This window comes from Oncorhynchus masou, chromosome 21, assembly GCF_036934945.1.
Source record: "Oncorhynchus masou masou isolate Uvic2021 chromosome 21, UVic_Omas_1.1, whole genome shotgun sequence".
In the NCBI taxonomy this organism is placed as follows: Eukaryota; Metazoa; Chordata; class Actinopteri; order Salmoniformes; family Salmonidae; genus Oncorhynchus; species Oncorhynchus masou.
The window spans coordinates 51,533,554-51,672,715 of NC_088232.1; the positions used below are offsets into that span (position 1 = coordinate 51,533,554).

Consider the following 139,162-nt stretch of genomic DNA (forward strand, 5'->3'; position numbering starts at 1 on the left):
TACCCTAAATATTTAACATAACTCCTCCTGCATGGCTCTCAACATTACACTAGTGTCTCCTAGATTCGTTGGAGTCCCGTCTTGTAGCAGGGCCAATACCATGGGGTACCAGGGCTGTGCATAGAAGGCCACTTTGCCACAATACACACTTACATCCTCTGGCCCCCCTTCTTTTTCTGGAATGACCTTTAATTAGAACCCAATTTCGTATTACTACGAGGTCTGCCTGCCTTAACGGCGCTGAAAATAATTCACTCTTGTTAACATATCTTCACCTTGGGGTTTGTATAAATTTCCTATTTAGTTGTAAACTCTATAATATTTTCTAGTTTCCTCAGGTATTTTTTTCTCAAAGAGTAGACTCTAACCCGCCATTGCTCTTTACCTCAAGATTTTATTTAGATTTCCTATTTAGTTACAAACTCTATAGTACTTTCTTATTTCTCAGGGATTTCCCTCAAAGAGTAGACTCTAACCCGCCATTGCTCTTTTACCTTGAGATTGTATTTAGATTTCCTATTTAGTTATAAACTCTATAGTACTTTCTTATTTCTCAGGGATTTTCCCTCAATACAATGCCCATAGTGACACTTACGCACTATGTTAGCTTTACTTTCCCAAGGAAATAATACAATTATTTGTTATACACTTTGAATAGAGACTGGTGTCATCTTATAATTAATTTCCACCTGTTCCAACAATTTCTAGTGAAGTTGATCAGTCTTCACGGGAAATTCTTAGGATTCAGGGCTATTTGCCTAATCCTGTAATTGGAGGGGCCGTCTGTTCCCTCTTGGTCAGCGGCCCCAGGGTATTCCTGGTACGCACATTGCGAGCCTAGTGCTGGGTAGACCTGCCGTTTGCCTGCGTATCATTTCCTGTTCTGTACCATTATTTTCTACTCTACTTTGCTCCTCATGAGCTGCCGTAGTATCTATGGTAGTTGCCATTTAGGGTTCTTTTCTGGAATTTTTTATCATCCCAGAAAGTTTGCCTTCCTTCTATTCCCAGAAGATGTTTTATGGCTGTCTGGTCTACCGTTCTCAGTTTACCCCATGGTAAACCCGGTAAGACGAAACGTCCTGATGGTTTGTAAGGTAAGGCACTAGCTCGCTATTTTTTTTTTTGTTGTAATTCCTCCTTATCCGCAGGGAGAGCCAATGCTCTCTCTGCGTCTGGGTAGGTTGGTACTGCCGTAGCCATATCTCTAACTCTTTAAAGATACCTACTTTAGTAAGTTGTTTGGAAATAGAGCGCTGGTAGGGGCCGTTAACTCAGGTAGTAGTAGAGTCTTATATAGAGGTGTGGGGCCCCACGTTGGGCGCCAAGTGTCACGATACGAAACCTTCAGCACCGCCCCTTGGCCGGCAGCGGGGTGCTAGAGGTGGTTAGCGTCCCGTTCCCTGGATTGGACAGGGCACTATAGGTACTTCAGGTTATCTCGGTATAACCAGGACCGCTCGCGTAGCCCTGCCTCTCTTTCTATATCGAAGCGTTGTCCGCGTAGAGAGGTCTTTTGCCTTGTCACTCTCAACGGTCTAGCTCTAGCTGGGATGTGTGAACCCCACCTTTATCCTCTAGACTCTTTGTTTCACCACTAATTGGTCCTTGAGTTATTATTAAGCACTAGTCCTACCAGTCTCTATATCATTTCCCTGTGGTTGAGTGTTTCCCCTCTGTGATGTATCTAGTTTAAAGTGTGAAGACCTTTAGTCAACTTAGTCTCACTACTCTGCCCGTCGGCTATGTATCGCTTGGAAAATAAAACTTAGATAGATCGATAAGACAATTAAATGAATCACTACTGGACACACCTTCCTCTTTGTCTTTTAATAGTAACTCATTCTGTCATAGAGCATTGATCCCCGTTTCCAGTGTCCCGGTAGCGGGGAGTGTCAGAGTTGTTATCTCCCGTGCCGTTAACTGTCTTTGAGAGAACCTTTTGCTCGAGACAAAATAAGACTACCGTTTATTTTTGAAAACACTCTGTTTTTTGTCTTTTACAATCAAACACACTTCAAAATACACAATTTGTTACTCGGTCACACACAGCGTTAATCAAAAACATGCAATTGCCTTAATGCTCTATAAAATGCTTGGTACAATGATAACACTTATCTCTATATTAAATGCTTATAATAGTTATTTAATTACCTTTGAGAGATGACGAGGAGACCCACGAGATCAGGAGCGGAGTTTCAATCGGTCAGAGTTCTGAGAATTTAGTTTATGTATCGATCTCTCCCATGAGGAATCGTTGGTTCAACTAAATTTCGAGATTCAAGTTAGCCTGAGTACTCTAACCTGCCCTCAGGCTGGATAGTATTGTCAAATAACCTGCAACCGCGATTCCAGGGCAAGGCACTGTGCTACAACAGTACACGTGTCACTGGGTCAGTCGGAGACAGAGTCAATTCGAACAACTTTCCAACCGTTCTCAGCAGGTGGTAATTCTGCCGTTGATCTACCGCCGTGTCTGGGGCAAGCAACCCGGCCGGTGCTACAGTGTTCCTGGTCAATTAAGACGTTGGCACAACGGTACACTCGGTCCAACGGTATGCTGCACACAGGGTCAACTGGTCGATAGGTAAACGGACTCTTACCCTGGTATCCAGCAAGTTAGCATCTTTAAGTAATTTGAGTCAAGTGGCAATTACCCGAAGTCAAATGGTTGTCTAAATGAATTCAGAATTCAAGAAGTCAGCGCCAAAGTAATGGCAAATGTCTCTTTATATACCTTTTGATTCTCTGCACCCGATCTGCTGCTCCTCCCATTCCCTCAGAGCAGAGAGGGTGATGACATATCTTACAACAGGAAATACTTTTCTTACAGTGCATATATGGGCCTCTGGTTATGACAGTGCCCTTACTCTATCAGCAATGAGTCTATCAGCTGTTCCCATTCAGAGGTGTCACTTGAGGCAGAGGGTGATTCTTCCTGACACCAGTCAGGTCCAGTAATTGGTTGGCTTGAGTCGTCTTCTGGTGGCTTTGCCCAATCCGGTATTTCAGTAGGCGAGGTCATCTCTGTCTCTACCCTTGGTGGGTAAGACAGGGGAAGAGGACCAGGAGGTAGATCCATTTGGCGTTTTACTACACAAGTATTAATGACAAAATAACACGCAAAACAGGCAAGCCCAAAAAAACAAAAACATTAAAAAAATAATAATAATTTTTGCAAAAACTCTGGTGCTCAAAACAGCCCTGAATTACGGGTCGCCACTGATGATAATGCACGGCCCCATGTCACAAGGATTTGTAAACAATTCCTGAAAGCTGAAAATGTGTCAGTTGTTCCATTGCCTGCATTACTCACAAGACATGTCAGCCATTGAACATGATGCTCTTGATTGACGTGTACGAGAACCTGTTCCAGTTCCTGCCAATATCAAGCAAATGTGTGCTGCATGGAGCAAACGATGGTCACACCAGATACTGACTGGTCTTCTGTTCCACGCCCCACTACTTTTTTTAAGGTACCTGTGACCAACAGATGCATATCTGTATTCCCAGTCATGTGAAATCCATAGATTAGGGCCTACTTATGTAAATTGACTGATTTCCTTATGCAAACTGTAACTCAGTCAAATCTTTAAAATTGTTGCATGTTGCGTTTATATTTTTGTTCAGTATATATATTATTAGTACAAATCTGTTATTAACAAACTCTTGTGCAAGAAAACAAACAATAGAAGCCACTGGAATTTGGTAAAATGCAGGGAAACTTAAATAACTTCTACCAAATTTCCATCAACATGTTAAATCTGCAACCAGAGAGAAAATAATTCTAGATCACCTGTACTCCACACACAGAGACGCGTACAAAGCTCTCCCTCGCCCTCCATTTAGTAAATCCGACCACAACTCTATCCTCCTGATTCCTGCTTACAAGCAACAAGTGACTCGGTCTATAAAAAAATTGTCAGATGAAGCAGATGCTAAACTACAGGACTGTTTTGCTGCACAGACTGGAATATGTTCCTGGATTCTTCTGATGGCATTGAGGAGTACACCACATCAGTCACTGGCTTTATCAATGTCAAATCAATCAATCAAGTGCATCGAGGACGTCGTCCCCACAGTGACTGTACTGAGGACGTCGTCCCCACAGTGACTGTACTTACATACCCCAACCAGAAGCCATGGATTACAGGCAACATCCGCACTGAGGTAAAGGGCAGAGCTGCCGCTGTCAAGGTGTGGGACTCTAACCCGGAAGCTTACAAGAAATCCTGATATGCCCTGCTACGAACCATCAAACAGGCAAAGCATCAATACAGGGCTATTATTGAATCATACTACACCGGCTCCGATGCTCGTCTTATGTGGCAGGGCTTGCAAACTATGACAGACTACAAAGGGAAGAACAGTCGAGCTGCCCAGTGACATGAGCCTAGATGAGCTAAATCACTTCTATGCTCGCTTCGAGGTAAGCAACACTGAGGCATGCATGAGAGCATCAGCTGTTCCAGATGACTGTGTGATCACACTCTCCGTAGCCGACGTGAGTAAGACCTTTAAACAGGTCAACATACACAAGGCTGCGGGGCCAGATGGATTATCAGGACGTCTACACCGAGCAGGTGCTGACCAACTGGCAGGTGTCTTCACTGACATTTTCAACATGTCCCTGATTGAGTCTGTAATACCAACATGTTTCAAGCAGACCACCATAGTCCCTGTGCTCAAGAACACAAAGACAACCTGCCTAAATGACTACAGACCCGTAGCACTCACGTCCGTAGACATGAAGTGCTTTGAAAGGCTGGTAATGACTCACATCAACACCATTATCCCAGAAACCTTAGACCCACTACTATTTGCATATCGCACAAACAGATCAACAGATGATGCAATCTCTATTGCACTCCACACTGCCCTTTACCTCCTGGACAAAAGGAACACTTATGTGAGAATGCTATTCATTGACTACAGCTCAGCGTTCAACACCATAGTACCCTCAAAGCTCATCACTAAGCTAAGGAACCTGGGACTAAACACCTCCCTCTGCAACTGTATCCTGGACTTTCTGAAGGGCCGCCCCACAGGTGGGGAGGGTAGGTAGCAACACATCTGCCATGCTGATCTTCAACACTGGAGCCCCCCAGGGGTGCGTGCTCAGTCCCCTCCTGTACTCCCTGTTCACCCAGGACTGCATGGCCAGGCACGACTCCAACACCATGACTTAGTTTGCAGATGACACAACAGTGGCCTGATCACCGACAACGACGAGACAGCCTATAGGGAGGAGGTCAGAGACCTGGCCGGGTGGTTCCAGAGTAACAACCCATCCCTCAACGTAACCAAGGAGATGATTGTGGACTACAGGAAAAGGAGGACCGAGTAAGCCCCCATTCTCATCGACGTGGCTGTAGTGGAGCAGGTTGAGAGCGTCAAATTCCTTGGTGTCCACATCACCAACAAACTAGAATGATCCAAACACATCAAGACAGTCGTGAAGAGGGCACGACAAAGCCTATTCCCCCTCAGGAAACTAAAATGATTTGGCATGGGTCCTGATATTCTCAAAAGGTTCTACAGCTACAACATTGAGAGCATCCTGGTGTAGAGGTCTTGGATGGCAGGAAGCTTAGCCCCAGTGATGTACTGACTGGTTGCATCACTGCCTGGTACGGCAATTGCTCGGCCTTCCGACCGCAAGGCACTACAGAGGGTAGTGCGTACGGCCCAGTACATCACTGGGGCTAAGCTTCCTGCCATCCAAGACCTCTACACCAGGCGGTGTCAGAGGAAGGCCCTAAAAATTGTCAAAGACCCCAGCCACCCCAGTCATAGACTGTTCTCTCTACTACTGCATGGCAACTTTAACCATATCTACATGTACATACTACCTCAATCAGCCTGACTAACTGGTGTTTGTATGTAGCCTCCCTACTCTTATTGCCTCGCTACTGTATTTAGCCTCGCTACTGTTTTTCACTGTCTTTTTACTGTTGTTTTTATTTCTTTACTTACCGATTGTTCACCTAATACCTTTTTTGCACTATTCGTTAGTAAGTAAGTAAGCATTTCACTATAAGGTCTACTACACCTGTTGTATTCGGCACATGTGACAAATAAACTTTGATTTGAAATAAATTCTAAACAACTACTAATCAGTATAGCATAGCTAGGGGGACATAATGTATGTACTGTATTCTGGAGAAAAATGATTCCTCTAATGCTTGGGTTCATGTTCCCATAATGCAAATAGGTTTATGTCAAGTTCAATGCTTCCAATAACTATCACTGGTGCTTGACCGTCTTATCATGGGTCACACTTTGAAAAATTCAGATTGTCCATCTGTAGAGGCTCTTATTATTATTATCTATCCTTATGCTTCATCACTTTACCCTGCCTTCATGTATATATCTACCTCAAATACCTCATTATTATTTATCCTGATGCCTTGTCACTTTACCCTACCTCCATGTGCAAATCTACCTCAAATACCTTATTATTATCTATCCTGATGCCGAGTCAATTTACCCTACCTTCATGTACATATCTGCTTCAAATACCTCGTATCGCTACTATCAACAAACTATTTGCTGACAACAGCCATGCCCTTCTTTTCATAGTGTTTCCGGATGTAATTTGTGATGGCATTCTCGTTGTTGAGCTCTTTCCTGAAGAGCATGATGTAGCACTTGGGAGCAAAGTGACAACAGAGGACGCTGTAATTGGACACCAAGATGGCCGCCGCCTCGATGGCCTGCTGGTACTTCCCCGACATGTTGATGTAGACAGGGATGAAGACGATCCAAACCACCAGGAAAATCATCATGCTGATGGAGACAAAACTGGCGTTCTTATACAAATCTGGCAACTGCTTCCCTTTGAACGCAAACAGGAAGCAGACCACTGCCAGCAGGGCAATGTAAGTCAACATGGCGCCAAAGAGCATCTTGGAACCTTTGTTGCACTCCAGAAGGATGGTGGCCTCGTCGAACCTGCTGCTTTCGACAATGAACGGTGGGGCGTAGGTCAGCCACAGCACGCACACGGCCACCTGGACCGCCGAGCAGCACGTTACCACGGCGATGGGTCGGTTGAGGCGCTTCAGTGTGTCGCCGACTGTAACCCTCAGATTGAAAGTGAAGCCCACAAAGATCTGGAGCAGGTTGGCCAGGATGCAGGAGACGCAGACAGTGAAGGCCATGCCAAAGAGTGGGAGGCCTGCCAGGCAGGTGGTCTTTGTTGGCTCCCCCAGGAACATACTGATACAGCAGAAGCAGGCCAGCAGGGACAGCAGCTCCAGGAAGCTGAGGTAGCCTCCAGTGGATTTCACTATGGGTGTTCTTCGATCCACAGCAAACAAAATGGCCACCAGAAGGCTGACAACAATCCCCAAGACATCAAATGAGACCAGAACAGTGGTGAAAGCGTCAGTCCACCCCAGGTAATCAATGGTTTTCATCAAACATCTGTCCATGTCTGAGGATGTGTACTCACGTTGTGGATGACAGGCCACGCACTTCTTACCTGAGGGTTGAACCAAATAGACAGTATGTGATATGTGTGATAATCATGTACATGTTTGAGGAGTATGCAGGATATATTTACATGAGGACGTTTGGCTTTGAATAGAGTCGTGTGAGAAACAGGCGTTGTCTGGTATTATGACACTATTTGAAGCAGTCCACAGTAACCACACTTATGCAAATTACCTATTTGTTTAGAGACCAATTTGCCCTCAGAACATCCTCAGTTCGTCAGGCCATGGACTCGACAATGTGTCGAAAGCATTCCACAGGGATGCTGGCCCATGTTGACTCTAATGTTTCACACAGTTGTGTCAAGTTGGCTAGATGTCCTTTGGGTGGTGGACCATTCAAGATGCACACAGAAAACTGTTGAACGTGAAAAACCCAGCAGCGTTGCAGTTCTTGTCGCACAAAACGGTGCGACTGGCACTTACTACAATAGCCCTTTCAAAGGCGCTTAAATTTTTTGTCTTGCCCATTCACTCTGAATTGCACACACACAATCCATGTGTCCATTGTCTCAAGGCTTAAAAATCCCTGTTTAACCTGTCTCCTCCCCTTCATCTACACTGATTGAAGTGGATTTAACAAGTAACATCAATAAGGGATCATAGCTCTCACCTTGATTCACCTGGTCAGTCTATATCATGGAAAGACCAGGTGTACTTAATGTTTTGTATACTCAGTGTATGCAAACCATTCAAAAAACATACAGACTAAACATTTAGACAATAGACTCAATAGGGTGGCAGGGTAGTCTAGTGGTTAGAGCGTTGGACTAGTAACCAAAAGGTTGCAAGTTCAAATCCCCGAGCTGACAAGGTACAAGTCTGTCGTTCTGCCCCTGAACAGGCAGTTAACCCACTGTTCCAAGGCCGTCATTGAAAATAAGAATTTGTTCTTAACTGACTTGCCTAGTTAAAAAAATATGCCCTCAGATTAGTTACAGACCTAAAGTAAAAATAAATTGTGGCCATATAGATCTGTAATCAGATTAGTTGTAAAAATCCACTCAGACAAATCCCCGGTGGTATGGAAACTGACCTGCTTTGGATATTGTCTGATGATTTTTCAATTTACATCAAAATCAATAAGCATCTTGATATTTTACTGTACTCACCACCTCCGGTAGAAATGTATCCACGACTGCAGAGAGAACACTCCTTGCAGCATGAGTTTATCTTTGAAATTAACTGATATCCCGGATTACATGTCTTACAGCAGTTGGCAAAAGTCACCTAAAAAAAGAGAGAAGATTTTAGGTAGCACTTTACATTGCAGCATGGAATAAAGTGGTAATAATATGGTAATAGTAGAGTAACAACTAATGTCAAGTAGACTTCATGTCCAATGCTATCTATTGTGTACTGTAGATCGAGCTCTTTGCCCCAACCTCAAATTAATAGGAGGCTAAGTGAACCCACATCCAAGAATAATGATTAAAGATGGGAAGGCTTACTGTAACATTTAAAAACACAGATTTAAGATAGGAAGGCTTACTGTAAAGTTAAGAATATTAATTTAAGATAGGAAGGCTTACTGTAAAGTTAAGAATATTGATTTAAGATAGAAAGGCTTACTGTAACATTTAAAAACACAGATTTAAGATAGGAAGGCTTACTGTAACATTTAAAACACTGATTTAAGATAGGAAGGCTTACTGTAACATTTAAAACACTGATTTAAGATAGGAAGGCTTACTGTAACATTTAAAAACACAGATTTAAGATAGGAAGGCTTACTGTAAAGTTAAGAATATTGATTTAAGATAGGAAGCCTTACTGTAAAGTTAAGAATACTGATTTAAGATAGGAAGGCTTACTGTAAAGTTAAGAATACTGATTTAAGATAGGAAGGCTTACTGTAACATTTAAAAACACAGATTTAAGATAGGAAGGCTTACTGTAAAGTTAAGAATACTGATTTAAGATAGGAAGCCTTACTGTAAAGTTAAGAATACTGAATTAAGATAGGAAGGCTTACTGTAAAGTTAAGAATACTGATTTAAGATAGGAAGGCTTACTGTAAAGTTAAGAATACTGATTTAAGATAGGAAGGCTTACTGTAAGGTTAAGAATACTGATTTAAGATAGGAAGGCTTACTGTAACATTTAAAACACAGATTTAAGATAGGAAGGCTTACTGTAAAGTTAAGAATACTGATTTAAGATAGGAAGGCTTACTGTAAAGTTAAGAATACTGATTTAAGATAGGAAGGCTTACTGTAAAGTTAAGAATACTGATTTAAGATAGGAAGGCTTACTGTAAAGTTAAGAATACTGATTTAAGATAGGAAGGCTTACTGTAAAGTTAAGAATACTGATTTAAGATAGGAAGGCTTACTGTAAAGTTAAGAATACTGATTTAAGATAGGAAGGCTTACTGTAAGGTTAAGAATACTGATTTAAGATAGGAAGGCTTACTGTAACATTTAAAACACAGATTTAAGATAGGAAGGCTTACTGTAAAGTTAAGAATACTGATTTAAGATAGGAAGGCTTACTGTAAAGTTAAGAATACTGATTTAAGATAGGAAGGCTTACTGTAAAGTTAAGAATACTGATTTAAGATAGGAAGGCTTACTGTAAAGTTAAGAATACTGATTTAAGATAGGAAGGCTTACTGTAAAGTTAAGAATATTGATTTAAGATAGGAAGGCTTACTGTAACATTTAAAACACTGATTTAAGATAGGAAGGCTTACTGTAACATTTAAAACACTGATTTAAGATAGGAAGGCTTACTGTAACATTTTCGAACTCTCTGATGAGATGCTCTCTGATGCGGATGGCTCCATCAGGCTTATACTCTCCAACGGTTATTATCCGATTTTCTGAAACCGACATGTTCCACTCTACGATGTCATATCCTGTAGTAGGGTCACCATTTTCATTGAAAGCTATGTGTGTGGTATTGTCCACTATGAAGTTAACCCGCTTGAGTTCCTCAAGAAGCTGTGGACACAATCAGCTAAATATGAACAGCGGGCAGCATCTTATAGTTTACTCTGTGGTGTTATGTAGGAGAGATTGTATGTCTAAAATACAGTCAACCCTATGAATCAATCCTAATTAACAACAGTATCACCATTCAAATATAAGTTTTTTTTTTCTAGAAAAATAAAGATATCTTATGGTAGAAAATGTACATTTCCAGATCCCCAAAGTAGACTAATATCGAGAGGAGTCAAACATCTGCTATCTGAGCAGCTAACCGATCGCTGCAGTTGTACATAGTCCATCGGTAAATAGCCCACCCAATTTACCTACCTCATCCCCATACTGTGTATATTTATTTACTTTTCTGCTCTTTTGCACACCAGTATCTCTACCTGCACATGACCATCTGATCATTTATCACTCCAGTGTTAATCTGCAAAATTGTAATTATTCGCCTACCTCCTCATGCCTTTTGCACACAATGTATAAAGACTCTTATTTTTCTACTGTGTTATTGACTTGTTTATTGTTTACTCCATGTGTAACTCTGTGTTGTTGTCTGTTCACACTGCTATACTTGGTCAGGTTGCAGTTCTAAATGAGAACTTGTTCTCAACTAGCCTACCTGGTTAAATAAAGGTGAAATAAAAATAAATAAAATAAAGTATGTACAGTATATGCATCAATCTGAAATTAATGGAAAAGATAGACACCGAATACATTGAGGAAATTAGTGCCAATCTTTTCCATTAATTTGGGGCCGAGGCACATAGCTGCTTCTGCACTAGCCTACAGATAGTATAGAATCTTTAGAGGTCTGAAAACCAACACCTATTTTTTGGAACCGATTTTGTAATTACGTCAACCCACACAGTGCAGTGGCTTACCTCCCAAACAGCAAAACTGGCATTTCGTTTACACCTTACATTGTTGCAGTTCAGCAGGCTTCTCAGACCCTGAGCAATGACTTTGACCGCTAGATAGATGTAATAGGACTCATCTTCGTCAATGTACTTCAATAAGCACCTTGTGTCCAGGCATGTCCTTCCACCACTCTCCGACTGGGATTTGGTGTCGGGTAATGTACAGTTCAGCACACTTTCATCTACCAAGGAATCGGGACATGGAGGATAATGACACATAAATTCATGGATAAAGCTGTTCTGGGCTTTACTTTGGAACATAGAGTCACGGACGTACTCATGAAAACCCGGCACCTTGTTTCTCTTTGGAATGAATCCAAATACCCTCCCAACCTTTTGAATATCATGTATTTCAGAAAGCTCCTTGTTGGTGGCCCAAGTGTCACATGCAATCCAAATTCTGCTGATCCCCATTCTAAGGACCTCTTTGAGGATGATCCTAACATTCAATTCAGCTGTGAAAATGACAATGGCCTCTGCAGACGAATTGCGAATCTTTGACATGAGCATGGCCAATTCTGTTTGTGTTCTGGTCTCGTTGAGTAAAAAGTTGGCTGATAGGATCTCCTTGAAGTCCACACACAGTTTCCTGTCATTGAAGTGATCGATCAGCCTCTCTGCGCCATACTTGCCGAACTCATCATCACTGCCTATCACTCCCACGCTCTCCCAGGTGAGATGCTTCACCAACTCAGCAATCGCAATGGTCTGATGCTCATCACTGGAGACTGTTCGCAGAAACGAGGGGAACTTGCACTTCCTACTGAGCAACTCACTTGTTGATGAATAACTGATCTGCAAAAATGAGGAACAAAGCATTGAACAGCGCTAGAGCAGAAGTTACAGTGACAATTGATCATTTTGTATTCCCACTTGAAATTAAACCTAACTTATAAAGGCTTTATAGAGCATTAAAGGCTTTATAGAGCATTAACAAAGGATTTATAGAGCATTAACGGCGCTACAGAGCATTAATAAAGACTTTATAGAGCATTAACAAAGCATTCTTGCAGTGACTCATAAAGGCTATTAAGATTATTTACGTTTTCATAAGTACAACACAGACTCTTCATAAATCATTTATAAGCAGTTATACTACATGAAGGGTTAGGGTGAGTCACTACATCAAGGGTTAGTCACTACATCAAGGGTTAGTCACTACATCAAGGGTTAGGGTTAGTCACTACATCAAGGGTTAGTCACTACATAAAGGGTTAGTCACTACATCAAGGGTTAGTCACTACATCAAGGGTTAGGGTTAGTCACTACATCAAGGGTTAGTCACTACATCAAGGGTTAGTCACTACATCAAGGGTTAGGGTTAGTCACTACATCAAGGGTTAGTCACTACATAAAGGGTTAGTCACTACATCAAGGGTTAGTCACTACATAAAGGGTTAGTCACTACATCAAGGGTTAGTCACTACATCAAGGGTTAGTCACTACATCAAGGGTTAGTCACTACATCAAGGGTTAGTCACTACATCAAGGGTTAGTCACTACATCAAGGGTTAGTCACTACATCAAGGGTTAGTCACTACATCAAGGGTTAGTCACTACATCAAGGGTTAGGGTTAGTCACTACATCAAGGGTTAGGGTTAGTCACTACATCAAGGGTTAGGGTTAGTCACTACATCAAGGGTTAGGGTTAGTCACTAGATAAAGGGTTAGTCACTACATCAAGGGTTAGGGTTAGTCACTAGATAAAGGGTTAGTCACTACATCAAGGGTTAGGGTTAGTCACTACATCAAGGGTTAGTCACTACATCAAAGCTCAGGGTAAGTCACTACATCAAGGGTTAGGGTTAGTCACTAGATAAAGGGTTAGTCACTACATCAAGGGTTAGGGTTAGTCACTACATCAAAGCTCAGGGTAAGTCACTACATCAAGGGTTAGCATACCTGAGCCACTAAAGGTAGAGCTAGTAGACGGGCAACAGCTATTGACTTCTCAGAATACCTCTCCCCAATTACCACTTTAACATGTGGTGTGGTTACATTAGGATTCAACCCCTGCCCCTGGATGTCCTCCATCATGCTCAGTGTCGCTCTGATGGCATTTGTTACATCCCCACAGGTGTCGTATATTTCGTATCCGACACTCACATTGGGCAACATCTGAGACCTGTTTATCTCTTGGATGGCATAAATCATCACTTGCGATCGCAGGAACATCTGCACGTCGTAACTGCAAACATTATACAATTAGAATGGTTTGGAATAGCGTACTGTACGTTCTAGTTGCAGTCTTCTAGTTACATAGAATTCTAGTTACATAGCATTCTAGTTACATAGCATGCTACAGTAGTTGCAGTCTTCTAATTACATGGAATTCTAGTTAATAGCATTCTAGTTTTGACAGCAAAGGTACACATTACCTACAAAGACACAGCACTTATTGATGACGCTCATTGATGTTCACTGTATACTCACTCAATGCACGTCTTTTGCGGAGGAATGGTGGATCCATTAGTTTTCACCTGCAGGTAAACAGGAAAAAGTCCACCCACAACAATGTCCCCGGGGACATAAATATGACGAGGATTGTTGTTGACTGAACAAGAAGGTCCCGAGACTATTGAGGTTACAGTCACAATTAAGAGCAACAAGACCCACATTGTGTATTTACTGTAGACTGGTGCTGAGGTCCTGTCTGTGTAATAACTATGTGTCACTCCCTGTCTATTGAAGACCTGTATATGACAGAGGAAGTTTGAATATTTGCATACAGACTACAAACAGAATTCAGAGTAACAGCATTGTCTGTTTGTTTTCTAATTAAGGCAATGAAATAAATGTGTAGTTCTTATCTATGAAGATGAAAGGAAACCAAACACTTGTAGAATAAAACTCATCAATTTATAATAGTATCAATGATGTATTCTTTAGGTTCTCAATATGAAACTTCTGGTTTGTGGTTTGTTTACAACCATTGTCATTTTCTAAGCACTCGTTTTCAGTTTTGTGAGGGGGCTTTCTAGACACAATCAAACAGGATAATTGCCTTTGTTCAAGGGCACAGCGGCAGTCGGTTTGGAATCTGACACCAGTATCCCCTCAAATGCCAGTTGAGTGTGTCAGTGTGTTATTTTTTAGTACTGTAGCAAGATGACTTTGAAAAGGTTAAAGAGGGACTTGACTTGCAGGATCCGGTTGAAGTAAATGTTTTAATACAGAGTTTTGGGGTACAATGGTGTAAATAATGTGTGACCTCGGCTTTCTTGCAGTGACTGTGTCTGTTGGAGCTGCTGGCACTCTCACACGAACTAATGGCTGGAAACACTTGCCTGGAAAACAAAGAGAGAGGAGAGACAGTAGCACAGCTACCACAGGCCATCTGAGTAGTGACAGCTAGTTTGTCTGTGACCAATCCTTGTCTGGCATGGTTGGAGATGGTTACGCTAAGGGAGATTTGCAGTAACTCAAGAGACAGGAGTAGTTGTCATTCTTACAGGACATTCCACCATTACAGCTCTTCAGAGCACCCGGTTAAATAGTGTTTAGGACTGCTTTTCCATGGTAAAAATAGTAAGAAATAGATGTCATTGTTGTATTTTGGGGGATTGTATTTAATTTACTGTAATCTTAAATAGAAATACTGAACTATTTTAACATGATTTATTTTAAGCTAATTTCCCTATGGCGGGCAGAACGTGTTGCTACATTACACTGACTAACGTTTTCACCACAATAATTACAGGAAATACACATCCCTTTTTACTTCAGATTAGTGATGCTTGTATACAAGTTTACAGTCGTCACAATCTCACAAGATCGATTACTTAAAACAGATCAATATCTTTGGTTTCGCTCCAGTGTTTTTCTCATATACACCTGTTTGTAGATGGTCTTTGAACTCCGCTGTAATTTTCAGACCATGGAGGCAATTTTTTTATTTTTTATTTATTTTAGGGCTCCTCGTATGAATGTCTCTGGCCTAGGTTTTTAAACTATCATTCAAATGAAAACCGACCCTGTTTGTCACGTATCCACCCCCAGGCTGCCCTGCATCACGCACACCTGCCTTCCCTTGTCACGCACATCAGTGTTGTTGGACTCACCCATGATCTATTTATTTCCTTCCCTCCCTATATTTGTCCGTTCCCCAGCTCTGTATTGATTGTCTTTTCTCTCTGTTCCTGTCTCGTGTCCGTTATTTATTAAATGTTTGACTCCCCCGAAACCTGCTTCGTCTCAGCCAGATCGTCAGTTTTTGTTCGCCCAGCCGGTCCAGGAGTTTTTTTGTTTTGTTTTGTTGGTGACGTCGGGGTGGATTCCGCCACGGATGGAACCGGGGGTGCCTAAGCCAGCCCGTCGGGCATCCACGCCCTGGCTGGCCCGAGAGGTTTCCTTGTCTCGGTCGGCTCCGCGACATCGTCTCTGCAGCGGGATCGTCAGGCTCCCAAGCCTCAGCCAACTCGCCAGGCTCTTACGCTCCTGCTGGTTCGTCGGGCTTCCACGCCCCAACCGGCTGGCCCAGCGCCCATGTCTCGGCTGGTTCGCCCAGGTGGGAGGCCGGTTGGTGCCCTAAGAGGGTCACGTCTGCTCCCGCAGTACCTATGAACACAAGTTTGACACATGAGTGTGTCGGGAGTCATTTTTATGCCTTCGTCTTCAAAATATCACAGCTTATTTCAGCATATTGATTATGAATTTAGACATTTAAAACCAGTGTTTTGACACTCGGCTATAACTCAAAAATACACAAACAGAATATAAACGGTAATTTTAACAATTTTTCAAAGGCATTATATTTAATCCAGAGGAAACTACCGAATGAGCCCAAAAAATGTGGTATGATTTATTGATTTTGATGATATTATTGAAAACGTGAAAATACGTTTGTCTTGCCTGTCAGTACTCGTAAACTACAACACAACATGTCAATCTAGCATACGACTAAGACCCAACACGGTATTTCTTGAAGCTTAAAGCTACTGTATATTCACAATTACCAAAGTTTGAAACCGTAAATTATTAAAAATTTAAACTTTAAATGCGTTATGAAATAATGACATGAAAATGATTTTAGGGCAGGTTGTCAGCTCTATCTGCCCGGACGCTAACTGCCAATCATGATAAGCACAGAGTAAGTTCGAGATTTCCCGGTGTGCCCTTCCGCTAACTCACCAAGACCACCCAACCTGTCTATTAGGTTTAAAACAAGATATCAAAACGTCTTACCTGCGTGAACATCTGTAGGATGATTTTAAAGAGTAGCTTTTTGGTAAACTCCGTTCCCTTCTTTGTCAATTACACACGCTGTGCTGTTCATCAGTCTCTTCCTATCACGAGACAATTTATAATATTGTCACCCATCAGACTATTGTCAATTTAGGCTACATCTATATTTATGATGGGCCAGTGGTCGCTCAGACCTTCTGGGGAGACTGTGAAACTGTGGATGCCACTGATAGACTTATTTAGAAAAATGTCAAGGACGGAGGTGGACATGACTTTAAAATTGTAATGACGTTAACATTTTAAATAAGTTCCAAAGGCATCGGCAGCTGTTCTAACGTTAAACAATTGCAGCCATGGTTGTCAACAGCCTTTTTGGCTATTGTAGTCTTTTGACTGTTAACAAACCGGAATCTCTAAAGTTGTCAGAAGTGAGGCATGCAGCATGCAACTAACAGTGCCAGCGCCTGACCTAAAACCAACCCGCACCTTACCGCATTTGACCACTTCCTGTTTTTTTGCTGTTTAACAGGAAATCAGACTTCTAGGAAACCAGTTTAAGCAAAGATTGTCTATTAAATTGACAAGATAGTCAAGTAACCGCTCTAAATATGGAAATACATGTCCTCAGATGGAAGACAGACAGGATAAGGCGATATCAGGTGGGACTATTCTAGCCAATGAGAGGACAGATACGCGTGTGAACAGCAGGCCATGGAGATAGACACTGTATAGAGACATAATAGGACATTTGAAATATATTTATTATTTTTTAACTTTTGTGAGTGTAATGTTCATTTTTGTTTGTATTTCACTGTTGTTTATCAATTTCACTTTCTTTGGCAATGGAAACATGTTTCCCATCCCTATAAAGCCCCTTAAATGGAAAATTGAATTGATAGAGGACTCATCTTTGTATCTGTGCCATGATAGTGTCTGACAATATGGGCAGCACCATTGAGGCTATCTCCATTTTTAAAGAAGTAAATGTTGTTCTTCTTCATTGGCTGATTGCTCCCAAATCATACGAAACCCCCACCCACTGTACTGCTTTAAAATGGTGGAAGCCCTCAATGGCAATGTCCATGCTAAAACAGATTATATCCATGACCAGTCCTCTCTCTATGACAACTAGCACAAGATAAAGTCGTTTTTTTTTAAGTTGCCGAAATGCCACTTGCCTCTACTTATATCAGTGTATTCGTAACAACTCAACCATTCCAAAATGTATATTCGATAAAATAAGCCTCACGTAGCAAATTCGCGATACATTTTTCTGTTACCAAATTCAACTCTCTCATTTGCCTCTGTACAAAAGTTCCTCACTTTGTGCGAATATTTTTGTGGACAGATTTTGGCCGGAGTGAAACCTCTCGCATACCTCTTCCTCTCTGGTTTAAAGCCGCCTAATAACCAGACTGCCATTTTCTGTGTCAAATGGCAATGGGGTGGTTCCAAGACCAACAGTAAATACACCAAACCTGTAAGTCTGTTTTTTTTATCAAATTTTTTACAGTCCCATTATACTATTTTTAATAGTTTTATTGATGTTCCTGATTGTTTTGGTGGCTGCTGTGGTGTATCTGTTCTTGGTAATAAGAGGGGAACCCAGTGTGAGGAATATGTGAACCCTTGTTTGCTTACATTCTGTCCCGCTCTCTTACATCCTGTTTACCCAGTTATCGAAAAAACACACCCGTTTAACCTGAACATCAACAACGTTGCTATGTGATTTGAATCAACACTATTGTGTTTCGTGATCTCAAGCTTTAATATTTTGTGATTCCTCACCAAACCGTGTTTTAGGGACCATCGCAGGTAGAAATCTGACTGCCTACATTTCACCCGATTCTACATGTAAAATCTGTGAGCACTCGGTTAGCAAATTATAGCCAACACTGTACTCTGTTCAGAGGTGCTAAGTACTCTCGGTCAGCAAACGCTATTGGTGTGTCTGAACCCTTAGATTTGAGGTTGGTTCAGGGGTTTGTCTCATTAGTTCCATTGCGGCGCATATTCTCATCTGATATTTATGCAGACAATGTCCTAGTTATCGGCACCCCAAAAGGCTGCATGACTCTGGGTTGGTTTTAATCGTGTTCGAAGCACTTCTAGATGAACACATGATGTCAACATTCCTGTGTATTCATGGTATGGATGTAGGAGATATGAAAGTAGTCCTGTTTTGTGGTATTGCTATAGGTCTAGCAGGCGTGTAAGAAATATATTTGCTATCTTCACAGACGGAATTATGAGTGCAATAGCTGGCGGTGGGGTGAAGGAGCTGGGTTTTGATGAATTAGCAAGTAGTTGTATGTGTGAGGAAGGCTTGGCCACTCACTGGCCAATCAATTAGTTCCATGGCTTAATTCTGCATTTGTTTGTCTCAAGTTTTGTAGGTTACTGACGGTCATTGCTTTGTCATCAACTCCAATTCGGCTGGGAACCAGAATATTATCTCCCCGAGCCCGGTTTCCCAAAGCATCTTAAGGCTAAGTTCATCGTTAGAACCTTCGTAGGAGCAACGTTAAATCTCCGAGCTGTTTCCAAAAAGCATTGTTATTAGCGTTGCACTTGAAATGCTCGTTTTATTTTTTTTACCTTTATTTAACCAGGCAAGTCAGTTAAGAACAAATTCTTATTTTCAATGACGGACAAGGAACAGTGGGTTACCTGCCTGTTCAGGGGCAGAGCGACAGATGAACCTTCCGGTTACTAGTCCAACGCTCTAACCACTAGGCTACCCTAACACCTATCTCAGACCACTCGTAGAAAAGCTAAGTGTGTCGTTTGATGCTTTTTGTTGCCCTCCATGCATTACTTTATACACAAATCTCCACTCAACATAGTCACATGGTTTATGCGTCTCTAGTGAGCATGATAACCTCAGAACAAAGTTGACTACAAATACCAAGTTGCCAATATATTTGTAAATTATTTTAAAAAAAGCATTGTATGCAAATATATTTCAAATAACTTAAAGCTTTGACTGGGCTGAGAGGAAGCTGACCCCCTGAAGGGGTGGGATGTCCAAGAAACCAGAAGTGGCTGGGATGTAGGTTTTAAACACAGCCTGAAGGTAGGGAATACAAGAGGGGCAGTTCCCTTGCTGCTCAGTAGCAAGCACCCTGGTCTTGTAATGGTTGGGGAGAACGGGCTCGTAGTAATGACTGGAGCGGATTCAGTGGAATGGTATCAAATACATCAAACACGTGGTTTCTGGGTATTTGATGCCGTTCCATTTGCTCCGTTCCGGCCATTATTATGAGTCGTTGTCCCCTCAGTAGCCTCCACTGAGGGGGACACTATGGAGTTGTCAACCATGACATAGAGGAAGAGGAGCTCAGTCTTGTCCAGGTTGAGCTTGAGGTGGTGGGCCGACTTCCAAGCTGCCATGCACGCAGAGATCCGTGTCGCCACCTAGGTGTCAGAAAGGGGAAAGGAGAAAAGTAGTTGAGTGTCATCTGCATAGCGATGATAGGAGAGACCATGTGAGGATATGATTGAGCTAAGTGACTTGGTGTATAGAGAGAAGAGGAGAGGGCCGAGCCCTGGTAGACATCAGTAGTGAGGGCCGAGCCCTGGTAGACATCAGTAGTGAGGGCCGAGCCCTGGTAGACATCAGTAGTGAGGGCCGAGCCCTGGTAGACATCATCAGTAGTGAGGGCCGAGCCCTGGTAGACATCATCAGTAGTGAGGGCCGAGCCCTGGTAGACATCATCAGTAGTGAGGGCCGAGCCCTGGTAGACATCATCAGTAGTGAGGGCCGAGCCCTGGTAGACATCATCAGTAGTGAGGGCCGAGCCCTGGTAGACATCATCAGTAGTGAGGGCCGAGCCCTGGTAGACATCATCAGTAGTGAGGGCCGAGCCCTGGTAGACATCATCAGTAGTGAGGGCCGAGCCCTGGTAGACATCATCAGTAGTGAGGGCCGAGCCCTGGTAGACATCATCAGTAGTGAGGGCCGAGCCCTGGTAGACATCATCAGTAGTGAGGGCCGAGCCCTGGTAGACATCATCAGTAGTGAGGGCCGAGCCCTGGTAGACATCATCAGTAGTGAGGGCCGAGCCCTGGTAGACATCATCAGTAGTGAGGGCCGAGCCCTGGTAGACATCATCAGTAGTGAGGGCCGAGCCCTGGTAGACATCATCAGTAGTGAGGGCCGAGCCCTGGTAGACATCATCAGTAGTGAGGGCCGAGCCCTGGTAGACATCATCAGTAGTGAGGGCCGAGACCCGGTGGACATCAGTAGTGAGGGCCGAGACCCGGTGGACATCAGTAGTGAGGGCCGAGCCCCGGTGGACATCAGTAGTGAGGGCCGAGCCCCGGTGGACATCAGTAGTGAGGGCCGAGCCCTGGTGGACATCAGTAGTGAGGGCCGAGCCCTGGTGGACATCAGTAGTGAGGGCCGAGCCCTGGTGGACATCAGTAGTGAGCCGTCTTGAAGCTTGACTGGTTAGTGTAGCTTTTACTACTTGAGAAAAAGGTACAGGGACTCTGTTCAAAAGGGTATCTTAATTTGAACCCTGCATTTGTTTCTGTAGCCCACCAGAGGGGTGTAAAGAGGGTGTGCTATCCTCAGTGTATGAAATCTGGATCACCGACATTCGGAGACACGCTCGCCAATCCAAAATGGGTAGATTTTGGGAAGTCTGTTGCCAAATATCTGCGCTATGCTCAGGAAAATGAGAAAATGCCCCAAAAGGTCTTCCAGTGACATCTTTCTTTTTCCTTTCACCTCACCAGAGGAGCAAGATGGAGAGGAAGAGAGAAGGGGGTTGTGGCCACAGATCTCCACTGTAAGTTGTGTGTGTGTGTGTGTGTGTGTGTGTGTGTGTGTGTGTGTGTGTGTGTGTGTGTGTGTGTGTGTGTGTGTGTGTGACCAACAAACACAATCTTGGTCGGACTTTTGGCAAGTCAAGATGATGAAAAATCACATGCTCTGCTCTGCTCTGCTGTGTTAACTAAAAATAAACTAAATATATATATTTTTGAATGTTAAGGAATGGATCATGAATTGTCTACTCGTATCTGATAATCATTTCAAGTAGCATGCAGACACAATATCAGTATATCAATATCAGGTACACTATGCAGAAATCACTAATTTGCTTGTTGCTGAACTTAGTTTGCCTAATTTCAGTTTGTGACAAAACAAGCAATTGTAGTCTAGGTAATCATTGTACCATCTAAACCGCTTTTGAATATATTTTCCATAACCAAAAATATAGTATTTTCAGCTGATTGAAGCTGGTGTACAAAACCGAAAGTAAAAGATACAAAAAAACTAAATTTAACTTAACAGGAAGCATAAAAATAGAGCAGATAAAACAGATCTACCACTTCTTAGACTTGCTTTCAATAATGTTTTATTTAATAATTATTAAACAAGGCAAGTCAGTTTAGAACAAATTATTATTTACAATGACGGTCTACTCCGGCTAAACCCGGACAACGCTGGGCCAATTGTGCACCGCCCTATGGGACTCCTAATCATGGCCGGTTGTGATACAGCCTGGAATCAAACCAGGGACTGTAGTGACTCCTCTAGCACTGAGATGCAGTGCCTTAGACCGCTGCGCCACTCGGTAACCCTAATAAGAATGACTGATCTACTGTATAATAAAAATGTCTTTTTGAATTTGATCACCCAAAAAGTGGATGTATTACAGCTTTAATTAAACAGAAATTAAACTTTAAATGAAACTCACATGGCCAGATCAGCTAAATACAAAACGGTGATAAGTCATTTGATTAATCAGGCTTCTTGCACACTGCCGTTTCTGTGCTCAGATCCATGCTTGTTTCTAAATGTGTGTGTTTTAATATAATTACAGCCGGCCACTATCAGTATGATCGTTAAATCAGGGCTAAAGCTATTTATTGTGTCGTGGTGTTGTGGTTAGGGGCAAGGAGACATGTTGGTGGTAGGAATGTTGTTTTAAAAAAAAAAATGCACATCAATGTCCCTTTTCATTATATTACTCATTACATTGTACTTATTCATTCAAATATATTAACAAAAAATGCATGTTGCATACCGAAGTGTAAAACTAAATTACACTCCAAAATTACATTCTCAGATGTTTTCAGACCACTGATGTACAAAACTCAGGTCTCAAAATGTGAAGGTTGTCATGAATCTTTCCCTGGTGGCCATGCTGCAGAGTGGTCACTAGCTGGCACATACAATCTGATTTTTAAACCTTACCCTAACCTTAACCACACTGCTAACCCTAATGCTTAACCCTAACTTAAAATTTACGATGTAGCCAATTTTGACATTGCAGCTGGCTCATTTTAGCGTACAAAAATCGCTCAGTTTTGCCTCCAGGACAAGATTCATGACAATAAATATCAACCACAACATTGCAGAATGTGATTTTGTAGTGTAATGTGCCTTTTAACTTCAAGTGGCATTCCTCAAATTGCAATTCGACATAGCACAAAACAGAATCCAGATGGAAAATGTCTCCACTGTGTCAACTTCAAATAGAATGAACCTAGTGTCTTTGTTTTTTATCAGGGTCCATCAGGAGAGACCCGGCTCCCCTGTACCAAGCTGTGTATCTTTGAAGAGTGAACAGTCTATGGCAGATATAATCAACTTCAGTGATGGAGACTCTACCCATGAACCAAGGTACAGTAAAACTCTATCTATCTATCTATCTATCTATCTATCTATCTATCTATCTATCTATCTATCTATCTATCTATCTATCTATCTATCTACTTTGCCAAAGCAAGTAAGGTAGATAATATATAAAGTGAAATAAACAATAAAAATTAACAGTAGACATCACACATACAGAAGTTTCAAAACAATAAAGACATTACAAATGTCGTATTATATATATATATATACAGTGTTTTTACAATGTACAAATGGTAAAGGATAAAAGATAAAATAAATAAGCATAGATATGGGTTGTATTTACAATGGTGCGTGTTCTTCACTGGTTGCCCTTTTCTCGTGGCAACAGGTCACAAATCTTGCTGCTCTGATGGCACACTGTGGAATTTCACCCAGTAGATATGGGAGTTTTTCAAAATTGGATTTGTTTTCGAATTCTTATCTATCTATCTAAAAAAATAATGGAACCCGTTGAATCATAGGATGATTCTTAAATGGAACCCGTTGAATCATAGGATGATTCTTAAATGGAACCCGTTGAATCATAGGATGATTCCTAAATGGAACCCGTTGAATCATAGGATGATTCCTACATGTAACCCGTTGAATCATAGGATGATTCCTACATGTAACCCGTTGAATCATAGGATGATTCCTACATGTAACCCTGTGAATTATAGGATGATTCCTACATGGAACCCTGTGAGTCATAGGATGATTCCTACATGGAACCCTGTGAGTCATAGGATGATTCCTACATGGAACCCTGTGAGTCATAGGATGATTCCTACATGGAACCCTGTGAGTCATAGGATGATTCCTACATGGAACCCTGTGAGTCATAGGATGATTCCTACATGGAACCCTGTGAGTCATAGGATGATTCCTACATGGAACCCTGTGAGTCATAGGATGATTCCTACATGGAACCCTGTGAGTCATAGGATGATTCCTACATGGAACCCTGTGAGTCATAGGATGATTCCTACATGGAACCCTGTGAGTCATAGGATGATTCCTACATGGAACCCTGTGAGTCATAGGATGATTCCTACATGGAACCCTGTGAGTCATAGGATGATTCCTACATGGAACCCTGTGAGTCATAGGATGATTCCTACATGGAACCCTGTGAGTCATAGGATGATTCCTACATGGAACCCTGTGAGTCATAGGATGATTCCTACATGGAACCCTGTGAGTCATAGGATGATTCCTACATGGAACCCTGTGAATCATAGGATGATTCCTAAATGGAACCCTGTGAGTCATAGGATGATTCCTAAATGGAACCCTGTGAGTCATAGGATGATTCCTACATGGAACCCTGTGAGTCATAGGATGATTCCTACATGGAACCCTGTGAATCATAGGATGATTCCTAAATGGAACCCTGTGAGTCATAGGATGATTCCTACATGGAACCCTGTGAGTCATAGGATGATTCCTACATGGAACCCTGTGAGTCATAGGATGATTCCTAAATGGAACCCTGTGAGTCATAGGATGATTCCTACATGGAACCCTGTGAGTCATAGGATGATTCCTAAATGGAACCCTGTGAGTCATAGGATGATTCCTAAATGGAACCCTGTGAGTCATAGGATGATTCCTACATGGAACCCTGTGAGTCATAGGATGATTCCTAAATGGAACCCTGTGAGTCATAGGATGATTCCTACATGGAACCCTGTGAGTCATAGGATGATTCCTACATGGAACCCTGTGAGTCATAGGATGATTCCTAAATGGAACCCTATTTCCTTTATAGTACACTACTTTAAAAAAAAAAAATCGAAGTCACATAGTCAGATTTTTTCAGTCATCCGTTGTACGAAAACAGCAGTGGTGGAAAAAAGTACCCAATTGTTATACTTGAGTATAAGTAAAGATACCATAATAGAAGATGACTCAAGTTAAAGTCTCCTAGTAAAATACCACTTGAGTAAAAGTCTTAAAGTATTTGGTTTTAAATATACTTAAGTATCAAAAGTAAATTAAATTGCTAAAATATACTTAAGCATCAAAAGTAAAAATCAAATAAAAAATCAAATTCCTTACATGAAGCAAACCAGACTTCACTATTTTCTTGTTTTTTTTTTAGCCAGAGGGCACACTCCAACACTTGGACATCTTTTCCAAATTAAGCATGTCTGTTTAGTGAGTCCACCAGATCAGAGGCAGTAGGGATGGACCAGGGATGTTCTCTGTTTAGTGAGTCCACCAGATCAGAGGCAGTAGTGATGACCAGGGATGTTCTCTGTTTAGTGAGTCTACCAGATCAGAGGCAGTAGGGACGACCAGGGATGTTCTCTGTTAGTGAGTCCACCAGATCAGAGGCAGTAGGGATGAGCAGGGATGTTCTCTGTTTAGTGAGTCCACCAGATCAGAGGCAGTAGGGATGGACCAGGGATGTTCTCTGTTTAGTGAGTCCACCAGATCAGAGGCAGTAGGGATGGACCAGGGATGTTCTCTGTTTAGTGAGTCCACCAGATCAGAGGCAGTAGGGATGGACCAGGGATGTTCTCTGTTTAGTGAGTCCACCAGATCAGAGGCAGTAGGGATGACCAGGGATGTTCTCTGTTTAGTGAGTCCACCAGATCAGAGGCAGTAGGGATGAGCAGGGATGTTCTCTGTTTAGTGAGTCCACCAGATCAGAGGCAGTAGGGATGGACCAGGGATGTTCTCTGTTTAGTGAGTCCACCAGATCAGAGGCAGTAGGGATGGACCAGGGATGTTCTCTGTTTAGTGAGTCCACCAGATCAGAGGCAGTAGGGATGGACCAGGGATGTTCTCTGTTTAGTGAGTCCACCAGATCAGAGGCAGTAGGGATGACCAGGGATGTTCTCTGTTTAGTGAGTCCACCAGATCAGAGGCAGTAGGGATGGCCAGGGATGTTCTCTGTTTAGTGAGTCCACCAGATCAGAGGCAGTAGGGATGACCAGGGATGTTCTCTGTTTAGTGAGACAGTCAGATCAGAGGCAGTAGGGATGACCAGGGATGTTCTCTGTTTAGTGAGTCCACCAGATCAGAGGCAGTAGGGATGACCAGGGATGTTCTCTGTTTAGTGAGTCCACCAGATCAGAGGCAGTAGGGATGACCAGGGATGTTCTCTGTTTAGTGAGTCCACCAGATCAGAGGCAGTAGGGATGGACCAGGGATGTTCTCTGTTTAGTGAGTCCACCAGATCAGAGGCAGTAGGGATGACCAGGGATGTTCTCTGTTTAGTGAGTCCACCAGATCAGAGGCAGTAGGGATGGACCAGGGATGTTCTCTGTTTAGTGATTCCACCAGATCAGAGGCAGTAGGGATGGACCAGGGATGTTCTCTGTTTAGTGAGTCCACCAGATCAGAGGCAGTAGGGATGACCAGGGATGTTCTCTGTTTAGTGAGTCCACCAGATCAGAGGCAGTAGGGATGACCAGGGATGTTCTCTGTTTAGTGAGTCCACCAGATCAGAGGCAGTAGGGATGACCAGGGATGTTCTCTGTTTAGTGAGTCCACCAGATCAGAGGCAGTAGGGATGACCAGGGATGTTCTCTGTTTAGTGAGACAGTCAGATCAGAGGCAGTAGGGATGACCAGGGATGTTCTCTGTTTAGTGAGACAGTCAGATCAGAGGCAGTAGGGATGACCAGGGATGTTCTCTGTTTAGTGAGACAGTCAGATCAGAGGCAGTAGGGATGACCAGGGATGTTCTCTGTTTAGTGAGACAGTCAGATCAGAGGCAGTAGGGATGACCAGGGATGTTCTCTGTTTAGTGAGACAGTCAGATCAGAGGCAGTAGGGATGACCAGGGATGTTCTCTGTTTAGTGAGTCCACCAGATCAGAGGCAGTAGGGATGGACCAGGGATGTTCTCTGTTTAGTGTGTTGAAGGCAAAGTAAAAGTTGTTTAAAATATGAATAGTAAAGTTCAGATACCCACCAAAAAACACCTTGAGATGTACTTCAAAGTATTTTTACTGAAGGACTTTACACCACTGCAAAACAAATGGACTCAACTTGACATAGACTCTGAAAACCAGACCACTGGGAACAAACTGGTTCAATCAACGTTGTTTCAATCTAATTTGTCAACGTATTGTGACATGGCACCTACGTGGAAAATATATTGGATTTGAAAAAAGTAATCAACCTGTTGTTTTGAGGGTGAAATTTCAACCACAGGCTTATGTCATCAGTATAACCGCATTTCAACATAGACAAAACATTACATGAAATTTGTTGAATGTGTACCTTTAAAACAATGTCAGATTTTCAACGTTATATCTTCCATCAGAAAATAAAACAGTAGGTTGGGCTACACCTCCTAGGGGAGAATTGATCTATAGCTACGGATTGGTCTCCCACCCAAGGCTTTAACCAATCCCAGCCCTGCTTAGCTATGATATTTGTCCCTGACCAATACCGACGTGCTATCGTGATAATGCTTGTTGAGAGATCTCCACATTGATTCACTGTCTATAGAAGTCATCTCAAAGGGTAGGTTTAACAGAGCAAATGAAATATGACTATGCTTTATCAATCATCAATGATGATATTGCATTTGCAAAGCCATCAACAGCAATTGTTTAAATTCAACCCAGAATTCAACAACAAAAATTGTCAATAGCATAAGCCTTGGGTTTCAAGCTCTGGTTGATTTAAAATTCAATGATATATAGTGATCTTGAATTGTGTTTGATTGTCAACGCAACCAAATATCAACATTTGAAGATATTGTATCTTCTGCTTGGATGGTTCCGTCTGTACCACTGACTTAGTCTGACTTAGTCTGGCTTTAATGTCAGTTTTTCTACAAATTAATAATTGATATGTTGCATTCACTTCTCCATTGCAAACAAAAATTGAAGATAAAGAATAGGATTAAATCAAATCAAATTTGTATTTTAAAGTGCTTAAAAACATTTATTTGATTTAGTCCTATTCTATAACATTAATTTTTGGTAAAGAGGGAGACGTGAATCCAACATATACATTATTAATTTGTAGACAAACTGGAATGAAAGCCAGACTAGCAAACTGGAATGAAAGCCAGACTAGCAAACTGGAATGAAAGCCAGACTAGCAAACTGGAATGAAAGCCAGACTAGCAAACTGGAATGAAAGCCAGACTAGCAAACTGGAATGAAAGCCAGACTAGCAAACTGGAATGAAAGCCAGACTAGCAAACTGGGATGAAAGCCAGACTAACAAACTGGGATGAAAGCCAGACTAACAAACTGGAATTAAAGCCAGAGTAAATTAGTGTCTCGATCCAAGCAGAAGATAAATCTCCTACAAATGTTGATATTTGTTTGCGTTGTCAACCAAACACAATTTAATATTACTTTTGTAAGACAGTAAATAGCCTAAAATTAAGGCTGTTTTCCAAACTAATGTAACATTCAACCTTAAAATGAGTAACACATCCATGGCCACATTTTGAGGTTACTGTAACTATAAATGTCTTCTTATGTGATCATATAAAGCGTGCATGTTCAAGATGGCATGCAAGGGTCGCCGCAGGTCAGTGGAGATCTTCACATTGCTGTAATAATCTGTCAGAATCTCAAACGACATTGATCACTTGCACTATGTACTTTTATTGTAATCTCAACTGCAATCCAGGTTGTTTGGTTCTGCTATTAGATGAAGCACAGTGATAACACATTAATCTGATGTTTAAATAAACAAAATATCTGACATTGTCTTCCCATTTTAAATTTGCTGTGATTTTAAATGGTTGAAAGCGCAGTGATAAAAATGTGGGTGACATTGTTCGTGCATTGGAATATGGCTGTGCTTTTAGATGGTTGAAAGCAAAGTGATAACACATTGGAAATTCAACTAACATTTTGTGTGGGTGAATATAGCTTGTAATGTCATTGATCAATGTTTCAACTAAATATTACTCAACTATCCACGTTAACATGATGTAGGTTACCCAGTGGGAGGACTAAGGTCCATTTGAGTTGAAGGCAGTCAATTCAGGAAGTAAACTTAAGTAACAATTCAACATTAGAAAAAAAGCCTATATATTTTCAATGACTGAGGAATAGAATCTATTTATGTACGTTTTTTTTTTAAACTTTATTTAATTAAATTAAAATCACTTCCTGAATTGACTGCTTACAATTTGAATTGACCCCAACCCGGCTGGAAACATCTGACAATGTGATTTTAGAGAGAAATGTTCCTCTACAGTAAAGTGGTATTCCTTAAATCGCAGTTTAACATACCACAAAACAGCATCCAGATTAAAAAACAATGTTTTTCCATGTGTGAATGTGTTATCCAATGTGTTTCTATAGGCTAATAGCATTAAGGCCAAATCCAATGTTTCAACAACAACAAAAATCTCATCAGTCTACAGACAATACCACATAATGACAAAGCAAAAACTGTTTTCTTGAAATTGTTGCTAATATATTAAAAAGAAAAAACACATAGCTTATTTACATAAGTATTCAAACCCTTTGCTATTAGACTTGAAATTGAGCTCAGGTGCATCCTGTTTCCATTGATTATCCTTCAGATGTTTCTACAACTTGATTGGAGTCCACCTGTGGTGAATTCAATTGATTGGACATGATTTGGAAAGGCACACACCTGTCTATATAGTGTCCCACAGCTGACAGTGCATGTCAGAACAAAAACCAAGCCATGAGGTCAAAGGAATTGTCCGTAGAGCTCCGAGACAGGATTTTGTCAAGGCAGAGATCTGGGGAAGGGTACCAAAGAATGTCTGCAGCATTGAAGGTTACAAATAAATACAGTGGCCTCCATCATTCTTAGATGGAAGAAGTTTGGAACCACCAAGACCCTTCCTACGGCTGGCCACCCGGCCAAACTGACCAATCAGGGGTGAAGGGCCTTGGTCAGGGAGGTGCCCAAGAACCCGATGGTCACTCTGACAGAGCTCCAGAGTTCCTCTGTGGAGATGTGAGAACCTACCAGAAGGACAACCATCTCTGCAGCACTGCAACACTGGGAGACGAGTCAGATTGAGGGGAAGATAAACGGAGCAAAGTACAGAGAGAACCTTGATGAAAACGCTTGTGACCTCAGACTGGAACGAAGGTTCACCTTCCAACAGGTCAATGACCCTAAGCACACAGCCAAGACAATGTAGGAGTGGCTTCGGGACAAGTCTTTGAATGTTCTTGAGTGGCCCAGCCAGAGCCCGGTCTTGAACCCGGTCAAACATCTCTGGAGAGACCTGAAAATAGCTGTGCAGCTACTCTCCCCATCCAACCTGACATAGCTTGAGAGGATCTGTAGAGAAGAATGGGAGAAACTCCCCAAATAGAGGTGTGCCAAGCTTGTAGCATCACACCCAAGAAGACTTGAGGCTGTAATCCCTGCCAAAGATGCTTCAACAAAGTACTGAGTAAAAAGTCTGAATACCTACGTAAATGTGATATTTCAGTTTTTCTTTTTAAGCTAAAATTTCTAAAATCTGTTTTTGCTTTGTCATTATGGGGTACAATTTAGAATCAGTCTGTAATGTAACAAAATGTGGAAAAAGTCAAGGAGTCTGAATATTTTCTGAATGCACTGTATACCTACAAGGGTTCTAAAATTCAAAATCAAATAGCTACCTAAATGATTCATGGTATGACCATCATAAAACAATTCTTAGCATTCTCAAGTATTTAAGGAAAGCAAATTGGCTTGCCCCAGAAGTGTAGAGTTCCAGTGACGAGGGTTTTGAGATATCTATTTATGATGCTAGAAAGTGAATTGTATAGATCAATAAAAACAAGGGCTATTTAAATAACTTTAAAAAAAACGCTTTACAAGTACAGTATTTATTTGTTATTTTACTAGGTAAGTTGACTGAGAACACATTCTCATTTGCAGCAACCATCTGGGGAAGAGTAATGAGCCAATTGTAAACTGGGGATTATTAGATGACCGTGATGGTCAGATTGGGAATTTAGCCAGGACACCGGGGTTAACACCCCTACGATAAGTGCAATGGGATCTTTAATGACCTCAGAGAGTCAGGACACCCATTTAACGTCCCATCCGAAAGACTGCACCCGACACAGCGCAACGTCCCCAATCACTGCTCTGGGGAATTGGGATATTTTTTTAGACGAGAGGAAAGAGTGCCTCCTACTGGCCCTCCAACACCATTTCCAGCTGCATCTGGTCTCCCATCCAGGGACTGACCAGGACAACCCTGCTTAGCTTCAGAAGCAAGCCAGCAGTGGTATGCAGGATAATCACTGTTTGTCAGTTTTATGTAATTGGTGTTACCACCTTGAAAATCACTCATTACAAAAATATACGAGCACCTTGAGCATTTTCTCCAGTGTGCAAATTGTTACCGGGAGAGGGCTCTGTATTAAAGAAAATGATTAGTTAATCACACCCTTTTAGTGTGTTATAAATGTTTGTGTTCTGTTGAAACTATGCCTTTTCTAAATCCAAAATGTAATTTAGTGTTACTCAATTTAATTAAGTGAAATAACAATTTGAGCAAAATGATTAATCATATAACATTTAGTAAATTTATTTTTTAAACATTGATGACCTTAGATTTTAGCATTTGTGGCCTCCATTTCAGAAAAAAATGCCTCATTGGTGTTACCATCGTTGGTGTTACTAATCCTACTGATGGCACAATGTCATCATATTGGTAAAATATATATATTTGAAGTAATTAAGTTTCCACAAAATCTTTAAAAATGAAGTACATTTTTTCCAAATTGCCATGCCTAAATGTCACCATAATTCAAGAAAGACCTACATGTGCAGAGTGCAGGGCTGTTTAGTGCACAGGAAAGGGGCGGCAGGGTAGCCTAGTGGTTAGAGCGTTGGACTAGCAACCGGAAGGTTGCAAGTTCAAATCCCCGAGCTGACAAAGTACAAATCTGTCGTTCTGCCCCTGAACAGGCAGTTAACCCACTGTTCCCAGGCCGTCATTGAAAATAAGAATTTGTTCTTAACTGACTTGCCTGGTTAAATAAAGGTTAAATAAAGGTTAAATAAAGGGTATTCTGAACACAGGTCTCACAGCCACTCCATATGTACTGTATAATAGGCCATGGTTGCCTGACATTTTGTTTTCATGATAAGAGTCAAATGAAAATATATTTTTCTAAACAATTGAAAGCAAAAACATGTTCTGCAAAAAAATATTCTGAATTTCTTCTTCTTCTTTTTTTCAGAACAATTGGTGACCAAGAGCAGAGGTCAGAGTCAGACATTCCGAGTGGTCAGTATTCTTGTTCACTGATTGGCCAGCTTTAGTCCTTTCTTGGTATCAATTCATAAGGAATGGATCACTATGATTGTTTAAATTAAATCATTAATAAATTATACCTTGTTTTAAAGGGATAGTTCTCTCAAAATACAGCTTCATGATGTTTTCCAACTTGTTTTGGCTGTAGTCGATCCCCAGGAAAGTTGTTGTGTGTGTGTTTCGATAACACTTCGACACAGTGTAGCAGCTAAAAACCTACTGTTGTCGCGACGACCCAGTCGACGCCCCAATCACGTAAAGACTTAATTTTCACACAAATGATGGTGCAGTGAAACATGATGCAATCATTTATTCAGTAAACAGTGTCAGTGGGGAGGACAGCAAATGGTTACTGTAGTCTGATGTCTCCTCTCCTACATTACTGTTGTCTGACGAGGGCTCCTCTCTTGTATTACTGTAGTCTGACGAGGGCTCCTCTCTTGTATTACTGTAGTCTGACGAGGGCTCCTCTCCTACATTACTGTAGTCTGACAAGGGCCCCTCTCTTGTATTACTGTAGTCTGACGAGGGCTCCTCTCTTGTATTACTGTAGTCTGACGAGGGCTCCTCTCTTGTATTACTGTAGTCTGACGAGGGCTCCTCTCTTGTATTACTGTAGTCTGACGAGGGCTCCTCTCCTACATTACTGTAGTCTGACAAGGGCCCCTCTCTTGTATTACTGTAGTCTGACGAGGGCTCCTCTCTTGTATTACTGTAGTCTGACGAGGGCTCCTCTCTTGTATTACTGTAGTCTGACGAGGGCTCCTACATTACTGTAGTCTGACGAGGGCGCCTCTCTTGTATTACTGTAGTCTGACGAGGGCTCCTACATTACTGTAGTCTGACGAGGGCTCCTCTCCTACATTACTGTTGTCTGACGAGGGCTCCTCTCTTGTATTACTGTAGTCTGACAAGGGCCCCTCTCTTGTATTACTGTAGTCTGACGAGGGCTCCTACATTACTGTAGTCTGACGAGGGCTCCTCCTGTATTACTGTAGTCTGACGAGGGCGCCTCTCTTGTATTTCTGTAGTCTGACGAGGGCTCCTACATTACTGTAGTCTGACGAGGGCCCCTCTCTTGTATTACTGTAGTCTGACGAGGGCGCCTCTCTTGTATTACTGTTGTCTGACGAGGGCTCCTCTCCTACATTACTGTTGTCTGACGAGGGCTCCTCTCTTGTATTACTGTAGTCTGACGAGGGCTCCTCTCCTACATTACTGTAGTCTGACAAGGGCCCCTCTCTTGTATTACTGTAGTCTGACGAGGGCTCCTCTCTTGTATTACTGTAGTCTGACGAGGGCTCCTACATTACTGTAGTCTGACGAGGGCGCCTCTCTTGTATTACTGTAGTCTGACGAGGGCTCCTACATTACTGTAGTCTGACGAGGGCTCCTCTCCTACATTACTGTTGTCTGACGAGGGCTCCTCTCTTGTATTACTGTAGTCTGACGAGGGCTCCTCCTGTATTACTGTAGTCTGACGAGGGCTCCTCCTGTATTACTGTAGTCTGACGAGGGCTCCTCTCTTGTATTACTGTAGTCTGACAAGGGCCCCTCTCTTGTATTACTGTAGTCTGACGAGGGCTCCTACATTACTGTAGTCTGACGAGGGCTCCTCTCCTACATTACTGTTGTCTGACGAGGGCTCCTCTCTTGTATTACTGTAGTCTGACGAGGGCTCCTCCTGTATTACTGTAGTCTGACGAGGGCTCCTCTCTTGTATTACTGTAGTCTGACAAGGGCCCCTCTCTTGTATTACTGTAGTCTGACAAGGGCTCCTCCTGTATTACTGTAGTCTGACGAGGGCTCCTCCTGTATTACTGTAGTCTGACGAGGGCTCCTCTCTTGTATTACTGTAGTCTGACGAGGGCTCCTCCTGTATTACTGTAGTCTGACGAGGGCTCCTCCTGTATTACTGTAGTCTGACGAGGGCTCCTCTCTTGTATTACTGTAGTCTGACAAGGGCCCCTCTCTTGTATTACTGTAGTCTGACGAGGGCTCCTACATTACTGTAGTCTGACGAGGGCGCCTCTCTTGTATTACTGTAGTCTGACAAGGGCTCCTACATTACTGTAGTCTGACGAGGGCCCCTCTCTTGTATTACTGTAGTCTGACGAGGGCTCCTCTCTTGTATTACTGTAGTCTGACGAGGGCTCCTACATTACTGTAGTCTGACGAGGGCGCCTCTCTTGTATTACTGTAGTCTGACAAGGGCCCCTCTCTTGTATTACTGTAGTCTGACGAGGGCTCCTACATTACTGTAGTCTGACGAGGGCCCCTCTCTTGTATTACTGTAGTCTGACGAGGGCTCCTACATTACTGTAGTCTGACAAGGGCGCCTCTCTTGTATTACTGTAGTCTGACAAGGGCTCCTCTCTTGTATTACTGTAGTCTGACGAGGGCTCCTCTCTTGTATTACTGTAGTCTGACGAGGGCTCATCTCCTACATTACTGTAGTCTGACGAGGGCGCCTCTCTTGTATTACTGTAGTCTGACGAGGGCTCCTCTCTTGTATTACTGTAGTCTGACGAGGGCGCCTCTCTTGTATTACTGTAGTCTGACGAGGGCGCCTCTCCTGTATTACTGTAGTCTGACAAGGGCCCCTCTCTTGTATTACTGTAGTCTGACGAGGGCTCCTACATTACTGTAGTCTGACGAGGGCTCCTACATTACTGTAGTCTGACGAGGGCTCCTCTCTTGTATTACTGTAGTCTGACGAGGGCGCCTCTCTTGTATTACTGTAGTCTGACAAGGGCCCCTCTCTTGTATTACTGTAGTCTGACGAGGGCTCCTACATTACTGTAGTCTGACGAGGGCCCCTCTCTTGTATTACTGTAGTCTGACGAGGGCTCCTACATTACTGTAGTCTGACGAGGGCGCCTCTCTTGTATTACTGTAGTCTGACGAGGGCTCCTCTCTTGTATTACTGTAGTCTGACGAGGGCTCCTCTCTTGTATTACTGTAGTCTGACGAGGGCTCATCTCCTACATTACTGTAGTCTGACGAGGGCGCCTCTCTTGTATTACTGTAGTCTGACGAGGGCTCCTCTCTTGTATTACTGTAGTCTGACGAGGGCGCCTCTCTTGTATTACTGTAGTCTGACGAGGGCTCCTCTCTTGTATTACTGTAGTCTGACGAGGGCGCCTCTCCTGTATTACTGTAGTCTGACAAGGGCCCCTCTCTTGTATTACTGTAGTCTGACGAGGGCTCCTACATTACTGTAGTCTGACGAGGGCTCCTACATTACTGTAGTCTGACGAGGGCTCCTCTCTTGTATTACTGTAGTCTGACGAGGGCGCCTCTCTTGTATTACTGTAGTCTGACGAGGGCTCCTCTCTTGTATTACTGTAGTCTGACGAGGGCTCCCTTCCTGTATTACTGTAATCTGACGAGGGCCCCTCTCTTGTATTACTGTAGTCTGACGAGGGCTCCTCTCCTACATTACTGTAGTCTGACGAGGGCTCCTCTCCTACATTACTGTAGTCTGACGAGGGCTCCTCTCCTACATTACTGTAGTCTGACGAGGGCTCCTCTCCTACATTACTGTAGTCTGACGAGGGCTCCTCTCCTACATTACTGTAGTCTGACGAGGGCTCCTCTCCTGTATTACTGTTGTCTGACGAGGGCTCCTCTCCTACATTACTGTAGTCTGACGAGGGCTCCTCTCCTGTATTACTGTTGTCTGACGAGGGCTCCTCTCTTGTATTACTGTAGTCTGACGAGGGCTCCTCTCTTGTATTACTGTAGTCTGACGAGGGCTCCTCTCCTACATTACTGTAGTCTGACGAGGGCTCCTCTCTTGTATTACTGTAGTCTGACGAGGGCTCCTACATTACTGTAGTCTGACGAGGGCTCCTCCTGTATTACTGTAGTCTGACGAGGGCTCCTCCTACATTACTGTAGTCTGACGAGGGATCCTCTCCTACATTACTGTAGTCTGACGAGGGCTCCTCTCTTGTATTACTGTAGTCTGACGAGGGCTCCTCTCTTGTATTACTGTAGTCTGACGAGGGCTCCTCTCCTACATTACTGTAGTCTGATGAGGGCTCCTCTCTTTGCTCATATCTGGCCAATGTAGTGAACTGTAATTATGTGAATGTTAGTTTGCGCGCAAGCAAATTATCATGTAAAATGTATTTATGCAGTGAACTTGTTTCCGCTCAGATCAGTCAAATAGAAAACTTTAGAAAACTTTGATAATTCAGATGTACACTTTTGTACTCAACCACCTCTGTGGAAAAAAAATACTTATCCAAAAACACAAAAATAGCCAAGGTAAGTGGACAAATCATATGAGATTGTGTTTTGAGTAGAAGATCCCTTTAATTACCCTCTATACTGCTAGAGCTAACAAAGTTAGTTATCATCCTGCATATCAGTGTTTCTAATATTGAGAGTCCTTATGACTGCATGTTATTCCTCCTAATACATTTATTTGACCAGTGATGCTGAAAATTATAAATGTAACTGTGAAAAGAATGGTTTCAGGATTATGGAAAATGTTTTTAATTTGCATTCCCCAAAAAATTGAGCTGTACACTACACTTTTTAGTAATTATCAGGGAACATTGAAATATCTGTCAAACTACATCTGTAAAGTTAATGATTTTGCTATTTATAATACTTGTTTCATCAAATAGATGAACTTCATCCGGTGTATCAACTCAAATCTACCCTGAAGAAGAGACATGAATGCATATTTGAGGGAATAGCTAAACAAGGCCACTCAACACTTCTCAATAAGATCTACACAGAGCTCTACATCACAGAGGGTGGAAGCGGAGATGTCAATAACGAACATGAGGTGAGACAGATTGAAACGGCTTCCAGGAAATCAGCAGCACAAGGGACAAAAATCAAATGTAACGACATCTTTAAACCCTCACCTGGACAAGACAAACCTATCAAAACTGTGCTGACAAAGGGAGTTGCTGGCATTGGAAAAACTGTCTCTGTGCAGAAGTTCATTCTGGACTGGGCTGAAGGAAGAGCTAATCAGGATGTCCAATTCATATTTCCACTTCCTTTTCGGGAGCTGAATTTGATGAAAAATAAAAAAATCTGTTTGAATGAACTTATAGATCACTGTTTCATTGGGATTAGAGAATCTGGAATCTCCAACTTTGACAGCTACAAAGTTATGTTTGTTCTTGATGGTCTGGATGAGTTTCGACTTCCTCTAGACTTCAAGAACAACAAGAGCTGCTGTGATGTCACAGAGTCAACCTCCGTGGATGTGCTGCTAACAAACCTCATCAAGGGGAATCTGCTCCCCTCTGCTCTTGTCTGGATAACATCCCGACCAGCGGCAGCCAATCAGATTCCTCCAGAGTGTGTTGACCAGGTGACAGAGGTACAAGGTTTCAACGACCCACAGAAGGAGGAGTACTTCAAGAATAGAATCAGTGATGAGAACCTGGCCTGCAGAATCATCACACACATTAAGTCATCAAGGAGCCTCCACATCATGTGCCATATACCAGTCTTCAGTTGGATTACAGCCACTGTTCTAGAGAGACTGTTGTGTCAGGCAGAGAGTGTAGAGATGCCCAGGAATCAGACTCAAATGTACACACACTTCCTGGTATTTCAGACCAAACAAGGGATTCAGAAGTATCTTGAAGACCATGACCGTGATCCACACTGGGATAAAACGATAATTCTCTCTCTGGGAAAACTGGCCCTCAAACAACTGGAAAAAGGCAATCTGATCTTCTATGAGGAAGACCTAAGGGAGTGTGGCATTGATGTCAGAGAAGCATCAGTGTACTCAGGAGTGTGCACACAGATCTTCAGAGAGGAGTGTGGGCTGTACCAGGAGAATGTGTACTGCTTTGTGCATCTGAGCATCCAGGAGTTTCTTGCTGCGTTATATGTGTTTCTCACATTCAACCAAAGTAGAGAGAATCCACTGGTCAAAAAGAGATCTTCATTCAGGGACCAGGAATCATCAATCGGACACAAATCTACGATCGACTTCTACAACAGTGCAGTAGATAAAGCTTTACAGAGCGAGAATGGACACCTGGATCTGTTCCTCCGCTTTCTTCTGGGCCTTTCACTTGAGTCCAATCAGACTCTCCTACGAGGCCTACTGTCACAAACAGAGAGCAGCTCACTGACAAATGTGGAAACGGTCAAATACATCAACGAGAAGATAAGAGAGAATCCCTCACCAGAGAAATGCATCAATCTGTTCCATTGTCTGAATGAGCTGAATGACCACTATCTAGTGTGGGAGATGCAAAGCTACTTGAACTCAGGAAGTCTCTCAGAAGCCAAATTTTCACTTACAGAGTGGTCAGCTCTGGCCTTTGTGTTGCTGACTTCAGAAGAGGAGCTGGATGTTCTTGACCTCAATAGATTCTCCAGAACAGAGGAAGGTATTCTAAGGCTGCTGCCAGTGGTCAAAGCCTCCAGAACAGTTCTGTAAGTACTTATAATGGTTTCATAACTTGGCTGGGTGTGTTAGACTTAATATTTTGGCAGTTATGTTTGAAAATGTTCATTATGTTGATTCAATTTCAATTGATGTCCTATTCAGGTTGAATAGATGTAAACTCACAGAGAGATGCTTTAAAGAGTTGGCATCAGCTCTCAGCTCAAACTCCTCACAACTGAGAGAACTGGACCTGAGTGACAATGACCTGCAAGATTCGGGAGTGGGGCTGCTGTATGCCGGACTCGGGAATCCACAGTGCAAACTGGAAACACTGAGGTGAGGTTATTTACATTGGCCCTTATCAAATGAAGGTGCACAGATATGATCATAAAGTGGATTTTCCTACCCAAATATCGCAACGTAAGAGTGTGTGATTATGTTCGTTTCATGTCGCATGCAGGTAAACATTGAACTCTGATTTAACAATCAGATCCGTCAAATACGAAACTTTGATAAATCAGGCAGGCACCTTTGTTGGATCTGAACCACTGCCACTCGTGGATTACGAGTCCTGCGTATCACACTATTGCTTTTTGTCAACTCCGTCACTGATGGCTAACCACCTTCAGATTGATTTTGTTAGTCTATTGAATATATAGAATATTTTCTGCTAAAATATTTAAAAAATCACTGTTCTGCAACATAATACATATACAGTATTTTCTGTGTTAGACTTAAGTGATAGTGTTTGCTTTATAAATGTTGTATTATGGTCTAAATCTAGAAAAACATGCCAAAATGCTAAATCAAATCAATTGTATTTATATAGCCCTTCTTACATCAGCTGATATCTCAAAGTGCTGTACAGAAACCCAGCCTAAAACCCCAAACAGCAAGCAATGCAGGTGTAGAAGCACGGTGGCTAGGAAAAACTCCCTAGAAAGGCCAAAACCTAGGAAGAAACCTAGAGAGGAACCAGGCAATGAGTGGGGGCCAGTCCTTTTCTGGCTCTGCCGGCTGGAGATTATAACAGAACATGGCCAAGGTGTTCAAATGTTCATAAATGACCAGCAGGGTCAAATAATAATAATAATCACAGTAGTTGTTGAGGGTGCAACAAGTCAGCACCTCAGAAGTAAATGTCAATTGGCTTTTCATAGCTGATCATTAAGAGTATCTCTACCGCTCCTGCTATGTCTAAAGAGTTGAAAACAGCAGGTCTGGGAGAGGTATCATGTCTGGTGAACAGGTCAGGGTTCCATAGCCGCAGGCAGAACAGTTGAAACTGGAGCAGCAGCACGGCCAGGTGGACTGAGGACAATAAGGAGTCATCATGCCAGGTAGTCCTGAGCCATGGTCCTAGGGCTCAGGTCCTCCGAGAGAGAAAGAAGGAAAGAAAGAAGGAAAGAAAGAAGGAAAGAATTAGAGAGAGCATACTTAAATTCACACAGGACACCGTATAGGACAGGAGAAGTACTCCAGATATAACAAACTGACCCCAGCCCCCCTACACATACTGTAGCATAAATACTGGAGGCTGAGACAGGAGGGGTCAGGAGACACTGTGGCCCCATCCAATGATACCTCCGGACAGGGCCAAACAGGCAGGATATAACCCCACCCACTTTGCCAAAGCACAGCCCCCATATCACTAGAGGGATATCTTCAACCACCAACTTACCATCCTGAGACAAGGCCGAGTACAGCCCACAGAGATCTCCACCACAGCACAACCCAAGGCGGAGGCGCCAACCCAGACAGGAAGATTACGTCAGTGACTCAACCCACTCAAGTGACGCACCCCTCCTAGGCACGGCATGGCAAAGCACCAGTAAGCCAGTGACTCCTGTAATAGGGTTAACCCTGAAGCATTTAATAGTACTATAAAACAAAAGAAATAGAAGTTCTGAGTTTTTTTATTACATATTTGAATCATCTAATGTTAGAATTAAACAATCAATATTAACAATATTTTAAATATATATTTTGATAGACCAAAGTATCAGCTTTCATATCATGTAATGGAACAACCTAATTTTGTTCGAAAAAAATGAAACGCATAATACTCAAATTACTGGATTCAGGTCGACTTCATCAGACACCATAAAAGGCGTTTCATTTTTTAAATTATAGTCCAACAAGTGTTTTAAGGCCTTAAGAGAAATGTTGATTGTCCCGTCTTTCAAACAGCAACTTTTTTTCTCAGTCTAATGGCAAAATATGTAAAATAGCATGAGAACAAATTATCTGTTGGCATTTATAAAATAGTACCAAAACTTGTTATGATGATTTTTTTATACTGTATGATTTTTCTCACATTAAAACTGTGAATGGAAATGTAGTTAATAAGTCTATTGTTATGCCTCTGAAGTGATAATGGCCTGTTACTTTCATGAGTAGAATCTAAGTAGTGGATGATTCGTATCCAATTTGTGCTGTCCAATTTGTTTCATTTTAGGTTGAATAGCTGTAAACTCACAGAGAGATGTTGTGAACAGTTGGCCTTAGTTCTCATCTCAAGCTCAAACCTGAAAGAACTGGACCTGAGTGACAATGACCTGCAGGATTCAGGAGTGGAGCTGCTGTCTGCTGGACTGGGGAGTCTGCAATGTACACTGGAGACACTGAGGTGAATTATTGGAACGCTTGAGTTTACAACCATATTTACTTTGGCCTTCATTCATTAAATGAATGTGACTGATCATAAATTGTTAACATTAACAATTACATAATAATAATATGGCAACTACTGTCATTTTTTTTAAACAATTATAAAATGATAATAAGGCATATGTTGCTCACTTCAAGGCAAGCAACACTGAAGCATGCATGAGAGCATCAGCTGTTCCGGACAACTTTGTGATCACACTCTGACATTTTCAACCTGACTCTGACTGAGTCTGTAATACCAACATGTTTCAAGCAGACCACCATAGTCCCTGTGCCCAAGAACACAAAGGTATCCTGCCTAAGTGACTACCGACCTGTAGCACACATGTATGTAGCCATGAAGTGCTTTGAAAGGCTGATCAAGGCTCACATCAACACCATTATCGCAGAAACTCTAGACCCACTACAATTTGCATACCGCCCCAACACATCCACTGATGATTAAATCTCTAGAACACCCCACACTGCCCGTTCCTACCTAGACAAAAGGAACACCTATGTGAGAATGCTGTTCATTGACGACAGCTCAGCGTCCAACACCATCACTAAGCTAAGGACACTGGGACTAAACACCTCCCTCTGAAACTGGATCCTGGACTTCCTGATGGGCCTCCCCCAGGTGGTAAGGGTAGGTCACAACACATCTGCCACGCTGATCCTCAACACGGGGGCCCCTCAGGACTGCGTGCTCAGTCCCCTCCTGTACTCCTTGTTCACCGATGACTGCATGGTCAAGCCCGACTCCAACACCATCATTAAGTTTGCCGACGACACAACAGTGGTAGGCCTGATCACCGACAACGATGAGACAGACTATAGGGAGGAGGTCAGAGAACTGGCCGTTTGGTACCAGGATAACAACTTCTCCCTCAATGAGATTAAGACAAAGGAGATGATTGTGGACTACAGGAAAAGGAGGACTGAGCACTCCCCCATTCTCATCGACAGGGCTGTCGTAGAGCAGGTTGAGAGATTAAAGTTCCTTGGTGTCCACATCACCAACAAGCTATCATGGTCCAAACACACCAAGACAGTCATGAAGAGGGCACGACAAGTCTATTCCTTTCAGGGGACTGAAAAGATTTTGCATGGCTCCTCAGATCGGCGGCAGTGTAGCCTAGAGTTTAGAGAGTTGAACTAATAACCGGAAGGTTGCATGTTCAAACCCCCGAGCTGACAAGGTACAAATCTGTCGTTCTGCCCCTGAACAGGTAGTTAACCCACTGTTCCTAGGCCGTCAATGAAAATAAGAATTTGTTCTTAACTGACTTGCCTAGTTAAATAAAGGTCAAATAAATTTTTTTTAAAAGATCCTCAAAACGTTATGCAGCCGCACCATCGAGAGCATCACTGCCTGGGATAGCAACTGCTCGGCCTCCGACCGCAAGGCACTGCAGAAGATTGTGCGTATGGCCCAGTCCATCACTGGGGCCAAGCTTCCTGCCATCCAGGACCTTTATACCAGGTCAAAGATTCCAGATTGTCAAAGATTCCAGCCAGCCTGGTCATAGACAGACCTCTCTGCTACCGCACGGCAAGCAGTACCGGAGCTCTAAGTCTAGGTCCAAGGCTGCTTAACAGCTTCTACCACCAAACCATAAGACTCCTGAACAGCTAATCAAATGGCTACCCAGACTATTTGCACCAGACTATTTGCATTGCCCCCCGCCTATGCTGCTGCTATTCTCTGGTTATTTTCAATGCATACTCACTTTAACTGTACCTACATATTACCTCGAATGACTGCATTCTAACCTGTTGCCCCGCACATTGACTCTGTACCTGTACCCTCGTATATAATCTCACTACTGTTATTTTACAGCTGCTCTTTAATTATTATAATAATTGTTTTACTTATCAATTTTTTACCTATTTAACTGTAAGGTCTACCTTCGCCTGTTGTATTCAGCACATGTAACAAATACGATTTGATTTGATTAGACCGGTGGAAATCTGTCCTTTGGTCTGATGAGTCCAAATGTGAGATTTTTGGTTTCAACTGCTGTGTCTTTGTGAGACACAGAGTAGGCGAACAGATGATCTCTGCATGTGTGGTTCCCACCATGAAGCATGGACGAGGAGGTGTGGGGGTGCTTTGTTGGTGACATTGTCAGGGATTTATTTAGAATTCATCGCACACTTAACCAGCATGGCTACCACAGCATTCTGCAGTGGTTTGCGCTTAGTGGGACTATCATTTGTTTTTCAACAGGACAATAACCCAACACACCTCCAGCCTGTGTAAGGGCTATTTGACCAAGAAGGAGAGTGACGGAGTGCTGCATCAGATGACCTGACGTCAACCTAATTGAGATGGTTTGGGATGAGTTGGACCGCAGAGTGAAGGAAAAGCAGCCAACAAGTGATCAGCATATGTGAGGACTCATTCAAGACTGTTGGAAAAGCATTCCAATTGAAGCTGGTTGAGAGAATGCCAAGAGTGTGCAAAGCTGTCATCAAGGCAAAGCGTGGCTACTTTGAAGAATCTAAATTCTAAAATATATTTTGATTTGTTTTGCACTTTTTTCATTACTACATGATTCCATGTGTGTTATTTCCTAGTTTGATGTCTTCACTGTTATTCTACAATTTAGAAAATAGTAAAATAATAGAAAAACCCTTGAATGAGTAGGTGTGTCCAAACTTTTGACTGGTGACATATTTACAAGTATCTTCACATAGGTATGTTTTTATTAGATAAAAACACAAACTGTTTGTTCTTAACATTAGAAAAAGGGCTTTCTTAAAATCACTGTGTTGATGTTAATGCCTGATCTCGACGGGTAAATGATTCCAGTCAGTAGGGCCTTTGTACTGTCTCTGAAAGATCATTCTCCAACCTCATGACGATGTTGTACAGTATGTAGCGCTGTCTGTTTTTCAGGGTATGCAGGGCGTTATTGTGTAAATGAGAATTGGAATGTAGAAAGGGTTCTACATGGAACCAAACATTTTCTACCTGAAACTATAAAGGGTTCTCCTATGGGAACAGCAGAATAACTAGCAGAATAAAGATTTTTTTTTTGTAAGAGTGTAGTGAAGATGAGGTTAACTCACATTGCCTACCTTGTGAGTGGGAGGGGACTGGGAAAGGGTGGGGTCAAAAAAGGAAAGAAGTGGAAAGAAATTAGTCGAAGGTGTCGGGAGGTTGATGTCTCCGAGTAGGGTCAGAGGTCAGCCATGGTCGGGGAATGAGCTATGCAGTATGTCCAACTAATCAAATACAATTGTTCAGACTAGCAGACCCCTTAAAAATGAGATGATCCTACCCCATTATCCATTTCCCTGCACATGATAGGAGGACGTCTGCACTCTTTAAATGTCCTTTATACCAAATAATGTCTGTACCAAGTGCGTAGGTATTAAAGTTATAATTCTGGGGGAGATGGAGAGCCACACACTCAAAAAAGAGGAATACATTGAAAACCAAGGCCTACATGCTGTATAAAATGTAATTACTTCAACAATTTATTTATATTATAGGCTACGTGGATGTAACCTCACAGAGCATTGTTGTGAAGCACTGGCCTCAGTTCTTAGCTCAAATTCCTCATGCCTGAGAAAGCTGGACTTGGGTGTGAATGACCTGCAGGATTCAGGAGTGAAGCAGCTCTCTGCCGGACTGGGAAATCCAACCTGCAAACTACAGACACTAAGGTCAGTATTACTGGCATTGTTGAAGAGCAGAACCTTGTTGAATTCCTTAATTTATAAGATTTATTTGAAAGCTTTTGAAGTAAATATATATTCAGTGAGTTCTGGTTTTACACTGTGCAAATACAGGTGAATTTTGATTCAATTTGTTTTGTCCAACTTGTTTTTTTTTAGGTTGAATAGATGTAAACTCACAGAAAGCTGTTGTGAAAAGTTGGCCTCAGTTCTCATCTCAAACTCAAACCTGAGAGAGCTGGACCTGAGTGACAATGACCTGCAGGATTCAGGAGTGGAGCTGCTGTCTGCTGGACTGGGGAGTCTGCAATGTACACTGGAGACACTGAGGTGAATTATTTAGCAACTTGACTTTACAACCATATTTACTTTGGCCCTCATTTATTAAATGAACGTGACTGATCATAAAATGGACATTTATCAATATCAACGTGGTCATATGGTGTGTTTGAATTAATCAAATCAAATCAAATTTTATTTGTCACATACACATGGTTAGCAGATGTTAATGCGAGTGTAGCGAAATGCTTGTGCTTCTAGTTCCGACAATGCAGTAATAACCAACAAGTAATCTAACTAACAATTCCTGATCTACTGTCTTATACACAGTGTAAGGGGATAAAGAATATGTACATAAAGATATATGAATGAGTGATGGCACAGAGCAGCATAGGCAAGATACAGTAGATGGTATCGAGTACAGTATATACATATGAGATGAGTATGTAAACAAAGTGGCATAGTTAAAGTGGCTAGTGATACATGTATTACATAAGGATGCAGTCGATGATATAGAGTACAGTATATACGTATGCATATGAGATGAATAATGTAGGGTAAGTAACATTTATATAAGGTAGCATTGTTTAAAGTGTCTGCTCTGAGATGTGCGTACAGTCAGTTTTACTGGTGAACAAGCGAACGTCTGTACATGATATATCTTCTCTGCTCTACTGTTCATACAACAGTGGATTCTTCTACCCAAATATGGTGATGTTGGGCATGTCATTGTGTTAATTTCAGGTTGCATGTACGTGAACGTTCAGGTCAGATGTATGAAGTGAATTCATGTATGATCAAATCAGAGGGCTTGAATTGACTTTGAAAAACACTTTTTATTTATTAGATATTTTGCAGGATGAAATCTCTCATGCACCATCTCATTTTCAAGAGTCCAAATGGAAACAACAAAACAATACTTAGTAACAAGAACAATATGGCAACTACTGTCTAATAATATTAACCATTAAATAATAAATATGGCTGCTACTGTCTAATAATATTAACCATTAAATAATAAATATGGCAACTACTGTCTAATAATATTAACCATTAAATAATAAATATGGCTGCTACTGTCTAATAAAAATAACTATTAAATAATATGGCAACTACTGTCTAATAATATTAACCATTAAATAATAAATATGGCTGCTACTGTCTAATAATATTAACCATTAAATAATAAATATGGCAACTACTGTCTAATAATATTAACCATTAAATAATAAATATGGCTGCTACTGTCTAATAAAAATAACTATTAAATAATATGGCAACTACTGTCTAATAATATTAACCATTAAATAATAAATATGGCTGCTACTGTCTAATAATATTAACCATTAAATAATAAATATGGCAACTACTGTCTAATAATATTAACCATTAAATAATAAATATGGCTGCTACTGTCTAATAAAAATAACTATTAAATAATATGGCAACTACTGTCTAATAATATTAACCATTAAATAATAAATATGGCTGCTACTGTCTAATAATATTAACCATTAAATAATAAATATGGCAACTACTGTCTAATAATATTAACCATTAAATAATAAATATGGCTGCTACTGTCTAATAAAAATAACTATTAAATAATATGGCAACTACTGTCTAATAATATTAACCATTAAATAATAAATATGGCTGCTACTGTCTAATAATATTAACCATTAAATAATAAATATGGCAACTACTGTCTAATAATATTAACCATTAAATAATATATATGGCTGCTACTGTCTAATAAAAATAACTATTAAATAATATGGAAACTACTGTCTAATAATATTAACCATTAAATAATAAATATGGCTGCTACTGTCTAATAAAAATAACCATTAAATAATAAATATGGCTGCTACTGTCTAATAATATTAACCATTAAATAATAAATATGGCTGCTACTGTCTAATAATATTAACCATTAAATAATAAATATGGCTGCTACTGTCTAATAAAAATAACTATTAAATAATATGGAAACTACTGTCTAATAATATAAAACCATTTAATAATAATTATATTGCAACTGTCAAATATATCGTCCTGAATATGAAACCATTTTTTTTAGAAAGCAAATATCTCTGTAAATAGTTGTCACGGTGTGGGTGTAGCTGGTGCAATGAAAGTCAGGCTCAGGAGGGCAGAGATGAGTGGACAAGGCAACTTTACTGAGGCAACATCATAAGAATAGAACGCAACCGCGTCTCAAAAACAAATGCCATCAGAATAGGTGAGGCAGAACTAAGTACAAAATAACAAGGTACAAAGTACAGGCTGTCAAAAAGCACGGGTGTAAAATAGAACCTGGCGCAAACCAGCCGGAAGAGTGCCAACCTGACAATAAACAATTACACACACAGACATGGGGGGAACAGAGGGTTAAATACACTGCATGTAATGAGGGAATGAATACCAGGTATGTGGGAAAACAAGACAAAACAAATGGAAAATTAAAGGTGGATCGGCGATGGCTAGAAGACCGGTGACGTCGACCGCCGAACGCCGCCCGAACAAGGAGAGGGAATGACTTTGGCGGAAGTCGTGACAATAGTTCCCTCCTGATAACCCTAATGTTAGTGGCTGCCCCCCAATATATTACATTAGCCACTAAGACTTTTTTTTTTTTTTTTTTTTTAGGCTGGACCGATGTAACATCACAAAGAAAAACTTGGAAAAATGTTCCTCAACTCTCAGCTCAAACTCATCACACCTGAGAGAACTGGACCTCAGTTACAGTCAGCCAGGAGACCCAGCAGATCTAGGAGACCCAGGAGTAGAGCTGCTCACTGCTGCCCTGGAGGATCCTCAATATCATCTCAAAACAGTCAGGTAAAACAGTTCTGCTTTTTTAATCTGTCAAATGTATATAACTGTACAATCAATATACAATAAGGTTTTCAGAGTCACTTCATGTCCTTGTGCTTTTCTTGCAGTGGCCACGGTGAAGAGTTTTTGCTGTTTCAGAGATGTAAGTTATTTGCTGTTAAATCAAGCTTTTATATCTTGAATAGGGCATGTTACTAAGTATCCAAACAGTATGAAAAAACAGCACACTGGTGAAGGCGGACGGCCAACCATGACTTCATTCCATTAGTCATTTTTCACTGCAGTGTATGAAGGAACAACACATTTCTTTCATGTAGTTTTTATTTATATTTTTACGGATGAAGTCGGTTGTCCGTCTTCACTAATATTTAGAAGATTGTTCTGGATACTTACAGCGCATTGCATAATGACTTTTCCATACTCTGTTCTTCCTTGATTAGCCGCATGTGAGCTAACACTGGACCCGAACACAACATACAGACATCTCTCTCTGTCTGAGGACAACAGAAAGGTGACATGGGAGATAGAAGAGCAGTTGTATCCTGATCACCCAGACAGATTTCTGGACTGGACACAGGTGCTTTGTAGAGAAGGTCTGACTGGGCGCTGCTACTGGGAGGCAGAGTGGAGCGGGGATGTGGTTGATATAGCAGTAACGTATAAAGAAATCAGCAGGAAAGGAACGGGGAAAGACTGTGGGTTTGGATTTAATGACAAGTCCTGGAGAATGTTGTGCTCTGATCAGAAGTACACTGCCTTGTACAATAATAAGTGTACTTTCATACCGGTCCCCTGCTCCAACAGAGTAGGAGTGTATCTGGACTGGCTGGCTGGCACTCTGTCCTTCTACAGCATCTCCTCAGACACAGCAACTCTACTGCACACGTTCCAAGCCAGATTTACTAAGCCTCTTTACCCAGGGTTTAGGCTTTGGGTTGGTTCTTCAGTGACCCTGTGTCATGTAGACACCAAAGCCTTCAAAGAAACACAGTCATAAGTTTGTCATGATAATTGTGACGGCCACACATTTGATGTGTTCAGTGAAACATACCAATTAGTGGAAAAAAAATATCAGAATTTGGCTGCCTAACTAAACGCAGCCATTGAGCTGCACATTAAAAATCACTTTACTCATGCAGTTTAAAATTCACTCTGCATAACACAGCAAGCTTTAAAAGACGCATGGTTTTAAAATATCCCAAAAATATTTATTAAAAGAGAACTTGCCCAAGCCTCCCCATTTCTCCTTCACCCAAATCTAGATAGTTGATGTTCTGAAAGAGTTGCGAAATTTGGACCCCTACAAATCAGCGGGGCCAGACAATCTGGAACCTCTCTTTTTAAGATTATCTTCCGCAATTGTTGCAACCCCTATTACTAGCCTGTTCAACCTCTCTTTCGTATCCTCTGAGATCCCCAAAAATTGGAAAGCTGCCCCGGACATCCCCCTCTTCAGAGGGGGAGACGCTAGACCCAGACTGTTACAGACCTATACTATTTTTCCTGTAGTTTAATTTAGAAAAAATGTCATACTTTTTTTTTTTTTTTTACCCTCCATAAGTAAGCATTTACATTTTACTGTTGTTTTTTGGGCATGTGACATATAACATTTGATTTGATTTGAGGAGCAACATAGTGAGGAGAGATCATCATTCTGGTCCACGCTCATTTTTTCACTGCGTAATAAAATCAATTGCAGGCCATCTAAAAAATTTGTTCAGGTAAGAATCTATTTGAATGGCACATTTCACTATATGACATAATGTTTTTTGTCTTTTTTCATGTTTTTTTTTCTCCATTTTTAAGCCTTATTAAACGAAGAGCCGTTTGGGAGCCAAATGAACATGGCTCTTGTAGGTGAATGGAGCCAAATGAACATGGCTCTTGTAGGTGAATGGAGCCAAATGAACATGGCTCTTGTAGGTGAATGGAGCCAAATGAACATGGCTCTTGTAGGTGGATAGAGCCAAATGAACATGGCTCTTGTAGGTGAATGGAGCCAAATGAACATGGCTCTTGTAGGTGAATGGAGCCAAATGAACATGGCTCTTGTAGGTGAATGGAGCCAAATGATCCGGCTCACAGAAAAGACTCACGACAGAACAGAGCTCAAAGGGGCCAATGGCGTTTAAAAGGGCAATTACATACTTTGTAATAGAAACCATTTTTTTTCTCTTCTTTTTTTTTTCTTCGAGTGAATAATTATTATTTATATTTATAATGAAACAATAATTAATAATAGTAATATCAATCAGGATGTTGTTCCCAGTGGGGTAAATGCAGATGGAACAACGGCATGCTTCACCCTACGTGCATTTTAAGCCACTATGCTGCATCAGTTGGGCTACAGGTGATAATGCTTATTGCTAATAGCAACTCTGATAATAGACCAAGAGGCCATATGGTCCAATATGTAAACACAGTTTCAGCATCTTTAACCTGTCTCCTCCCCTTCATTTTTTACCAATATTTTTTTGGGGGGGCTCATTTCTGGAGATGGTAATTATATTTTCATTTGGTGTCGGCATCATTTCATTTTAATTCATTTTGGAGTAATATGACTTTTAAAAAAGTCACCAGAACTGAGCTTCTCGGTACTTCTTTCTAAAAATGATCCTGGGGACCTGAGCAAGAGGACTGGACTTAGTCAAACGCGCACTTTCCCTAAAAGCATGATGGTCACGACTTTCTGACATGAAAGGGCTAATTTGGCCCCAGACAATCGACCTGAGATCGACTTAAGATTCAGTCCCGGCATTTTTTATTTGATTTTAAACCCTGAGTTGGGGGCAAAGCATGTTGCTGGCTCACACCTAAGAACCAATTTGTTATGTAACTTGTGTCTAGGATTCCTGTTCCTCTCAGTGTGTCTTGGTACACAACACCGGTTTGAGTTTTCAGTTTAAGATCTAGATACTGTATTATAGACAATGTTCCAAACTGCAACAATGTGGGAGATTTGGGGTATTAAAGAAGTACAGAAAAAGGACCTAACAGCTTTTAGCAACCAGCAGAAAAACAATGCTTTGGGACAATGCTTTGGGACAATGCTTTGTGATTCGTTATACCACTTTTTATCTGACAACAACATTATCAACTACTTTACTCCTATACTTTTTTTGTAATGTTTAAGATTCTAAGGCCTGGCGCACCCACCATGGGGGACAGATTTAGAGTTCAGGCCTAAAACCAAGAGAGACGTCAGCCCTGATAGTGGCAGGACTAGTTGTGATGAACCCTGTGGCTTGGCTATTATCTGGTGTTTCTGTTTGTGACGTCAGCAAGTCTCTGGGGTATTGCCACAGATATGGTGTATGCACACGATAGTAGTGTTCACTTCAGCACCAATTGAATTATCTGTCTGAACTAGTGGTTTTGAGACTGAAAAGATAACCTTTGCATAACCCTCTTTTGACGAAACAAGTTGGTTCTCGTTTGTGTGTATTGGTACTTACTGTGTTTTGGGGGCATTGTCTGTCTGCCTGTCTGCTTGTCTGCCTGTCTTTGCCTGTCTGCCTGTCTGTATTGGGTACATTGGGTACAAAGCATTTTTGGTGCCAATACCTGTATGTTTGTCTTTGAAAGAAAAAGTATATCAATTCAAACGAGTATGTCGCAGACAATGTTATTGTTGAATCCAAGTTGAACCCATGGTGGGTGCGTGAGGCTTTAGAATCTTAAACATTACAAAAAAAGTATAGGAGTAAAGTAGCTGATAATGTTGTCAGATAAAAGTGGTGTTGAACCCAGGTGAACCCATGTTAAACCCATGTTAAACCCAAGTGAACCCAGGTGTCAAAGAGAGCACATGGTCAGGTGCATTCTGATGTCTTTATTGGGTAACTGGTGTCATCAATTTGATCCAGTCACAAAGCACCGTTTGTGAATTTTCAAGGAACATTTCCAACTCTTCCCCTGAGTCAAGTGGATTAACCCCAAACTTGATCCAAACTATTCCAGTACCACTCTCTGTTTAGACCATCGTCCTTGTCTTTCATTGTCGTATTTTCCCAGTTTTCATTCCTTATTCTTTCTTTCCTGTGCTTCTTTCCTACATTATCCCCACCATTCTTCCACTCTTGTATCCATCTCTTTGTCCCCCTGTGCGTGTGGAGTGCCGTGTAGCATTGGGAGCGGATCTGGATTCTGCTGCAGCTTTATGAGTGAAAGTGGATGAGGACATCAGACATGCGTCTATTAGTGGTGAGGACATCGGACTGACGTCTATTAGTGGTGAGGACATCGGACTGACGTCTATTAGTGGTGAGGACATCGGACTGACATCTATTAGTGGTGAGGACATCGGACTGACATCTATTAGTGGTGAGGACATCGGACTGACATCTATTAGTGGTTTTTATTTTATTTATTTTACCTTTATTTAACCAGGCAAGTCAGTTAAGAACACATTCTTATTTTCAATGACGGCCTGGGAACAGTGGGTTAACTGCCTGTTCAGGGGCAGAACGACAGATTTGTACCTTGTCAGCTCAGGGGTTTGAACTCACAACCTTCCGGTTACTAGTCCAACGCTCTAACCTGCCGCCCCATCTATTAGTGGCGAGGACATCGGACTGACGTCTATTAGTGGCGAGGACATCGGACTGACATCTATTAGTGGTGAGGACATCAGACATATCAATTAGTGGTGAGGACATCGGACTGACATCTATTAGTGGTGAGGACATCGGACTGACATCTATTAGTGGTGAGGACATCAGACATATCTATTAGTGGTGAGGACATCAGACATATCTATTAGTGGTGAGGACATCAGACATATCTATTAGTGGTGAGGACATCAGACATATCTATTAGTGGTGAGGACATCAGACATATCTATTAGTGGTGAGGACATCAGACATATCTATTAGTGGTGAGGACATCAGACATATCTATTAGTGGTGAGGACATCAGACATATCTATTAGTGGTGAGGACATCAGACATATCTATTAGTGGTGAGGACATCAGACATATCTATTAGTGGCGAGGACATCAGACATATCTATTAGTGGCGAGGACATCAGACATATCTATTAGTGGCGAGGACATCAGACATATCTATTAGTGGCGAGGACATCAGACATATCTATTAGTGGCGAGGACATCAGACATATCTATTAGTGGCGAGGACATCAGACATATCTATTAGTGGCGAGGACATCAGACATATCTATTAGTGGCGAGGACATCAGACATATCTATTAGTGGTGAGGACATCGGACTGACATCTATTAGTGGTGAGGACATCAGACATATCTATTAGTGGTGAGGACATCAGACATATCTATTAGTGGTGAGGACATCGGACTGACATCTATTAGTGGTGAGGACATCAGACATATCTATTAGTGGTGAGGACATCAGACATATCTATTAGTGGTGAGGACATCAGACATATCTATTAGTGGCGGGGACATCAGACATATCTATTAGTGGCGGGGACATCAGACATATCTATTAGTGGCGAGGACATCAGACATATCTATTAGTGGTGAGGACATCAGACATATCTATTAGTGGTGAGGACATCAGACATATCTATTAGTGGTGAGGACATCGGACTGACATCTATTAGTGGTGAGGACATCAGACATATCTATTAGTGGTGAGGACATCAGACATATCTATTAGTGGTGAGGACATCGGACTGACATCTATTAGTGGTGAGGACATCAGACATATCTATTAGTGGTGAGGACATCAGACATATCTATTAGTGGTGAGGACATCAGACATATCTATTAGTGGTGAGGACATCAGACATATCTATTAGTGGCGGGGACATCAGACATATCTATTAGTGGCGAGGACATCAGACATATCTATTAGTGGCGAGGACATCAGACATATCTATTAGTGGTGAGGACATCAGACATATCTATTAGTGATGGGGACATCAGACATATCTATTAGTGATGGGGACATCAGACATATCTATTAGTGGTGAGGACATCAGACATATCTATTAGTGGTGAGGACATCAGACATATCTATTAGTGATGGGGACATCAGACATATCTATTAGTGGTGAGGACATAAGACAATCAGAATGTAGACAGGATCAGGACAAAGAACCCATGTTAGCACCAGGTATAAACGGGGCTACTGAAGAGGAGTTTGAAATGATATTATAAGCGTTATGAATGATGTTGTTTTTCTCAATTGATTGTCTTTTTTGTTGTTGCTTGAAAGCGCTTTGAGATTATTCATGTAATGAAGAGCGTTATACAAGCTGAAGAAATAATAATATTAATAATGATTATTATTGTTGTTATTTTTATCATTGTTGTTATTATTTTTGTTTATGATTATTGTTATTATTAGTATTATTATTAGTATTGTTATTATTGATGTTGTTGTTGTTTATTATTATTATTATTATTATTATTATTATTAGCAGATTGGGGTGATGACAGTTGATATAAAGCTGAAACCAACTCTCACTTGACCCTTTTAAGCCACACCCATAGAATGTTAACACAAAGAATAAAAAGCATTCAAGGTCTCATTTTTCACAGTGATTTAACTGTCAGACATTTACATAATTACACTATAAAACCGCCAGGGTCTCGTGGAAAAAGACCATGGAGTGGAAAAGCAAGTGTCTGTCTGGCAGAGTTGATGATTATACATTGAGGGCTAAAATAGTCATATTAATACTATTGCGTAACAGAGTTTGACAGTCTTTGTGTCCTTACTGAAAGCCACCAGACCTCAACATGTTTAGATCTCTGCATGTCCTGTTATTCTCATTGAATAAACTTGTGAAGTTTGTAAGAACTTAGATGTGAGAAACATTTCAGTCAAAGGGTCAAGGGTTCTCCTCGCGAAATCTCCTCTCTCGTTGTTGTGTGTGTGTTGTATGTCGTTAGTAAGACTGGGTAGTAAGAATGTTCATTGTTTCACAAATGCAGACCTGGGTTCAGGTATCCTAGTGGTAAGTAAGTCGCTCTGGATAAGAGCGTCTGCCAAATGACTTAAATGTAAATGTAAGAGCGTTGGACTAGAAACCGAAAGGTTGCAAGGTCAAATCCCCGAGGTGAAAACTTCGAAGTCTGTTGTTCTACCCCTGAACAAGGCTGTTAACCCACTGTTCCTCGGACTCCATTGAAAATAAAAATTGTTCATAACTGATTGACCTAATAAAATAAAAACAGCATTCCATTGGCTCTGTTGCGCCAGGCTAGCCTCAGGATCCTTCCAAGTATTTGAAAGAAAACTACAAATACTATTTAAACCCAGGTTCCTTAATTGCAGTGTCTTTTGTTTGTTTCGGTCCAAGGCTCTCCTTGTCAAGTCTGTGAAATCTCTCTTTTTTTTTTAATGGAGAAAAAAAACTTCCCCACTACCAGTTTGGTCTTGTCAGTATAATTTGATGTGCCTTATGTCTGAATGTGTTCTAATACAGTATGTTATGTCTGAATGTGTTCTAATACAGTATGTTATGTCTGAATGTGTTCTAATACAGTATGTTATGTCTGAATGTGTTCTAATACAGTATGTTATGTCTGAATGTGTTCTAATACAGTATGTTATGTCTGAATGTGTTCTAATACAGTATGTTATGTCTGAATGTGTTCTAATACAGTATGTTATGTCTGAATGTGTTCTAATACAGTATGTTATGTCTGAATGTGTTCTAATACAGTATGTTATGTCTGAATGTGTTCTAATACAGTATGTTATGTCTGAATGTGTTCTAATACAGTATGTTATGTCTGAATGTGTTCTAATACAGTATGTTATGTCTGAATGTGTTCTAATACAGTATGTTATGTCTGAATGTGTTCTAATACAGTATGTTATGTCTGAATGTGTTCTAATACAGTATGTTATGTCTGAATGTGTTCTAATACAGTATGTTATGTCTGAATGTGTTCTAATACAGTATGTTATGTCTGAATGTGTTCTAATACAGTATGTTATGTCTGAATGTGTTCTAATACAGTATGTTATGCCTGAATGTGTTCTAATACAGTATGTTATGTCTGAATGTGTTCTAATACAGTATCTGGATGTCATAAGGTGAATTCACCAATTTGTAAGTCGCTCTGGATAAGAGCGTCTGCCAAATGACTTAAATGTAATGTAAATGTAAATGTTAACTTATCTCTGAACTAACTGCATCCTCCAGGCAGAGTGTGTTAGCCGTCAAGCCTGCTGGGAGGAGCGATCCCTGTGTGTGTGTGTGTGTGAGTGAGTGCTGGGAGAGGTAGTGACCCTGTTAGAGAAGGAGGGAGGGATTGTGGGGATCTGGTGAATGTCTCCTGCCTGCCGCAGTGAGAGAATTACCTTCACTTCTCTCTATTTCTCCCGGGAGTGACGTCGTTAGGCAGTACTTAGTGGCGGAGTAGCGGTGGTTTTGCCTGGGGGCCTCGACTATGATCAGATCAGATGAGCCCCTCTGAATCCTGTTACACTCTGGCTTAGAGAAGACAGTGGAGAGAAGAAGAGGGAGTCAGAGTTCCATGTGGTAAGCTGACTAGATATGCACGCTTATTCTGGGAGAGAGGAACATTTGAAAGTCATGCAAAAACTATTGCGTGTGTAGCTGTTATTTGGAGTGTGTGTGTGTGTGTGTGTGTCCTGTCTGTCTGTCTGTCTGTCTGTCTGTCTGTCTGTCTGTCTGGTCTTGTCTGGTCTTGTGTGTCCTGTCTGAGTGTTTATGTGTGTTTTTGTATTTGATATGTGTCGATAGGGATCCCTAGTCTCCATGTATTAAGGACCTGCTGCCATTAGGACTTTAGAGTTTAGCTGTTGTAATTGGCCGCTGTTGTAATTGGCCGTTACGAATAGTTGAACTGGAGAAAGTAAAAAAAAATCATTCAGGGACTATCAAATGCATTCCTTTTGGGAATTACATTTTTTGCTGTTTAAAAAAAAAAATTATATATATATATATATATATGACATGGTTGGTAAGATTTCTGTAAGCTATACAGTAGTTTGAGCTGTGGACAAATTATTTTACCTGTACTAACAAATGTAGAAATTAATTTGAAACTGACGTTGCAAAAATCATCAGTCCTGTTTTTTCACAAAATTCTGCTTTAGAACATTTGATGCTTTGATTAAATCAGTACGTCACCTGCCTTGTCTGATAGTGAAATCCTTTAATTTTATTCACGCATTAATTTAATATAAATATAATGGTGCTTCAAGCCAAGGACTTGCGTTTAAAAGGACAGTGAGCTAGAAACCTAAAACTAATTATTATAGATTCCACACAACACACAAGAAGCAAGTGCCAGAGGAAGGAACTGAGCCCAAAGCTAAAGGGATCATCTCTCTCTGTGTGAAAACATTAGGATTGATTGGATTCCCTGAAACGTGCTTCACTGAGTTGGATTGTAGTTCAAAGTGGTGCTGTACACAGAGGTGGCCAAGATGGCCCCTCGGGCAATCTGTTATTGTGTCAACTCCTTATTGTTTCTTTTAACGTTGCAAAGGGAGTCTACGATAAATACTAACTGTCTCGATCACTGAAGTCTAGCGATGTCCTGAATTTATTGAGCAATTTGTGGTTGGCACACTTTCGAAAAGGTTAGAGCTGCCCTAAGATAGGGACTGTCACTGATAATGACTGAGGAACTGGCATCATGTCCTATGATTGACAGCTTTAGAACATAACGCTCCACTGGAGGGTCTCTGTTGGTCTCCTTGCATTGTATCAACTAAAAACAGAGGTGAATTTTAAAAGGAGGGACGAGTGCAGGTAGACGTGTTACAGTAAGTCATTAGCAACATGGAGACATTCAGAACGTGTCACTAAGATAGGGGCGAGGTACGGTGGGGAATTCCGTTTCCTAACATCGTGTTTTCACAGGAAATCTCTCGCCCTTCCCGTCTTGGGGAGCGTTCAGCAGGACACAACCTTTTGGAACGTTCCGATAGGAATAGGCTATGTAGAATAAACATGCCTGACATGTATGCACATCAATGCATCCCATTGGCTGTTTGTGCCACTTGAATCGGCAATGTTCAATAACGTTTGGCTACTGAATGTAGCCCTGTGTCCTAATAGTGTTGCTTTAAAGGTCCAATGCGGCCGTTTTTATCTCAATATCAAATCCTTTCTGGGTGACAATTAAGCACCTTACTGCTATTGTTTTCAATTAAAATAGGCAAAAAGACACAAAAATAGCAGCTAGCACTGCGATTCAGAGCCTTAGACCACTGCGATTCAGAGCCTTAGACCACTGCGATTCAGAGCCTTAGACCACTGGGATTCAGAGCCTTAGACCACTGCGATTCAGAGCCTTAGACCACTGCGATTCAGAGCCTTAGACCACTGCGATTCAGAGCCTTAGACCACTGCGATTCAGAGCCTTAGACCACTGCGATTCAGAGCCTTAGACCACTGCGATTCAGAGCCTTAGACCACTGCGATTCAGAGCCTTAGACCACTGGGATTCAGAGCCTTAGACCACTGCGATTCAGAGCCTTAGACCACTGCGATTCAGAGCCTTAGACCACTGCGATTCAGAGCCTTAGACCACTGCGATTCAGAGCCTTAGACCACTGCGATTCAGAGCCTTAGACCACTGCGATTCAGAGCCTTAGACCACTGCGATTCAGAGCCTTAGACCACTGCGATTCAGAGCCTTAGACCACTGGGATTCAGAGCCTTAGACCACTGCGATTCAGAGCCTTTAGACCACTGCGATTCAGAGCCTTAGACCACTGCGATTCAGAGCCTTAGACCACTGCGGTTCAGAGCCTTAGACCACTGCGGTTCAGAGCCTTAGACCACTGCGATTCAGAGCCTTTAGACCACTGCGATTCAGAGCCTTAGACCACTGCGATTCAGAGCCTTAGACCACTGCGATTCAGAGCCTTAGACCACTGCGATTCAGAGCCTTAGACCACTGCGATTCAGAGCCTTAGACCACTGCGATTCAGAGCCTTAGACCACTGCGATTCAGAGCCTTAGACCACTGCGATTCAGAGCCTTAGACCACTGCGATTCAGAGCCTTAGACCACTGCGATTCAGAGCCTTAGACCACTGCGATTCAGAGCCTTAGACCACTGCGATTCAGAGCCTTTAGACCACTGCGATTCAGAGCCTTAGACCACTGCGCCACTCAGGAGGCCTACACTGTCAAACTTTTGTTTAATATCAGCCAGTGGTTTTGAAAGTGGCCAAAAGTAATCCCTGTTTTTGTTGTGTACTACGTCACAAATCCAATTCGTACGATATGTTACGAATTTATTGAGGTTAAGATCCTGGAGTTCATCTTTGACTAATTTTCCACCTGGTGATGTCATCACACAGGTCAAAACTCCATCCCACCAAAACAGGCTGAATTTTCAGGTAGGTCTTTCCATACAGCTCTGACACTAAAGGGATATTATCATCATTTTCATCATTTCACAGTATTATTCCAACATCATAGTGTGGAAATATAACACAAGAAAATCACACTTTTGGCTGCACTGGGCTTTTAAGAGTGTGCAGTGTCATCTCATTTCATGTGTGGTGCACCCTGGGAGAAGGCATACCCCGTTAGACAGAAACAGAAGGTGAGAGAAAGAAATTAAGGAAGTTATTTATACAAAATACTTCATGTGATGAGACACAGGACACAGATTTTACATTTCAATCAATGTGCTACAGTAATAAAAATAGATCCTTCCTTCACTCTGTGTGTGTGTGTGTGTGTGTGTGTGTGTGTGTGTGTGTATCCAGGCTGGGTATGCTCTCCAAGCCTATTGTCATTCACAATGACTTCCTTCCCTCGATGAACGGAGGCGATGGCCAAAACCCTACACCAGGAAGTGGATGGCCCTTTTGTTACCCAGCAGCCCACAGGATATTTTGGGGCTGCTCGATTTTCCACTTCCTGTTTTTCTTTTCCTTGTTGTTGTCCCACCCCCTAAATGTTTCTTATTATGATGATTGGATGATTTATTTTTCTGAATCCTTTCCAGAAGGTTTAAATGATGGATCATACACTACTGTAAGTTTCCTAAAGCCTCACCCTGGCCAGATAAGTCACACTTCTTTCAGACTTAGTTTTTGTCAGCCAGTCAGAATGATTAGACTAAGGCACTCCCCTCATATCTTTAATCACAACATGTATTTGTTTTAAGTTACAACTCAACTCATCATTTAAACGAGACTCCAGTGTTATGATGCTTCATAACAGATTTCCAGATAGAATATTTTTATATCAATAGGACCCTGGATCCATCACTGACCTCTATTGTAATGCTGAATCCATTCCATGCCCATCACTGACCCCTATTGTAATGCTGAATCCATTCCAAGCCCATCACTGACCCCTATTGTAATGCTGAATCCATTCCAAGCCCATCACTGACCCCTATTGTAATGCTGAATCCATTCCATGCCCATCACTGACCACTATTGTAATGCTGAATCCATTCCAAGCCCATCACTGACCCCTATTGTAATGCTGAATCCATTCCAAGCCCATCACTGACCCCTATTGTAATGCTGAATCCATTCCATGCACATCACTGACCCCTATTGTAATGCTGAATCCCTTCCATGCCCATCACTGACCCCTATTGTAATGCTGAATCCATTCCAAGCCCATCACTGACCCCTATTGTAATGCTGAATCCATTCCAAGCCCATCACTGACCCCTATTCTAATGCTGAATCCATTCCATGCCCATCACTGACCCCTATTGTAATGCTGAATCCATTCCAAGCCCATCACTGACCCCTATTGTAATGCTGAATCCATTCCATTCCCATCACTGACCCCTATTGTAATGCTGAATCCATTCCATGCCCATCACTGACCCCTATTGTAATGCTGAATCCATTCCAAGCCCATCACTGACCCCTATTGTAATGCTGAATCCATTCCAAGCCCATCACTGACCCCTATTGTAATGCTGAATCCATTCCATGCCCATCACTGACCCCTATTGTAATGCTGAATCCATTCCAAGCCCATCACTGACCCCTATTCTAATGCTGAATCCATTCCATTCCCATCACTGACCCCTATTGTAATGCTGAATCCATTCCATGCCCATCACTGACCCCTATTGTAATGCTGAATCCATTCCAAGCCCATCACTGACCCCTATTGTAATGCTGAATCCATTCCAAGCCCATCACTGACCCCTATTGTAATGCTGAATCCATTCCATTCCCATCACTGACCCCTATTGTAATGCTGAATCCATTCCAAGCCCATCACTGACCCCTATTGTAATGCTGAATCCATTCCATTCCCATCACTGACCCCTATTGTAATGCTGAATCCATTCCAAGCCCATCACTGACCCCTATTGTAATGCTGAATCCATTCCATTCCCATCACTGACCCCTATTGTAATGCTGAATCCATTCCAAGCCCATCACTGACCCCTATTGTAATGCTGAATCCATTCCATTCCCATCACTGACCCCTATTGTAATGCTGAATCCATTCCATTCCCATCACTGACCCCTATCCTTATGGCCTCCCATTGACTCCTCCTTTGCAGATCTGAAAATAATGGAAAGGAGGGTGCGTGAGCGCGTGTTTGTGTATCCCAGGAAATTAGAGATTGGTATCTAGTTCCCCTTCCTTATTCTTCCTTCCTGATTATTAGACAGGAGGGAATCCCCATGGAAACCCATACTGCTGATATTAGTCTCATCCTTTCAGAAAGGTTAAGGAATCAGTCTGGAGTCATTTAGTGAGTCTGTCTCGTGTGTGCGTGCATGTGTGCGTGCGTGCGTGCGTGCGTGCATTTGTTTGTGTATCCCAGGAAGTTAGAGATTGGTATCTAGTTCTCCTTCCTTATTCTTCCTTCCTGGTTATTAGATGAGAGAGCAGGCACTCAGTAAAGGAGGGAATTGGGATTAGAGGAGGGGAAGGAAGAAAGCATTACTAATAGTGAATGTGATGTCATAAAGCATTATTAATAGTGAGTGTGATGTCATAAAGCATTATTAATAGTGAGTGTGATGTCATAAAGCATTATTAATAGTGAGTGTGATGTCATAAAGCATTATTAATAGTGAATGTGATGTCATAAAGCATTATTAATAGTGAATGTGATGTCATAAAGCATTATTAATAGTGAATGTGATGTCAAAGCATTACTCGTAGTGAATGTGATGTCAAAGCATTACTCGTAGTGAATGTGATGTCATAAAGCATTACTCGTAGTGAATGTGATGTCAAAGCATTACTCGTAGTGAATGTGATGTCATAAAGCATTACTCGTAGTGAATGTGATGTCAAAGCATTACTCGTAGTGAATGTGATGTCAAAGCATTACTCGTAGTGAATGTGATGTCAAAGCATTACTCGTAGTGAATGCGATGTCATAAAGCATTACTCGTAGTGAATGCGATGTCATAAAGCATTACTCGTAGTGAATGCGATGTCATAAAGCATTACTCGTAGTGAATGCGATGTCATAAAGCATTACTCGTAGTGAATGCGATGTCATAAAGCATTACTCGTAGTGAATGCGATGTCATAAAGCATTACTCGTAGTGAATGCGATGTCATAAAGCATTACTCGTAGTGAATGCGATGACATAAAGCATTACTCATAGTGAATGTATTGTCATAACGCATTACTAATAGTGAATGTGATGTCAAAGTATTATAATTAGTCAATGTAATATAAAGTAACACAATTGTCAGGTTGAAGGTATATCAGAAAGTAAATAATGTATATAACTTTTTCTGACATGAACACAATCATTGAGCTAACCCTCGGTCACTGTAGATGTGGCCAGAGCATTGAGCAATGTGACTTTAAACATTACAGTTTGAGTTGGATTTATTATGGATCCCCATTAACTGCTGCCAAGGCATCAGCTACTCTTCCTGGGGTCCAGCAAAATGAAGGCAGTTATAATATTTTTAAAACAATACAAGATATTCACAACAGATTTCACTACATTTTAAGTGTGTGCCATCAGGCCCCTACTCTACTACCACATAGCCACAACATTGTGTATAGTGCGTATGTTATTGTGTGTTTGTATGCATGTGTCTGTACCTCTATGTGTGTGTGTCTCTTCACAGTCCCTGCTGTTCCATAAGGTGTTTTTGTATCTGTTTTTTAAAATCTGATTCAACTGTTTTCATCAGTTACTTGATGTGGAATAGAGTACCATGTAGTCATGGCTCTATGTAGTACCGTGCGCCTCCCATAGTCTGTTCTGGACTTGGGGACTGTGAAGAGACCTCTGGTGGCATGTCTTGTGGGGTATGCATGGGTGTCCGAGCTGTGTGCCAGTAGTTCAAACTACTGGCAAACTGCTCAGTGCTTTCAACATGTCATTACCTCTCACAAATAGAAGTGGTGATGAAGTCAATCTCTCCTCCACTTTTAGCCAGGAGAGACTGACATGCATATTATTAATGTTAGCTCTCTGTGTACATCCAAGGACCAGCTATGCTGTCAACTGCAATTTTCCTAAGTCCCTCTTTCTGGCACCTGACCACACAACTGAACAGTAGTCGAGGTGTGACAAAACTAGGGCCTGTAGGACCTGCCTTGCTGATAGTGTTGTTAAGAAGGTAGAAACTAGGGCCTGTAGGACCTGCCTTGTTGATAGTGCTGTTAAGAAGGTAGAAACTAGGGCCTGTAGGACCTGCCTTGTTGATAGTGTTGTTAAGAAGGTAGAAACTAGGGCCTGTAGGACCTGCCTTGTTGATAGTGCTGTTAAGAAGGTAGAAACTAGGGCCTGTAGGACCTGCCTTGTTGATAGTGTTGTTAAGAAGGTAGAAACTAGGGCCTGTAGGACCTGCCTTGTTGATAGTGCTGTTAAGAAGGTAGAAACTAGGGCCTGTAGTTTCTTATTTTTATTCAGTTTAGTCACATGATTTCTCAATTTGCAGTACGTTTGCCAATCGGTTGTACAGCCAGACCTATTTGCCATTTATTTTTCCTCATCCCTCTCAACCATACAGTTTTTCAATTCCTCATCATTACACAGGGATTTAACAGTATTTACAGTCATTTTCTTAATGGATTCATGCTTATTGGTAACTGGGATAAGCAATTTCATAAATGTGTCAAGTGCAGCATCTGGTTGCTCCTCATTACACACCACGGACCAACAACATCTGAATCGCTACAAAACGTCTTGTATGACCTCTTATACACTATATTAGGCCCAGCCTTAGGATATGGATCTTTGGTTTTCCTAGATATGGCTACTATATTGTGATCACTATATCAAATGGATTCGGATACTGCTTTCAAACAAATTTCTGCAGCATTAGTAATGATTTGATCAATACATGTTGGTTGATTTCATTCCTGATAGGCTGATTGTTATCCCTGATAGGCTGATTGTTATCCCTGATAGGCTGATTGTTAACCCTGATAGGCTGATTGTTGATAGGCTGATTGTTAACCCTGATAGGCTGATTGTTGATAGGCTGATTGTTAACCCTGATAGGCTGATTGTTAACCCTGATAGGCTGATTGTTGATAGGCTGATTGTTAATAGGCTGATTGTTAACCCTGATAGGCTGATTGTTAACCCTGATGGGCTGATTGTTGATAGGCTGATTGTTAACCCTGATAGGCTGATTGTTAACCCTGATAGGCTGATTGTTGATAGGCTGATTGTTAATAGGCTGATTGTTAACCCTGATAGGCTGATTGTTATCCCTGATAGGCTGATTGTTAATAGGCTGATTGTTAACCTGTACCAGGTTACAGGCACTAGTTACAGTTTGTAGATTTCTCTTGAGTGGGCAGCCTGATGATAGCCAGTCAATATTTTAATCTCCCAGTAAATATACAGTGCTTTGCCAAAGTATTCGGCCCCCTTGAACTTTGCCACATTTTGCCACATTTCAGGCTTCAAACATAAAGATATAAAACTGTATTTTTTTGTGAAGAATCAACAACAAGTGGGACACAATCATGAAGTGGAACGACATTTATTGGATATTTCAAACTTTTTTAACAAATCAAAAACTGAAAAATTGGGCATGCAAAATTATTCAGCCCCCTTAAGTTAATACTTTGTAGCGCCACCTTTTGCTGCGATTACAGCTGTAAGTTGCTTGGGGTATGTCTCTATCAGTTTTGCACATCGAGAGACTGACATTTTTTCCCATTCCTCCTTGGAAAACAGCTCGAGCTCAGTGAGGTTGGATGGAGAGCATTTGTGAACAGCAGTTTTCAGTTCTTTCCACAGATTCTCGATTGGATTCAGGTCTGGACTTTGACTTGGCCGTTCTAACACCTGGATATGTTTATTTTTGAACCATTCCATTGTAGATTTTGCGTTATGTTTTGGATCATTGTCTTGTTGGAAGACAAATCTCCGTCCCAGTCTCAGATCTTTTGCAGACCCCATCAGGTTTTCTTCCAGAATGGTCCTGTATTTGGCTCCATCCATCTTCCCATCAATTTTAACCATCTTCCCTGTCCCTGCTGAAGAAAAGCAGGCCCAAACCATGATGCTGCCACCACCATGTTTGACAGTGGGGATGGTATGTTCAGGGTGATGAGCTTTGTTGCTTTTACGCCAAACATAACGTTTTGCATTGTTGCCAAAAAGTTCAATTTTGGTTTCATCTGACCAGAGCACCTTCTTCCACATGTTTGGTGTGTCTCCCAGGTGGCTTGTGGCAAACTTTAAACGACACTTTTTATGGATATCTTTAAGAAATGGCTTTCTTCTTGCCACTCTTCCATAAAGGCCAGATTTGTGCAATATACGACTGATTGTTGTCCTATGGACAAAGTCTCCCACCTCAGCTGTAGATCTCTGCAGTTCATCCAGAGTGAACTTATATTATTATTATTATTATTTATTTATTTATAATTCCATCATTGTTTCCAGAAGGTATCAAAATTGTCAATAAATAATACACCCACAGAGCTGCCATAGTCTGGTAGCCAGTTATGGAGGGATAAAAGCCTGCTGAACCGTTCAATGCCATGATTTAGGGAGGGCAGAGGGACAGATATTATGGGGTGTTTGGGTCACTACTTGTCACCGACAATCAGTTCTTTAAAATCCATCTTCAGCTGTTCTGAGCTGCCTTTCATAATGCCATTTGACCCCACATGAACAATGACAGTATCATTCCCTGACACACAGCCCAGGAAGCAACCTTATCTTTGACCCCACATGAACCATGACAGTATCATTCCCTGACACACAGCCCAGGAAGAAACCTGGTGATATCCTGAACTTTTGACCCTGGAAAACACAAAGTCATTGCCCCAAGTTTAGATATATGCCTCAACATCGAACCTATCACAATAGCCCGGAATGATCCAGCATCTGCCGTGTCTCAAAGCAGATTGTGAGGCCAGAGCCAAAGAACTCATCTGAGAAGAGGGCTGTGTGCAGGCCTCAACAGCCAAAGGGACAGAGCTCTGATCCAGAGAGCACGGCCCAGAGGAAGGGGGCCGCGGTGGTCCAGGCTGTACCCAGGCAGTTGATTGACTAGGACAGGGAGAGGTAGCTGGAGGGACATCCACAGCCATGGAGGGAACACCCAAAGAGAGCGTTGAATGAGTTCAGCTCTTGGTAGCCTGGATTCGGTTGTTGGTATCCAAGTATTAAAGCGTGCGGGGTTGAAAGTTGAATGAAGAAAGTTGAGCAAGAAAAAAACTAAGATGTTCGTAAATGTGTTAAATGGTTATTAAAAGTAATAAATGAAAGGTTTGGCAGGTAGCCAAGTCACAAGAAACAGCAACACGACAATGTTATGAGGAGAATATTTCAGAAATGTTACAATAGTGTGTTAACATCTATTTCAACATCTAGTTTGATTTACATTTCATTGAGTTGTCCGCTAAAACTAATTCAACATGAAAATCAACAAATAATTTAAGCATGACATTGGATTTAAAACATTTTTAAAAGGACATGTTTACCAAATTCCTTTACATTGAGACTTTTTTCAAATCCAATCAGTTTTCCACAATGTCATCACATTGCATTTTTCTGTTGAAATGATGTGGAAAAACATCGATTCAACCAGTTTGTGATTATGGGGTAGTGAGTGCAGCAGTCCTTAGAAAACCACCCAGGGAAGTCCCAGAAGGCCCCAAAACAGATGCCCTGGCCTCCTGGCTCTGGGGGCATAGTGCCAGCTGTCGGACCATCACACAAAGGGCTCACTGGGACCTGAGCCAGGGGTTTCAAGCACCTGCCAACACAATACACAGCCAAGCCAACAGGTGCCAAGCACCTGCCAACACAGTACACAACCAAGCCAGGGGGTGCCAAGCACCTGCAAACACAATACACAGTCAAGCCAGGGGGTGCCAAGCACCTGCCAACACAATACACAGCCAAACCAGGGGGTGCCAAGCACCTGCCAACACAATACACAGTCAAGCCAACGGGTGCCAAGCACCTGCCAACACAATACACAGCCAAGCCAGGGGGTGCCAAGCACCTGCCAACACAATACACAGTCAAGCCAACGGGTGCCAAGCACCTGCCAACACAATACACAACCAAGCCAGGGGGTGCCAAGCACCTGTCAACACAATACACAGTCAAGCCAGGAGGTGCCAAGCATCTGCCAATACGATACACAGCCAAGCCAGGGGGTGCCAAGCCAGGGGTTCCAAGCCAGGGGGTGCCAAGCCAGGGGGAAAGGAGGGTGCACATATTGTTACACTATATTCACATGGCAAATAGAATTATCAATGTCGGTCTTGGGGGGATGAATCCCTTCTGGTTTACATCCTCTCCTTCTAATAAGGGACTGATTCAGACCTGGGACACCAGGCGAGTGCAATTAACTACCAGGTAGAAACAGAACAGTTTTTCAACCCTTCAGAATCGTAATTGAACAGCCCTGGCTTGGAACAAGCACCCCCAGGAGAGGGAATATTTTGGGCAGACAGGATGGATAACTGTCATAATGACAGTCATCCATAATGACAGTCAGCCAAAATAGTGTTCCACATGACAATTTTTTTTTTTTTTTTTTGGTTCAAATCAAAAGGGCTGCAGTCAATTGCATTCGCATATAACAACATAAGGGACATATGTGGTCGACTGTGGCGCAGTTGATAAAGGAAGGCACTTGCTACTCCAGGGTTGTGGGTTCGATTCCCGCTGGGGTCACCCTTATGGAAAATGTAAGCGTGCATCATTGTAAGTGGCTTTCAAATTAAAGCGTCAGCTAATTGGCACATCATCCTTCAAATAATCACACGTAGTTTCTATCTAACAACTGTGTGTCTGAGCTGACTAATGAGAGAAAAAGCAGCAGAAATTATGTTGTACTCTAGTCCTATTAAGCAGTTTGGATTGGAATTGACTTGAGTGTCTGCTACAACGATCTTTGCGTTGACTAGGAGGCCGAAGCATTCGATCCCCCCTTATAGTCAATGATCATCCAGCACCACTTGATGTGTGTGTGTGGCAGGGCTCTCATGCCCTGATATGAGATTTCCACAGAGAACGACTGCAGTGTAACACATTCTGCAAGCTCCATCTACTCACATCAGGGCATTAGAGCCACTAGCAGGTCTCTCACACAGACACACACCAAGATTATTATAGTGTTTATATTATACATGTATTTTGAATTCAGTTTAGTTTCAGTTCGTTTTTCAGACCTGATTTGCTATTGTTTGCTTAGTTGAAGTTGTATACAGATATTTATATTTTGTTTTAATATTATTTAATAAGGCTCTATTCAATCCGTAGGGCTCGAGATCCGCTTTATTGCGCGATTGGCAATTAAAAACGGAGACTGCATTCACGGTAAACACTGCATATGTCGGCTCAATCGGTATTCACCTTTATATTTTAATGCGGATCTTCCACGATAATTCGGCGACACGGATGGAATCCAGCCCCTTAGTTTCAGTTTTAGGCCACTTTCACATATCCCCTTATGATCCAGATACTGGAGCGTTTGGTAGTGGGTCCAAGATCCATGACCAATTTACCAGGTATTGTGACTCGGCAGCGCGAGTCGCGTGGAACTTTTGTGCTCGTTGTAAACAATCTCACGAACGTCATGTAGAATGTGCTCCAGGCTAATCGCACCCTGAAAGTGTTTTGTGAAAGCATAACGTATTCTGTTGAATTCTCACAAACACTCCAGGAACTAAACCAGGGTAGTGAATTTCATATGTATAAATGAGGCAGAACTGACCGATTGACCCCTTAGATAGGCCAGCTGCAAAGTTAAAACTGGCTAAATTGTAAAAAATAAAAAAAGAAGGAAAAAAAGCTTTTTTGTTCCTAATTTAAGGTTAGGGTTAGGCATTAGGGTTAGGCATTAGGGTTAGGCATTAGGGTTAGGCATTAGGGTTAGGCATTAGGGTTAGGCATTAGGGTTAGGCATTAAGGTTAGGCATTAGGGTTAGGCATTAGGGTTAGGCATTAAGGTTAGGCATTATGCAGGTTAGGCATTAGGGTTAGGCATTAGGGTTAGGCATTAGGGTTAGGCATTAGGGTTAGGCATTAGGGTTAGGCATTAGGGTTAGGCATTAGGGTTAGGCATTAGGGTTAGGCATTAAGGTTAGGCATTAGGGTTAGGCATTAGGGTTAGGCATTAGGGTTAGGCATTAGGGTTAGGCATTAGGGTTAGGCATTAGGGTTAGGCATTAGGGTTAGGCATTAGGGTTAGGCATTAGGGTTAGGGTTAGGGTTAGGCATTAGGGTTAGGGTTAGGCATTAGGGTTAGGCATTAGGGTTAGGCATTAGGGTTAGGCATTAGGGTTAGGGTTAGGCATTAGGGTTAGGCATTAGGGTTAGGGTTAGGGTTAGGCATTAGGGTTAGGGTTAGGGTTAGGCATTAGGGTTAGGCATTAGGGTTAGGCATTAGGGTTAGGGTTAGGCATTAGGGTTAGGCATTAGGGTTAGGCATCAGGGTTAGGCATTAGGGTTAGGCATTAGGGTTAGGCATTAGGGTTAGGGTTAGGCATTAGGGTTAGGCATTAGGGTTAGGCATTAGGGTTAGGCATTAGGGTTAGGCATTAGGGTTAGGCATCAGGGTTAGGCATTAGGGTTAGGCATTAGGGTTAGGCATTAGGGTTAGGCATTAGGGTTAGGGTTAGGCATTAGGGTTAGGCATTAGGGTTAGGCATTAGGGTTAGGGTTAGGCGTTAGGGTTAGGCGTTAGGGTTAGGCATTAGGGTTAGGCATTAGGGTTAGGCATTAGGGTTAGGCATTAGGGTTAGGCATTAGGGTTAGGCATTAGGGGGTTAGGCATTAGGTTAGGCATTAGGGTTAGGCATTAGGGTTAGGCATTAGGGTTAGGGTTAAGGTTAGGCATTAGGGTTAGGCATTAGGGTTAGGCATTAGGGTTAGGGTTAAGGTTAGGCATTAGGGTTAGGCATTAGGGTTAGGGTTAAGGTTAGGCATTAGGGTTAGGCATTAGGGTTAGGCATTAGGGTTAGGCATTAGGGTTAGGCATTAGGGTTAGGCATTAGGGTTAGGGTTAAGGTTAGGCATTAGGGTTAGGCATTAGGGTTAGGCATTAGGGTTAGGCATTAGGGTTAGGCATTAGGGTTAGGCATTAGGGTTAGGCATTAGGGTTAGGGTTAAGGTTAGGCATTAGGGTTAGGCATTAGGGTTAGGCATTAGGGTTAGGGTTAAGGTTAGGCATTAGGGTTAGGCATTAGGGTTAGGCATTAGGGTTAGGCATTAGGGTTAGGGTTAAGGTTAGGCATTAGGGTTAGGCATTAGGGTTAGGCATTAGGGTTAGGCATTAGGGTTAGGCATCAGGGTTAGGCATTAGGGTTAAGGTTAGGGTTAGGCATTAGGGTTAGGCTTTAGGGTTAGGCATTAGGGTTAGGGTTAAGGTTAGGCATTAGGGTTAGGCATTAGGGTTAGGCATTAGGGTTAGGCATTAGGGTTAGGCATTAGGGTTAGGGTTAAGGTTAGGCATTAGGGTTAGGCATTAGGGTTAGGCATTAGGGTTAGGCATTAGGGTTAGGCATTAGGGTTAGGCATTAGGGTTAGGGTTAAGGTTAGGCATTAGGGTTAGGCATTAGGGTTAGGCATTAGGGTTAGGCATTAGGGTTAGGGTTAAGGTTAGGCATTAGGGTTAGGCATTAGGGTTAGGCATTAGGGTTAGGCATTAGGGTTAGGCATTAGGGTTAGGGTTAAGGTTAGGCATTAGGGTTAGGCATTAGGGTTAGGCATTAGGGTTAGGCATTAGGGTTAGGCATTAGGGTTAGGCATCAGGGTTAGGCATTAGGGTTAAGGTTAGGGTTAGGCATTAGGGTTAGGCATTAGGGTTAGGCATTAGGGTTAGGCATTAGGGTTAGGCATCAGGGTTAGGCATTAGGGTTAGGCATTAGGGTTAGGCATTAGGGTTAGGCATTAGGGTTAGGCATTAGGGTTAGGCATTAGGGTTAGGGTTAGGCATTAGGGTTAGGCATTAGGGTTAGGCATTAGGGTTAGGCATTAGGGTTAGGCATTAGGGTTAGGGTTAGGCATTAGGGTTAGGGTTAGGCATTAGGGTTAGGCATTAGGGTTAGGCATTAGGGTTAGGGTTAGGCATTAGGGTTAGGCATTAGGGTTAGGCATTAGGGTTAGGCATTAGGGTTAGGCATTAGGGTTAGGCATTAGGGTTAGGCATTAGGGTTAGGCATTAGGGTTAGGCATTAGGGTTAGCAGTGTGATTTAAGGTTTGGTTGAAAATCAGATTCACTCTGCAGAGATGACACCAGAACAAGACCCATGATGAAAAACCTTAACATGCTCATTCCACATCCCTTTGATTAAAAATGCATCCTTGATTGAGATACAGTTCTGCAAACCTTTAACACTAAAACACAAAAGTATAAAAACAGTAAAGTACACACACACTAAAGGGTAACAAAAAAAATTGTTTAGACACAACTGCTAAGTGGAAGGAGTAGGGCTTTCAAGGAATTGGTCTGATGGTCTGATGTGATGTCATCGACCTCCATCTTGCTTGAAGAACAATAGAGGACAAAATAGGAAAGAACCCTCACACAGGAAAAAAGACCTTTTGTGTAATACCACAATGCAGGATTGCAGTTCATCATGTCTTCTATGGTACCTTCCATCTTCCTGTAGTTCATCATGTCCTCTATGGTACCTTCCATCTTCCTGTAGTTCATCATGTCATCTATGGTACTTTCCATCTTCCTGTAGTTCATCATGTCCTCTATGGTACCTTCCATCTTCCTGTAGTTCATCATGTCCTCTATGGTACCTTCCATCTTCCTGTAGTTCATCATGTCCTCTATGGTACTTTCCATCTTCCTGTAGTTCATCATGTCCTCTATGGTACCTTACATCCTCCTGTAGTTCATCATGTCCTCTATGGTACCTTCCATCTTCCTGTAGTTCATCATGTCCTCTATGGTACCTTCCATCTTCCTGTAGTTCATCATGTCCTCTATGGTACCTTCCATCTTCCTGTAGTTCATCATGTCCTCTATGGTACCTTCCATCTTCCTGTAGTTCATCATGTCCTCTATGGTACCTTCCATCTTCCTGTAGTTCATCATGTCCTCTATGGTACCTTCCATCTTCCTGTAGTTCATCATGTCCTCTATGGTACCTTCCATCTTCCTGTAGTTCATCATGTCCTCTATGGTACCTTCCATCTTCCTGTAGTTCATCATGTCCTCTATGGTACCTTCCATCTTCCTGTAGTTCATCATGTCCTCTATGGTACCTTCCATCTTCCTGTAGTTCATCATGTCCTCTATGGTACCTTCCATCTTCCTGTAGTTCATCATGTCCTATATGGTACCTTCCATCCTCCTGTAGTTCATCATGTCCTCTATGGTACCTTCCATCTTCCTGTAGTTCATCATGTCCTCTATGGTACCTTCCATCTTCCTGTAGTTCATCATGTCCTCTATGGTACCTTCCATCTTCCTGTAGTTCATCATGTCCTCTATGGTACCTTCCATCTTCCTGTAGTTCATCATGTCCTCTATGGTACCTTCCGTCTTCCTGTAGTTCATCATGTCCTCTATGGTACCTTCCGTCTTCCTGTAGTTCATCATGTCCTCTATGGTACCTTCCGTCTTCCTGTAGTTCATCATGTCCTCTATGGTACCTTCCGTCTTCCTGTAGTTCATCATGTCCTCTATGGTACCTTCCATCTTCCTGTAGTTCATCATGTCCTCTATGGTACCTTCCATCTTCCTGTAGTTCATCATGTCCTCTATGGTACCTTCCATCTTCCTGTAGTTCATCATGTCCTCTATGGTACCTTCAATCTTCCTGTAGTTCATCATGTCCTCTATGGTACCTTCAATCTTCCTGTAGTTCATCTGAAACTAGTGTTTATTTTATAGCAGATGGTAGTTGTTTGTCATTAATCGTAATGCAGTCTTATTAATGAATGGATTATCAGACACTTAAAAATAAAGGCATACACACAACTAATACACTCAGTGTGCATAGCTAAACTCACGACAATGGAAAATCACACATGTATTTGAAAAACCATTTGGACATAATTGTAAAACATTCTGATGATGTAAACATTTTTCTATTAGGTCAATAATGATGCCTAATGATTATGCGCTGCATGTGAAGTTTTCATCTCCTAATAGACAAATTAATTGGCAAATTAGTCAGGATTTACCAGCTAATTTATGTATTGTAGGTTTTCCATCAGATGCATAAAGCGATTTATCTAAAAATGTAGATCTCATTGTATTTCATTACGGACAGCTGGAGTTTCATATTTTGAGCTGCTCGTTGCCTTAGTAACCTCTTGTTTGATTCATTTGTGAATGAGTATGTTAAAGGGATGGTTCACTCAAAACTATATATATTTGCATTAGTCCGCTGTTAATACAATCCCAAAAAAGTGTGTCAGATGCTACCTCAGAGCTGCCAGATGTTGTCATGCAGATGCTAACTCAGAGTTCGCAAGATGTTGTCATGGGTTCTTTCCAAACAAACTGGATCCTAGCCTTCTAAAGGATCAAAAATATACCTAGTGTACGTATCCCTATTACCAGGTTCTCTCTCTATGTCCTCTCTATAGGCTATCTTCCATCAACCCCCCTGCCCATTCCCCTCCAGGAAAAAGGAGTCAGTTGCAGAGTGAAGGAAAACACAAGACTGTGAAAGAAAACAAGAAAAACGTCAAAAGACTCGTCTTGAAGGAGGGAGAGAAACACAAACTGGGCGAGAGGAGGGGCTGCCTCAGGCATGGGCAAACAGAACAGCAAGCTACGACCGGAGGTGTTGAATGACCTGCGCGAGAACACAGAGTTCACTGACCACGAGCTCCAGGAGTGGTACAGAGGCTTCCTAAAAGACTGCCCCACGGGCCACCTGACTGTGGATGAGTTCAAGAAGATCTATGCCAACTTCTTCCCGTACGGGGACGCCTCCAAATTTTCCGAGCACGTCTTCCGCACGTTCGACACCAACGCAGACGGGACGATAGACTTCAGGGAGTTCATCATCGCGCTGAGCGTAACGTCACGAGGCAAGCTGGAGCAGAAGCTCAAGTGGGCCTTCAGCATGTACGACCTGGATGGAAATGGCTACATCAGCCGCGCGGAGATGCTGGAGATCGTACAGGTTAGTCTCAATTCCCTATCTTCCACCGATGTATTGTAACATCCGGTCGTGATTGGGTTTCCCATAGGGCGGCGCACAATTGGCCCACCATCGTCCGGGTTTGGTCTGGGGTAGGCCGCCGTTGTAAATACGAATTTAAAATTCGTTATAAAATCAACACAAGGACCAATGGATTTTAGAAATGAGTAAAGTTTGTGGAAGCTAACAGACTGAAGTGTCAAAACACAGCATCTATCACATAGTAAGTAGACAGTGCTAATCAGTGTATCCCTCATTTATCCACCTTGAAGCTAGAATCTGCAGTTTCTACATACATTTTTGGAATTACAGTGCATTCGGAAAGTACTCAGACCTAATCTTTTCTACAATTTGTTACGGTACAGCCTTATTCGAAAATTAATTAAATAATTTTTTCCCCTTCATCAATCCACACACAATACCCCATAATGTCAAAGCAAAAACAGATTTTTAGACATTTTTTCTAATGTGTAAAATTAAAAAAATGCAAATATCACATTTACATTAGTATTCAGACCCTTTACTCAGTACTTTGCTGAAGCACCTTTTGACAGTGATTACAGCCTCGAGTCTTCTTAGGGATGCTTGGCACACCTGTATTTGGGGTGTTCCTCTCATTCTTCTCTGCAGATCCTCTCAAGCTCTGTCAGGTTGGATGAGGAGTATAGCTGGATAGCTATTTTCAGGTCTCTCCAGAGATGTTCGATCGGTTTCAAATCCAGGCTCTGGCTGGGCCACTCAGGGACATTCACAGACCTGTCCCGAAGCCTTTCCTGTGTTGTCTTGGCTGTGTGCTTAGGGTCATTGTCCTGTTGGAAGATGAACCTTTGCCCCAGTCTGAGGTCCTCAGAGCTCTGGAGCAGGTTTTCATCAAGGATCTCTGTACTCATCTGCTCTGTTCATCTTTCCCTCGACCCTGACTATCCTGACATCCCCACAGTATGATGCTTCCACCACCGTGCTTCACCATAGGGATGTGACGCTTGGCATTTAGGCCAAAGTTCAGTCTTGGTTTTATCATACCAGAGAAGGTTGTTTCTCGTGGTCTGAGAGTCCTTTAGGTGCCTTTGACAAACTCCAAGTGGGCTGAGGAGTGGCTTCTGTCTGGCCACTCGAACATAAAGGCCTGATTGGTGGAGCAGTTCACAGATGGTTTTCCTTCTGAGAGATTTTCCCATCTCCATAGAGGAACTCGGGAGCTCTGTCAGAGTAGTACCATTTGGGTTCTTGGTCACCTCCCTGATCAAGGCCCTTCTCCTCCGATTGCTCAGTTTGGCTGGGCAGCCAGCTAAAGGAAGAGTCTTAGTGGTTCCAATCTTCTTCTATTTAAGAATGATGGAGGCCACTGTGTTCTTGGGGACCTTCAATGCTGCAGAAATGTTTTGGCACCCTTCCCAAGATCTCTGCCTGTCTCGGAGCTCTACGGACAATTCCTTCGACCTCATGGCTTAGTTTTTGCTCTGCACTGTCAACTGTGGGACCTTATATATACAGTGGTATGCCTATCCAAATCATGTCCAATCAATTGAATTTACCACAGGTTGACTCCAATCAAGTTGTAGAAACATCTCAAGGATGATCAATAGAAACAGAACGCACCTGAGCTCAATTTCGAGTCTCATAACAAAGGGTCAGAATACTTATGTAAAGAAGGTATTTCTGTTTGTAATAAATGTGATGAAAATCTAAACAACATGTTTTCACGTTGCCAATTATGCGGTATTGTGTGTAGATTGATGAGGGAAACATTGAATACGTTTTAGAATAAGGCTGTAAAGTAACAATGAAGTGGGCTGAATACTGAATACTTTCTGCACTGTAGCTACTATGAACCTCTTAGTGTAACTGTTGAGGTGTTGGCTTGACAGACGCGGGATCAGGGTTTGAGTCGCAGTCCCCCAGAATTCACTACATTGGTTTCAGGAGTCGGATGATGCCCTTGAGGCCTTCCAAGAGACGTGACGGAGTTGGGGACACACTCTCCTGAAGGAAGGGGGTAGTGTTGCAACCATAGATCCATTTCCTGTAGTCTAGTGGCCTCATGGGTGGAATGCTATTGTTCTTTTTCATAATTAATTCAAAATAAAAATGAATAACCCACCGAAAATCCGGTGTTTCAATATCAAACAGTTTTGTTATATTTCAGTCTTCTGTGATGTGTAAAAAGTGCAATATTGGGATGCAAACTCAAAAGGTAATATATTTCAACTCCATATCTGTATTGGTACAGGTGTGTTCTTGTTTTAAGCCCACAGCAATGTGTGTGAGGTGTATTCATTTGTTTAAAAGGGGATTGGTTTTAAGACTACCAAGAAACACTCTGTGTGATCCTGATTTAGCCCACCACAATAAAAAGGTTAAGCCAACATCTAGCGAGCTCGTCAAGAGGTCATATGGTGCAAAATGCATCATACTGTGAAACATTCTGTATTTTGAGAGTTCTAAATCTTGACAACTTGATCACTGACATGTAAAACAGTTTGGGACTGAATCAATAGAGGACTAATGAAACAAATACCAAAATAGTTATTTTGTGGATTTGACCTTTATCTGACTCACATTTTTTACTACAACTTCTGAGCCTGTTGGAGAGGATCAGCAACGTGAGGTGTACTGTACAGTCGTGGCCAAACATTTTAAAAATGATACAAATATTAATTTTCACAAACTGCTGCCTCAGCTTGTATGATGGCAATTTGCATATACTCCAGAATGTTATTAAGAGTGATCAGATGAATTGCAATTAATTGTAAAGTCCCTCTTTGCCATGCAAATGAACTGAATCCCCCAAAAACATTTCCACTGCATTTCAGCCCTGCCACAAAAGGACCAGCTGACATCATGTCAGTGATTCTCTCGTTAACACAGGTGTGAGTGTTGACGAGGACAAGGCTGGAGATCACTCTGTCATGCTGATTGAGTTCAAATAAGACTGGAAGCTTGAAGAGGAGGGTGGTGCTTGGAATCATTGTTCTTTGTCAACCATGGTTACCTGCAAGGAAACACGTGCTATCATCAATGCTTTGCACAAAAAGGGATTCACAGGCAAGGATAGTGCTGCCAGTAAGATTGCACCAAGGAGAGCGGTTCAATTGTTGTGAAGAAGGCTTCATGGCGCCCAATAAAGTCCAGCAAGTGCCAGGACCGTCTCCTAAAGTTGATTCAGCTGCGGGATCGGGGTACCACCAGTACAGAGCTTGCCCGGGAATGGCAGCAGGCAGGTGTGAGTGCATCTACACGTGCAGTGAGGCGAAAACTTTTGGAAGATGGCCTGGTGTCAAGAAGGGCAGCAAAGAAGCCATCAGTCAGGATGTGGCCCAGAAGTTAATTGACAGCATGCCAGGGAGGATTGCTGAGGTCTTGAAAAAGAAGGGTCAACACTGCAAAATATTGACTCTTTCCATCAACTTCATGTAATTGTCAATAAAAGCCTTTGACACTTATGAAATGCTTGTAATTATACTTCAGTATTCCATAGTAATATCTGACAAAAATATCTAAAGACACTGAAGCAGCAAACTTTGTGGAAATTAATATTTGTATCATTCTCAAAACTTTTGGCCACGACTGTAGGATCACGGATCTAAAAAATAGTGTTCCCTGTGAAATAAATACATATATATATTTTTAAATTAAGAATTGCAGAGCTACGCCTCACCCGGTTTAGGCAAATCCCCGCACCAAATACACAGGCACAACCAAACGTGGATTGATTGGAGAAAGCTTGTGTCAATTACAGAACATTTCCTAGAATCTTCTGGCTGCAGCAACAGTAGTGGATAATGCTAGAAACACCGGTAAAACCACAGTGCTTCAAAAAGAGCAACATTAACATTTACATTTAAGTCATTTAGCAGACGCTCTTATCCAGAGCGACTTACAAATTAACCACGGTTCCAACTCATGAACTTGTCCATCAGAACCCAAAATAGAATCTTGTTTTACCACAATGTTTATAAACACTATAAATGTAAACAAACACTGTATAGCTGATAAAACATGGTTAAACCTATAGTTTTCCGTCAGTCCTGGCATCCATAGCTCTATGAATTTTAGGGTTTATATGTATACATTCCTCAGCTTTTTAACAAAACAGAGGCGGGGTAACTGCATTGTTATTGTTTCAATGAAAGGATTCTAGCTTTAACTATCTACTCATATGGTCCCCTCTCTATTCATCTATGTGCCATCTCCCCTAGGCCATCTACAAAATGGTGTCCTCGGTCATGAAGATGCCAGAAGACGAGTCCACACCTGAGAAGAGGACAGACAAGATCTTCAGACAGATGGACTCAAACAACGATGGTGAGGAACCCAGCAAGGGATTCGTCCCAAATGGCACCCTATTCCACAAATACAGAGAATAGGGAATAATTTGGGACTATTGGGTAATAGGGTGCCATTTGGGACAATATATGGAAAAGGGGTGCCATTTGGGACAATATAGGGAATGGGGTGCCATTTGGGACTATATGGGTAATAGGGTGCCATTTGGGGACTATATATAGGGAATAGGGTGCCATTTGGGGACTATATATAGGGAATAGGGTGCCATTTGGGACTATATATAGGGAATAGGGTGCCATTTGGGGACTATATATAGGGAATAGGGTGCCATTTGGGACTATATAGGGAATAGGGTGCCATTTGGGGACTATATATAGGGAATAGGGTGCCATTTGGGACTATATATAGGGAATAGGGTGCCATTTGGGACTATATATAGGTAATATGGTGCCATTTGGGGACTATATATAGGGAATAGGGTGCCATTTGGGACTATATAGGGAATAGGGTGCCATTTGGGACTATATATAGGGAATAGGGTGCCATTTGGGGACTATATATAGGGAATAGGGTGCCATTTGGGGACTATATATAGGGAATAGGGTGCCATTTGGGGACTATATATAGGGAATAGGGTGCCATTTGGGGACTATATATAGGGAATAGGGTGCCATTTGGGACTATATATAGGGAATAGGGTGCCATTTGGGGACTATATATAGGGAATAGGGTGCCATTTGGGACTATATAGGGAATAGGGTGCCATTTGGGACTATATAGGGAATAGGGTGCCATTTGGGACTATATAGGGAATAGGGTGCCATTTGGGACTATATAGGGAATAGGGTGCCATTTGGGACATATCCAACCCAGGACTTTTTAGTGCAGGCAGTCACTATTAAGTGGTTTCTTCTGCAGGGCTATTCAACTACAGGCCCATAAAGGGGTTCGGATAAAAACAACTTTACTGATGGTTCTCTCTTCTCCCTGATCATTTGATAGTCTGAACGTTTGATAGTCTGATATTTAAATAGTTTGATAGCAATTGATTGAAAGAGAGAATCAAATTATTTCTGCACATAATTTAATGGCCTGCTTTATTAGGCGAATCTCTATCTTTATGTGAAGGAGCCCTCTATCTTTATGTGAAGGAGCCCTCTATCTTTATGTGAAGGAGCCCTCTATCCTTATGTGAAGGAGCCCTCTATCTTTATGTGAAGGAGCCCTCTATCCTTATGAGAAGGAGCCCTCTATCCTTATGAGAAGGAGCCCTCTATCCTTATGAGAAGGAGCCCTCTATCCTTATGAGAAGGAGCCCTCTATCCTTATGAGAAGGAGCCCTCTATCCTTATGAGAAGGAGCCCTCTATCCTTATGAGAAGGAGCCCTCTATCCTTATGAGAAGGAGCCCTCTATCCTTATGAGAAGGAGCCCTCTATCCTTATGAGAAGGAGCCCTCTATCCTTATGAGAAGGAGCCCTCTATCCTTATGAGAAGGAGCCCTCTATCCTTATGAGAAGGAGCCCTCTATCCTTATGAGAAGGAGCCCTCTATCCTTATGAGAAGGAGCCCTCTATCCTTATGAGAAGGAGCCCTCTATCTTTATGTGAAGGAGCCCTCTATCCTTATGTGAAGGAGCCCTCTATCCTTATGAGAAGGAGCCCTCTATCTTTATGTGAAGGAGCCCTCTATCCTTATGTGAAGGAGCCCTCTATCCTTATGTGAAGGCATAAGAAACATGGACTCCGACAATAGAGACCTTAACCCAACATCTAGCGACCTTGTCAAAGGGTTCGGATCTCTTGACGTAACAGCTATGTTGGGTTGATAGTCATTGGACTGGAGTTTGAGTATGTGTGATCCCTGGGGGAATTGAACCCATGACCTTCCAACTGAGCCACACAGGTAGCCTAGCGGTTAGAGCGTTGGGCCCGTAACTGAAAAGTTGCTGGATCGACATCCCTGAGCTGACAAGGTAAAAATCTGTCGTTCTACCCCTGAGCAAAGCAGTTAACCCACTTTTCCCTCAGTGCCGTGGATGTTGACTATGGCAGCCCCCTGTACCTCTCTGATTCAGAGGGGTTGGGTTAAATGCAGAAGATGCTTTCAGTTGTGCAACTGACTAGGTATCCCTCTTTCCTTTCCCCACAGGCTAAGTGATAGCTTTGAACTGAGCCACACAGGCTAAGTGATAGCTTTGAACTGAGCCACACGGGCTGAGTGATAGCTTTGAACTGAGCCACACGGGCTGAGTGATAGCTTTGAACTGAGCCACACGGACTAAGTGATAGCTTTGAACTGAGCCACACGGGCTAAGTGATAGCTTTGAACTGAGCCACACGGACTAAGTGATAGCTTTGAACTGAGCCACACGGGCTGAGTGATAGCTTTGAACTGAGCCACACAGGCTGAGTGATAGCTTTGAACTGAGCCACACGGACTAAGTGATAGCTTTGAACTGAGCCACACGGGCTAAGTGATAGCTTTGAACTGAGCCACACGGGCTAAGTGATAGCTTTGAACTGAGCCACACGGACTAAGTGATAGCTTTGAACTGAGCCACACGGGCTGAGTGATAGCTTTGAACTGAGCCACACAGGCTGAGTGATAGCTTTGAACTGAGCCACACAGGCTGAGTGATAGCTTTGAACTGAGCCACACGGACTAAGTGATAGCTTTGAACTGAGCCACACAGGCTAAGTGATAGCTTTGAACTGAGCCACACGGACTAAGTGATAGCTTTGAACTGAGCCACACGGGCTGAGTGGGTTGCAGAAGAGGGAAATCAGTGTATGAGAGGGAGCCACTTTAGACTGTACCTCTTTCTCTGCCTCCACCCATTAGCTCTTATTTTAACCAATTTTAATTATTCTTAACCGTCGATGAGTAACCAAGTTCCTCATCCAATCATGTGGCTTATTTTTGCAGGTAGGCTGTCCCTGGAGGAATTCATCAAAGGTGCCAAGAGTGACCCGTCAATAGTCCGTCTGTTACAGTGTGACCCCAGCAGTGCCAGTCAGTTCTGAACACACACACACACACACACACACTACGTTTAAGCCCACTGTCACATGACTAATACTATATAAATATTGTAATTTTCATCACTGTTGTTTTGAAGATGGTTTGATTTGTACTGTGACAGTTCCATTTCAATCCATAGGAGGATGTTTATAAAAAGTACTCATTTTCATATTGTATTTCACTGTAAATGTAATATGTGTCCGCATGTTTTGGTCCATAAGTATGTTTTAGTATCCTGATAGTGTTTGTTGCGCAACAATGACATCTAGAATGAAGTGAAGTATTGCATATGCTGTATCAAGCCCCTGAGAAAGACTTACAAGACTCTTTGATGCCAGATAACGACAAATGTTATATTTATTCTGTTTAATTGCAAGAACATTTTGTTAAATTCATATGGTTAAAGTCACCATAAGTTAGGTTTTAGGCCCTGTGCCTTTGAATGTGTGGCTAACTGATACAACCCACTTCCGCTAGCATTGCTAGATTCTCAAAACAATGCTAGCCAGGAGAATCTGGACATTGCTTATAACAAACAGCTAACAATGGTTGAAGGGAAACAAAAATAGGGAAAGATGAGAATAAAACTGCTAAATAATTACGTTAACCTCCAAAACACAGGGGTTTTGCCTTGAAATGTGTCTGTTAAAACTAATAATACCTCTAGTGCTGTTTTGCTGAGTGTTGAGTTTTGTGACAAAACATTCCTATACCTACTGCCAAGTTTGTGTTTGTAGAGTTGAAAATAAAAGTGTACTGTTTTGTCAAAAACCCTCCAGCGACAGTGCACGTTATTCTTCACGCCGTCTTTGTCACTATTTCGTCATATCCGTGGACACCACACTTCCTGCCTGCCACCTGGCAACCGAATGTGAGAGCTTCCTGCACTCCTCCTCCTACCAGGGGAGAGGGAGACAAGATGATCGATTGCATTTTGGGTGTAGAAAATACGAATATCACCTTACCATTTGACTATGTGTAAAAAAATAAAATAAAAATACAAGTCATATCCTCTCACCATTTGACAGGGTGTAGATCACTGATGCATTGAAAGTGTCGCCTGCTCCGAGCGTGTCCACAACGGCCTCCGGTGGAAAGGCATCGGAGTGGACCACTATGCCATCAGGACCCATCGCATCTGCCCCTTTCTCTGCCCAGGCACATATGAGGACAGCCCTGGAACACAGGAAGCCTACTTTCAGGTGTTGAGACTACAATGGCAAACTGGATCAGAATATGAAGAGTTAACAGTGGCATAAAGTTTTAGACATCCTCGCCCTCTTTTTCACAATCCGTCTGTCTGTCTCTTTCCAGCCATCTTTCCGTCCATCGGTCTCTGTCCATCGGTCTCCCCACCTATCTGTCCCTCGCTCTCTTCCGCCATCTGTGTGTCCACTCACCCTTTCTTCACTCTGTGGTAGAGGCCCTTCAGAGCACTGGCAGCGGAGTGGAAGCCAAAATGCATGGCCACATCCTTACTGACAAACACCTGGAGAGGAGAGGAAAACGTTGTTTCAGGTCAGGTACAGGGGAGTGTTATGGCAGTTACCAGGTTTGGTAATGCCCTCTTTAATGCCAGCAATGACATAATCAGGATAAATAGTGATGAACTATCATTCTATACATGTTATATAGGGGGGCTGGGCATCCTTATAAGGCCATGGGGGCTGGGCATCCTTATAAGGCCATGGGGCCTGGGCATCCTTATAAGGCCATGGGGGCTGGGCATCCTTATAAGGCCATGGGGGCTGGGCATCCTTATAAGGCCATGGGCTGGGCATCCTTATAAGGCCATGGGGGCTGGGCATCCTTATAAGGCCATGTGGACTGGGCATCCCGAAGATGCAAGGCACTCTCACAATAAAAATGTATCAATCTCCAAACCTGTAGAGAACAGTGAACTTGTTTTTGTCTGTCTAGATGTTGTCGGGAGGCATTGTTCCAGAGTGTTATGGGTGATACTCATGCTGTCAGCGAGGGCATCGTACCACATCACCATAGTGGAAGAGCTGGTACAGAGGCTCCCTGGTCTTCTCTATCTCCACAGATATGGTGATCCTGTGTTGCTGTGGCAACGTGTTGTTAGACAGCTCCACCTGCTGGATCATCTTCACCTGCTCCTCGGCATTACGGCCCTGTCATGTGTCAAACATGTTATAAACATGACCAAAACCGGTCATGGGATGTTACACTGTTGGTCATGTTTATAAAATGTTCGTATTTTAAGTGTAATAAACAGTACATGATACAAAAATGGTCGAATCATGATTAAATATAGAGTTCTATGAAATTAATGTTCAAGGGTCAATCTGCAGTTCAAATAACACCCAAAGTGGACACCAAGACACCTTTTTAGGTAAACAGTTGAGGGATGGGGCTGGAGAAATGTAACCACTCACAAATTCATAGACAGGGTTATGGATGAAAAGACCGATCATCCATGACATTAAAATGATTGTTTTAACCATGTGTTTACAAACAATGGCGTAAAACAAGCTTATACTGTGGGTTATGATGGGGTTACGCAGCTGAACAAAGCTCATGAGGCATATATAAAAGTTATATTCTTCAATAATCAATGGCTATATATCATTCATTTCAAATTCCAAGCAATCGGTTGCCCCTTTAGCCTCGGAGTAGAGTATCCGGATGACTGTGTGATCACGCTCTCCGTAGCCGATGTGAGCAAGACAATTAAACAGGTCAACATTCACAAGGCCAATGGATGGCCCTGCGGATGGCCCAACTGGCAAGAGTCTTCATTGACATTTTTAAACTCTCCCTGACCAAGTCTGTAATACCTACATGTTTTAAGTAGACCACCATTGTCCCTGTTCCCAAGAGAGCGAAGGTAACCTGCCTAAATGACTACCGCCCCGTAGCACACACATCAGTAGCCATGAAAGGCTGGTCATGGCTAACATCAACACAATCATCCCGGAAACCCTAGACAAACTCCCATTCGCATACCGCACCAACAGACCCACAGATGAGAATGCTGTTCCTTGACAACAGCTCAGCGTTCAACACCATAGTGCCCACAAAGCTCATCACTAAGCTAATGACCTGGGGACTAAACACCTCCCTCTGCAACTGGATCCTGGACTTCCTGATGGGCTGCCCCCAGGTGGTAAGAATAGGTAACGACATATCTGCCACGCTGATCCTCAACACGAGGGCTCCTCAGGGGAGCGTGCTTAGTCCCCTCCTGTACCCTCTTTTCACCCACGATTGCGTGGCCAAGCACGACTTCAACACCATCATTAAGTTCACTGACGACACAATGGTGGTAGGCAGCCTGAGACAGCCTATAGGGAGGAGGTCAGAGACCTGTCAGTATGGTGCCAGGACAACAACCTCTTCCTCAACGTGAGGAAAACAAAGGAGATGATCGTGGACTACAGGAAAAGGAGGGCAGAACATGCCCCAATTAACATCACTAGGGCTGTAGTAGAGCGGGTCGAGAATTTCAAGTTCCTTGGTGTGCACATCAACAAACTATCATGGTCCAAACACACCAAAGAAGTTGTGAAGAGGGCACGACAATGCCCTTTTCCCCCTTAGGAGACTGAAAAGATTTGGCATGGGCCCTCAGAGCCTCAAAAAAGTTCTACAGCTGCACCATCGAGAGCATGGTTGCATCACCACCTGGTCTGGCAACTGCTCGGCATACCATAAGGCGCTACAGAGGGTAGTGCATACAGCTCAGTATATCACAGGGGCCAAGCTTCCTGCCCTCCAGGACCTCTATACCAGGCGGTGTCAGGCGGTGTCAGATGAAGGCCCAATACATTGTCAAAGACTCCAGTCACCCAAGTAATAGACGGTTCTCTCTGCTACCACACGGCAAGTGGTACCGGAGCGCCAAGTCTAGGACCAAAAGGCTCCTTAACAGCTTCTACCTCCAAGCCATAAGACTGCTGAACAATTAATCAAATGACCACCCGGACTATTTACATTGACCTCCACCCCTTTGTTTTTACACTGCTGCAACTCGCTGTTTATTATCTATGCATAGTCACTTTACCCCTACCGACATGTACAAATTACTTTGACTAACCTGTACCCCCTCACATGGACTCGGTACCAGTACCCTCTGTATAAAGCCTCATTACTGTGATTTTATTGTGTTATTATTATTTATTTTTTTACTTTAGTTTATTTAGTAAATACTTTCTTAAAACTGCATTGTTGGTTAAGGTCTTGTAAGCAAGTATTTCACTGTAAGGTCTACACATGTTGTATTTGGTGAATGTGACAAATAACATTTGATTTGATCAATAAGGTCAAAGTTGAACCTAAATCTAGAGTAGAGTGTTCTATAACCTCTTTGTGAGCTCACCTCCCAGTGGATCCATTTGTACTGACTGAGATCTACCTTAGAGAAGTCTGCTGCTGACACATCAGGCAGGTTTCTGAGAGAAAGAGAGGGGGGGAGAAAGAAAGAGGGAAAGAGAGAGAGGGGAGAGAGTTGGAGGGAGGGGAGGAAGAGAGAAAGAGAGAGGGGGGAAGAAAGAAAGAGGGGAAGAGGGAGAGGGGGAAGAGAGAGGGGAGAGAGTTGGAGGGAGGGGAGGAAGAGAGAAAGAGAGAGGGGGAAGAAAGAAAGAGGGGAAGAGAGAGAGGGGAGAGAGTTGGGGGGAGGGGAGGAAGAGAGAAAGAGAGAGGGGGAAGAAAGAAAGAGGGGAAGAGAGAGAGGGGAGAGAGTTGGAGGAAGAGAGAAAAAGGGGGGATAAGAGGGGGGAAAGAGAAACAAAGAGATGTCCTTTTGTAAACAAAATTATTAGTAACCTTATTGGATAGGCAACCTGGACTCAGGGTTAGATGTAACATAGTAAATGTTATTCTGGGACACAATTAGTATGATAGGTTGCAGTTGTAAATGAGAACTTGTTCTCAACTGGCCTACCAGGTTAAATAATGGTGAAATAAAAAGTTGTGTTTTGTATGGTATGTATTAATTTGATGTCCATTATCCATTTCGTATGATATGTTATGAACTGCAAGTTGTACAATATGCTACGAATTTGCAAAACGTTTAATATATTACGAATTCCAATTTGTTGTAGCTAGCATTAGCTTGGTGGCAAATACTAACTAGATTGCTAAAGTTAGCTCGGCTGGGGGGTTGGGGAGTCAGGTTAAAGGGTTAAGGTTAATGGAAGGGTTAGCTAAGAAGTTACAAAGTAGCAATTAGCCGCAAAGTAGCAAGTTAGCAAACATTTTAAATTTGTCCATGATGACATTCTAACACACAACCTTTGGGTTGCTAGACATTTGCTTTATATGCCTGCTCATCCACCCTACTTTAGTGTTTGCCTTAAGTAACCTTCTGTCTTTCGTAAACATAACAAACGTAACATATCATACGAATTTGAGTGTCCCCGGATTTACATTTATATATTAAGTCTAGTCAATGAGACCAGGCTGGGATAGGAAATCAAGCTAGCTTAATAGATATAGAATAGATTAGAATGAGAAAAGTTAGGCTACTGAGTTCATAATCAAAAACAGGGAGGAGAGGAGGGTGTCAATCTCAAATCTGATTGGTTGTTACACCATAGAGCCCCAGAAATGCACCCTACCAAGTTTGACAGAAAACTCATCTTGAAACGAGGGAAAGTTCATACTCCCACCCTAATAGCTGATTGGCTGCTTTTTAGGCAATTGGGAAATAAATGGACCGGAAGAATAAAAAAAAAGGCAACATCTAGGTATTTTCTTGATGCTATGGCAGAGTCTGCTGGTGATCCCTCTAAATTCTGGAAAACTGTTAACTTCTTGGTGACAGGGGGGCAGTATTGAGTAGCTTGGATGAATAAGGTGCCAAGAGTAAACTGCCTGCTACTCTGTACCAGATGCTAATATATGTATTAGTAGTATTGGATAGAAAACACTCTGAAGTTTCTAAAACTGTTTGAATGATGTCTGTGAGTATAACAGAACTCACATGGCAGGTGAAAACCTGAGATAAATCCAACCAGGCAGTGGGGAATCTGAGGCTTGTATTTTTTTAACTCAGCCCCTATTGTAGATACAGTGGGATATTGGTTATGTTGCACTTTCTAAGGCTTCCACTAGATGTCAACAGTCTTTAGAACTTTGTTTGAGGCTTCTACTGTGAAGTGGGACCGAATGAGAGAGGAATGAGTCAGCTGTCTGGCAGAGCGCCACAGGCTCGTATCGCGTGGTCACAAGAGCGTTACTCTCGTTCCATTGCTTTTCTACAGACATAGGAATTCTCCGGTTGGAACAGTATTGAAGATTTATGATAAAAACATCCTAAAAGATTGATTCTATACTTAATTTGACAAGTTTCTATGGGCTGTAACGTAACTTTTTAAAACTTTTAGTCCGATGTTCGGCTGGACCTGAACGCGCGTTTGGATTTGTTTACCAAACGAAGCTATTTGGTCATAAATTATGAACATTATCAAACAAATCAAACATTTATGGTGGAATTGGGATTCCTGGGAGTGCATTCTGATGAAGATAATCAAAGGTGAGTGAATATTTATAATGTTATTTCTGACTAATGTTGACGACACAATATGGCGGATATCTTTTTGGCTGCTTTGTTGTCTGAACGCTGTACTCTGATTATTGCATGGTTAGCTTTTTCCGTAAAGTTTTCAAATCTGACACAGCGGTTGCATTAAGGAGAAGTATCTCTGTAATTCCATGTATAACACTTGTATTTTCATCAACATTTATGAGTATTTCTGTAAATTGATGTGGATCTCTGTAAGATCACCGCAGACAGATTATTTCAATGCATCACAATTCCAGTGGGTCAGAAGTTTACATACACAAAGTTGACTGTGCCTTTAAACAGCTTGGAAAATTCCAGAAAATGATGCCATGGCTTTAGAAGCTTCTAGAAGCTTCTTTAGAAGCCTGCAGACTAAATTTCAACTTGAGACTCTTGTCCCTGTCGCCCATTTTAAACATTTATTGGAGGATTTTTATTTTTCTATTTCTTGTAACTGTTTTGGGTAATGCAAGTTCTTGTGCTGGTATCAAATTTTATTTTTCACATACACATAATTAGCAGATGTAAATGCGAGTGTAGCGAAATGCTTGTTTGGGGAATAACCTGATAGGGGAATAACCTGATAGGGGAATAACCTGATAGGGGAATAACCTGATAGGGGAATAACCTGATAGGGGAATAACCTGTTTGGGGAATAACCTGATCGGGGAATAACCTGATAGGGGAATAACCTGTTAGGGGAATAACCTGATAGGGGAATAACCTGATAGGGGAATAACCTGATAGGGGAATAACCTGATAGGGGAATAACCTGATAGGGGAATAACCTGTTAGGGGAATAACCTGATAGGGGAATAACCTGATAGGGGAATAACCTGATAGGGGAATAACCTGTGTGTAAATGTAATCTGCTGGTGTATTTTTTGTGTTATCTGTGATTGTTTTGTTTGTCTTGTGTAGTTTCTTAATCATTGTACCTGAACTGTATGTGTAAAGTTGTATATGCAGGGCCCATCTGTAAAAGAGACCTTGGTCTCAGTCTGTGTTCCTTGTTGAAATAAGGGTAGAATAATACTTCTCCTTGGAAATCACATGATACAGTATTATCAATGGATGAAATGACATCGTGACATCACATTTAGCATGCAGCGATCGAATTGGTAGAATTAGAGATGATCCCCAGAATTAACCCACGCAGCGCCACTACAGACTGACACGCCCCTAACCCTACGTTTACGGGACATACTGCTACAAACTGTAAAGTTGATGATACATCGGCAATATTGCCTCAAAGATTTGCTAGTGTATCATGGCCTTAACTGACTTGGCTTCTGAGTAACATTCATCTATAGTGTAATGAATATCTCACTCACCAATGATTAACTCACTCACTAATTATTAACTCACTTGGCTCAAGAAGTTTGACTAAGAATGACAATCTTCCAACACCCTTTGAGCTGATATTGTGAGGCAGTTATCTGGCTACAGCGTTGTGTGACGCTCCATTCTGGCTCTAGTCTACTGCAGTGGAGCTGCACATCCCGTATTAGACCCAAACACAGCATTACAGAATCCAGCGCCGGATCGTCCACCGCCTGCGTGTCTTACGTGTCGGAGAGCACGACCGTGCGTGAGCCTCTGGGGGGACACACCACGCAACAGGCACACGGGGTCTCCCCCTCCCGCTGCCAGGCAACGGATGAAATGTCCACCCCGCGGCGCGAGAAATCGCCCACGATGAAGCTGACAGAGCAGAGAGACAGACACACACAAACATGCAAACCCTCAATGAACCCAATGATAATGATACTATATACATTGTCGTTATATCATATCATTATTGTAATAGAATAATGATGATAAATAACACGCGTTTCCTCTGGCCTGAAGGGACGGAGCGGGGGGGACATTTGCTGCAGGCTGGGAGACCAGGGCATAACCTATGACCTCTGAGAAGCATACCTGGGAGATGGGGTAGAGCAGGGGGTTAGTGGGGACAGGTGTCCACCTAGTGGTAGAGACAGGGATAGCAGCACAGGAGAGCCCAAGTGGAGAAGTGAGTGAGGAATTTCAGGAGAAGATCTGAATTGAACCCACAGACACACACACCTAACCACAGACAAACACACCTAACCACAGACACACACCTAAACACAGACAAACCTGTTCATGTGTAGGATGGTGCGAGTGCCCCTGGTCACATTGCTTATGATCATAGAGGTAGGGAAGGAGCTGTGAGGATGTTCTGATAGGAGAGAGATGTCAATCTGGTACTTCTGAAAGTCATCTAGTACGAAGCTGTGGGAATAGTCACTGTATAAGAGAGACATCTCGGTAGAGTTAGTTGTTGTTGAGATCCATAACTGTTCTTGATCATAGCACCACCACCACCAACACCACCTCAGGAAAAACTGGAATAAATGATGGCAGATCACAGAAGTTTTGGAAGATGTCTTTGTAACACCAAAAGGACATGAAATAACAAACAAAAAAAATAGCATGTCTTAATTGATTCTAAACATATTAAATAAATCCCCGAAAGTAGACCTAAGGATTTGATTCTACCTAAACGCATGAAATAAATCCCCCAAAAGTAGACCTAAGGATTTGATTCTACCTAAACACATGAAATAAATCCCACAAAAGTAGACTTAAGGAAGATGATAAAATAAAATACATAATATTTTTATAATAATCCAAGAGTTTGTCAGATGTAATATCTGTTTTTATAAACTGGGTGGTTTGAGCCCTGAATGCTGATTGTCTGGCAGCCATGGTATATCAGACAGTATACCATGGGTTATGACAAAACATTGATTTGTACTGCTCTAATTGCGTTGGCAACCAGTTTATAATAGCAATAAGGCACCTTTGGGGGGGATTGTGATATATGGCCAATATACCACTGCTAAGGGCTGTGTCCAGGCACATGACGCATACAGCCCTTAGACACACCTCCTCGGGCCTTATTGCTTTAAATTGACAACATACTACTTACTCTGCAACATGCCCAGGAGCTAGGGACCCCATGAAAGCACAGGGAGCGCCAAGGAGTGACAGCACAGTGCACGAGTTGGACGCGTTCCCACCACGCTGCCATCGTTGAGACAAACACCTGTGCGCACATGCAGAGGCATGGGTGGAACAACAGACAGCTGTAATATCTTAGTTTAGGTAGTAACCATGACTGCCCTCCTTCAAGTCATTCATTTGCTGTTGTGAATTTACTGACTAGGGTAGCAATATTGAAACAACGGCTTTCATGTTTCTTTTCGGGCTAGTCTAGTGCAAGTAGGATATATCTTAGTAGGTCTAGGCGTGAAGAACGTCAGATCGAAGTTAACGTAATACTCACTTCATTATAATTTTTGCAAGCTAGTGGTACAGCGAAGTTCGTTCACAAGTGGATCTGTCACAGCCCCTAGCCATAACATTTACCCTTACTCTAACCTTAACCAACCCTAACCCGTACCCCTACTCTAACCTTAACCAACCCTTACCTTTAACCATTTTAAACGTCAACTTAAAAAATGGGGTAGGGACCGTACCAAGGATCCCGCATCGCAATGAGCTAAGTAGCAGAGTATTGCGCATGCGCACGGCTTTATTCACTCCACTCCGTAGTCATAAAAAGGGTGTGAGTGTTTTTAGGACTGTAGCTATGTAATTGAAACGGTAAATGCACCAGAGATGATGAGTGCATTCAGTATGAAACATCACTTACCTGGTGTCAGTGTCCTCTTCCGGGTATTTGTCCACTACATTGATAATATCCAGACATACCAGCCCGATACACAGTATCTTTTTGTCACCCATGTTCCCTGCGTGAAATAACGGGACTTTGAACTTCGGATACAATGTTGCTCATATCACACTTGTGTGGTCTTTGAACCCCAGATAGGTGACCACCAATAGGGCGAGACGAGCACGGTCTGGCTCTGCTTTGCGGAGCGTGTGCGCCTGCGCCGCTTATCCTTTATCTTTGAAGAAACATGTTTCCCCTCTCCTGAAAGTTCCCGAGTGTAACCGAAAGATGGTGCTGTTGAACGCCCAACTTTAATCATACGGTATGCTTCAGGTACCCTCATCTACCTGGTAGTTCATTCCCTTCGCCTGATTCATTGGATTCACCTGGTGTCCCAGCTCTAAATCAGCCCCTGATTAGAGTGATATAATTAAAACCAGCAGTACTCGGGTCTCTAGGATCGGAGTTGAGAACCACTGAACTAGCATATCAGAAATGATTTTGTTATGGCTTGAATAAAAGTGTTGGAACGTTGCAAGTGCTTATTTATTTGCGCACATTTTCTAAATGTATAAATAGGTCAGAGTGACTTGACATGAAAGCTTACGACATATACCATTTACCCAGTGTTTACATCGAAATAAAGTGTTACAATAGTAACTTGATATTCCTGGCCTGTGGCGTTTAGAATGCGGACCCGTTCTACCAGCTCAGAATGTGATCTCACAGTGCGCGGTTGCTCCGGTGACCAGAGAAATCCCAGACTGAGAGGTTCTGCTTCGAAACAATATGTCCTGTCACTAGTGATTTGTTACAAGTTAGGTACAGTGGTCAACAGCGCAGTGTCACCATGTTGCTGAATAGAATGGTGGTATTTGGACTCTTTTGTCTGGGGATACTGTAGAGAGGCAGTGGAAATTCAAAGGCACTGGATTTGACAGGGTAAGGTTATGGGGCCTGAACTATGCTATCGGGTAGCCCGAAAATATTGTTGGTTTCTCAGATTGTTCTGGCAAATCTCACATAGAAACGTCATTGGGAGGAAGGATGTTTGAAACGCTTTTTACATTTCTATCCAAAACAATGTTATGAAAGTGGAAAATTAGAAAGTGGCAATGTTATGCTCTTTGTAGACCTATACATACCATGTATAGTTCTAAAAAGACCCTATGACGCAGACATCTTATGATACAGACGTCTTGTTGTCATTATATTCCTCATAGTGTGCTCTAACATATGCAGTGTCTTGATGAAATGTTTTGTTTCAATCACATTCATTTCTTAAACAAAAAAAATGGTAATATCTAAAAAAAAAAGTACTATTTTTTTTAAATGTATTTTTAGAAATAATGTTTGGAACATTATATTCGTCAAATTGATCACATTTCCAGAGTAGGCTACCAGGTACTTTTGAAGATATGACATTATTGATGTTATAGGTCATTAATTAACCAATCACAGCAGTCCTTTACAATTGCACATTCAGTAAATCATCAACAGAGGGAGTTCTTTTTGAATCTGTTATCCCGTGTGTGTTGGAGGTGCTCATTAAATGCATCATCACTTAAAAATTAGCAGAGCCCACTCTGGAAATGTGCTGTACTTGTAGAGCGGTGGTCATCAACCCGAGCGATCTCCTGGTCGATCACCAAAGATTTCTGTTTAAAAAAACAATGATAAAGCCCTGCGTACATATTTTTGCGGGGGTTTTGTGCTGATGGTGGTAGGTGCACTTGATTCAGCAGCCCTAGCGCTGGGAAGGCAAAGTGTTTCCTTTTTGAACAATTTCCTGTGTCTGAAGGTAGAACTCTGCCTCCCCGGCAGGCCCAGAGAGCAAATCAAGTGCACCATATAGGCCTACCACTGGCCAATCAGATAGCTCAGATCACCATGGCTGTACAGTTTCCTCAAGCCATAGACAGTAATAAGAAGCCTCGAACAAAGTTAGAACAAATACTTCAGAGAGACTAAATGAATACAGCACAGAGCTGCTGTTTTTATGACTGAGTTCCTGTTTAAGTTGCTATTCAGACTGTCAACACTTTGTTCAACACTTTCATGAGCCATAAAATGTGCGTTCTCTCTACTTCCACTCAGGCTACAACCAGCACTGCAGCTGCACTGATGAGTATAGCAAAGTGTTCTGATAAAACTGCGTTGTTATATTAGTGTCTTGTCTTTTTTTTTAATATCAAGAAATATTTCATTTTCTCTGGTCACAGGAGTAACAACATGAATTGGTGCATGAGGCCTTACATGAGGTATTTGAAGGTCTATAAAGAGGCCTTACAGGAGGTATGTGAAGGTCTATAAAGAGGCCTTACAGAAGGCATGTGAAGGTCTATAAAGTGGCCTTACAGGAGGCATGTGAAGGTCTATAAAGAGGCCTTACAGAAGGCATGTGAAGGTCTATAAAGAGGCCTTACAGGAGGCATGTGAAGGTCTATAAAGAGGCCTTACAGAAGGCATGTGAAGGTCTATAAAGAGGCCTTACAGGAGGTCATGTGAAGGTCTATAAAGAGGCCTTACAGAAGGCATGTGAAGGTCTATGTGAATGTGAAGGTCTATAAAGAGGCCTTACAGGAGGCATGTGAAGGTCTATAAAGAGGCCTTACAGAAGGCATGTGAAGGTCTATAAAGTGGCCTTAGGCATGTGAAGTCTATAAAGAGGCATGTGAAGGTCTATAAAGAGGCCTTAGGCAGAAGGTCATGTGAAGGTCTATAACAGACATGTGAAGGTCTATAAAGAGGCCTTACAGAAGGCATGTGAAGGTCTATAAAGACCTAAAATGTCCACATGTGATTTTCACTGAAATAGTTTGTGGTAGAAATGTAAAAAGCATGTTTCAAAGAGGCCTTCCTCTTACAGGAGGCATGTGAAAGGCCTTACAGGAGGCATGTGAAAGTTTCAATGTGAGAATTGGCAGAACAATCTGAGATTCCCAAAATATTTTCTGTCTATTTTCCTGGCGTGGAATCGGCTAGATAAATACAGTAAGCGTTATTAGTAGTATTGGTAGAAAATACAATTTGAGAAAAATCAAATGTAACCCTTGCCAATACCTCCTCCCCTACTCACCCTATATACATATATAAGGTCCCTCCATGTGAAGGTCTATCTACTCTCTCTCCCATCAGGAGGCATGTGAAGGTCTCTCAGAAGGTATGTATCTACAGGCCTTACAGAAGGCATGTGAAGGTCTATCCCAGGAGGTATGTGAAGGTCTCCTCGTGAAGGTCTCTCCCCTATAAAGAGGCCTTACAGAAGGCTCTCGTATAAAGACCTAAAATGTCCACATGTGATTTTCACTCAAACACCCTCTCCCAAAGAAGTTTCTCCAATCCTCCTGTCTATTTTCTCGGCTAGCTACGTTATTAGTAGTATTGGTAGAACTCAAATGTAACCCTCAATACTCCCCTACTCACCCTACATATATATATCCTCTCTCGTATCTCTCCTCTCCTCTCTCGTATCTACACCCTCCTCTCTCGTAGCTACACTCACTCTCCTCTCCTCTCTCCTCTCTCCACTACTCTCTCGTAGCTTCCCTCACTCCACTCTCCTCTCCTCTCTCCCCTCCTCTCTCGTATCTACACTCACTCTCTTCTCCCCTCCTCTCTCGTAGCTACACTCACTCTCTTCTCCTCTCCTCTCTCCACTACTCTCTCGTAGCTAGCTACACTCACTCACTCTCTTCTCCTCTCCTCTCTCCACTACTCTCTCGTAGCTACACTCACTCACTCACTCTCCTCTCCTCTCCCCTCTCCCCTCCTCTCTCGTAGCTACACTCCCTTTCTTCTCCTCTCCTCTCCTCTCTCCCCTCCTCTCTCATAGCTACACTCACTCTCTTCTCCTCTCCTCTCTCCCCTACTCTCTCGTGTCTACATTCACTCTCTTCTTCTCTCCCCTGCCCATCGTCTCTCCATCTCCTCTCCCTCCCCAGGCTGCAACCATGACCCAGAGTGGAGGTGTGAACGTGCACAGCGCGGTGGCCGAGGATCGTCTGGAGGTGCTTCAGGTGTACCGTCTGCTGCAGTGCGTACGTGAGGGAGACGCGCCCGCGATAGAGAAGATGGTGCGCATGGGCGTGCCCAACCTCATCAACCTGACAGAGCCCAGCGAGGGAAACGCCGCCATGCACCTGGCCTCTGTGGCCAACGACACCGACATGGTGCGCTTCCTACTCTCACAGGTAGGCCCATCATTTAGCGTTATCAGGCCCAGTGTCCAGTCTACCAATCATCATTTAGCGTTATCAGGCCCGGTGTCCAGTGTACCAATCATCATTTAGCGTTATCAGGCCCGGTGTCCAGTCTACCAATCATCATTTAGCGTTATCAGGCCCGGTGTCCAGTCTACCAATCATCATTTAGCGTTATCAGGCCCAGTGTCCAGTCTACCAATCATCATTTAGCGTTATCAGGCCCAGTGTCCAGTCTACCAATCATCATTTAGTTATCAAAACCATCGCCTTCATCCAAAACAGGGTTCGCTGTCACTTTAAATCCTGATACTAGTGTAGTTCCATCCTCATATTTCCTTTGTGATTGCAGCACAACTTTCGACAAATGTTTTTGATAAAACCTTTAGGTCTGGACCACCGTTTCCTTGTAACATCCAGGACAAGGTGGGCGCCCGTCATCCTGCTCAGTCATGACAACAGTCGCCCTCTGGTTCAAGCCCTGCTCATTCCCCGAACCGTTACAATATCCATCCTCATCTATTTCCTGCTTGTTCTTCGGGCGGTTTAGAGCAGGTTTTTACTGTTAAGCACTTTTTCACAAATGTTTTTGATAAAACCTTTAGCTCTATTGATCTTCCCCACCGTTTCCTCCCAGGGTGCACACCCTAACATCCAGGACAAGACAGTGGGTGGGTGTTGTCTGTTACAGTCATCCTGGCAGCTCAGCTGGGCCATGACCGTGGTCGTTGTCTGTGACAGTGGCTCATGGTCGCTCTGACAGTGACTCCCGTGGCGTTGTCAAGACAGTGACGCCAACAGTGGTCGTTGTCTGTGACAGTGACTCAGTTGTCTGACAGTGACTCCGTGGTCGTTGTCTGTGACAGTGACTCATGTGGTCGTTGTCTCTGACAGTGACTCCTGTGATCTGTCTTGACAGTGACTCCCGTGGTTGTTGTCTGTGACAGTGGCTCCTGTGGTCGTTGTCTGTGACAGTGACTCTTGTGGTCGTTGTCTCTGACAGTGACTCCTGTGGTCGTTGTCTGTGACAGTGACTCCTGTGGTCGTTGTCTGTGACAGTGACTCCCGTGGTCGTTGTCTGTGACAGTGACTCCTGTGGTCGTTGTCTGTGACAGTGACTCCCGTGGTCGTTGTCTGTGACAGTGACTCCTGTGGTCGTTGTCTGTGACAGTGACTCCCGTGGTCGTTGTCTGTGACAGTGACTCCCGTGGGTTGTCTGTGACAGTGACTCCCGTGGTCGTTGTCTGTGACAGTGACTCCCGTGGTCGTTGTCTGTGACAGTGACTCCCGTGGTCGTTGTCTGTGACAGTGACTCCCGTGGTCGTTGTCTGTGACAGTGACTCATGTGGTCGTTGTCTGTGACAGTGACTCCCTGTGACAGTGACTCGTTGTCTGTGACAGTGACTCCGTGGTCGTGTCTGTGACAGTGTGTGGTCGTTGTGACAGTGACTCCCGTGGTCGTTGTCTGTGACAGTGACTCCTGTGGTCGTGGTGACGTTGTCGTTGTCTGTGACAGTGACTCCTGTGGTCGTTGTCTGTGACAGTGACTCCTGTGGTCGTTGTCTGTTACAGTGACTCCCGTGGTCGTTGTCTGTGACAGTGACTCCTGTGGTCGTTGTCTGACAGTGACAGTGACAGTGACCCGTGGTCGTTGTCTGTGACAGTGACTCCCGTGGTCGTTGTCTGTGACAGTGACTCCCGTGGTCGTTGTCTGTGACAGTGACTCCCTGTGGTCGTTGTCTGTGACAGTGACTCCTGTGGTCGTTGTCTCTGACAGTGACTCCTGTGGTCGTTGTCTCTGACAGTGACTCCTGTGGTCGTTGTCTGTGACAGTGACTCCCGTGGTCGTTGTCTGTGACAGTGACTCCCGTGGTCGTTGTCTGTGACAGTGACTCCCGTGGTCGTTGTCTGTGACAGTGACTCCCGTGGTCGTTGTCCTGTGGTCGTTGTCTGTGACAGTGACTCCTGTGTGACAGTGACTCCTGTGGTCGTTGTCTCTGACAGTGACTCCTGTGGTCGTTGTCTCTGACAGTGACTCCTGTGGTCGTTGTCTCTGACAGTGGCTCCTGTGGTCGTTGTCTGTGACAGTGACTCCTGTGGTCGTTGTCTGTGACAGTGACTCCAGTGACTCCAGGCTCAGGGATGTTGAAAATGATGTGCCAAACATCACCAGAGCCTTATACTTAAAGGGTTGGGCCAACATCCATATCGTTCTAATTCTAGACATTCAGTTGCATGGCGTTGTTTAAATATTCCTCATGTTATGTTAATGGACAGCTAACATGGCTGCCATATCATCATGTAAATGCATCATAATGTGGAAACCTCAATGTCCCATCTCTCTAAATACATGGCTCTGAACAACACCAACTGTAGAGGAGTTTTGTATCTGTTCTAACCCCCCCTAACCCTAACCCCCAACCCTAACCCTAACCCCCAACCCTAACCCTCACCTAACCCTAACCCCCCTAACCCTAACCCACCTGACCCTAACCCCCAACACTAAACCACCTAAACCTAACCTCCCCTAACCCCCTCAACCCTAACCACCTAACCCTAAACCACCTAACCCTAACACCCCCTAACCCTACCCCTCCTAACCCTAACCACCTAACCCCCCTAACCCTAACCCCCCCTAACCCTAACCCCCAACCCACCTAACCTTAACCCCCTCTAACCACCTACCCCCTAACCCTAACATCTTAACCCTAACAGACAAGACGTTTCTCTCCAGGCACACTGTTCTACTGCATCTCTCCCACCAAGCGTCACATGCGCTGCCTGCAGGTGGCGCTCAACAGCAAGGCCAACGTCAACAACGTGTCCACAGCCGGGACGCCCGTCTTTCTGCTGGCCTGCGAGCGCGCCCACGACTGTGAGAACATGTGCATCAGCATCCTGGAGAGAGGGGCTGACCCCAACGCCACCAACGAGGTAATCACAAGACAACCGCGCTGGAAAGGACGCAATTGGCTATGACATCATCAGACATCAAATCACATGTTATTTGTCACATGTGCCGAATACTCTGTAAATGAGGCGTTTGGTCTTGATAAAATGAACAGTTTTCTTTTTTGTACTTTACTTCAATCCTTTATTATACAAAAGTGACAACCGAGATCTCCGCTCTCTTGCTAATACTCCGCCCTTCATTGCCTTCGTCTCCTTTACTTAGTCATCAACGTTAGCCTGTTGCTGGCTCTCCTCTCTCCCCTCCAGGCGTCTGGTCGTTCGGCCCTGATGGAGGCAGCCAGGGCGGGAGCGGTAGACCTGGTCAGGGCCATCCTCCAGAAAGGAGGAAACCCCAACGCTGTGGACAAGAAGAGGATACACACTGCCCACCTCGCGGCAGAGGGGGGCTTCTTTGAGGTACTACGGAGGTGCTGGTTAACAAAAGGATACCTTAGTAATCAGGTTTAAAACCAGGATCTTCAACATACGGTGCATTCGGAAAGTATTCAGACCCCTAGCCTTATTCTAAAATGGATTACATAGTTTCATTTACATTACATTACATTTAAGTCATTTGGCAGACGCTCTTATCCAGAGCGACTTACAAATTGGTGAATTCACCTTATGACATCCACCCCCTCATCAATCTACGCACAATACCCCATAATGACAAAGCAAAAATGTTTCGGGAATTTGTTGCAAATTTAATCAAATAAAAAAACTGAAATACCACATTTACTCTACTCTGTTGACGCACCTTTGGCAGCGATTACAGCCTTGACTCTTCTTGGGTACGACGCTACAAGCTTAGCACACCTGTATTTGGGCAGTTTCTCCCATTTTTCTCTGTAGATCCTCTCAAGCCCTGTCAGGTTGGATGGGGAGTGTCCCTGCACAGCTATTTCCAGGTCTCTCCAGAGATGTTAGATTGGATTCAAGTCTAGGCTCTGGCTGGGCCACTCAAGGACCTTCAGAGACTCATCCCGAAGCCACTCCTGTGTGATCTTGGCTGTGTGCTTAGGGTCGTTGTCCTGTTGGAAGGTGAACCGTCGCCCCAGTCTGAGGTCCTGAGCAGGTTTTCATCAAGGATCTATCTGTACTTTGCTCCGTTCATCTTTCCCTCAATGCTGACTAGTCTCCCAGTCCCTGCCGCTGAAAAAACATCCACACAGCATGATGCTTCCACCACCATGCTTCCCCGTCGGGATGGTGTCAAGTTTCACTCTACCATAAAGGCTCGATTGGTAGAGTGCTGCAGAGATGGTTGTCCTTCTGGAAGGTTCTCCCATCTCCACAGAGGAACTCTGAAGCTCTGTCAGAGTGACCATAGTGTTCTGACCAAGGTCATTCTCCCCTGATTTCTCAGTTTGGCCGGGTGGCCAGCTCTCGGAAGAATCTTGGTGGTTCCAAACGTCTTCCATTTAAGAATTAAGGAGGCCACTATGTTATATAAAAAATAAAAAATAAATAAAAAATAAATGTTATGTTCTTGGGGATCTTCAATGCTGCAGACGTTTTTCGGTACCCTTACCCAGATCTGTGCCTCAACACAATCCTGTCTCGGAGCTCTACTGGAATTCCTTCGACCTCATGGTTTGGGGACCTTCAATCTGGTCTCGGAGTCCTTTGACATCATGTCTTGGTTTTTTCTCTGACAGGCACTGTCAACTGTGGGAACTTATATAGACAGGTGCGTGCCTTTCCAAATCATGTCCAATTACATTTACCACAGATGGATTCCAATCAAGTTGTAGAATCATCTCAAGGATGATCAATGGAAACAGGATTAACCTGAGCTCAATTTCAAGTCTCAAATTGTCTGAATATTTATGTAAAAAAAAGGCATTTCTGTTTTTATTTTAAATACATTTGCAAAACTTTCTAAACCTGTTTTCACTTTGTCATTATAGGTTATTATTTGTAGATCGATGAGGAAATGTGTTTATTTAATCCATTTTAGAACAAGGCTGTAAAGGTAACAACATGTGGGAAAAGGGTCTGAATAGGTTCCCGAAAGCAAAACTGTTATGAAGTGTTCTGAGGACCACCACAGGACAGGAAGACCCAGAGTTACCTGTTCTGCAGAGGATACGTTCATTAGAGTTACCAGCCTCAGAAACTGTTATGAAGTGTTCTGAGGACCACCACAGGACAGGAAGACCCAGAGTTACCTGTTCTGCAGAGGATACGTTCATTAGAGTTACCAGCCTCAGAAACTGTTTTGAAGTGTTCTGAGGACCACCACAGGACAGGAAGACCCAGAGTTACCTGTTCTGTAGAGGATACGTTCATTAGAGTTACCAGCCTCAGAAACTGTTATGAAGTGTTCTGAGGACCACCACAGGACAGGAAGACCCAGAGTTACCTGTTCTGCAGAGGATACGTTCATTAGAGTTACCAGCCTCAGAAACTGTTATGAAGTGTTCTGAGGACCACCACAGGACAGGAAGACCCAGAGTTACCTGTTCTGCAGAGGATACGTTCATTAGAGTTACCAGCCTCAGAAACTGTTATGAAGTGTTCTGAGGACCACCACAGGACAGGAAGACCCAGAGTTACCTCTTCTGCAGAGGATACGTTCATTAGAGTTACCAGCCTCAGAAACTGTTATGAAGTGTTCTGGCTCCATGACGAACACAGGCTGGAATCATTTTTCAGAAAGGCTGTATTTCATAATGCCCAATTTATTTTCAAAGCCTAGGGAAAAATAAATAATAAATAAACGATAAATGTATTGTTTGTATAATGTGACGATAGACGGACCCTGTAGCGTTAGACAGACCCTATACATGCTATGATGATTAATTATGCATTTAATTTGTCAAATGTTATTTTGTTTTGCATTTTGTGCACCCATGCCAACAGAAATAGTGTCTCATAAGCCCATGTGGACTAGGCACCAATTGGTGTATGACACTGAAATAAAAATGAATAGGTTTGCAAAGGGAGGGTATATTACTGGAAACTTTCTAAGTTTACCAGTAAACTACCTGAATTTTGATAACTTTCAAGTTTTTGGAGGGCAAACTGGTGGCAGTTGTGAAAAACGTCAATGAGTTGTAAAGTTAATAAAAAATGATTCCATTGTTGATTAGATGTTTTTTATTTTTTATTAACTAGGCTATTTTCTCTTGAACCATATGTTCTATCCATCCACTAGAAACTCATGTACTGTATGGACACACATGCACTAACAGTCAAAAGTTTGGACACACCTACTTATTCAAGGGTTTTTCTTGATTTTTACTATTTTCTACATTGTAGAATAATAGTGAAGACATCAAACCTATTAAATAACACAAATGGAATCATGTAGTAACCAAAAAAGTGTTCAACAAATCAAAATATATTTGAGATTCTTCAAATAGCCACCCTTTGCCTTGATGACAGCTTTTCACGCTCTTGGCATTCTCTCAACCAGCTTCATGAGGTAGTCACCTGGAAGACGGTTCAATTAACAGGTGTGCCTTGTTAAAAGTTAATTTGTGGGATTTCTTTCCTTTGTAATGCGTTTGAGCCAATCATTTGTGTTGTGACAAGGTAGGGCTGGTATACAGAAGATAGCCCTATTTGGTAAAAGACCAAGTCCATATTATGGCAAGAACAGCTCAAATAAGCAAAGAGAAATGACAATCCATCATTACTTTAAGACATGAAGGTCAGGCAATCTGGAAATTGTCAAGAACTTTGAAATTTTCTTCCAGTGCAGTCAAAAAAACATCAAGTGCTGTGAAGAAACTGGCTCTCATGAGGACCGCTACAGGACAGGAAGAAAGGCCACGGTGGCAAAGTAAATACAATATAGCAAGTAAAACACTGGAATGGTAGATTTGCAGTAGATGAATGTGCAAAGTAATAAATACTGGGGTGCAAAGGAGCAAAATAAATAAATATATACAGTAAATAAATGTATGGTCGAATTTCTGCAAAGAAACCACTACTAAAGGACACCAATAAAAAGAAGAGACTTGCTCGGGGCAAGAAACACGAGCAATGGACATTAAACAGGTGGAAATCTGTCCTTTGGTCTGATGAGTCCAAATTTGAGATTTTTGATTCCAACCGTCTTGTCTTTGTGAGACGCAGAGCAGAGCAACGGATGATCTCTGCATGTGTGGTTCCCACTGTGAAGCATGGAGGAGGGGGTGTGGTGGTGTGGGGGTGCTAAAATATAAAACTTATTTTGGTTACTACATGATTCTATTTGTGTTATTTAATAGTTTTTAATGTATTTACTATTATTCTACAATGTAAAAAATATTTAAACAAACTTGGTGTGTCCAAACTTTTGACTGGTACTGTACACAACAATTAATACTATATAGGAATATATATATTTTTAAGTTATTCAAGTCTACATTAGCAACGTTACCGCACATTGCCATAGATTACTTGTTAATTACCAAAATTACCGTAACTTTGGCAAATTACTGCTAGCTTTGCAACCCTAAAAATAAATCAAATTGATAGATTAGGTTTAATTCTCTTTTCCCTTCCAGGTGATAGTGGTGCTGTCTGCTTACTCTGCAGACTTGAGTGTGGCTACCTTGGACGGGAACACCCCCTTGCACTTGGCTGCAGCTGGAGGCTTCACTGAGTGCTGCAGGTTCCTGGCTCAGAGAGGTGGGGAACCTGACTGGCTGGGTTGTGCAGGCTTTGGTTCCAGCCCAGCACTGCGAGCACACTGAATTCAATAAATCAGTGAAACTGCTCATGAAGACATTGATTGGCCGAATCGGATGTTTTAGTGATGGGATGGGTTTTAGTGACAGAACAAAAAGCCTGCACACCCTGTACCTCTCTAGGACCACGGGTGTTGATAAAGTCAAGCAAGTCTAACCCAGCACCATATATACTGTAGCTAAAGTCATGCAACTCTAACCCAGCACCATATATACTGTAGCTAAAGTCATGCAACTCTAACCCAGCACCATATATACTGTAGCTAAAGCACCATATATACAGCTAAAGTCAACTCTAACCCAGCACCATATATACTGTAGCTAAAGTCATGCAACTCTAACCCAGCACCATATATACTGTAGCTAAAGTCATGCAACTCTAACCCAGCACCATATATACTGTAGCTAAAGTCAAGCAACTCTAACCCCAGCACCATATATACTGTAGCTAAAGTCATGCAACTCTAACCCAGCACCATATATACTGTAGCTAAAGTCATGCAACTCTAACCCCAGCACCATATATACTGTAGCTAAAGTCAAGCAACTCTAACCCCAGCACCATATATACTGTAGCTAAAGTCAAGCAACTCTAACCCAGCACCATATATACTGTAGCTAAAGTCATGCAACTCTAACCCAGCACCATATATACTGTAGCTAAAGTCAAGCAACTCTAACCCAGCACCATATATACTGTAGCTAAAGTCAAGCAACTCTAACCCCAGCACCATATATACTGTAGCTAAAGTCAAGCAACTCTAACCCAGCACCATATATACTGTAGCTAAAGTCAAGCAACTCTAACCCAGCACCATATATACTGTAGCTAAAGTCAAGCAACTGTAACCCCAGCTCCATATATACTATAGCTTAAGTCAAGCAACTAACCCAGCACCATATACACTGTAGCTAAAGTCAAGCAACTCTAACCCAGCACCATATATGCTGTAGATAAAGCCAGTCAACTCTAACCCCAGCACCATATATACTGTAGCTAAAGTCAAGCAACTCTAACCCAGCACCATATATGCTGTAGATAAAGCCAGTCAACTCTAACCCAGCACCATATATACTGTAGATAAAGCCAGCCAACTCTAACCCAGCACCATATATACATACTGTAGATAAAGCCAGCCAACTCTTACCTGTAGATTACATTTTAAAATTCAATATGCCTCCTGTGTCAACCCCAGGCTGCAACGCCAAGCTGAAGAACACAGAGGGTTTCATCCCCAGTCAGATTGCCAAGAACAACAACCAGAAGCCAGCCATGAAGGAGCTGAAGAAGGCAGAGCGTCTGGAGGTGAAGTTCTCCAAACCGGGCGCCGTCAATCCCAATGAGCTGTGGGCGCTCAGGCTGCACGACTGGTCCTGCGAGCACGAGGCGTCGCTTCGCACCGCCATGGAGATCGCTGAGGAGGCTGTGGGTCCCGTGGAGACGGTTACCCGGGAGACGTTTGTGGCGGTGCTGCAGGATCACCGGGCGCCAGTGGATGACGAGAACCTCCAGAAGGTCATTCTAGAACTGATTGTCATTCTAGAATGTATAGAGCTGATGTTTAACTGTATGTGTTTGATATCTGATCTGTGGGACGTTGGGTTGTGTTCTTGTTTATGGCTTTAATGACAACCCTCATGGGCAAAGCAGTACATTTTCTACACAGTGACTCTGGTCGACAGTAGTTCAATAGAAAGGCGAATACGGTGTAATTTGAGAAGCAGACGTTTAGTATAGTATTTTACATTGTGCTCTTATTCTGCAGTATGTCCTGATCTATAGCTTAATGGATGCCAGAAGAAAAACACTTGAATTAAAATGAATCGTTGTGATTATTTCTATCCAGGTGATTCTGGAGCACGACAAGAAGCGCGAGGGACTAATCAACGTGACTGATTTCTTCAAAGGGGTGCGCTACCTCCAAAAAGCCTTTACTCTTCCCTCCTACGAGCCCAAGAAGAAGAAAGCCGGGAAAGGGGGGAAGGGGAAAAAGAAAGGTAAGTTCGTCCTCCCCATGCCCATTTGCATTGTCCCTCCGGAGCTCATCTTCCGGCGCGAGGACGGCGGGCCACCAAACTTCATGGTGGAGAGCTACCAGCAGTTCACCGACACCAAGCGCTTCGACCGCGACCACCCGCCGGGCCACCCCATCGAAGACGACTCAGCGTGGTACGTGGACGAGCCGGAGAAAATCTATATCAACATCAACTACTGTGTGAAGACGGGGGACCTGGAGTCTCTGAGCCTGGCCTTCAGTCAGGGGGTCCCTGTGGATGTGAAGGACTGCTACTATAAGACGCCCCTGATGACCGCCTGCGGGAGCGGGAACTACGAGGTGGCCAAGTTCCTCATCAGCCTGGGGTGAGCAATGAGCGTTATACCACGGTTGTGGTCAATTCCATTTAAATTCCAGTCAATTAAGAACGTTAATCAGGTCTCATTGCTGATGCTGGTTTATTCAGTAGTGATCAGGTCTCAGTGCTGATGCTGGTTTATTCAGTAGTGATCAGGTTTTTTTTATTGATCATTAGTCAATGAGCCAGATCTGGACCACAAGGGGCTTTCACTTATCAAGTCTATTGATCCCTATTTTGAGTGAATCTTATTCGATACTTGCCGATGCATCTTTACTGGTTTGGCGGGTGGTTAATCGGGTGGTTAATCGGTCAGTGATCAGGTTATTGGCCATTAATCAGGTATATGGATCTGCTACAGTGCTGACGTGACCGCGTGCGACCAGTTCAGTTGGACACCGCTGCACCACGCCTCCCATGCAGGCCAGGTGGACATCGTGGACCTCCTGGTGCATTCTGGGTCAGTGGTGGACGCTGTGGCCATGAATGGAGCCACGCCCCTTATGAGGGCCATCGAGAGCTGCAGACCATGCTGTGTGGACTACCTCATCAAGGCCGGAGCCAGGGTGCAGGCAGAGAACAAGAAAGGTACTACTATTCATACTCTGTACACAAAAAAAAAACGGATGACTCATTTAAACGCTTGGTAAGACTGGTCAAAAGGTAGTGGTCAAAACATTAGGTACACCTGCTCTTTCCATGACATAGACTGACCAGGTGAATCCAGGTGAAAGCTATGGTCCCTTATTGACGTCACTTGTTAAATCCACTTCAATCAGTGTAGATGAAAGGGAGGAAACAGGTTAAAGAAGGATTTCAATAGCCCTTTTGAGAAAATGAAGACATGGATTGTGTATATGTGCCATTCAGAGGGTGAATGGGCAAGACAAAATATTTAAGTGCCTTTGAATGGGGTATGTTAGTAGGTGCCAGGCGCACCGGTTTGAGTGTGTCAAGAACTGCAACGCTGCTGGGTTTTTCACGCTCAACAGTTTCCTGTTTGTATGAAGAATGGTCCAGCACCCAAAGGACATCCAGCCAATTTGACACAACTGTGGGAAGCATTGGAGCCAACATGGGGCCAGCATCCCTGTGGAACGCTTTCGACACCTTGTAGTCCATGACCTGACGAATTGAGGCTGTTCTGAGGGTAAAAGGGGGTGCAGCTCAATATTAGAAAGGTGTTCCTAATGTTTTGTGCACTCAGTGTATCAGGAATAGGGTGGCATGTTCATGTTATCAATAGTCCAGCAGACGGCCCTGTTTCCCTTGATGTGATGTATTCCTCCACTCACCTCCAGCCCTCCCACCTCCTCCCCCCAACCCTCTCCACCCCTTCCACCCCCCCTGCAACCTCTTCCAGCCCAGCTCACAGTCTCTGGCTTCTCACTCATGCGTGAAATTAAAATGTGATACGATAACAGGTCTATCATCCCCAAAATCCCTGTAGCAACTGTGGACAGGTGGAGAGAAAGGTGCTACTGTTATGTATGGTGCAGGATAGAGGACTACTGTTATGTATGGTGCCGGATAGAGGACTACTGTTATGTATGAAAGGTGCAGGATAGAGGACTACTGTTATGTATGAAAGGTGTAGGATAGAGGACTACTGTTATGTATGAAAGGTGCAGGATAGAGGACTACTGTTATGTATGGTGCAGGATAGAGGACTACTGTTATGTATGGTGCAGGATAGAGGACTACTGTTATGTATGGTGCAGGATAGAGGACTACTGTTATGTATGGTGCAGGATAGAGGACTACTGTTATGTATGGTGCAGGATAGAGGACTACTGTTATGTATGAAAGGTGCAGGATAGAGGACTACTGTTATGTATGGTGCAGGATAGAGGACTACTGTTATGTATGGTGCAGGATAGAGGACTACTGTTATGTATGAAAGGTGCAGGATAGAGGACTACTGTTATGTATGGTGGATAGAGGACTACTGTTATGTATGGTGCAGGATAGAGGACTACTGTTATGTATGGTGCAGGATAGACTAGGACTACTGTTATGTATGGTGCAGGATAGAGGACTACTGTTATGTATGGTGCAGGATAGAGGACTACTGTTATGTACTGTTATGCAGGATAGAGGACTACTGTTATGTATGGTGCAGGATAGAGGACTACTGTTATGTATGTGCAGGATAGGTGCAGGATAGAGGACTACTGTTATGTATGGTGCAGGATAGAGGACTACTGTTATGTATGGTGCAGGATAGAGGACTACTGTTATGTATGAAAGGTGCAGGATAGACTACTGTTATGTAAGGTGCAGGATAGAGGACTACTGTTATGTATGGTGCAGGATAGAGGACTACTGTTATGTATGGTGCAGGATAGAGGACTACTGTTATGTATGGTGCAGGATAGAGGACTACTAGGTGCAGGATAGAGGACTACTGTTATGTATGGTGCAGGATAGAGGACTACTGTTATGTATGGTGCAGGATAGAGGACTACTGTTATGTATGTGCAGGTGCAGGATATGGTGCAGGAGGACTACTGTTATGTATGAAAGGTGCAGGATAGAGGACTACTGTTATGTATGGTGCAGGATAGAGGACTGGATAGAGGACTACTGTTATGTATGAAAGGTGCAGGATAGAGGACTACTGTTATGTATGAAAGGTGCAGGATAGAGGACTACTGTTATGTATGGTGCAGGATAGAGGACTACTGTTATGTATGGTGGATGACTACAGGATAGAGGACTACTGTTATGTATGGTGCCGGATAGAGGACTACTGTTATGTATGAAAGGTGCAGGATAGAGGACTACTGTTATGTATGGTGCAGGATAGAGGACTACTGTTATGTATGGTGCAGGATAGAGGACTACTGTTATGTATGAAAGGTGCAGGATAGAGGACTACTGTTATGTATGGTGCAGGATAGAGGACTACTGTTATGTATGGTGCAGGATAGAGGACTACTGTTATGTACTGTTATGTATGGTGCAGGATAGAGGACTACTGTTATGTATGGTGCAGGATAGAGGACTACTGTTATGTATGGTGCAGGATAGAGGACTACTGTTATGTATGGTAGGATAGAGGACTACTGTTATGTATGAAAGGTGCAGGATAGAGGACTACTGTTATGTATGAAAGGTGCAGGATAGAGGACTACTGTTATGTATGGTGACTAGGATAGGAGGACTACTGTTATGTATGAAAGGTGCAGGAGGACTACTGTTATGTATGGTGCAGGATAGAGGACTACTGTTATGTATGGTGCAGGATAGAGGACTACTGTTATGTATGGTGCAGGATAGAGGACTACTGTTATGTATGGTGCAGGATATGACTACTGTTATGTGGTGCAGGATAGAGGACTACTGTTATGTATGGTGCAGGATAGAGGACTACTGTTATGTAGGATAGAGGACTACTGTTATGTATGGTGCAGGAGGACTACTGTTATGTATGGTGCAGGATAGAGGACTACTGTTATGTATGGTGCAGGATAGAGGACTACTGGTGCAGGATAGAGGACTACTGTTATGTATGGTGCAGGATAGAGGACTACTGTTATGTATGGTGCAGGATAGAGGACTACTGTTATGTATGGTGCAGGATAGAGGACTACTGTTATGTATGATGCAGGATAGAGGACTACTGTATTGCAGGATAGAGGACTACTGTTATGTAGGTGCAGGATAGAGGACTACTGTTATGTATGGTGCAGGATGTGTTATGTATGGTGCAGGATGCTACTGGATAGGAGGACTACTGTTATGTATGCAGGAAGGTGCAGGATAGAGGACTACTGTTATGTATGGTGCAGGATAGAGGACTACTGTTATGTATGAAATGGTGCAGGATAGAGGACTACTGTTATGTATGGTGCAGGATAGAGGACTACTGTTATGTATGGTGCAGGATAGAGGACTACTGTTATGTAGGATAGAGGACTACTGTTATGTATGGTGCAGGATAGAGGACTACTGTTATGTATGGTGCAGGATAGAGGACTACTGTTATGTATGGTGCAGGATAGAGGACTACTGTTATGTATGGTGCAGGATAGAGGACTACTGTTATGTATGGTGCAGGATAGAGGACTACTGTTATGTATGGTGCAGGATAGAGGACTACTGTTATGTATGAAAGGTGCAGGATAGAGGACTACTGTTATGTATTGTGCAGGATAGAGGACTACTGTTATGTATGGTGCAGGATAGAGGACTACTGTTATGTATGAAAGGTGCAGGATAGAGGACTACTGTTATGTATGGTGCAGGATAGAGGACTACTGTTATGTATGAATGGTGCAGGATAGAGGACTACTGTTATGTATGGTGCAGGATAGAGGACTACTGTTATGTATGAAAGGTGCAGGATAGAGGACTACTGTTATGTATGGTGCAGGATAGAGGACTACTGTTATGTATGGTGCAGGATAGAGGACTACTGTTATGTATGGTGCAGGATAGAGGACTACTGTTATGTATGAAAGGTGCAGGATAGAGGACTACTGTTATGTATGGTGCAGGATAGAGGACTACTGTTATGTATGGTGCAGGATAGAGGACTACTGTTATGTATGGTGCAGGATAGAGGACTACTGTTATGTGCAGGATATGAAAGGTGCAGGATAGAGGACTACTGTTATGTATGGTGCAGGATAGAGGACTACTGGATAGAGGATAGAGGACTACTGTTATGTATGGTGCAGGATAGAGGACTACTGTTATGTATGGTGCAGGATGGTGCAGGAGGACTACTGTTATGTATGGTGCAGGATAGAGGACTACTGTTATGTATGGTGCAGGATAGAGGACTACTGTTATGTATGGTGCAGGATAGAGGACTACTGTTATGTGCAGGATAGAGGGTGCAGGATAGAGGACTACTGTTATGTATGGTGACTACTGTTATGTAGGATAGAGGACTACTGTTATGTATGGTGCAGGATAGAGGACTACTGTTATGTATGTTATGTGCAGGATAGAGGACTACTGTTATGTATGGTGCAGGATAGATGACTACTGTTATGTATGGTGCAGGATAGAGGACTACTGTTATGTATGGTGCAGGATAGAGGACTACTGTTATGTATGGTGCAGGATAGAGGACTACTGTTATGTATGGTGCAGGATAGAGGACTACTGTTATGTATGGTGCAGGATAGAGGACTACTGTTATGTATGGTGCAGGATAGAGGACTACTGTTATGTATGAAAGGTGCAGGATAGAGGACTACTGTTATGTATGATGCAGGATAGAGGACTACTGTTATGTATGGTGCAGGATAGAGGACTACTGTTATGTATGGTGCAGGATAGAGGACTACTGTTATGTATGGTGCAGGATAGAGGTGCAGGATAGGAGGACTACTGTTATGTATGGTGCAGGATAGAGGACTACTGTTATGTATGGTGGTGCAGGATAGAGGACTACTGTTGCAGGATAGAGGACTACTGTTATGTATGGTGCAGGATAGAGGACTACTGTTATGTATGGTGCAGGATAGAGGACTACTGTTATGTATGGTGCAGGATAGAGGACTACTGTTATGTATGGTGCAGGATAGAGGACTACTGTTATGTATGGTGCAGGATAGAGGACTACTGTTATGTATGGTGCAGGATAGAGGACTACTGTTATGTATGGTGCAGGATAGAGGACTACTGTTATGTATGGTGCAGGATAGAGGACTACTGTTATGTTATGACTACTGTTATGTAAGGTGCAGGATAGAGGACTACTGTTATGTATGGTGCAGGATAGAGGACTACTGTTATGTATGGTGCAGGATAGAGGACTACTGTTATGTACTGGTGCAGGATAGAGGACTACTGTTATGTATGGTGCAGGATGGAGGACTACTGTTATGTATGGTGCAGGATAGAGGACTACTGTTATGTATGGTGCAGGATAGAGGACTACTGTTATGTATGGTGCAGGATAGAGGACTACTGTTAGGACTACTGTTATGTATGAAAGGTGCAGGATAGAGGACTACTGTTATGTATGGTGCAGGATAGAGGACTACTGTTATGTATGAAAGGTGCAGGATAGAGGACTACTGTTATGTATGGTGCAGGATAGAGGACTACTGTTATGTATGGTGCAGGATAGAGGACTACTGTTATGTATGGTGCAGGATAGAGGACTACTGTTATGTATGGTGCAGGATATGAAAGGTGCAGGATAGAGGACTACTGTTATGTATGGTGCAGGTGCTGTTATGTATGGTGCAGGATAGAGGACTACTGTTATGTATGAAAGGTGCAGGATAGAGGACTACTGTTATGTATGGTGCAGGATAGAGGACTACTGTTATGTATGAAAGGTGCAGGATAGAGGACTACTGTTATGTATGGTGCAGGATAGAGGACTACTGTTATGTATGAAAGGTGCAGGATAGAGGACTACTGTTATGTATGGTGCAGGATAGAGGACTACTGTTATGTATGGTGCAGGATAGAGGACTACTGTTATGTATGGTGCAGGATAGAGGACTACTGTTATGTAAGGTGCAGGATAGAGGACTACTGTTATGTATGGTGCAGGATAGAGGACTACTGTTATGTATGGTGCAGGATAGAGGACTACTGTTATGTATGGTGCAGGATAGAGGACTACTGTTATGACTACTGTTATGTATGGTGCAGGATAGAGGACTACTGTTATGTATGAAAGGTGCAGGATAGAGGACTACTGTTATGTATGGTGCAGGATAGAGGACTACTGATGGTGCAGGATAGAGGACTACTGTTATGTATGGTGCAGGATAGAGGACTACTGTTATGTATGGTGCAGGATAGAGGACTACTGTTATGTATGGTGCAGGATAGAGGACTACTGTTATGTATGGTGCAGGATAGAGGACTACTGTTATGTATGGTGCAGGATAGAGGACTACTGTTATGTATGGTGCAGGATAGAGGACTACTGTTATGTATGGTGCAGGATAGAGGACTACTGTTATGTATGGTGCAGGATGGTGCAGAGGACTACTGTTATGTATGGTGCAGGATAGAGGACTACTGTTATGTATGGTGCAGGATAGAGGACTACTGTTATGTATGGTGCAGGATAGAGGACTACTGTTTATATAGGTGCAGGATGCAGGAGGACTACTGTTATGTATGAAAGGTGCAGGATAGAGGACTACTGTTATTATGTGCAGGATGGTGTTATGGATGCAGGAGAGGACTACTGTTATGTATGAAAGGTGCAGGATAGAGGACTACTGTTATGTATGGTGCAGGATAGAGGACTACTGTTATGTTATCTGTTCTATTTCTTGTCCACATATTGATTTCCAATTATTACCTCCATGTGTATCTGTGTATCACTGGTTTAGATTTTAATATACACTACCATTCAAAGGTTTGGTGTCTCTTAGAAATGTCCTTGTTTTTGAAAGAAAGGCATTTTTTTGTCCATTTTTAAAATAACATCAGATTGATCAGAAACACAGTGTCGACATTGTTAATGTTGTAAATGACTATTCTAGCTGGAAATGGCTGATATTTAATGGAATATCTACATAGGCGTACAGAGGCCCATTATCAGCAACCATCACTCCTGTGTTCCAATGGCACGTTATGTTAGCTAATCCAAGTTGATCATTTTAAAAGGCCAAAAAGGCCCTTTTGCAATTATGTTAGCACAGCTGAAAACTGTTGTTCTGATTTAAAGAAGCAATAAAACTGGCCTTCTTTAGACTACGTGAGTATCTGGAGCATCAGCATTTGTGGGTTCGATTACAGGCTCAAAATGGCCATAAACAAAGAACTTTCTTCTTGAAACTCATCAGTCTATTCTTGTTCTGAGAAATGAAGGCTATTCCATGTGAGAAATTGCCAAGAAACTGAAGATCTTAAACAACGCTGTGTACTACTCCCTTCACAGAACAGTGTAAAATGGCTCTAACCAGAATATCTTTTGCCAAGATATTCCATCCACCTGATAGGTGTGGCATATCAATAAGCTAATTAAACAGCATGATCATTACACAGGTGCACCTGTGCTGGGGACAATAAAAGGCTGTTCTAAAATGTGCAGTTTTGTCACCCAACACAATTCCACACAACACAATGACTGAGCGTGCAATTGGCATGAGCTGTTGCCAGTGAATGGAATGTTAATTTCTCTACCATAAGCCGCCTCCAACATTGTTTTAAAGAATTTGGCAGTACGTCCAACCAGCCACACAACCTCAGACCACATGTAACCACGCCAGCCAAGGACCTCCACATCCGGCTTCTTTATCCGCGGGATCGTCTGACACCAGCCACCCGGACAGCTGGAGTAACTGAGGAGTATTTCTGTCTGTAAAAAGGCCCTTTTCTGGAGAAAAACTCTGTCTGATTGGCTGGGACAGGTTCTCTTCGCCCAGTCATGTGAAATCAATAGATTAGGGCCTAATGAACGTATTTCAATTGACTGTTTTCCTTATATGAACGAACTGTAACTTTGCAAAATCTTAGAAATTGTTGCATGTTACATTCATATATTTGTTCAGTATAATAATATAGGTTATTTAGCCAATGCTTTTATCATAATTGACTTAGTCATGTGGGAATAAACTATTTTTTTTTTACGCACGGGTGGTCCCGGGAAATGAACTCACTGTCCTGGCGTCGCAAGCTCTACGCTCTGTCAACTGAGCTCTGTAAGACCACCATGTATCTAGAGCCTTTTGTAACTGCTTTAGCTACTGTTATGTTACTCGGGAAGGGACAGAATAGGGTTCTAATTAAAACGCTATGGTTCTCATTCCAGAGCAGAATTGCCTGGACATTGCCAGAGCATATGGAGACATCAGGATAACTGATCTGGTCCAGGCTAAGTTTGACAGCCTCCCCAAGTCCAAGGAGGGGAAGGGGAAGGGAGGAGGCAAACCTGTGGCCAAGCTAGCCAGTCTCGCTGCTCCTAAGGTAAATAACTACCTGGTTGTGGGGTTATGTTATTTCCTCACCATGGTTACAAACATACACATACTGCAGACTAGTTTAATGTGTCTTGTATATACACTGAGTGGACAAAACATTAAGAACATCTGCTCTCTCCATGACATAGACTGACCAGGTGAATCCAGGTGAAAGCTATGATCCCTTATTGATGTCACTTGTTAAATCCACTTCAGTCAGTTTAGATGAAGGGGAGGAGACAGGTTCTAGCGAGATTTTTGAGACATGGATTGTGTTAATATGTGCTATTCAGAGGGCGAATGGGCAAGACAAAATATTTCAGTGCTTTCGAATGGGGTATGGTAGTAGGTGCCAGCTGCACCGGTTTGAGTGTGTCGAGAACTGCAGCACTTCTGAGTATTTCACGCTCGGCAGTTTCCCCGTGTGTATCAATAATGGTCCAGCACCCAAAGGACATCCAGCCGACTGGACACAACTGTGGGGAAAGATTGGAGTCAACATGGACCAGCATCCCTGTGGAACTCTTTCGACACCTTGTTGAGTCCATGCCCCCGGTGATTTGAGGCTGGGGGGGGAGTGGTGCAACTCAATATTAGGGTGATGTTCCTTATGTATGGTATACTCAGTGTGTTTAAAAAAAAATGTATGACATATGCTTCAATATGTATGCTATTTGCTATGTGTGTTATGTGTAGTGTTTGATTTGATGTGTGGATCTGTCTGTGCATGTGGGTCTTCGTGTGTAACGTCTGTCTGTGTGTGTGTGTGTGTTTCCGTCTATCCGTCTCCATCCAGTCTGACTCTGTGTCTGCGACCTCCTCTGACACGACGGTGAGGAAGGTTTCTCTGAAGGACAACATCATCTTCCTCAACACCCAGATCACCAGCGGAGCCACCAACCGCCTCGACATCAGCTTTGTGCCAAAAACAGTAGGTTCCCACTTCTCCGCTTCCTCCGTGACAGAAGGCACCTGATCTAGCCAATGACCTCATCCTTTGATTAGCCTGTTGTTTTGTTCTCAACTTGTTTTTGCTATGGAGGCACTCTTAGGTGGCTATTACATAACGTCAATTTCTTTCTCCCTCCTCCCCATTGTCTCGCTCTGCTGCCCCTCCTCCCCCCACCTTGTCTCGTTCTGCTGCCCCTCTCCCACACCCCCACCCTTTGACTCGCTCTAACCCCGCCTTGTTACGCTCTGCTGCCCCTCTCCCCCTCTTTGTCTCGCTCTGCTGCCCCTCTCCCCCCCTCTTTGTCTCGCTCTGCTGCCCCTCTCCCCCCTCTTTGTTTTGCTCTGCTGCCCCTCTCCCCCCTTTGTCTCGCTCTGCTGCCCCTCTCCCCCCTCTTTGTTACGCTCTGCTGCCCCTCTCCTCCCTCTTTGTCTTGCTCTGCTGCCCCTCTCCCCCTCTTTGTCTCACTCTGCTCTCCCCCTCCCTTTGTTTCGCTCTGCTGCCCCTCTCCCAACCCACCCTCTTTGTCACACTCTGCTCTCCCCCTCCCTCTGTTTCGCTCTGCTGCCCCTCTCCCCCTCTTTGTTTCGCTCTGATGCCCCTTTCCCCCTCTTTGTTTCGCTCTGCTGCCCCTCACCCCCTCTTTGTCTCTGCTGCTCCTCTCCCCCCTCTTTGTTTTGTCTCTGCTGCCCCTCCCCCCTCTTTGTTTGTCTCTGCTGCCCCTCTCCCCCTCTTTGTCTCTGCTGCCCTTCTCCCCCTCTTTGTCTCTGCTGACCCTCTCCCCCTCTTTGTCTCTGCTGCCCCTCTCCCCCTCTTTGTCTTGCTCTGCTCCCCCCCTCTCCCCCCTCTTTGTCTCTGCTGCCCTCTCCCCCTCTTTGTCTCTGCTGCCCCCTCTCTTTGTCTCCCCCTCTTTGTTTGTCTCTGCTGCCCCTCTCCCCCCCTCTTTGTCTCTGCTGCCCCTCTCCCCCCTCTTTGTCTCTGCTGCCCCTCCCCCCTCTTTGTTTGTCTCTGCTGCCCCCTCTCTTTGTCTCCCCCTCCCCCTCTTTGTCTCTGCTGCCCCCCCCTCTCTCCCCCCCTCTTTGTCTCTGCTGCCCCTCCCCGCTCTTTGTCTCGCTCTGCTGCCCCTCTCCCTCTCTTTGTCTCTGCTTCCCCTCTCCACCCTCTTTGTTTCGCTCTGCTGCCCCTCTCCCCCCTCTTTGTCTCTCTCTGCTGCCCCTCTCCCCCTCTTTGTCTCACTCTGCTCTCCCCCTCCCTGTTTCGCTCTGCTACCCCTCTCCCCCCCTCTTTGTCTTGCTCTGCTGCCCCTCTCCCTCTCTTTGTCTCTGCTTCCCCTCTCCACCCTCTTTGTTTCTCTGCTGCCCCTCTCCCCCTCTTTGTTCTCTCTGCTGCCCCTCTCCCCCCTCTTTGTCTCACTCTGCTCTCCCCCTCCCTTTGTTTCGCTCTGCTGCCCCTCTCCCAACCCACCCTCTTTGTCTCACTCTGCTCTCCCCCTCCCTTTGTCTCTCTCTGCTGCCCCTCTCCCAACCCACCCTCTTTGTCTCACTCTGCTCTCCCCCTCCCTTTGTTTTCTGCTGCCCTTCTCCCAACCCTCCCTCTTTGTCTCACTCTGCTCTCCCCCTCCCTTTGTTTCGCTCTGCTGCCCCTCTCCCAACCCACCCTCTTTGTCTCACTCTGCTCTCCCCCTCCCTTTGTCTCGCTCTGCTCTCCCTCTCCCCCTCTTTGTCTCACTCTGCTCTCCCCCTCCCTTTGTTTCGCTCTGCTGCCCCTCTCCCAACCCACCCTCTTTGTCTCACTCTGCTCTCCCCCTCCCTTTGTTTCGCTCTGCTGCCCTTCTCCCAACCCACTCTCTTTGTCTCACTCTGCTCTCCCCCTCCCTTTGTTTCGCTCTGCTGCCCCTCCCACCCCACTCTCTCTTTTTTTTATCACTCTAACATCTCTTCTCTCTATTTCTCTCCCGATCTTTCCTTCTCTCTTTCTCCCCTTCTCTAATTCTCTCTCTCTCTCGCTCTCTCTCTCTCCCTCCTCACTCCCTTGTCAGGTGTGGGGTAAGCAGCTGACCAGCAGCCAGCTGATTGAGAGGAAGGAGGAGAGGAGAGACCGTCTGTCCTACGAGGTGGACTTTGAGGACTTCATGATGCCTTTCAACCAGAACATCAGGCAGAAGGCCCAGGAACTGGGAGGCCTCGACAACTGACACAGACAGGGTGTCCCAAATGGAACCCTTTTCCTATTATATAGTGCACTACATTTGACCAGTGCCCATAGGGCACAAACATAGTGTTTGTCAGCATAGTGCAGTAAATGGGGAATAGGGTGCCATTTCAGATGCATGCAGAAAGAAACAAAAATAAACCATATGTCCAGTGAGTTTTGATTCAACGAGCAGTTTTTATAATGCCAGCATGCTATCATATTGTTACTGAAATACAGGTCACATGTGACATATTGTAGCATTGTAACATAATGATAGACACCATCGTTCTTAGTACATCACAGGAGGTTAGTGGCACCTTCATTGGGGAGAACGTGCTTGTGGTAATGACTGGAGCGCAATCAGTGGAATGGGATCAAATACATCAAACATGTGGTTTCATTCCATTCACTCTGTTCCAGACATTATTATGAGCCATCCTCCCCTCAGCAGCCTCCTGTGATGTTTTAATAAAAGTTCGTAGTAGTTGATAGTATAGGAGATGATAGGAGTTAATAGTATATGAGTTGATAGGAGTTGATAGTATAGGAGTTGATAGGAGTTAATAGTATAGGAGTTGATAGGAGTTAATAGTATAGGAGTTGATAGGAGTTAAGAGTATAGGAGTTGATAGGAGTTGATAGGAGTTAATAGTATATGAGTTGATAGGAGTTAATAGTATAGGAGTTGATAGGAGTTAATAGTATAGGAGTTGATAGGAGTTAAGAGTATAGGAGTTGATAGGTGTTAATAGTATATGAGTTGGTAGGAGTTAATAGTATAGGACTTGATAGGACTTGATAATATAGTAGTTGATAGGAGTTAATAGTATAGATAGGAGTTGATAGGAGTTAATAGTATAGGAGTTGATAGGAGTTAATAGTATAGGAGTTGATAGTATATGAGTTGGTAGGAGTAATAGTATAGTATAGGAGTTGATAGTATATCGGAGTTGATAGGAGCGAATAGTATAGTAGTTGCTAGTTGATAGTATAGGACTTGATAGTATATTAATAGTTATAGTATAGTATAGAGTTGATAGGAGTTAATAGTATAGTAGTTGATAGGAGCGAATAGTTAGTTGATAGGAGTTAATAGTATAGTTAATAGTAGTATAGATAGGAGTTGCTAGGAGTTAATAGTATAGGAGTTTATAGGAGCTAAGTTAGTATAGATAGTTGATAGTTGGAGACTTAATAGTATAGTAGTTGATAGGAGCTAACAGTATAGAAGTTGATAGGAGTTAATAGTATCAGAGTTGATAGGAGTTAATAGTATAGTAGTTGATAGGAGATAATAGTATAGGAGTTGATATTATAGGAGTTAATAGTATAGTAGTTGATAGGAGTTAATAGTATAGTAGTTGATAGGAGCTAATAGTATAGTAGTTGATAGGAGCTAATAGTATAGTAGTTGATAGGAGTTGATAGTATAGGACTTGATAGTATAGGAGTTGATAGTATATGAGTTAATAGTATAGGAGTTGATAGTATCGGAGTTGATAGGAATTAATAGTATAGGAGTTGATAGGAGTTAATAGTATAGTAGTTGATAGGAGCTAATAGTATAGTAGTTTATAGGAGCTAATAGTATAGGAGTTGATAGGAGTTGATAGTATCGGAGTAGTTAGGAGTTAGTGAAGTAGTTGATAGGAGTTGATAGTATAGGAGTTGATAGTATAGGAGTTGTTAGTATAGGAGTTGATAGTATAGGAGTTCATAGTTGATAGTATAGGAGTTGATAGGAGTTAATAGTATAGTAGTTGATAAGAGTTGATAGTATAGGACTTGATAGTAAAGTAGTTGATAGTATATGAGTTAATAGTATAGAAGTTGATAGTATCGGATTTGATAGGAGTTGATAGGAGTTAATAGTATAGGAGTTGATAGGAGTTAATAGTATAGTAGTTGATAGGAGCTAATAGTATAGGAGTTGATAGGAGTTGATAGTATAGGAGTTCATAGGAGTTGATAGTATCGGAGTAGTTAGGGGTTGATAGTATCGGACTTGATAGTGAAGTAGTTGATAGGAGTTGATAGTATATGAGTTAATAGCATAGGAGTTGATAGTATCGGAGTTGATAGGAATTAATAGTATAGGAGTTGATAGGAGTTGATAGTATAGGAGTTCATAGGAGTTGATAGTGTAGGAGTTCATAGGAGTTGATAGTATAGGAGTTGTTAGGGGTTGATAGTATAGGAGTTGATAGTATAGGAGTTGATAGGAGTTAATAGTATAGTAGTTGATAAGAGTTGATAGTATAGGACTTGATAGTAAAGTAGTTGATAGGAGTTGAGAGTATATGAGTTAATAGTATAGGAGTTGATAGTATCGGAGTTGATAGGAGTCGATATGAGTTAATAGTATAGGAGTTGATAGGAGTTAATAGTATAGTAGTTAATTATATAATAGTCGATAGGAATTAATAGTATTGTAGTTAATTATATAGGAGTTAATAGTATTGTAGTTTAGTATATAGTAGTTGATATGTTTTAATAGTATATGATTTGATAGGAGTTGATTAGGAGTTAGTGATATAGGAGTTAATAGTATAAGAGTTGATAGGAGTTGATTAGGACTTAGTGATATAGGAGTTAATAGTATAAGAGTTGATAGGAGTTAATAGTATAGTGGTTGATAGGAGTTAATAGTATAGTAGTTGATAGGAGTTAATAGTATAGTAGTTGATAGGAGCTAATTGTATAGTAGTTGATAGGAGTTGATAGTATAGGACTTGATAGTATAGGACTTGATAGTATATGAGTTAATAGTATAGGAGTTGATAGTATTGGAGTTGATAGGAATTAATAGTATAGGAGTTGATAGGAGTTAATAGTATAGTAGTTGATAGGAGTTAATTGTAGAGTAGTTGATAGGAGCTAATATTATAGTAGTTGGTAGGAGTTGATAGTATAGGACTTTATAGTATAGGAGTTGATAGTATATGAGTTAATAGTATAGGAGTTGATAGCATCGGAGTTGATAGGAATTAATAGTATAGGAGTTGATAGGAGTTAATAGTATAGGAGTAGTTAGGGGTTGATTGTATCAGACTTGATAGTGAAGTAGTTGATAGGAGTTGATAGTATATGAGTTAATAGCATAGGAGTTGATAGTATCGGAGTTGATAGGAATTAATAGTATAGGAGTTGATAGGAGTTGATAGTATAGGAGTTCATAGGAGTTGATAGTATAGGAGTTCATAGGAGTTGATAGTATAGGAGTTGTTAGGGGTTGATAGTATAGGAGTTGAAAGTATAGGAGTTGATAGGAGTTAATAGTATAGTAGTTGATAAGAGTTGATAGTATAGGACTTGATAGTAAAGTAGTTGATAGGAGTTGAGAGTATATGAGTTAATAGTATAGGAGTTGATAGTATCGGAGTTGATAAGAGTCGATATGAATTAATAGTATAGGAGTTGATAGGAGTTAATTATATAATAGTCGATAGGAATTAATAGTATTGTAGTTAATTATATAGGAGTTAATAGTATTGTAGTTTATTATATAGTAGATGATAGGTTTTAATAGTACATGATTTGATAGGAGTTGATTAGGATTTAGTGATATAGGAGTTAATAGTATAAGAGTTGATAGGAGTTAATAGTATAGTAGTTGATAGGAGTTAATAGTATAGTAGTTGATAGGAGCTAATAATATTGTAGTTGATAGGAGTTGATAGTATAGGACTTGATAGTATAGGAGTTGATAGTATATGAGTTAATAGTATAGGAGTTGATAGTATCGGAGTTGATAGGAATTAATAGTATCGGAGTTGATAGGAATTAATAGTATAGGAGTTGATAGGAGTTAATAGTATAGTAGTTGATAGGAGTTAATAGTATAGTAGTTGATAGGAGCTAATAGTATAGTAGTTGGTAGGAGTTGATAGTATATGAGTTAATAGTATAGGAGTTGATAGCATCGGAGTTGATAGGAATTAATAGTATAGGAGTTGATAGGAGTTAATAGTATAGTAGTTGATAGGAGCTAATAGTATAGTAGTTTATAGGAGTTGATAGTATATGAGTTAATAGTATAGAAGTTGATAGTATCGGAGTTGATAGGAATTAATAGTATAGGAGTTGATAGGAGTTAATAGTATAGTAGTTGATAGGAGTTAATAGTATAGTAGTTGATAGGAGCTAATAGTATAGGAGTTGATAGGAGTTGATAGTATAGGAGTTCATAGGAGTTGATAGTATAGGAGTTGTTAGGGGTTGATAGTATAGGAGTTGATAGGAGTTAATAGTATAGAAGTTGATAAGAGTTGATAGTATAGGACTTGATAGTAAAGTAGTTGATAAGAGTTGATAGTATATGAGTTAATAGTATAGGAGTTGATAGTATCGGAGTTGATAGGTGTTGATAGCTGTTTTATTCAGATATCCTGCAGATGAAAGCAAGAGGGTTTAATCGTTCCTATTCCTTTACAAGCCCTTCTTTATTGCATTTAGGTCACAGTAATTATGTGTGTATACCTGACACTGTAAATGTCCATAGTTTGTTTACATAGTAAACAGAAAGACTAACAAGCTAAATTAACACATCTCCAGGCCCGGGGTTCATTGGCAACATATCTACTTCCTCACCCCACCCTCATGTGCTTATACAACATGTCCCTCTCGCTGTGAGCACCACCTGTCATACACACACACACACACACACACACACACACACACACACACACACACACACACACACACACACACACACACAACACAAAACAACGGGAGCCAACTCTTCTCAGCGTGTGAAAGGGCACTGTTAGTAGGTAGACTACTCTTCCCATTGGAGCCTAATGTTGAGCTGGTTTGCTGTGAAACAACATGATGTGTTCACGGTTTGTACCTCTGGAGTCATTGTGTTGAATGGGTTTAAACCAGTAAAGGGATCTGAGAGAAAGAACGAGAGAAGATAGAGAGAGAGAACGAGAGAAGGGTAGAGTGAAACAGGCTGTTGAGGTGATAGACATGACTCTCAGATGGAGGGAGAGACACGGAGGGATGGAATGTGGGAGGGTGAGAAAGATGGGGAATGGATTTTTGAGGGTGAGACATTAAAGGAGGAGATATTCATGAGCAGGGAGATGGTTGGAGGGCTGAGAGAGAGGGAACTAGAATGAGGGTGCACTCTTAGAAAAAAGGGTTATTCGGCTGTCCCCAAAGGAGAACCCTTTTTGGTTCCAGGTAGAATCCTTTTTGGTTCCATGTAGAATCCTTTTTGGTTCCAGGTAGAATCCTTTTTGGTTCTATATAGAACCCTCTGTGGAAAAGGGGTCTACAACCCAAAAGGGTTCTATCTGGAACCAAAAAGGGTCTACATAGTACCAAAAATGGTTTTACAACAAGTTTTTTTACTAAGAGTGTAGTGGGGGAGGTCAGGGACCAGAGCGAGGGACTGGGTGAGGATGAGTGATACTGTAAGGGAATGGAACAGAGGAATAAGGAGAGATGGGTGGAGGTAACTGAGGGGTGGAGTTAGAGGGAGGGATTGAACAGAGGGACAGAGAGAATGGGGTGGAGGTAACGGAGGGGTGGAGTTAGAGAGAGGGATTGAACAGAGGGACAGAGAGAATGGGGTGGAGGTAACGGAGGGGTGGAGTTAGAGGGAGGGATTGAACAGAGGGACAGAGAGAATGAGGTGGAGGTAACGGAGGGGTGGAGTTAGAGGGACAGAGAGAATGAGGTGGAGGTAAAGGAGGGGTGGAGTTAGAGGGAGGGATTAAACAGAGGGACAGAGAGAATGAGGTGGAGGTAACGGAGGAGAGGAGTTAGAGGGAGGGATTGAACAGAGGGACAGAGAGAATGAGGTGGAGGTAACGGAGGGGTGGAGTTTGAGGGAGGGATTGAACAGAGGGACAGAGAGAATGAGGTGGAGGTAATGGAGGGGTGGAGTTAGAGGGAGGGATTAAACAGAGGGGCAGAGAGAATGAGGTGGAGGTAACGGAGGGGTGGAGGTAGAGGGACAGAGAGAATGGGGTGGAGGTAACGGAGGGGTGGAGTTAGAGGGACAGGCAGGAGGAGAGGATACTTACCATGCAGTAGGCCTACACAGTCACATACTGTAGGGGTGCGTACTGACGGCAGAGAAGTCAGGCGCAGGAGAGCAAAAACTGCGCAGTTTAATTAACAAAACCACCGTAAACAGAACAATAAATCAATGGGTGAGGAAAACCCGTTACACACCAGCATAACGTGCACAAGCACTACAATAAACAATACCGGACAAAACCCGTTACACATCGGCATAACGTGCACAAGAACTACAATAAACAATACCGGACAAAACCCGTTACACACCAGCATAACGTGCACAAGCACTACAATAAACAATACCGGACAAAACCCGTTACACACCAGCATAACGTGCACAAGCACTACAATAAACAATACCGGACAAAACCCGTTACACATCGGCATAACGTGCACAAGAACTACAATAAACAATCGGACAAAATAACGTGCACAAGCACTACAATAAACAATACCGGACAAAACCCGTTACACACCAGCATAACGTGCACAAGCACTACAATAAACAATACCGGACAAAACCCGTTACACATCGGCATAACGTGCACAAGCACTACAATAAACAATTCCGGACAAAACCCGTTACACATCGGCATAACGTGCACAAAAACTACAATAAACAATACCGGACAAAACCCGTTACACACCAGCATAACGTGCACAAGCACTACAATAAACAATACCGGACAAAACCCGTTACACATCGGCATAACGTGCACAAGCACTACAATAAACAATACCAGACAAAACCCATTACACACCAGCATAGCGTGCACAAGCACTACAATAAACAATACCGGACAAAACCTGTTACACACCAGCATAGCGTGCACAAGCACTGCAATAAACAATACCGGACAAAACCCGTTACACATCGGCATAACGTGCACAAGCACTACAATAAACAATACCGGACAAAACCCGTTACACATCAGCATAACGTGCACAAGCACTACAATAAACAATACCGGACAAAACCCGTTACACATCGGCATAACGTGCACAAGCACTACAATAAACAATACCAGACAAAACCCGTTACACATCGGCATAACGTGCACAAGCACTACAATAAACAATACCGGACAAAACCTGTTACACACCAGCATAGCGTGCACAAGCACTGCAATAAACAATACCGGACAAAACCCGTTACACATCGGCATAACGTGCACAAGCACTACAATAAACAATACCAGACAAAACCCGTTACACATCGGCATAACGTGCACAAGCACTACAATAAACAATACCAGACAAAACCCGTTACACATCGGCATAACGTGCACAAGAACTACAATAAACAATACCGGACAAAACCCGTTACACACCAGCATAACGTGCACAAGCACTACAATAAACAATACCGGACAAAACCCGTTACACATCGGCATAACGTGCACAAGCACTACAATAAACAATACCGGACAAAATCCGTTACACATCGGCATAACGTGCACAAGCACTACAATAAACAATACCGGACAAAACCCGTTACACATCGGCATAACGTGCACAAGCACTACAATAAACAATACCGGACAAAATCCGTTACACATCGGCATAACGTGCACAAGCACTACAATAAACAATTCCGGACAAGGACATGGGGGGAACAGAGGGTTAAATACACAACATGTAATGATGGAATTGAAACCATGTGTGTGGGAAGACAAGACAAAACAAATGGAAAATGGAAAGGTGGATCGGCGATGGCTAGAAGACCGGTGACGTCGACCCGCCGAACGCCGCCCGAACAAGGAGAGGGACCGACTTCGGCGGAAGTCGAGACACATACACTGCAATATATGATGATCTTACCAAGATTAAAATCAAATCAAATGTATTTGTCATATGTGCCAAATACAACAGGTGTAGAAATACCTTATCGTGAAATTCCTACTTACAAGCCATTAACCAACAATGCAGTTTTAAGAAAATAGAGTTAAGAAAATATTTACTAAATAAACAAACGTTTTTAACTGAGGCTATATACAGGGGGTACCGGTACCGAGTCAATATTCAGGGGTACAAGTTAGTCTAGGTAATTTGTACATGTCGGTAGGGATGAAGTGACTATGCATAGAAGATAAACAGCGAGTAGCAGCAATGTAAAACAGGGGGTCCATGCAAATAGTCTGGGTGGCCATTTTATTAATTGTTATGCAGTCTTATGGCTTGGGGGTGGAAGCTGTTAATTTTAAGGAGCCTTTTGGCAGTGGTGTAAATTACTTAGGTAAAAATACTTTACCCTGCTACAATATGTAATTTTGGGGGGTATTTGTACTTTGCTATTAATATTTTTGACAACTATTACTCAACTACATTCCTAATGAAAATATTGTACTTTTTACTCCATACATTTTCCCTGATACTCAAAAGTACTCGTTCCATTTCAGATGCTTAGCAGGACAGGAAAATGGTCAAATTAACACACATCAAGAGAAAATCCCTGGTGCCTCTGATCTGACAGACTCACTAAACACAAATCCTTTGTTTTTAAATGATGTCTGAGTGTTGGTGTGACCCTGGCTATCCGTACATTTAAAAAAACAAGAAAATTGTGCTGTCTAGTTTGCTTAATATAAGGACTGTGAAATTATTTAGAATTTTACTTTTGATACTCAAGTATATTTTAGCAATTACATTTGATACGTATATAAAACCAAATATTATTATTTTTTACATTTTTGCTCAATTTAAATTTTACTGGGTGACTTTCACTTTTACTTGAGTCATTTTCTATTAAGGCATCTTTACTTTTACTCAAGTTTGACAACTGGGTATTTTTCCATCACTGCCATTTGGACCTAGACTTGGCACTCCGGTACCACTTGCAATGCGGTAGCAGAGAGAAAAGTCTATCACTTGGGTGACTGCAGTCTTTGACAATTATTTGGGCCTTCCTCTGACACCGCCTGGTGTATAGGTCCTAGATGGCAGGAGGCAGCTGTACACACTACCCTCTGACACCGCCTGGTGTATAGGTCCTGGATGGCAGGAGGCAGCTGTACACACTACCCTCTGACACCGCCTGGTGTATAGGTCCTGGATGGCAGGAGGCAGCTGTACACACTACCCTCTGACACCGCCTGGTGTATAGGTCCTGGATGGCAGGAGGCAGCTGTACACACTACCCTCTGCCTGGTGTATAGGTCCTGGATGGCAGGAGGCAGCTGTACACACTACCCTCTGTAGCGCCTTAAGGTTGGATGCCAAGCAGTCGTCATAACAGGCGGTGATGCAGTTGGTCAATTTCTTCAACAAATGATCAGGTCTATATAATTATCAAACATACATTAGTAATGGAAAGGAAACACAGACTCTTTGTTTAAGTATTAAAATACTCCTTTAGCAAAACAATTGTAGGCAGAAGTTGGTACAGAGTACAGTATAACAGTATATGACAGTTCTCCCCAAGTTCTGCAAAATGTCTAAGACATCCTGTAACTCATACAGTCTCTCCCAGTCGTCCGTGCGTGAGTTTTCATGGCAACAACATTTTAATACATCTGACCTCCCCCTGACAGCAGTAACCATCTTATCAGTAATTAAAAGTTCAGAAATGGGTTTGACCGAAACTTGACCTTTCATCACAAGTATAGGGTCATCACAAGGTGAACGAAACCATCTTCCGACAGCTGGTTAGTTTCATCAGGTCTTTGGCAGCCTTGTGTTCTCACAAAACCAGATAACCACAGTAGGATCCAGACAGGAGGAGTCTGAATGTAGATGCCTTCTGATAGTGTCTGAAGGTCAGAACACTCAGAAACAGGTTTTAACACACAGAGAGGTCTCCTGAAGAGGAGATCTTACAGTTCATCATAATGTATTAACCCTTTAAAAGGTATGAGGCCTTGGTTCAACCCTCTTCAATGCAACTCGTCAGGATGCTCTCGATGGTGCAGCTGTAGAACTTTTTGAGGATCTGGGGACCCATGCCAAATCTTTTCAGTCTCCTGAGGGATTAAAGGCGTTGTTGTGCCCTCTTCACAACTTTCTTGGTGTGTATGGACCATGATAGTTTGTTGTTGATGTGCACACCACGGAACCTGAAACTCTCGACCCGCTCCACTACAGCCCCTTCCATGCGAATGGGGGCATGTTCGGCCCTCCTTTTTCTGAAGTACACGTTCATCTCCATTGTCTTGCTCACATTGAGGGAGAGGTTGATGTCCAGGCACCACACTGCCAGGTCTCTGACCTCCTCCCTATAGGCTGTTTCATCGTTGTCGGTAATCAGACCTACCACCGTTGTGTTGTCAGCAAACTTAATGATGGTGTTGAAGTCGTGCTTGGCCATGCAGTCCTGTGTGAGCAGGGAGTGCAGGAGGGACTAAGCACGCACCCCTGTGGGGCCCTTGTGTTGAGGATCAGCGTGGCAGATATGTTGTTACCTACCCTTACCACCTGGGGGCAGCCCGTCAGGAAGTCCAGGATCCAGTTGCAGAGGGAGGAGTTTATTCCCAGGGTCCTTAGCTTAGTGATGATATGTGGATCTGTTGTGGTGATATGCGAATTGGAGTGGGTCTAGGGTTTCTGGGATTATGGTGTTGATGTGACTCACGACCAGCCTTTCAAAGCACTTTGCTCTAGAGTGCTACGGGGCGGTAGTCATTTAGGCAGGTTACCTTCGCTTTCTTGGGCACAGGGACTATGGTGGTCTGCTTGAAACATGTAGGTATTACAGACTCAGTCAGGAAAAGGTTGAAAATGTCAGTGAAGACACTTGCCAGTTGGTCTGCGCATGCTTTGAGTACACGTCCCGGTAATCCGTCTGGCATCGCGGCCTTGTGAATATTGACCTGTTTAAAGGTATTGCTCTAATTGGCTCCTGCGAGCGTGATCACACAGTTGTCCAGTTTCCACCTCATTTTGTGGGCAGTGAGCACATAGCCTGTCTTCTCTTGAGAGCCATGTCTCCCTACGGCGGCCTTTCTCAATAGCAAGGCTTTGCTCACTGTGTCTGTACATAGTCAAAGCTTTCCTTACGTTTGGGTCAGTCAGAGTGCTCAGGTATTCTGCCACTGTGTACTCTCTGTTTAGAGCCAAATAGCATTCTAGTTTGCTCTGTTTTGTTGTTAATTCTTTCCAGTGTATCAAGTAATTATAATTTTGTTTTCTCTGTGCGGTCTGTTCGTGAACAGAACCCAAAAACCAGTTTGATGAGGGGTCTCTTCTCAAGGTTCATTTCTCTGTAGGTCATGGCTTTGTTATGGAAGGCTTTGGAATTGCTTCCTTTTAGGTGGTTGTAGAATTTAACAATTATTTTCTAGATTTTGATCATTTGCGGGTATCGTCCTAATTCTGCTCTGCATTATTTGGTGTTCTACGGTACACAAGTAGGACATATTTGCGGAATTCTGCGTGCAGATTCTCAATTTGGTGTTTGTCCCATTTTGTGAATTGTTGGTTGGTGAGCGGACCTCAGACCTCACAACCATAAAGGGCAATGGGCTCTATAACGGATTCAAGTATTTTTAGCCAGATCCTAATCGGTATGTCGAATTTGATCTTCCTTTTGATGGCATCAAAGGCCCTTCTTGCCTTGTCTCTCAGATCGTTCACAGCTTTGTGGAAGTTATCTGTGGTGCTGATGTTAAGGCCGAGGTATGTATAGTTTTTTTGTGTGCTCTAGGGCAACAGTGTCTAGATGGAATTTGTATTTGTGGTCCTGGCAACCGGTCTAACAGAATCTGTGCAGAATATCTAGGTGCTGCTGTAGGTCCTCCTTGGTTGGGGACAGAAGCACCAGATCATCAGCAAACAGTAGACATTTGACTTCAGATTCTAGTAGGGGTGAGGCCGGGTGCAGCAGACTGCTCTAGTACCCTTGCCAATTTGTTGATATACATGTTGAAGAGGGTTAAGCTGCTCCCTGTCTCACCACACGGCCCTGTGGAAAAAAATGTGTGGTTTTTTTGCCAATTTTAACCGCACACTTGTTGTTTGTGTACATGGATTTTATAATGTCATATGTTTTTCCCCCAACACCACTTTCCATCAATTGTTATAGCAAATCCTCATGCTAAATCGAGTCAAAAGCTTTTTTGATGGTCAACAAAGCATGAGAATACTTTGTTTTGATTTGTTTGTTTGTGAATTGGGTGAATATGTGGTCTGTTGTATTGTAAAAAGATCATTGGAAATGTGCTCAGTACATTGTTTTTCCTGTGTAAATGTACAAGTCTGCTGTTAATGATAAAGTAGAGGATTTTCCCAAGGTTGCTGTTGACGCATATCCCATGGTAGTTATTGGCGTCAAATGTGTCTCCACTTATGTGGATTGGGGTTTGGGGTTATCAGTTCTTGGTTCCAAATATTGGGGAAGATGTCAGAGCTGAGGATGATGTTAAAGTATAGACAATTCTAGTCTGCATATTTTGTGGTCTGTATATTTGTAGTGTGTATAATTTATCATTTCATGTAGGATACCATCAACACCACATGCCTTGTTGGGTTGGGGAATTTTCATTTTGTCCTGTAGTTCATTCAATGTAATTGGAGAATCCTGTGGATTCTGGTAGTCTTTAATAGATGATTCTTAATTGATCATGTGAATGTTTTTGCTGTTTGATCTTTGTTATAGAGACAAAAATATTGGAGAAGTGGTTTGTCCATACATCTCCATTTTGGATAGATAACTCTTCGTGTTCTTGTTTGTTTAGTGTTTTCCAATTTTCCCAGAAGTGGTTAGATTCTATCTACTCTTCAATTACATTCAGCTGATTTCTGACGTGCTGTTCCTTCTTTTTCCGTAGTGTATTTGTGTATTGTTTTAGTGATTCACCATAGTGAAGGTGTAGACTCTGGGTTTTCTGGGTCTCTATGTTTTTGGTTGGAAAGGGTATAGTGTATTTGTGTATTGTTTTAGTTATTCACCATAGTGAAGGTGTAGACTCTGGGTTTTCTGGGTCTCTATGTTTTTGGTTGGAAAGGGTATAGTGTATTTGTGTATTGTTTTAGTTATTCACCATAGTGAAGGTGTAGACTCTGGGCTTTCTGGGTTTCTATGTTTTTGGTTGGAAAGGGTATAGTGTATTTGTGTATTGTTTTAGTTATTCACCATAGTGAAGGTGTAGACTCTGGGTTTTCTGGGTCTCTATGTTTTTGGTTGGAAAGGGTATAGTGTATTTGTGTATTGTTTTAGTTATTCACCATAGTGAAGGTGTAGACTCTGTGTTTTCCGGGTCTCTATGTTTTTGGTTGGAAAGGGTATAGTGTATTTGTGTATTGTTTTAGTGATTCACCATAGTGAAGGTGTAGACTCTGGGTTTTCTGGGTCTCTATGTTTTTGGTTGGAAAGGGTATAGTGTATTGTTTTAGTGATTCACCATAGTGAAGGTGTAGACTCTGGGTTTTCTGGGTCTCTATGTGTTTGGTTGGAAAGGGCATAGTGTATTTGTGTATTGTTTTAGTGATTCACCATAGTGAAGGTGTAGACTCTGGGTTTTTGGTTGGAAAGGGTTTTTCTTAATTATTTTCTTAGGTATTTGGATGCTTCATCAAACCATTTGTCATTGTCCTTCATTTTCTTAGGTTGTTTCTTGAAATGTTTAGATTTGATAGAGAAGCTGAGAGGTCAAATACACTGTTTAGGTTTTCTATTGCCAAGTTTACACCTTCACTATTACAGTGTAATTTATTGTCCAGGAAGTTGTCTAAAAGGGATTGAATTTGTTGTTATCTATTAATTTTTTGGGGTAGGTTTCTATACTACATTCCTTCCATCTATAGCATTTCTCAATATTGTGCAGTTCCTTTGACTTTGATTCCTCATGATTTGAGTTTTGCTCTGTTCAGGTAGACTGTGATTTTGCTGTGATCTGATAGAGGTGTTAGGAGGACTGACTGAACGCTCTGAGAGACTCTGGATTGAGGTCAGTGATAAAGTAATCTACAGTACTACTGCCAAGGGATGAGCTGTAGGTGTACCTACCATAGGAGTCTCCTCAAAGCATACCATTTACTATCTGCAGACTCAGCGTGTGACAGAGATGTAGGAGTTGTGAACTGTTTTTGTTGATTGTTTTGTCATAGTTGTGTCTAGGGGGGCATATTTGGGAGGGAAAACTGTCATCGTTCAAGTATGGGGATTTTATTGGGGGGATATAGGTAGCACACATGAGGACATTTTTCTCTGTTGAGATAATTTCCTTATTAATTTATTTCTCTTTCTCTCGCTCACTCGTCTTTCCATCCCCCATCTTTCTCTTTCTCGCTACACTCTCTTTGTCCACCCACTCTCTTCACACTGAAACCCCCCTTGGGATGTGATGTATTTATCTGTCTCTGCTCATGTTGCCAGTGTGTTGGTGTTCTTAATGTATGGACATGTCGCTATGTAATAACTGCATGAATTAGTATGTTACTGTCTTATACAATAACGATTATGTATTACCTAACCTACATACTGTAGATCAGAGACAGCACTATGAATGTGGTTAAGGTTGGCCCTATCAATAATCTGACACTATAGAATGACAATCTGAGTGTATTCTACATTAGAAACAGAGTGAATTCTCCATTCTACATTAGAATCGGAGTGAATTCTACATTCTACATTCGAATCTGAGTGGATTCTACATTCTACATTAGAATCTGAGAGAATTCTACATTCTACATTAGAATCTGAGTGAATTCTACATTCCACATTAGAATCTGAGTGGATTCCACATTAGCATCTGAATGGATTCTACATTAGAATCTGAGTGGACTCTACATTCTACATTAGAATGTGAGTGAATTCTACATTAGAATCTGAGGGAATTATCCATTCTACATTACAATCTGAGGGAATTCTGCAGTCTACATTAGAATCTGTGGGAATTCTACATTCTACATTAGAATCTGAGGGAATTCTAACTAGATTTCTAAATTCTAAGTGTGTGTGTGTGTGTGTGTGTGTGTGTGTGTGTGTGTGTGTGTGTTTGTGTGTGTGTGTTCCAAGTGGAGGAGTAGGAGTACCTCTCTGTTACTGTGTATCACCCCAGGGTATAGATGTGCTGGGATTTCACAAGCAATATACTGTATATTTGACCATTGGCCGCATGGAAAATCGTATAGCTGTATAGATTGCATTTAGGTTAAGTGTATTGTCTGATTGACACATTTGTTTGAAATGTAAATTCTATTATGCTAGCGTCAGTAGCCATTACTGACAACAACCTATAATTGTGATTGTAACACAAATGCTAATTAATATTCCACCATTTTTCAGTTGCAGATGACTGCTTCCTCCAGCTCTTTTGTTTCTAGATTAGGATTGGTTCACCAGCCACATGACGCTGCAGTCTAACAGGGTGGAGGTTTATACACTACAGTCCTCCAGTCTAACAGGGTGGAGGTTTATACACTACAGCCCTCCAGTCTAACAGGGTGGAGGTTTATACACTACAGCCCTCCAGTCTAACAGGGTGGAGGTTTATACACTACATCCCTCCAGTCTAACAGGGTGGAGGTTTATACACTACAGCCCTCCAGTCTAACAGGGTGGAGGTTTATACACTACAGTCCTCCAGTCTAACAGGGTTGAGGTTTATACACTACAGTCCTCCAGTCTAACCGGGTGGAGGTTTATACACTACAGTCCTCCAGTCTAACAGGGTGGAGGTTTATACACTACAGTCCTCCAGTCTAACCGGGTGGAGGTTTATACACTACAGCCCTCCAGTCTAACAGGGTGGAGGTTTATACACTACAGCCCTCCAGTCTAGTGAATTAAGAATAAAGAAACTGCTCTATAGCATGCAGAGCCTCTCTGAATACACAGTGACACTCAATACATCAGGGAGCAATTAGACTGCGTTTAGACATCCGGACCAATTCTGATCTTGCTTTTCTCCATCAATTGGTCTTTTGGCCAATCAGATCAGCTCAGAAAAAGATCTGATGGGATTGGTCAAAAGACCAAATAGTCGGGGAAAAGATCAGAAGTGGGTTGGCTGTCTGAATGTAGCCTTAGTCTCATACCAAACCAATGGCAGCGGCAGACTCTCTTCCTGAAATCAGTGGGCCTCTGCTTTCTCCATTACGCTCCTAATGAACCAGGTCCTGCATGTACTGGGTCATGTGTTGTATAGTATATCACTTAGAATAGCTCTATAGGGGATGTTATGGTCTCATTAAGACGAAGGTAACTCTCACATAGACTGCAAACAGATCAGCACCTCAGCCATCCATTCTAATGCATACATGACATGCTCTATCGTGGTCAGATAGTATTGTTGTAAAGGAGAATGTGTTCTCAATGACTTAGCTTATTTAAATAAAGGAAACTAAAAGGTTTATTGGCCCCAGCTAGCGGATATTAAGTAGGTTTCTAATTGGCTCGTATTTACAAGGCACGTCACATGTCTATTAGAGACAACATAAATGTGACATAGCAGCTTAATATTTATTGTACATTCACTGCTTGGTTAAACCCTTAGAACGATAGGGCTCTGGACAAAAGTAGTGCACTATGTAGGGAATAAGGTGGCACTTGGTACAGAGCCCTGGACTGTGTTTGTGATCTATGCTTTAGTATGTGTTCAGCAATGCACTGTGGAATCATCACAGAGAAACGCCTTGCCTCCAGTACCTAATACTGCTTGTAAAATCATGACAATCCACCATTGACTCAGGTGTCCGTGATCAATAAATAACTGTTATTGTTGGAACATCAGAGGCATCAATGGAACACATATACAGCAATCAATAGAATGTGCTTTCCCCGATCCAGACAGAGTAATGAGAACCAGGCTTGAGAAGATATGAGACATTTCATTTTGGATAAGGTATTCGGTTCAGGTGAAATGGCAAGGCATTTTAAATCTTTCATCTAGCTCTATGACATGCATGGATTAGTCCACTGTAATACATGTGTCTCTGACTCAACCATGCAGAATCAGTATTCTGAACACTCGCCTGGTTCTAAACACAAATGCACATGCACTGGTGCAACTATGATATCCTATGAGGTTTATACGGCAGCTAGAGGAGAATACTGTCATTAGAATGTACGTTTTGACACTTTTCTCACACTCAAAGCTCTCTTGTAATTGGTGGAACTCATCCCCCAACCAATAGCATCCACCTCCACCGCACATACAGATGAGACAATGACTGAGTCCATCAGGATATATGAGCTAAATTGAAAACTTCGTTCAGATCAGACAGATAACCTGTGTGTACCTCTGAGTGAAGGATGTTCAGATCAGAAGGATAACCTGTGTGTACCTCTGAGTGAAGGTCATAGAACATAGCTACTGTATTAGTAATCAGTGGGTCACCCAGGATCACTAGGTAAACAGGCAGACGTGTTTGTTTATGTAGATAGGACACCAGCAAACACTGAAACACAGACTATGTATCACTGCCATGTGTCTACTCAGCCATGTCACATTGTTTCTCTCTGTTGTAGAAACACCCTGACACACTCTACGACTCTCACTCGGCTAAAAAAAACACACTCTTAACCACTCAGACCGCCACTGAAATGCATACAGTACTTGTGTACACACACACACACACACACACATACACACACACCACGTCTGCTCGTCACACTCCGGTACCCTCGTCCCTTGCCCTCCTCCCCAGGCTACCGTTCCCTCGCTCCCTTTCTCTCTCTAGATAAACCTGGTCTATCCAGTGGTGACAGACTCATGACTTTCTCTCCTAGATAACCCTGCTCTATCCAATGGTGACAGACTCACAGCACAGATAAGGAGCCTAAATCAATCAAATTACAGAAAACACATCTCACAACACACTGGTTGCCACATATAAAGGTCATGGCTAGATGGAACACAGCTTATGTCAAATTGACATCAGAAGTAGATTTTTTATTTTTATTTTCATATTTTAGCTATTCCTAACCCCAACCCTTTTCCTAATATTAACCTAATACTCCTAACCTGTTACGTGAATTATCCAAACCTGCTGCGTAAGTTCTCCTAACCTGCTATGAAAAGTCCATTCTGGTCAATTCTGACACAAGCTGTAAACTATTTAGTCAAAACCCTGAGAACCACATGATCTAAACTACTCAAAAACTGGACGGTCAGAAAAGATAACATGAACAGATAAAGTAAGATCATAAAAGATTGAGAGAAAAAGAGATCCACAGATGGAGAGGGGGAGAGAGAGAGATCCACAGATGGAGAGGGGGAGAGAGAGAGATCCACAGATGGAGAGGGGGAGAGAGAGAGATCCACAGATGGAGCGGGAGAGAGAGGGAGGGGGGAGATCCACACATAGAGAGAGAGGGGGGAGAGAGAGGGGGAGAGATCCACAGAGAGAGAGAGAGAGATCCACAGATAGAGAGAGAGAGATCCACAGATAGAGAGAGAGAGATCCACAGATAGAGAGAGAGAGATCCACAGATAGAGAGAGAGAGAGATCCACAGATAGAGTGGGGGGGAGGGAGATCCACAGAGAGATAGAGAGAGAGCACAGTGGATTTTTCAGTATTTTCTTTAAAAAAGATAGATTTAGAGTTAGATAAACTTGGATATTTTGTCAGGAACATACAGTGCCTTGCGAAAGTATTTGGCCCCCTTGAACTTTGCGACCTTTTGCCACATTTCAGGCATCAAACATAAAGATATAAAACTGTATTTTTTTGTGAAGAATCAACAACAAGTGGGACACACATTTATTGGATATTGCAAACTTTTTTAACATATCAAAAACTGAAAAATTGGGCGTGCAAAATTATTCAGCCCCCTTAAGTTAATACTTTGTAGCACCACCTTTTGCTGTGATTACAGCTGTAAGTCGCTTGGGGTATGTCTCTATCAGTTTTGCACATCGAGAGACTGACATTTTTCCCATTCCTCCTTGCAAAACAGCTCGAGCTCAGTGAGGTTGGATGGAGAGCATTTGTGAACAGCAGTTTTCAGTTCTTTCCACAGATTCTCGATTGGATTCAGGTCTGGACTTTGAATTGGCCATTTTAACACCTGGATATGTTTATTTTTGAACCATTCCATTGTAGATTTTGCTTTATGTTTTGGATCATTGTCTTGTTGGAAGACAAATCTCCGTCCCAGTCTCAGGTCTTTTGCAGACTCCATCAGGTTTTCTTCCAGAATGGTCCTGTATTTGGCTCCATCCATCTTCCCATCAATTTTAACCATCTTCCCTGTCCCTGCTGAAGAAAAGCAGGCCCAAACCATGATGCTGCCACCACCATGTTTGACAGTGGGTATGGTGTGTTCAGGGTGATGAGCTGTGTTGCTTTTACGCCAAACAAAACATTTTGCATTGTTGCCAAAAAGTTCAATTTTGGTTTCATCTGACCAGAGCACCTTCTTCCACATGTTTGGTGTGTCTCCCAGGTGGCTTGTGGCAAACTTTAAACGACACTTTTTATGAATATCTTTAAGAAATGGCTTTCTTCTTGCCACTCTTCCATAAAGGCCAGATTTGTGCAATATACGACTGATTGTTGTCCTATGGACAGAGTCTCCCACCTCAGCTGTAGATCTCTGCAGTTCATCCAGAGTGATCATGGGCCTCTTGGCTGCATCTCTGATCAGTCTTCTCCTTGTATGAGCTGAAAGTTTAGAGGGACGGCCAGGTCTTGGTAGATTTGCAGTGGTCTGATACTCCTTCCATTTCAATATTATCACTTGCACAGTGCTCCTTGGGATGTTTAAAGCTTGGGAAATATTTTTGTATCCACATCCAGCTTTAAACTTCTTCACAACACACCTGCCTGGTGTGTTCCTTGTTCTTCATGATGCTCTCTGCGCTTTTAACGGACCTCTGAGACTATCACAGTGCAGGTGCATTTATACGGAGACTTTACACACAGGTGGATTGTATTTATCATCATTAGTCATTTAGGTCAACATTGGATCATTCAGAGATCCTCACTGAACTTCTGGAGAGAGTTTGCTGCACTGAAAGTAAAGGGGCTGAATAATTTTGCACGCCCAATTTTTCAGTTTTTGATTTGTTAAAAAAGTTTGAAATATCCAATAAATGTCGTTCCACTTCATGATTGTGTCCCACTTGTTGTTGATTCTTCACAAAAAAATACAGTTTTATATCTTTATGTTTGAAGCCTGAAATGTGGCAAAAGGTCGCAAAGTTCAAGGGGGCCGAATACTTTCGCAAGGCACTGTATATGGGATGCTACCCTCTACAACATAACCTTCACTCCAAATCAAAACTCAAAACCTACAACCTGATTTTGAACCGAATTACGGAATCACCTGGAAGGCTTACAACTACCAAAGATTATTATTCCAAAGCTATACAGCAAATGCTCTGGAAAACAACAGAAACCTGAAAACACCATCCAACCTAAAACTGAGTGAGTAATGTTTAGTCTGAAGCTATATTTCATTTCCAAAAGCCAAGAAGAAAAATATATTACTTTATAAGGACTGAATGCTAAATTAATGCTGCCAAGCTTGATACATCTTCAATTAGCACTGACGTGTCAAGTGAGAGGTGTCAAAGCCCATTAGCCCAACAATGGCAGGAGAGTGGAGCAGTCTACTCCAACCAAATGAAGAGGCCTTAGAAGCTGCCTCCCGCTGTTCAGAGGTAATTAAAATACAGTACCCTGTGTATGTAAAGAATGATAAGGCAAGAAAATATCACAAAATGAAGCT

General features: G+C 42.6%; 6 protein-coding genes across 16 annotated transcripts; 4 read left to right on the forward strand and 2 right to left on the reverse strand.

Moving 5' to 3' along the window:
- Positions 1–1,821: 1,821 nt before the first annotated feature.
- LOC135508493 (G-protein coupled receptor family C group 6 member A-like) lies at positions 1,822–15,486 on the reverse strand. Of its 2 annotated transcripts, XM_064928734.1 has the most exons (7): positions 15,412–15,486; positions 13,784–14,637; positions 13,253–13,538; positions 11,314–12,144; positions 10,232–10,441; positions 8,609–8,726; positions 1,822–7,486 (listed from the first exon to the last, which is right to left on the reverse strand). In XM_064928734.1, the coding sequence occupies exons 2-7, from the start codon at positions 13,966–13,968 to the stop codon at positions 6,546–6,548; spliced, it is 2,571 nt and encodes an 856-aa protein (XP_064784806.1). In that variant the 5' UTR covers positions 13,969–14,637; positions 15,412–15,486; the 3' UTR covers positions 1,822–6,545. The 2 variants fall into 2 exon arrangements, with proteins under 2 accessions (XP_064784806.1, XP_064784807.1); XM_064928735.1 differs by lacking the exon at positions 15,412–15,486 and having other exon boundaries at positions 13,457–13,538; positions 13,784–15,206.
- Positions 15,487–15,619: 133 nt separating this feature from the next.
- LOC135508492 (NACHT, LRR and PYD domains-containing protein 3-like) lies at positions 15,620–53,125 on the forward strand. 3 transcript variants are annotated; one of them, XM_064928730.1, is made up of 12 exons: positions 15,620–15,857; positions 21,278–21,330; positions 23,058–23,171; positions 32,328–32,374; positions 37,042–38,830; positions 38,946–39,119; positions 41,242–41,412; positions 44,937–45,110; positions 45,282–45,452; positions 48,054–48,245; positions 48,350–48,384; positions 48,683–53,125. In XM_064928730.1, exons 1-12 carry the CDS (start codon positions 15,636–15,638, stop codon positions 49,237–49,239), a joined length of 3,699 nt encoding a protein of 1,232 aa, XP_064784802.1. In that variant the 5' UTR covers positions 15,620–15,635; the 3' UTR covers positions 49,240–53,125. The 3 variants fall into 3 exon arrangements, with proteins under 3 accessions (XP_064784802.1, XP_064784804.1, XP_064784805.1); XM_064928732.1 differs by lacking the exon at positions 15,620–15,857 and adding an exon at positions 17,008–18,014; XM_064928733.1 differs by lacking the exon at positions 15,620–15,857 and adding an exon at positions 18,200–18,349.
- A 3,090-nt stretch (positions 53,126–56,215) lies between these two features.
- Positions 56,216–82,231, forward strand: LOC135508495 (hippocalcin-like protein 1). 2 transcript variants are annotated; one of them, XM_064928742.1, is made up of 4 exons: positions 56,216–56,720; positions 74,183–74,727; positions 78,945–79,050; positions 81,960–82,231. In XM_064928742.1, the coding sequence occupies exons 2-4, from the start codon at positions 74,350–74,352 to the stop codon at positions 82,055–82,057; spliced, it is 582 nt and encodes a 193-aa protein (XP_064784814.1). In that variant the 5' UTR covers positions 56,216–56,720; positions 74,183–74,349; the 3' UTR covers positions 82,058–82,231. The 2 variants fall into 2 exon arrangements, with proteins under 2 accessions (XP_064784814.1, XP_064784815.1); XM_064928743.1 differs by lacking the exon at positions 56,216–56,720 and adding an exon at positions 59,523–59,562.
- A 151-nt stretch (positions 82,232–82,382) lies between these two features.
- On the reverse strand, positions 82,383–92,502 carry khk (ketohexokinase). Of its 5 annotated transcripts, none has more exons than XM_064928737.1 (9): positions 92,270–92,502; positions 91,544–91,660; positions 90,709–90,843; positions 90,154–90,288; positions 86,398–86,470; positions 84,044–84,190; positions 83,456–83,544; positions 83,074–83,231; positions 82,383–82,951 (listed from the first exon to the last, which is right to left on the reverse strand). In XM_064928737.1, exons 1-9 carry the CDS (start codon positions 92,359–92,361, stop codon positions 82,854–82,856), a joined length of 1,044 nt encoding a protein of 347 aa, XP_064784809.1. In that variant the 5' UTR covers positions 92,362–92,502; the 3' UTR covers positions 82,383–82,853. The 5 variants fall into 5 exon arrangements, with proteins under 5 accessions (XP_064784809.1, XP_064784808.1, XP_064784811.1 ...); XM_064928736.1 differs by having other exon boundaries at positions 90,709–90,858; XM_064928739.1 differs by lacking the exon at positions 90,709–90,843.
- A 2,020-nt stretch (positions 92,503–94,522) lies between these two features.
- Positions 94,523–97,230, forward strand: LOC135507527 (ankyrin repeat and EF-hand domain-containing protein 1-like). Its single transcript, XM_064927035.1, has 4 exons — positions 94,523–94,530; positions 96,276–96,483; positions 97,130–97,159; positions 97,201–97,230. Exons 1-4 carry the CDS (start codon positions 94,523–94,525, stop codon positions 97,228–97,230), a joined length of 276 nt encoding a protein of 91 aa, XP_064783107.1.
- Positions 97,231–99,712: 2,482 nt separating this feature from the next.
- On the forward strand, positions 99,713–118,667 carry ankef1b (ankyrin repeat and EF-hand domain containing 1b). Of its 3 annotated transcripts, none has more exons than XM_064926978.1 (8): positions 99,713–99,861; positions 103,944–104,067; positions 105,323–105,642; positions 105,974–106,488; positions 106,843–107,069; positions 115,228–115,408; positions 116,207–116,306; positions 118,363–118,667. In XM_064926978.1, the coding sequence occupies exons 1-8, from the start codon at positions 99,733–99,735 to the stop codon at positions 118,516–118,518; spliced, it is 1,752 nt and encodes a 583-aa protein (XP_064783050.1). In that variant the 5' UTR covers positions 99,713–99,732; the 3' UTR covers positions 118,519–118,667. The 3 variants fall into 3 exon arrangements, with proteins under 3 accessions (XP_064783050.1, XP_064783049.1, XP_064783048.1); XM_064926977.1 differs by having other exon boundaries at positions 115,228–115,397; positions 116,172–116,306; XM_064926976.1 differs by having other exon boundaries at positions 115,228–115,382; positions 116,172–116,306.
- Positions 118,668–139,162: the final 20,495 nt, after the last annotated feature.

Coding starts and splice junctions, on each gene's coding strand:
- LOC135508493 (XM_064928734.1), bottom strand. CDS start 13,968: ATGTGGGTCTTGTTGCTCTTAATTGTGACTGTAACCTCAATAGTCTCG. Junction 13,539..13,783: donor CCGCAAAAGACGTGCATTGA/GTGAGTATACAG, acceptor TAATGTTTGCAG/TTACGACGTGCAGATGTTCC. Junction 12,145..13,252: donor CTCTACCTTTAGTGGCTCAG/GTATGCTAACCC, acceptor TCATTTTTGCAG/ATCAGTTATTCATCAACAAG.
- LOC135508492 (XM_064928730.1), top strand. CDS start 15,636: ATGGAACCGGGGGTGCCTAAGCCAGCCCGTCGGGCATCCACGCCCTGG. Junction 21,331..23,057: donor TGTGGCCACAGATCTCCACT/GTAAGTTGTGTG, acceptor GTTTTTTATCAG/GGTCCATCAGGAGAGACCCG. Junction 23,172..32,327: donor GACTCTACCCATGAACCAAG/GTACAGTAAAAC, acceptor TCTTTTTTTCAG/AACAATTGGTGACCAAGAGC.
- LOC135508495 (XM_064928742.1), top strand. CDS start 74,350: ATGGGCAAACAGAACAGCAAGCTACGACCGGAGGTGTTGAATGACCTG. Junction 74,728..78,944: donor AGATGCTGGAGATCGTACAG/GTTAGTCTCAAT, acceptor CATCTCCCCTAG/GCCATCTACAAAATGGTGTC. Junction 79,051..81,959: donor GATGGACTCAAACAACGATG/GTGAGGAACCCA, acceptor TTATTTTTGCAG/GTAGGCTGTCCCTGGAGGAA.
- khk (XM_064928736.1), bottom strand. CDS start 92,361: ATGGGTGACAAAAAGATACTGTGTATCGGGCTGGTATGTCTGGATATT. Junction 84,191..86,397: donor ACAAATGGATCCACTGGGAG/GTGAGCTCACAA, acceptor GACACATGACAG/GGCCGTAATGCCGAGGAGCA. Junction 83,232..83,455: donor TACCACAGAGTGAAGAAAGG/GTGAGTGGACAC, acceptor CCTGTGTTCCAG/GGCTGTCCTCATATGTGCCT.
- LOC135507527 (XM_064927035.1), top strand. Junction 96,484..97,129: donor TGCGCTTCCTACTCTCACAG/GTAGGCCCATCA, acceptor GTTTCCTCCCAG/GGTGCACACCCTAACATCCA. Junction 97,160..97,200: donor CTAACATCCAGGACAAGACA/GTGGGTGGGTGT, acceptor CTGGCAGCTCAG/CTGGGCCATGACCGTGGTCG.
- ankef1b (XM_064926977.1), top strand. CDS start 99,733: ATGGAGGCAGCCAGGGCGGGAGCGGTAGACCTGGTCAGGGCCATCCTC. Junction 104,068..105,322: donor CAGGTTCCTGGCTCAGAGAG/GTGGGGAACCTG, acceptor TGTCAACCCCAG/GCTGCAACGCCAAGCTGAAG. Junction 105,643..105,973: donor ATGACGAGAACCTCCAGAAG/GTCATTCTAGAA, acceptor ATTTCTATCCAG/GTGATTCTGGAGCACGACAA.